This window comes from Ziziphus jujuba, chromosome 7 (assembly GCF_031755915.1).
Source record: "Ziziphus jujuba cultivar Dongzao chromosome 7, ASM3175591v1".
Taxonomy (NCBI): Eukaryota; Viridiplantae; Streptophyta; class Magnoliopsida; order Rosales; family Rhamnaceae; genus Ziziphus; species Ziziphus jujuba.
In genome coordinates, this window is record NC_083385.1 from 10,390,295 (window position 1) to 10,515,252 (window position 124,958).

General features: G+C 33.4%; 16 protein-coding genes and 1 long non-coding RNA gene across 41 annotated transcripts; 3 read left to right on the forward strand and 14 right to left on the reverse strand.

The window, feature by feature from the left end:
- Positions 1 to 8,124: 8,124 nt before the first annotated feature.
- On the reverse strand, positions 8,125 to 12,681 carry LOC107408382 (cholesterol 22-monohydroxylase CYP90B51). Its single transcript, XM_016015766.4, has 8 exons — positions 12,180 to 12,681; positions 11,737 to 12,061; positions 11,491 to 11,643; positions 11,091 to 11,342; positions 10,892 to 10,984; positions 10,684 to 10,762; positions 10,453 to 10,559; positions 8,125 to 8,929 (listed from the first exon to the last, which is right to left on the reverse strand). The coding sequence occupies exons 1-8, from the start codon at positions 12,380 to 12,382 to the stop codon at positions 8,672 to 8,674; spliced, it is 1,470 nt and encodes a 489-aa protein (XP_015871252.3). The 5' UTR covers positions 12,383 to 12,681; the 3' UTR covers positions 8,125 to 8,671.
- A 10,977-nt stretch (positions 12,682 to 23,658) lies between these two features.
- LOC107424826 (uncharacterized) lies at positions 23,659 to 27,066 on the reverse strand. Its single transcript, XR_001582070.4, has 2 exons — positions 26,739 to 27,066; positions 23,659 to 24,300 (listed from the first exon to the last, which is right to left on the reverse strand). It is a non-coding gene; the product is annotated as an uncharacterized LOC107424826 (long non-coding RNA).
- Positions 27,067 to 27,212: 146 nt separating this feature from the next.
- LOC107424808 (protein LIKE COV 1) lies at positions 27,213 to 29,176 on the forward strand. Of its 3 annotated transcripts, XR_007242688.2 has the most exons (6): positions 27,213 to 27,440; positions 27,621 to 27,673; positions 28,032 to 28,309; positions 28,382 to 28,606; positions 28,700 to 28,989; positions 29,080 to 29,176. XR_007242688.2 is itself a non-coding variant. In XM_016034668.4 (5 exons), the coding sequence occupies exons 1-5, from the start codon at positions 27,246 to 27,248 to the stop codon at positions 28,813 to 28,815; spliced, it is 867 nt and encodes a 288-aa protein (XP_015890154.4). In that variant the 5' UTR covers positions 27,213 to 27,245; the 3' UTR covers positions 28,816 to 29,176. The 3 variants fall into 3 exon arrangements, 2 of the variants coding, with proteins under 2 accessions (XP_015890154.4, XP_048335848.1); XM_016034668.4 differs by having other exon boundaries at positions 28,700 to 29,176; XM_048479891.2 differs by lacking the exon at positions 27,621 to 27,673 and having other exon boundaries at positions 28,700 to 29,176.
- Positions 29,177 to 29,322: 146 nt separating this feature from the next.
- On the reverse strand, positions 29,323 to 36,547 carry LOC107424819 (ATP-dependent DNA helicase DDM1). Of its 2 annotated transcripts, none has more exons than XM_016034691.4 (16): positions 36,390 to 36,547; positions 36,035 to 36,111; positions 35,186 to 35,458; positions 34,993 to 35,079; positions 34,125 to 34,471; positions 33,810 to 33,999; positions 33,524 to 33,699; positions 32,622 to 32,691; positions 32,345 to 32,534; positions 31,853 to 31,963; positions 31,678 to 31,772; positions 31,478 to 31,597; positions 30,607 to 30,726; positions 30,328 to 30,426; positions 30,121 to 30,228; positions 29,323 to 29,851 (listed from the first exon to the last, which is right to left on the reverse strand). In XM_016034691.4, the coding sequence occupies exons 2-16, from the start codon at positions 36,101 to 36,103 to the stop codon at positions 29,621 to 29,623; spliced, it is 2,286 nt and encodes a 761-aa protein (XP_015890177.2). In that variant the 5' UTR covers positions 36,104 to 36,111; positions 36,390 to 36,547; the 3' UTR covers positions 29,323 to 29,620. The 2 variants fall into 2 exon arrangements, with proteins under 2 accessions (XP_015890177.2, XP_015890176.2); XM_016034690.4 differs by having other exon boundaries at positions 36,386 to 36,543.
- A 3,057-nt stretch (positions 36,548 to 39,604) lies between these two features.
- Positions 39,605 to 44,229, reverse strand: LOC107424827 (sulfite exporter TauE/SafE family protein 3). Of its 3 annotated transcripts, none has more exons than XR_009639553.1 (12): positions 43,753 to 44,229; positions 43,412 to 43,571; positions 43,016 to 43,216; positions 42,544 to 42,608; positions 42,406 to 42,445; positions 41,935 to 41,996; positions 41,697 to 41,783; positions 41,431 to 41,481; positions 40,964 to 41,185; positions 40,529 to 40,622; positions 40,203 to 40,375; positions 39,605 to 40,055 (listed from the first exon to the last, which is right to left on the reverse strand). XR_009639553.1 is itself a non-coding variant. In XM_016034703.4 (12 exons), the coding sequence occupies exons 1-12, from the start codon at positions 43,993 to 43,995 to the stop codon at positions 39,973 to 39,975; spliced, it is 1,446 nt and encodes a 481-aa protein (XP_015890189.2). In that variant the 5' UTR covers positions 43,996 to 44,229; the 3' UTR covers positions 39,605 to 39,972. The 3 variants fall into 3 exon arrangements, 2 of the variants coding, with proteins under 2 accessions (XP_015890189.2, XP_015890188.2); XM_016034703.4 differs by having other exon boundaries at positions 40,203 to 40,343; positions 41,938 to 41,996; XM_016034702.4 differs by having other exon boundaries at positions 40,203 to 40,343.
- Positions 44,230 to 47,634: 3,405 nt separating this feature from the next.
- Positions 47,635 to 53,126, reverse strand: LOC107424843 (U1 small nuclear ribonucleoprotein 70 kDa). Of its 2 annotated transcripts, none has more exons than XM_016034720.4 (10): positions 52,846 to 53,126; positions 52,140 to 52,254; positions 51,967 to 52,046; positions 51,623 to 51,698; positions 51,454 to 51,518; positions 51,288 to 51,350; positions 49,893 to 49,974; positions 49,607 to 49,757; positions 48,942 to 49,013; positions 47,635 to 48,677 (listed from the first exon to the last, which is right to left on the reverse strand). In XM_016034720.4, the coding sequence occupies exons 1-10, from the start codon at positions 52,942 to 52,944 to the stop codon at positions 48,002 to 48,004; spliced, it is 1,479 nt and encodes a 492-aa protein (XP_015890206.1). In that variant the 5' UTR covers positions 52,945 to 53,126; the 3' UTR covers positions 47,635 to 48,001. The 2 variants fall into 2 exon arrangements, with proteins under 2 accessions (XP_015890206.1, XP_015890205.1); XM_016034719.4 differs by having other exon boundaries at positions 49,595 to 49,757; positions 52,846 to 53,125.
- Positions 53,127 to 54,308: 1,182 nt separating this feature from the next.
- Positions 54,309 to 56,944, reverse strand: LOC107424813 (F-box protein At5g07610). Of its 7 annotated transcripts, XM_016034684.4 has the most exons (3): positions 56,760 to 56,942; positions 56,098 to 56,203; positions 54,309 to 55,695 (listed from the first exon to the last, which is right to left on the reverse strand). In XM_016034684.4, the coding sequence occupies exon 3, from the start codon at positions 55,661 to 55,663 to the stop codon at positions 54,551 to 54,553; it is 1,113 nt and encodes a 370-aa protein (XP_015890170.2). In that variant the 5' UTR covers positions 55,664 to 55,695; positions 56,098 to 56,203; positions 56,760 to 56,942; the 3' UTR covers positions 54,309 to 54,550. The 7 variants fall into 7 exon arrangements, with proteins under 7 accessions (XP_015890170.2, XP_015890167.2, XP_060675247.1 ...); XM_016034681.4 differs by lacking the exon at positions 56,098 to 56,203 and having other exon boundaries at positions 56,633 to 56,944; XM_060819264.1 differs by lacking the exon at positions 56,098 to 56,203 and having other exon boundaries at positions 54,309 to 55,705; positions 56,625 to 56,944.
- Positions 56,945 to 58,696: 1,752 nt separating this feature from the next.
- LOC107424837 (uncharacterized) lies at positions 58,697 to 59,612 on the reverse strand. Its single transcript, XM_016034713.4, has one exon. It carries the CDS (start codon positions 59,461 to 59,463, stop codon positions 58,966 to 58,968), a length of 498 nt encoding a protein of 165 aa, XP_015890199.1. The 5' UTR covers positions 59,464 to 59,612; the 3' UTR covers positions 58,697 to 58,965.
- Positions 59,613 to 59,983: 371 nt separating this feature from the next.
- Positions 59,984 to 63,675, reverse strand: LOC107424836 (acidic leucine-rich nuclear phosphoprotein 32-related protein). The gene is made up of 2 exons (XM_016034712.4): positions 62,122 to 63,675; positions 59,984 to 60,808 (listed from the first exon to the last, which is right to left on the reverse strand). The coding sequence occupies exons 1-2, from the start codon at positions 63,229 to 63,231 to the stop codon at positions 60,533 to 60,535; spliced, it is 1,386 nt and encodes a 461-aa protein (XP_015890198.1). The 5' UTR covers positions 63,232 to 63,675; the 3' UTR covers positions 59,984 to 60,532.
- Positions 63,676 to 64,374: 699 nt separating this feature from the next.
- Positions 64,375 to 68,214, reverse strand: LOC107424838 (plant-specific TFIIB-related protein 1). The gene is made up of 3 exons (XM_016034714.4): positions 67,361 to 68,214; positions 65,836 to 65,994; positions 64,375 to 65,384 (listed from the first exon to the last, which is right to left on the reverse strand). The coding sequence occupies exons 1-3, from the start codon at positions 67,961 to 67,963 to the stop codon at positions 64,551 to 64,553; spliced, it is 1,596 nt and encodes a 531-aa protein (XP_015890200.2). The 5' UTR covers positions 67,964 to 68,214; the 3' UTR covers positions 64,375 to 64,550.
- On the reverse strand, positions 65,859 to 75,217 carry LOC107424841 (probable polyol transporter 6). Of its 4 annotated transcripts, XM_048478749.2 has the most exons (5): positions 74,788 to 75,104; positions 74,150 to 74,651; positions 70,813 to 71,047; positions 70,441 to 70,656; positions 68,365 to 68,764 (listed from the first exon to the last, which is right to left on the reverse strand). In XM_048478749.2, the coding sequence occupies exons 1-5, from the start codon at positions 74,894 to 74,896 to the stop codon at positions 68,690 to 68,692; spliced, it is 1,137 nt and encodes a 378-aa protein (XP_048334706.2). In that variant the 5' UTR covers positions 74,897 to 75,104; the 3' UTR covers positions 68,365 to 68,689. The 4 variants fall into 4 exon arrangements, 3 of the variants coding, with proteins under 3 accessions (XP_048334706.2, XP_060675246.1, XP_015890201.1); XR_007242425.2 differs by lacking the exons at positions 74,150 to 74,651; positions 74,788 to 75,104 and adding an exon at positions 65,859 to 65,994 and having other exon boundaries at positions 68,607 to 68,764; positions 70,813 to 71,332; XM_060819263.1 differs by lacking the exons at positions 68,365 to 68,764; positions 70,441 to 70,656; positions 70,813 to 71,047 and having other exon boundaries at positions 72,968 to 74,399; positions 74,571 to 74,651; positions 74,788 to 75,217.
- A 5,986-nt stretch (positions 75,218 to 81,203) lies between these two features.
- LOC125423864 (transcription repressor OFP7) lies at positions 81,204 to 82,753 on the forward strand. The gene has a single exon (XM_048479548.2). It carries the CDS (start codon positions 81,476 to 81,478, stop codon positions 82,592 to 82,594), a length of 1,119 nt encoding a protein of 372 aa, XP_048335505.2. The 5' UTR covers positions 81,204 to 81,475; the 3' UTR covers positions 82,595 to 82,753.
- A 2,535-nt stretch (positions 82,754 to 85,288) lies between these two features.
- Positions 85,289 to 89,284, reverse strand: LOC107424835 (uncharacterized). Of its 2 annotated transcripts, XR_001582071.4 has the most exons (10): positions 88,969 to 89,284; positions 88,696 to 88,744; positions 88,117 to 88,205; positions 87,952 to 88,008; positions 87,699 to 87,761; positions 87,523 to 87,588; positions 86,703 to 86,789; positions 86,342 to 86,435; positions 85,521 to 86,141; positions 85,289 to 85,418 (listed from the first exon to the last, which is right to left on the reverse strand). XR_001582071.4 is itself a non-coding variant. In XM_016034711.4 (9 exons), the coding sequence occupies exons 1-9, from the start codon at positions 89,071 to 89,073 to the stop codon at positions 85,618 to 85,620; spliced, it is 1,134 nt and encodes a 377-aa protein (XP_015890197.1). In that variant the 5' UTR covers positions 89,074 to 89,284; the 3' UTR covers positions 85,289 to 85,617. The 2 variants fall into 2 exon arrangements, 1 of the variants encoding a protein (XP_015890197.1); XM_016034711.4 differs by having other exon boundaries at positions 85,289 to 86,141.
- A 798-nt stretch (positions 89,285 to 90,082) lies between these two features.
- Positions 90,083 to 91,757, reverse strand: LOC107424834 (small ribosomal subunit protein mL103 (rPPR7)). The gene has a single exon (XM_016034710.4). It carries the CDS (start codon positions 91,644 to 91,646, stop codon positions 90,417 to 90,419), a length of 1,230 nt encoding a protein of 409 aa, XP_015890196.3. The 5' UTR covers positions 91,647 to 91,757; the 3' UTR covers positions 90,083 to 90,416.
- A 635-nt stretch (positions 91,758 to 92,392) lies between these two features.
- Positions 92,393 to 97,450, reverse strand: LOC107424850 (splicing factor U2af large subunit B). Of its 8 annotated transcripts, none has more exons than XM_016034729.4 (13): positions 97,159 to 97,447; positions 96,147 to 96,490; positions 95,811 to 95,930; positions 95,398 to 95,465; positions 94,693 to 94,763; positions 94,562 to 94,606; positions 94,380 to 94,439; positions 94,141 to 94,201; positions 93,899 to 94,011; positions 93,348 to 93,794; positions 93,092 to 93,233; positions 92,751 to 92,818; positions 92,393 to 92,630 (listed from the first exon to the last, which is right to left on the reverse strand). In XM_016034729.4, the coding sequence occupies exons 1-13, from the start codon at positions 97,297 to 97,299 to the stop codon at positions 92,493 to 92,495; spliced, it is 1,818 nt and encodes a 605-aa protein (XP_015890215.3). In that variant the 5' UTR covers positions 97,300 to 97,447; the 3' UTR covers positions 92,393 to 92,492. The 8 variants fall into 8 exon arrangements, with proteins under 8 accessions (XP_015890215.3, XP_015890214.3, XP_024932212.1 ...); XM_016034728.4 differs by having other exon boundaries at positions 94,562 to 94,609; XM_048479458.2 differs by lacking the exons at positions 92,393 to 92,630; positions 92,751 to 92,818 and adding an exon at positions 92,825 to 92,968 and having other exon boundaries at positions 94,562 to 94,609; positions 97,159 to 97,450.
- A 775-nt stretch (positions 97,451 to 98,225) lies between these two features.
- LOC107424857 (uncharacterized) lies at positions 98,226 to 106,863 on the reverse strand. 2 transcript variants are annotated; one of them, XM_025076534.3, is made up of 13 exons: positions 106,360 to 106,863; positions 106,198 to 106,266; positions 106,004 to 106,111; positions 105,127 to 105,195; positions 104,130 to 104,291; positions 103,626 to 103,667; positions 102,093 to 102,199; positions 101,783 to 101,854; positions 101,529 to 101,580; positions 99,700 to 100,313; positions 99,027 to 99,218; positions 98,697 to 98,817; positions 98,226 to 98,505 (listed from the first exon to the last, which is right to left on the reverse strand). In XM_025076534.3, the coding sequence occupies exons 1-13, from the start codon at positions 106,756 to 106,758 to the stop codon at positions 98,431 to 98,433; spliced, it is 2,082 nt and encodes a 693-aa protein (XP_024932302.3). In that variant the 5' UTR covers positions 106,759 to 106,863; the 3' UTR covers positions 98,226 to 98,430. The 2 variants fall into 2 exon arrangements, with proteins under 2 accessions (XP_024932302.3, XP_015890226.3); XM_016034740.3 differs by having other exon boundaries at positions 99,012 to 99,218; positions 106,360 to 106,862.
- Positions 106,864 to 115,337: 8,474 nt separating this feature from the next.
- Positions 115,338 to 118,592, forward strand: LOC107424844 (zinc finger protein GAI-ASSOCIATED FACTOR 1). The gene is made up of 4 exons (XM_016034721.4): positions 115,338 to 116,168; positions 116,282 to 116,678; positions 116,811 to 117,106; positions 117,618 to 118,592. Exons 1-4 carry the CDS (start codon positions 116,045 to 116,047, stop codon positions 118,409 to 118,411), a joined length of 1,611 nt encoding a protein of 536 aa, XP_015890207.2. The 5' UTR covers positions 115,338 to 116,044; the 3' UTR covers positions 118,412 to 118,592.
- The last annotated feature ends 6,366 nt before the right edge of the window (positions 118,593 to 124,958 follow it).

The following is a 124,958-nucleotide window of genomic DNA, read 5'->3' on the forward strand; positions in this document are numbered from 1 at the left end:
GCGGAGGTTAATTAACTTAAATCATATTTCCACGTTTGAAATTAATTCCAACCATAAGTGTGAAACTTGTGTGGAAGCAAAATTTACGAGGTCATCATATCAAACAATTGATAAAAATAATGAACCTTTGGATTTAATACATAGTAATGTATGTGATTTAAAATTCACACCGAATAGAGGTGGTAATAAGTATTTTATCACCTTTATTGATGATAGCACAAAATATTGCTATGTATACTTGCTAAAGAGTAAGGATGAGGCTATAGAAAAATTTATTCTCTATAAAACGGAAGTTGAGAATCATCTCAATAAGAAAATTAAAGTGATCAAGAATGATCGTGGAGGAGAGTACGTAACTTCATTTGGAGAGTATTTGCTCAACATGGCATAATACATGAAATTACTCCACCATATTCGATACAATCAAATGGTGTGGCTGAACGGAAAAATAGAACTTTAAAAGAAATGATGAATGCAATGCTGATAAGTTCTGGAGTACCTCAGAACTTGTGGGGGGAAGTCATTTTGTCGGAGAACGACCTTTTAAATAAGGTGCCCCTGAAAGATCAGGTAAAGACACCCTATGAGTTGTGGAAAGGAAGACAACCCTCATACATATATTTACGAGTATGGGGGTGTCTAGCTAAAGTAGTGGTACCTACACCTAAGAATGTGAAGATAGGTCCCAAAACTGTTGATTGCATCTTCATAGGATATGCACAGAATAGTAGTGCATATCGGTTTCTTGTGTATAGATAAGAAATTTTTGATATTCACAAGAACACAATAATGGAATCGAGAAATGTATCATTTTTCGAATATATTTTTCCATATAAAGTGGAAGAATGACCGAGTTCGTCTAAACGAGCTTATGATGCTATCAGTGATGATGATAACGATAGTGATCGAGAGCAAGAGGATGAAAATGAGACTGAGGATGAGATTAGACATAGCAAAAGAGTAAGAATCGAAAAATCCTATAGTCCAAATTTTCTTACTTATATGCTAGAAAGTGAACCTCAAAATTTTCAAGAAGCTGTAAATCCTCCTGAAGGGAATTTATGGAAAGAAGCTATAAAAAGTGAGATTGATTCCATCTTGTAGAATCACACTTGAGAATTAGTAGATCTTCCTCCAAGTTGTGAACCTTTCGGTTACAAATGGATATTTAAAAGGAAGATGAAAGCAGATGGAACAATAGATAAATACAAAGCAAGGCTTATAATTAAGGGATACAAGCAAAACGAAGGTCTTGATTATTTTGACACTTATTCTCCAGTAACGAGAATAAATTTCATAAGGATGGTACTGACGATCACTGCTTTGCGGGATCTTGAAATGCATCAAATGGATGTGAAAATAGTCTTTCTAAATGGAAATCTAGATGAAGAGATCTACGTGGAACAATATGAGGGTTTCACGGCTCCAGGACAAGAAAGGAAAGTCTGTAGATTGGTAAAGTCCTTATATGAACTTAAACAGGCTCCAAAGTAATGGCATAAAAAATTTGATAATGCTATACTAAAAGATGGATTTAAAATAAATGAATGTGACAAATGTATCTATCTAAAAGATATAGAGAATGGATATGTTATTATATGTTTGTATGTAGATGACATACTCATAGTAGGTAGTGATGACAATATGGTCCGAACTACAAAAGCCATGTTAAATTTCAAAATTGACATGAAAGATGCTGATGTGATTTTTGGTATGAAAATCACAAGGACTTCGAATGAAATCATTCTTAGTCAAATTCATTATGTAGATAAAATACTGGCTAAATTTAGTAATAATGATACTAGTATAGCCAGAACATCCATAGATTTGAGTTTACACTTATCCAAAAATAAAAGGGAAAGTGTATCTCAAGTGGAATACGCTAGGGTGATTGGAAATCTGATGTACTTGATGAGTTGCACCAGACTAGACTTAGTCTACACTATAAGTAGATTGAATAGATACACGAGTAATCCAAATGATGATCATTGGAAAGGAATCGTTAGAATACTAAGGTACTTACGATATACTTGTGAATACGGACTGCATTATACAAGATATCCTATTGTATTAGAAGGTTACATGATGCAAATTGGATATCAGATACGGGTGCAGCCGTAACGTGAAAATCCTCAAAACAAACTGTGATAACTTGATCCACGATGGAATCTGAGTTTATCGCATTAGATAAATGTGGTGAAGAGGCAGAATGGCTACGCCAATTTTTAGAGGACATTCCTAGGTGGCCTAAACCTGTGCCAATAATAAGTTTATATTGTGATAGTCAATCTACGATTGGCAGGGCACAAAATATTATGTATAATGGAAAGTCTAGACACATTCGTCGTAGACACAATTCCATCAGACAGTTAATCTCAACTGGAGTTATCTCAATAGACTATGTAAAGTCAAAAGATAACATTACGGATCCGCTAACCAAAGGTTTAAATAGAGAATTAGTTGAGAAGTCATCGAGGGGAATGGGATTGAAGTCCGTAAGTAAAGTCAATACAATGGAAACCCAACCTAGTTGACTGGATATCCCAAGATCTAGGTTTAATGGGACAACGCAATTGTAAAGACTTGTATGGATCACTGTGGGAGTTAGTCCTCTACCCATTCCTATGATTAAATAGTGATAGAAATGAAGGTTAAGCATAGAGTGTGCTTTTAATGGTTCCTATAAGGGAGTGTTTGATAATCTATGCATAGTCATGCTGATTACAATGGTAATAAGAATCACCTATGCGAGAGAGAAGAGTAGTCACTTTAAAGGAGAATTGTTAATGACGCAATTTTTTAGAAACTCTCGCAGAACCAGGGAGGTGTTCAGGGCCAAAATGAACACAATGGTGAGAACTGAAGTGTACCAGGAAAGAATCATGTGTGGGCTATGTTGTCATTTACACAAACGACGAAATGGTTCAAAGATGTCGCATCTATCATTAGTCAGTAAAGTAGATGTAATCTTACAAGGGAAGATTCAAAGAGTAACATCTACCTATTCTATGCAGGTTTCAACTGCAGAGTTTTACCACTAAAGTCGTACTTTATTTTAAAAATCAAATCATTCATGTGGGAGATTGTTGAATTTTGGACCTAATAATGTGAATGATTTGGGCCTTAAATCCCTTACGGTTGGTGATTGAGAAATTTAATGGGTTTTGATTATTTTTAAAAATAAATAATAATATTTTGAATTAGATGGGTTGAGAGTTTCAAGGGAACAAAAGCTCTTTGTTTTGAGAGGTTTAAGCACACATGTTCTTTGAACGTTCTTTCAACATATTTTTCAGTTTTAGAAAACACAGAGAAAATAAGGTTTTTCAAAAAAAAAAAAAAACAGGAACAATGGTAAAGTGAAGATACGCAAAAATTCGAAGGAAAGGTTTTGGAGGTTCCGTGTCCAAGATCTTGCAGCCGTTGTATTCTGGGAGACGTTCGTCACAAAACTCCTGCACTGGTGGGTGTAAAATGTCTTAAGGACACTGTGGTATCACACAGGCCTCGGTTAGACTTCCAGAAAGCAAATCAATTCAAGAAAATACAAGTTCTAAATTATCTGAATATTTATGTAATTTTATTTTACATTATTTTGTTTTATCCACATGTATTTACATATATATTCAATTATTTTTCCCAACAGGTTTTACAAACAAGGATGCTATTTAAGTTTAAAAAATAGCTTTTAGTAGCATATACAAAACTAGTACATGCTATTAGGGAAACGAATTTTAATTTCATCCTTGCTATCAAGTTTACAATAACTGTATCACAAATTACACACGTATTATAAAATAATAGAACAGAGCTTACAGCAAGCCAGAGGCATTAGCCTGCTTTATTCATCAGTATTGTTCTTTATTTATTTTCATATGGCAGTGACAGAATTCTAACTTCTGGCCAGGGAAGAGTATTGTTTGCAACTAACATTTATGAAAGTAAAACTTTTGCTTATTAAGCTTTTCATAATAGATTTTTTTTAAAAAAAAAAATTACTAAAATGTTAATGTATGTAAAAAAAAGTTATATTAAATGATTATTGAATTTCTTATATAAGCTAAAAAACCATTTTTAAAAAATTTCAAAATTTTGATTTTTTTTAAAAATAAACTTCAAAAAGTCTTTATCAAATTAACAAATATTTATTATTTGTGACCGAACATCTATTTTTAAAGCTAAAGAGCTTACCATAATAAAGTAGAGTTTTTTGCTAAAAAAATAAAAGTCATACCAAATGAAGTTAAGACTAGAATGTCCCAAGGGAACTATTTTTATTTTATTTTTTTTAATGTATTTTTTGCTACAACCAGAGGGGAGTAATGTTTATCAGCGGTGTTTGGTGCAATTCGGTTGCATCGAGGGCCACATACCGTAGAACTTGTACATTCATTTGAGCAAAAATTTAAAGTGGCAGCTAAGCGAGTCTAAAAATCACTTAACATGTGGATGGATTAACATAAGACAACCAAAAGGAAATTAACACGCAATCATTTTGGTGAATCAACCAAAAGGAAATTAACACGCAATCTTTAATTCTTTGGGCCATCAAGTCCTACCAGCTAACGAAATGCATGCATGGTGATAAATCAATAATCTATATTATCTTATTATATTTGGGAATGGGTTTCAATCATTGGTCATGTCATGTATCGAAGGGAAACATTAAACATCAACACATGTTCCTAGCTAATTGGTAGAGAGCTAGACCACCTCCTTATATTTTTCCCACTCGTAGCAAGAAATTAAGGAAAATTATAGGTCGCCGACTAGATCGCTTGCACAGCTAGGTAAGAGATACATTATGAAGCTGATGAAAAAGCGGTCATTACAAAATGCCAAACCGTACCCTACATTGGCAGGTAAATTACTCCAAGTGCCAAGGATGTTGTCTGGTCCTCAAAAATTTGTCACCCCCGTCCCGTTAGAAAACAAAAAAAAAAAAAAGAAGAAGAAAATGAAAACAAAACGACTTTTAGTACTAGTAGACAAAAATCGGGAATAGGAAAACGATGGTGAAGTGTCAATGATTTTTGTTTTTCATCGGTTTTTTCTACACCGGCTCATATTTCATTTTCAAATTTCTTAGAAACCCCACATCAAAATCCACGAACGTACGTGCAGCCTCCTAGACCGCAGAGAGTTCATCAAAGTTCGGACAGAAAACATTTACGGAAATAGATCTCTGTGGACTATGTGGATCATCCACAAGGAAAATAACACAAAATTAACACCTTGGAAAATGAAAGGAAACCTAACAAGGAAAGAGAAGTGATGCAAAACGTATATGTCTTTCATTACTTTTCTTTATACGAGCTTTCTTGAAAATATATATATTTTTTGGTTTAATTGATTAAAACCAACGACTCAGCCCACCCAACAAGATTTCTTTGCTTAACTAGGTATATATGCATGTGATTTATTATTAATAAACAATTAATGAAAAAATACGCTTCATGATCAGCATTTTTGTAACCAAATGTATACTTATCATTCAAAAAAAAAAAAAAAGCTTTTTTGGACTTCCAAGAAAGAAAATTAACACTGACTCTAAAACGCCGTTGATAAAAAGGCAAGAGATCTGTATGTATATATATATATATATATATATATACATACTCATAAAGCATTTGTGATCACTTATGAAAAGGCAGAAGATCTTGCTGGTAAGGTACATGGGATCTCATCATTTATGGGAATACATGCGGAAGAAAATGATAGTCAACCAAACATATAAAATAAATATAGAGACCGATCGAGGAGCGATTGAAAATTTGACCGACATTCCAATTGCTAATAAGCCTAAATGCTAATAAAGAAATTAAGTTGAGAGCCTTTTTTTCCGTGGGGACTAATTTTCATTAATTCTTATTGCCTGCCCTGCTCACCAATTACCATAACAAAGATGGAACTTCCGCATTAATTAGGTTGTCTTGTTGAAGCAGTATATCTATTATCTACAAATGCATGTCTCCGCCCAAGACATATATTGCTTGTTGATTAATCATTACAAGCTAGTATTTTGATAAAGTCAATTAATTATTCAAATAATATTATACATTCATAATTGTGTGGTCATCCACCTGCAGTAGTAGATAGAACGAAATGATGAGTAAAGGCTTTATTACCTAATTTATGGCATGGACAATAGTTTGTGCAAATAGAATGTTTCGAGGCTTATTTGACTTTAGTTAATAAATATTCTATGCAATAATAATAATAATAAAAAGTAGGTTCCTGCATCCAGAAATCATAGTGAAGGACTCCAATAAGAAAAGGTATTAAACAAATTCCACCGCTAAAAAAGGTCTTTTACATTAAGGTACTGTATAAACCAATACTTAAAAACATTAAGAAAAGTAATGTTTCAATATATATAATAGCAAAGCAATACATATTCTAAATTCACAAAAAAAGAAAAGAAAAAAAAGCAGAGCAAAATCTATATCAAATAACAGACGTGTAAAGAGTTAAAAAAAAAAAAAAAAAGTTTCGTTTACCTATCAACAAAAGCTCAAAATAACCGTTGATTTCCTCTTGGTTTCATGTTACATAATGCAGGGGTGAGAATGAGAAAATTTGTAAATAAATAAATGCAGTCCATCATGGTGAAGGACTCCAATAAGAAAAGGTATTAAACAAATTCCGACCGCTAAAAAAGACCTTTTACATTAAGGTACTGTATAATCAATCTTTAAGTACATTAAGAAAAGTAATGCTTTAATATATATACTAGCAAAGTAATATATATTCTAAATTCACAAAAAAAAAGAAGAAAAAGATAAAAAAAAAAAAGCAGAGCAAAATCTATATCAGATGATAGACGTGTAAAGAGTTAACCAAAAAAAAAAAAAAAAAAAAAGAAAAGGGTTTCGTTTACCTATCAACAAAAGCTCAAAATAACTGTTGATTTCCTCTTGGTCTCACGGTCCATAATGAGGGGGTGAGAATGAGAAAATTTGTAAATAAATAAATAAACAAATGCAGTCAATCATAGTGAAGGACTCCAATAAGAAAAGGTATTAAACAAATTCCAACCGCTAAAAAAAAACATTTTACATTAAGGTACTGTATAAACCAATTTTTAAGTACATTAAGAAAAGTAATGCTTCAATATATATACTAGCAAAGTAATATATATATTCTAAATTCACCCAAAAAAAAAAAAAAAGGCAAAATCTATATCAGATGACATACGTATAAAGAGTTAAAAAAAAAAAAAAATGTTTCATTTACCTATCCACAAAAGCTCAAAATAATCGTTGATTTCCTCTTGGTCTCACGGTCCATAATGCAGGGGGTGAGAATGAGAAAATTTGTAAATAAATAAATGAATAAATGCAGTCAATTATTAATATTTACTGAATCAAACATGGTTTAATTGGTGTAAGGACTAAGTTTTGAAGTTTGTATTTGGCGTCAATAATCAAGACCCTGTTTGGCTAGATAATATCCATGCAAATTTGTAATTTAATTCTTGTAAATATGAGTCAGGGAGCAGCACAACCACACCTATGATCCTCAGGAAACTTAGCTGCATGAATCCATCAGTTTTCTCACCTTTTATTAAGGAGATAACAATAGCTCGATCTCATAATCTGTGCTTGATTTTAATTTTAGAAGAAAGGAAATGAGCGCATTAACGAGTGCTCATTCGGTAAAATGAATTAGCCAATTCATAGTACAAGTAAAATAGTCGTTGCCGACAACGTCATATAGTAGCGTGAAGAAAAGTTAGTTCAACGATCCTAAAAACTTCAAACTGTGAATTGTAAATGTCTGTCAAGATTATAGTAATGGTACAGCCTACAGTGTTAACTCATGTACTTGTACGCTCTACATATGTGTGCATGTGTATATATGTTGCATTTAAATTCTGTTGTAAGTCATTTTTCTATATATCAAGTAATACAATTTAATGTGATGTTATCATACGTTTATGCTCCAGAGTGAGTGACATTGCAAAGACAACATTTTATCTTGTTTTTTTTTTTGTAGTACTTGCCAGTTACTTGCATGTTTGAAGTGATTAATTAATAAATCAGCTACTTTTCCAGTGAAATTATAAGTACTCCGCTGAAAGTACAAATTCCATATGGTTAAATATAAAGATGAAGTCATTGATGGGTAAAAATAAAAAGAAATGAATTAAGATTTATATAAATACATAACGAGAAGGCAGTGAAAGTTTACAGTAAATAAAAAAAAAAAAAAAAGGAAAAAGAGACATCACAAATAAATAATTATTCCCAAGTCCCAACATGCAGGGACTGGCAAATGAAATTTACAAAGGATGAGAGATATTTTTTATTTATTTAATTTTTTTTTTTAGCTTTTAATTTTTTGGGAGAGAAAAAGGAGTTTTGGGCTTTCGGGGGGGTGGGGGAGGGGGGGGGCTAGGGATGGATAATAGGGATAAGTGGTCCTAGTATCTATGTACTTCGTGTCTGTCTTTGTTTTTGTTCATGTGAGCTACATAATGAAGTCAAAAGAAAGTTTTTGCGGTAAAGCAGTTGAAAAAATCCAAGAACTCAATCTTTCACATACAAATGAGCTTTTTTGTTCCCTTTTGGGGCATGTGGCCTTAAGTGAAAGCTGAGGCTATAAATTTCACGTCCTGAGAGAGAGATATAGATAGATATAGATATATGTGTCTTATACCGACTGATTTTTATATGCAAGCTGTGTGGTGGTGTTGGACTCTGATTGGTAAGCCTTTTGGAAAATCAACAAAAGGGAATGCATAAGCTTGATCCACATCCGCCAATTCCCAATGGAAGTTGAGGACCAGATGGTGGATGAAAACCGCCATTTCAAGCTTGGCCAATTCTGATCCGGCGCATAGTCGTGGTCCTCCACCGAATGGCATGAAGTTTTTATCTGTCATGCTCGTGTAACTCGATGATGATGTTCCGCGGTTGTTGTCGTTCTGCTCCATTTTCATGTAAATAAATACATCAGATTATATTATAAGATTATAATCTTTTAATCGATAATAAAATTTAATTAAAGTACTATACATGCTATGCTACCATATAAAGCCCACAGAAAAACGAACCTTGAGCATACGAAGCCACACACCCACATATACACCTGGATAGCAACTGATCTAAAAGAGTGATTGATTTTATGGTCACCAAGTAGGCCAAATTGACAACGCAGGGCCAACTTTGGAGTTTTGTTTCGTTTTCCTACTACTTTTTCAGATATTGAAAAAAAAAAATGTGTTTTTTTCTTTTCTTTCAAGTGGAGGTCATTTTCCCACCTATTGATTAAGGTCGTCCCAAAACTATATATCCAAACACAGCAGCTTTTTCTTTAATGGGACAATCTAATAAATGGATGGAATTATCACAGACGAGTAATATATCATATTACTATTAAGTATATTGTTTATTTCATTTCACAAGCAAATGGGATAAGAGTCGGATAGGATTCACCAACATGAGAAACTATGAACCTTGTAGCTTCCAAATGTATTAATTCAACCTTTTAGGCATTTGTCATGTTTGCAAAATACTACAAAATTTATTATTAAAAAAAAAAAATACTTCCGTCTTATCACGGAAATTTTTTCTCGTTTCTGTTTGAAATTTTCATTTCCATTTTTTTTTCAAAAAAAAAAAAAGTTAGAAAAAGAAAGAGAAGAACCGGTGTGGAGTCTGGACCAGTTTGCTATTTGACCCACTATAGAAAGAAAATAAAAAGGCAGTAATGCACGTGCAAGTGAGAACCCCACAGGCACATGGGCTTTAATCATCTCAAAACCCCAGGGTTTCCCCACACCCCCACGAGACACAGTTGATGACATCTAGTGGGACCCCTTTTGGGGTCCGTACAGTAGGCAACTATCCGTTCAGTGACGATGACACTTTTCATCTGGATGGCAAGTCTGTGAGATCGTTGCATCTTATTTCCTCTCTCTCTCTCTCTCTCTCTCACCCTTATCCTACACACCCTTCGACGCCTTCAGTCAGAATGTTTCTAACACACTCTGATTTGTGCCATTTCTATAATTTTATTTGGGTATTGCCCACTTCTATTATAGTATTAATTATGATAAACATATTTATTATAATTCATTCATAAAAAAATTAGTAATAATTTATCAAAAATGCCAAAGTTATTACTTTCAAATTTAAAGTCTTTTTCTTTAATTTTTTTTTCCAAAAGGAAAAAAAAAGAAAGAAAAAAAGGCTGAATTCATCTATCATGAAACAACCACATCAACTGGGTCCACAGTCAAGCAAACCAACGGCTGCCAGTGGGAACCACAACAAGAACCAATGGCAGTGCTTGGGGACCCCAAACTTTTTACTCTTTTCTTTTTCGCAATTATTTTAACCTTCCCTTAGAAAATTTTAATTTTATTTTTAATTTAATTTAAATTTTTGTTTTTTTAAATATGAGAATAATAATGGAAAGCATGCTGTACAAAGAGCTCTAACTGACCTGCCATCTCCATGGATTGAAGTGTTCAGGATGGTCAAAAAGCGAAGGATCCAAATGCACGGCTGCAATGACCGGGAGCACTTTCCATCCACATGGAATGTCATACCCTTTCAAAATAAAAAACAAATTCAAAAATCCAAACACACCCTTACATTTCCGGTGACTTTCCGGTTAAAAATCACTCACATCCAATATAAAAATAAAAAATCGACCTTTTTACTCCCTTATTACCTTTGTACCGAACATTTTTTATTGCTTTCCTGTGCAGAAACCTCACTACGTTACCCAGCCGAAGTGTCTCACTGATAACCTTCACAAAAGTAACAAAAAAATTTATCAAACTTCTAAAACCATGAAATAATACTTTCTTTTTTTTTTTAATTAAAAGCCTCATTAAGTAACATATTGAATTTTTTTGGAAGTAGATTGGAGTTCTTACACATTGTGTGAATTCCATTTTCTTGTAGTCGTCCCAATTCAACTCTGTCTCTCCTGCTTGTTTCTTGGCTCTAGCTATTTCAATGTGTTCCTCCTGAACTCAGAACCCCAATAGAACAAAAAAACGATGAAGATCGGTAAAAAGATATTTGTTTTAAGTGTATATAAAGGAAAATACTGCTTTTTACTGAATTGCTTACCCTTAACTGTTCAATAGCACTTGGACAACCCGGCAAGAAATAAATGGCTAAAGATATAGCTACAGAGGAGGTTTCATGGCCAGCAAACAGCAAGCTCAAAATCAAGTCGAGGATTTGCTCTCTTGAAAGATTTGAATGCTTCAAAACCCATCCGAGAAGATCATCATCATTTAAATTTTCATTTCCCTCTTTCCTTCTCTGGCGTCTATCTTCCATTTTTTGCTCGATGAACTTCAAGATGGTTGATCGAGACTGTTTAATGAAGCAGAGCATTATTAATGAATAATAAGTAAAACTTCGAGAATTAATGAAATTCAAACTTTCATGGAAAAAAGAAAGAAAAAAAAGGAGGGGTGGTGGTGGTGGGGAGATTAATTCCAAGGAAAATAAATGAAATTACCCGTAAAGCTTTTCTGTAAGGTGTTCCTGGCAAATTCAGAGGTGCAGATACTACTCCTTTCATGAAAGTGACATACTCTTTCTTTAGCTGTTCGGTTTCGGGTTTTCCAGGATCCATGCTCATGATATGCTTTGCCATCAAATTGAACGTGAACTGCAGCATATATAAATATATATATAATAATCATAGGCTTAACATTCTAATACAAATTTTCTTGTTGAAATTGCTAGGGAAAATATTAATAACCTTTTTTGCTTCATCTTGAGCAGAAAATATAGAATTCTCTTTCCAAGTGCTTAAAACAAGCAAAGTCTGCTTCTCGACCTCTCTGAGTAAATGGGTTCTAAGTCTGGCATGGCTCAAGAAATTGAGAGAAATAATCCTCATATCTCTATGCATGTCACCGACTAAAACCAACATGGACCATTTACCAAGAATCCCTCCTATGCTTCTTGGATAGCTGCATTCGAACAATCTTCCTTCGTTTTGCAGAATGAATCTGTTCAGCCCTGCATCCGCTGAGACTATTGTCGGCTCGCCAAACAAATTGGACTTGTAAATTTTTCCATACCTGCAAAAAAGATTTAACTGAGAATTTTTTCAAGTCCTTTTTGACAAAATGAAAATCTGGGTTTTTTGAATTATTATAAGGCTTTTTATTTTTGGGTTTAAGTGTTTGTGATTTTTACCTTGATATATGTTGCTCCATGAATTCTCCAATGGAGGTGGCTGAGTAAGGTTTCAAATAGCCGATGGTTTCACCGAGAAAAGGCAATCCCATTTTTCCTGGTGGAAGATTAAATCGGTTTTGCTTCCTTTTCATCAGAATAAGTAACAAGAATAGCGTTAAGATTGATGGCGAAAGACAGAACAAAAGCTCTGAGTCAGACATGGAAGCTGACTCTTCTCTCTCTCTCTCTCTCTCTCTCTAACACTCACTCTGTAATCTCTGTTTCAATTCCTCTTTACTCTGCGGATTTGCTTCGCTTTGCTTGTTTTAATGCAAATATAAGCTCTTTTTTTTTTCTTTTTTTTTTTTTTAAGGAAGTTCTTTCTTCTACACCTATTGGAAAGGAACTTCCATTTTTCCGAATTTTAAAGCAATTTAAACAGGTGGGTTTCCAATGAAACAATTACACTACATGGAACAAACCAAGTGCTTGCTTTTATAGGCTTTCTTTATGGCCCCAAAACAGCCAGTTACTGAGTTTGGATTTATCGGTTGGTTATATATCTCAAAGAGCCATGCTGTCCTTATGCATATTACATAATTAATATAAATAAAGTAGGTTCATTTAAAAAGTGAACAAATTTTTATAAATTTAAAATCATATTCAGGGAATCCAGTTCTATCATACGTTCCCCCAGTGCCATAATATAATCTTCGAATTAATAATAATATTCAGTGACCCCAACATTTTTTAAACAAAATAATCATTATGGGCTACAATTAAAACCTGGTCGTGACGTCTAACAAGCGTGGAATCGTGGGACTTAGAAGAACATAAAGGCGTCCTTAGTAATCACGATTCACGTATATAATGAATCCGCCCCGATCATAATTTAATTGCAAGACTTTTTTATTATTATTATTATTATTTTATCAGGGACCATTCGGCGCTGGTCTCTGTTTGCTGACCTCTCGGAAGCCTCTTGCTTTTGACTCCCATTTTGCCTACAAATAAGCTTAACTACAATGTTTCTCCTTAAATTTTTTTTTTTGGGTCAAAGACATTCAATTATTTTTTACAATATTTATATACAGTTAGATATTATTAATTAAGTATTTCAATGCACAACATTGTTTATATAAAATTTAAGCAAATTTTGTTTAATTTGTATAAGGAATTAAAAAAAATTGAACTTTAAATTAATGCATGACTTAAAAATATAATTAAAATACATGAAAGGTTTCGATAGTTGGTAGTTGGTACTGCGTAATGCAAGTAACATACAAATATCCTCATGGATGTCATGTGGAATAAGTTAAGGTTTAGAGATGTGGTAGGTGTGTGCATTAATTATTTCGAATATTTATCTGTAAACCAATCAATTTTAAAACTTTAAGTACGCAATGCGTTACGCAAGTACACAACGCAATTAAGAGAAACACCGTACAAATCCAAAACCCCAAACTAAAGATGAATGAAACCACAAAAAAATAAAAAAATAAAAATCCGAGCAGCTAAATCCAACATGAATGATCTATATTCGATTAAATATTCGATGAGATAATTGATATGGATTGGTTAAAACAGATTGAAAGCGATTTAGATAAGATTTGGTTGGTTAAAAAGCTCCAAGAGAAAGGAAAAATAAAATAAATAGAACCTAACTGTTATAATTAAATGGGTTAATATAATTTAGTACCTCATAATTTTGAGATTTTGAATTTTATATTATCACTTTAAAAGCAACCACATTGAAGCCTAACGAAAAAAAAAAAAAAAAAAAAACAAACAAACAAACAAACAAACAAACCAACATAAGGTCTTCTGTTTTATAGTTTGTACCATCCAATTGGATCTAATGTTTTATTTTTATCATCAATTGGATCTAGTGCTGATCATTAACTTTAATTATCTCTTCAATTTTTTTTTAATATTAATAACAAATGAACATAATTTATAGGTTCTAAAATCCATAATATAGTAAAGATAATTTAATCTCATATTAAACCATTGATATTATGTCAATCTCATTTTTGGCATCCTGGTCAATTGGATCAATGTCACAATGTCCCCAAAAAAAAAAAAAAAAGCTCAATATGGTGGGTTTTAAAACCTAAGGAGTTATATAGATACCAAAATATAATTAACCTTAATTAATAATATATATATATATATATATATATATATATATATAGATATAGATATTTATTATTCCATATTTTTTGATATTTTTGTTTGTATTGTTTTGAAATAGTTTTTAAACCACAACTTCATTTGAACATATTTTATTTCATAGTAAAAAATATTAATACATCGCTAAATTATTATATTATCAAAATAATCGGGCTTGAAAATCGGAAAGTTTTGAAAATTATATATAATATATAATATATATTAATTCCTACAAATAAATTATATTGATTTACTTAGATTTATATTGGTTTTATTTATTTTTTCCCCCCTCAAAGAAGGACCAAATTCTTACACCTAAAGAAAGTGTTCAATTCAAGGTATAATATGCGTTGCAATTGCAGAGATGAACAATGTGATGGTAGATTAGGAAGAAGCAAAGTGCCGGAAGAGGAGCCAGATCTGATCCCCACTCTCTGGACAGGACTTGACTATTTTTTCCCCACATTATCCGTTTTAGATTATGTATTTTGTCTATACCCACCCCTTAAACCTTAGCTTTGACTTTATTTTTGGGTCAGCAAAAGCTAGTATCCCTAGAAAATGCATGTGTCACGTTTCATTTTAGATGTTTGGATATAAACACAACGTACCCATTAAGTACACATATATACATGCATCCACACAGTTTTTTATTTAAAACTAAATATTATTTTCAAGTTATATATATATATATATATAATTATAAATGGTAAAATGCTATTATATTATAAAATGATAATTCAAGATTCAAAAAGTCGTTTTCTTAATTTCTCTAAGAATCACAAATTCACAATGCATTAGATAAAAACTGCATTTTGATTGAGTCGCTCTAAAATATTATCCATGAGATTAGGTGCTCTAAAATATTATTCATGTGGTTAGGTTCTTCACATATATATAAGAATGATAATTAGATAGTTAATCGAGTTCAGATCGGTAATCAGTTGAAATTTTATTTTTGTGGAAGCCTGGCAAGTTGATTGATAAAGATTGTTTTTCGCACCAAAAAAAAAAAAAGAAAAAAAAAAAGAGAGTTTATACTTGATAACATGTTGTACATGCATATATAATATATGTGCTTATTTATGTAAGTCAACGATGCCTATTTGTTGTGATATACCAAACGTACCGTGATGCTATATATATAAACTAGCTTTTCGATATTTCCGAATTAACATTATTAACTTGTACAAATTAATATATATCTGCTTTCATGTAATCAATTAAATGATGATTACGACTATTAGCTACTAATCAGTATCATGATTGATAAGCATGCCTTCTCATTTGAGCTGTTCTAATCATGAACAAATCTAGGACATGCCCGTTTGCAAATGGCCCCACTAATTGAGGAATATGTGTGAAAAAAAGATTACAGATATCCTGATTGGCCACTTAAGTTCATTGATTTTAAAAAACATAAATTAATGTTTTAATTTGTTGTTTCTTGCCCCATTCTCAATTTGAACTGCGAGGTTTCAAAAATGCTTTTTGAGAACATAATTGTAATATTGTTTGTGTAGACTATTATACTCGGGAATTTCCTAAGAAATAAATATAATGTTAAAAATAAAAAATAGAAAGTAAAAGAAAAAATTAAATTTGCTAGAGGCAGATTCAAAACATCCCACCAATCTCAAGTTGGTTTGCTTCTAAAATGTGTATATATATATATATATATATATATTGTAGGTCTGAACTCTGAAGGGCCAAATAATTAAGGTATATTTGACTGATAATTTGTGGTCATATGAGGACCATTCCCAAGATTATAAGCCGGAGAAGATCAATTAATCATAGATAGTTAGGCGTGGTAGTTTTATGGGAGTACTCGGTCCAAGAAGGTCAATACATCTTATATTGATTACCCAATTTTGTCTTAAATGTATGTAATTAAAAAGATTGGGATATTTAATTGCCAATGATACTTTCTTATTTTTTATAAATTGATTGGAAAATTTTAACACCAAATCTGATTGAACATAAAAATTTAAAAGTTATAATCTATAGTAATTGTTGTATGAATATTTTTAAAGAAATATCGATGATGATTTTTTTCTAAGATAACCAATTAATAAATTCTTTATACAATAATACAATGATTCTAAATTTAAACTATACAACTCTAATGGCATAAGTTTTTTCATAATAAAAAAAACTATCAATATTGGTAAACATATCTATATTTTTGTTTCTTTAAAAATACTTTACAATGGTGATGACTACTTAGTGTTAACCTCCAAATTTTGAAACAGTATTTGTAATGACTAGTGGCGTTAACAATTTATTACATCATTATTTAATGGAAAAGTTGTGCCGAAAAAGATGAAGCATCATGTGATTATGACGAACAGCAGTTTTACTTAATGTGTTGTGGGGTAAATATATATGACATGGTGGTAATGAGTTCACTGTCAAGTGATTTTAGTGGAGAGAGATTATACATCATTTCTCATTTCTATAAAAGCAATAACAATAATAAGTAGTTAAAACTGTAAAACATTGTTTATAATAATTAAAGCTTAGATATAGTACCGATGAAGGTAAACTGAACTGAAATTTAAACGTTGTATACACTAGACTCAACAATAATCAAAATTCAAATTCAATGAAAACAAAATTTTATGCATAGAGGGAAAGTAATCAAATTTCATATTCACATAACCAGGTTTATATACTGATTTTACTACTCTAACTAATATGTGTTTGCCTATTACGTATATTAATTCATATATACTTTTTTTTTTTTGAAAGAATTAATTCACATATATACAATTCGTAAGAACATCTCAAATATTCATGATTCTAATTCTAAAGCATAATAGTATTTTATCATTTTTGTTTTTGGTCGATAAGATATTTACAAATTTATTAATGTCCATAAAAGAAAAAAAATTATCAATCCTCGAGTCTCTTTCATGTTAAAGTAGATATTTACAAATTTATTAATGTCCATAAAAGAAAAAAAAATTATCAATCCTCGAGTCTCTTTCATGTTAAAGTAATTAAGGGAATCTAACCGCTTATATAAGATATCTTGTAATATCTATGGCATCGCTGATAAATCATCTAAATTTTATTAAGAAGCAAAGTACACGATTATCTTTGTAGTATCTACAGTCACTTTCAAATTTAGGTAAGCAAATCTATCTCTATGATAATCAACATATATAAATATATATATTTATAATATGGTATCAATTGAAAGAATAAAATCAAATCATATATTTTTACCACCACCAAACGAATATCTTTTTTAATAATTATTCACTAGCTAGTACATCGAGCAGTGGAATTTATTTTTTATTTTTTTTAAAAACAACTAATTCATTTATTTTAGATGGTAATCGTATAATAGTAAATTAATAATCACTAAAAATTATTGAAATCCAAGGCTTTGAAAAGCCACAGCACAAAGTGCTTAGAGCATCAAAGGTCAAATTTATTTTTTCCTTAATATTTATTTTGTGCTATTTATTTGAAACTCTCGTCCCCATAGATCAACAATCGGTCACCCTTTTCTGTCACATTCCGCGTGCGAACATTATTGCCTTTCACGTGAATCTTCATCTGCCAACTTAAAACTCTCCAAGCTTTTACCAAATTCCACATGCTTTAAGCAACACTCATTTGAAACATTAACCGTCTTTCATGCCACCTTACACACGCACATCTCCGAAAAGCCATGCTCACCACATCTAAGCCGCTAGATTGGAAAGATTGACTTCCTTTGTTTATTATAAACGAACGTCAAGGAAGATATCCACGTGTTCAAATATGTGTACCTTATGTAAATAACCACTGATTAACGCCTAACCAAAACGATGAAACAAACAAAACCTTATACCTAACCACTCGTGCGGGTGTCCAACATGCCAATCATTGCTCCCATAAGTCTGCACCCGGTATAGTCCACGTGGCATGACCACACGTGTGGGTCGACAACACGTTTCCAGAGTAGCAGTTGTGGAATTTATTGCGCACCAACCATGTACTTTACAGCCCGATTTGATTAGACTCGAATTTTCAGCAAAATGCATATAACCCCACAAAAAAAGTCCAGCAAATTATCTTTAAGCTTTTAAACACGCACAAATAGCTTTACCATTTTACGGCTGTAAATAGTTTACATTCAAATTTTTAATATGTTTAATAAATTAAAACATTGTGGTGGGCCAGTCATACTGATGATTATTATTATTATTATTATTTTCAATCGTTTATTTGTAGGATAAATCAAATACGCATGCCATGACGACAACATTCGTACGATACATGTTTTTAGTCTTGACCACGGGCCACGGTGATGGTGAGGGGAGAATATAAGGACCACCTGCATTCATTCTGGGTTCACCTCAGTCTCTTCTTCTGCAAATAATGCTTTTCAAAAATACTTTTCGGCAGTACAAAATGAAATCCCATGCGGATGCGCGAACTTGATTTAAATTGCAATTCTTTTTTTCGTTGATAAAAAGAATAAAAATGCCAAATTTGCATGTCTTCATTCCACACCCACATGGACGTGTTTCTGGTTATGATAAGGTAGTGGTACGATTTTTTTTTATTTTTTTATTTTTTATATAGATAGATCTTCGTACCTCCAAATTAAATACCATTTTTTTAAAAAAAAAAATTATGTTTCCCAGTTAGTAACCATAATAAACAATTCCAACCATAACAAAATTAATAAAAAATTGATTTTATATTTAAAACTAGTAAGAAATTTCTAACTTGGTTGAAGATGAGCTTGAACAGTATATGAATATTCAAATTTTATACGGATCTAATTATTAATTGAGTTTGTCTGACATATTGTTCAGAGAAAATGATAGAGAGAGATAGAGAGCATTGACTGCAGAATTGTTTTGGAGCTACACATTTTGGATGTATTATGTTGACTATACAGTAATAGAGAGATTTTTTCGAGGAACATGAACCTCAATATCACTTTCTATTTTCTTCGTTATACAAGGCTAACTTGATTTTATTACCCCCCAAAAACAAAACCTAGCTTGATTTGATTTATCAAAGAAAGGCTAACTTGATTTAAACCCTTTTTTTTTTTTTAAATCTATCTTCGTCTGCCAATGGAAAAAATGATAGATCAGGCCCTGTTTTAGGGTAAGACCACCAAGACCCTTCCCTTAGGCCTCAAATTATTTGGCCCCTAATTTTATGATATATATATATATATATATATATGATATCAACGCTCCTAATTAAAAGATTCATAAATAATTATTAGAATTATTTTAAAATATAAAAATGAAGGACAAGTTAAGTGAGTTTTTTCTAATATTAATATTTTTTTGATCATTTTTAATATTTATTAATAAGATCATTATTTATATGAGCTGAAATAGATTTATAGGTGATAAATTGGTAGATCAATTTCAACAAGTCTTAAAAAAGTAAAATTATGATAAATGCATTAATGGTTTGCTCAATTTAATTTGTAGCCAAATAATTGTTAATTATTTTAATATATTTTTTTAATTTTTTATTTAATAATTAAGAATATATATTTTCATAAAAAAATACAAATTGGCATCTCTTTCTTTTTGGATGTAACAGGCACAAATACTTCTAAAAATAAAAAAAACCTTTATTATATTCAAAGTTTTTTTTTTTTTATGTAAATTGAGAAATTTAGTATATTGCTTCAAATTTTCTTAGTTTTCTCTCAACTTACGAAATAGGGTTTTAATTTTAATTTATATTTTATAATATATTTAGTGTATGATTGTTTTTCATAAGTATTTTAGTGTTAAATATTAAAACAACATTGAGTATGAAAATAAATTTACTTTGCAAAAATAAGAAATTTCCTATATGGCCTATCTTCCTTTCTTCCCTAAGGCACAAGTAACCTTAAGCCGACCCTGTGAAAGATAGCAAAGCTTGCATCCTTCTGGGAAATGGAAAGAAGGCAAAGGGGTTTTTATTTATTTTATTTTTCTGGGGGGGTTTTTTTTACGAGTGGAAAATAACAAGCAAAAAGTTGATAAATTGAAAGTGAAGCACGGGAAATAATTTCGTGTAAACGTTCCAGAAAAAGAATTAGAGGGTGGTAATGAAAGGGGGTCCCACGGTTCAGACCATGATGATTGTGCAAACCAAGGTACCTCAATCATTGCTCACGCGCGGGTTTAGCTAAAAACGTGGCCGCACGATGCTCAAAGAATTGTCAGCCACTGTGTCGGCCAAATGATAACACTTTGGGGCACTACTACCAACTTACAATCTTTGACCAGTCCTATCCTTTTTGGTGCATGAGCTCACATACAAACATTCACACACTTATACTCTCTCTCTAAACTTATTTGGCATCGAATTGGATTTTGGAGGCCCTCTTGTCAAATGATGATGCTTCTCAAAATAATACTTGTTGTCTTTCTCATGCCCAAATCAATAAGACTTCTGCTGTTTTTGAGAGTCCCTGTTTGAATAACAGTGGTAGGAAAAAATATATATATATATATATATACATATTCCTTATTTTTTATTTTTATAAATTTTCTTCTTTACTGGCGTGGCTCTTACATACACTTCAAATGGTTTGTCTACTCATTTCGAAAGGAAACTGCATTCCCAAGCAAAATCCGAAAGTCTCTATTCACCGAAAAAAAAAATCCAAAAGTCTCTTTTCAGCAAGTGTTCTCAGCTGGCTATCCTATCCTCTACACTGTTCTTCACTTCGGAAAGTTGGATTTTAGCTTTTCCCAATAGGAGGGTTTTGGTATACTCATCCCAAAAGATATGAACATAAGGAATATTAAAAATGAAATATATCTCTCCTGTGGCTGTGGGGGTGGTTTTGGTTCAAGTAATCTATTTTAACTCGAGTGGAATACGAAGCGCAACACATCAAAATCAAAATACAGAAAATAATAATAATAATAATAATAAGGGACCAATAGAATTCTCCAAAATGCGTTTAGTATCAACCTTAAAAAGCAACTATTGGAGAAAGACCCCCACTTCCTTCACCACATGGAGAGGAGGTCTTTGTGCAATACATTATCAAGGTAGAGCATAGGCCTGCGAAGGTAGTGAAAGCCAAAAAAAGTAAAAAGTATAGCCATGAGTATTGTAGGCTACCCTTTGGGATTATGGAAGAATTTGATTTGGTGCCTTCCAAGTTAGCATTAATAAATTGATTAATAATATACAATCTTTATTATTAGTCCTAAAAGCCTGTTAACATGAAGAAAGTAAGCATATAAAGCAGAAAAGAAATTCCAGCACGAAACAAAATGATTGGACTAGCCCTTCAACCTGAAGTGGTAAAATCTGATTAGGGATTAGATTAGCTTTTGCTTTCCACTACCTTGCATAGAACAGAAGGTCCCCACCAATTATTTGATGGTCTAGATTCAAGGATTTAGTTTGAAATTGGTGCATAATGTTAAGGGTTAACACGACATTCACACCATCTGTATTATATTGCATAATCAGCACTTCGTACAGAAGTTACGTGTTCAACCTCAGAATACGAATAAAAAATTCTACATTAATTTAAACTTAGTGCTAAAAGCATAAATTGGCCGAGAATTTCGGCCTTTTGTGCATAAGGCAATTGAGTATTGCCTTTGTCTTATCAACTAAATGCAACGGAGGCTAATTTTCTCACGACAACAAGACCTGAGAAAAAGTCCAGAAGCATCACATTAAAGAAGCAAATGGTTCTTAAACAAGTATATTTTTTATGACAAATCCTCTCACCTCTAAAACCTGAAAAGATAGAGAAGATAAGGTGGTCTCCGTGTCAAAAGCTCCCTAGTATTATATGAATATGTTTCCTTTGAGACATGCATAATCCACTTTCCTTCTAGACAGGCAAATATAATTAAATCTACGTTGCCCAAAATCTCCAAATTTAGGAACACAGGTGTCTATAAAAACGATCTAGTGGAATCGATTTCCTAATTTAGATGAATACCTAAATACCTAACATCATGGGAAAGAAACTGTGACAATTCGTACCAGTGTTGTCACTTAGAATATAATTCTTCCTACCCAAATTGGCATTTCATTGGATCCATTATCTCAACTCTCATATTGCTCAAAAGAATAATAAACATTTATAGGAATCAAATATTTACTCTAATACCAAATATGTGCTTAATGTGGGTAGCATGTTTCATAAAGCTACTTTAACACGCCACTACTTCACCTTTTTGCACCCATAACCAATATCATGCGCCTTTACCATGCCAGGAACAGCTTATAGAATCTAATAATAATGCAACAATAACAGATAAAAGAATATACCAGAGCATATAAACTTTAGAATCTTTTATAAGCTAATCCACTTACTCAGTTAACATCTATATTAGTAGAATATCAGATGATATCAATTAGTTAACAAAAATTTAAACAGTAAACTACCCAAAGTATACAAAAATGGCACTCAAAAAAAGTAAATAGGATATCTTTTTTCTAAAATGATGGAGCACTGTAAATACATATATTTATTCTAACTAAGGCTAAACTAAATAATATGCTAATTAGGTGAAATTTAATGACAAAGGAACAGTTTTCTGCAGCAACAATACAGGCATTGTTCATGCTAATTTACCATCCAATGGAAAAGAGATCCTGCATAACTTTGAAGACATGTTTTGAGGGCCATACTCATTATATTAGAGCAATCATGTCACTTGTGTGCCACTTACTACATCAATTTTCCATTCTACATTTTGCTTTTCTTCATCCTTTGCTCATGATAACTAGGACCTCAAGGCATGTTAGAGGCCAAAGAACAAATGGTCCTGGGGGGACCATGAGAAAACACGCAAAGGTAGCACTATTGACTTAAGTTTCCCAGTTTTTTATTAAAAACCAATAGAATATATCAACTTAGAAGATTATTTAAGTGGCAAAAATAAGAGATGTAATTTGAATATGATTAACAAAGATATTTCAAATTACAATGTGTAATTTGGTCTCACTACAGAAGTAGCATATATCCTTATACAATGCCAGCAGATAATATATACATGATCTATTAAAAAGGATGATGTAGCGTACATAAGGACACAAATACTCATGCTCATGCGCACATGAATTCAAACGTGCACACACGCATATATATAGCTACATATATATGAGCAGTTACTTAAATTAGTCTAATAGGAAACTAATCCTAAACTGAATTAACCCACATAGAATTTTATTCCATTTGTTGCAGCAACGACATTTACTGATAAAAAGCCACGATGACATCTATGCCTGCGCTGAATAAGTTTCACCAAAACATAAATAAACCCTGTTACAAATAAATGCATCATGAAGTCACTTGACATTTCAAAATCTGTAGATATCAGACTGCTATAACTCACGTGTCATTGAATATTTATCTTGTTTTACAAGTCCTAAATTTTACCCTCAACTGGCAAGCTAGTGATTGCCTCTTTTGTTTTAACCTGGCTGAAAAATCTCTAACTCAATCTTTAGTACATTTAAGATAAGTTCCTGGACATAATTACAAGCCAATGAGAGTTAAAACCAACAGTAAGTTGGGTTTTGACATAAATGTACTGCATTTACTTGTGAATAAATAGAGTGCTTGGAAAATTCTCATTCTGTGTTTTCCATGCAAAAGGATGAAAGAATTTTACCATCCATCTTGATCAGTCGTTAACCAATATTAGTACTCCAGTCTCCATAAACATCAAACATAATCCAAATGAATTGAATGTCAGCAGTAAATCCTCTGAAGCCCAAATTGTAGGGCTGCAAATTTGATGTTGTAGAATGTTACATGGACAGTGGTAACAACAATCTCCTCTCCCTTTTCTTCATCAGTGCCCGCCTGGATATTCTCAGGCGTATAGGAAGAAAGATGCCAAAGCATATAATCACAAAAGAAAGTCCAACGTGCCTTTGGTAGAATGTCACATAGGATGATACCACAAGCATGATGAACAATAAGGCCCAAAAGATAGCCACGACAACATCAGCCCTGCATTATGTTAACATAATTTTTTATATTGAATGTGATCCGTAAGAAAATTAGGCTCTTTGGCATAGATGATGGAAGAGTTATAGATCTGTAGATATTCATTACAGGATTTCACAAGACATAAAAGCTAACACAGGAAGAATTGCATGAAAATCCAATGGGAGGAAAAATTTGATGAGTTAATCTATGATGTAGTAGCCACTTTAATGTTCAACATTGTTCCAGCCCCATATATCCATTCAACCACTATGCAACAACTTGCAAGCTAGGTCTATCTATGTTGAGGTGAATCTGTTCTGCCTGCAGTTGATGTTAAAATCTCATGTCAAACTTTTTATACAGAGGAAATAAGCATGGAATGGTGCTGCTTCAAAAGATGGCAGTCCTTCCCATCTTCATTATGAGATAACAAAAAAGATAATGTAATGGAGTCTAAAAAAGACAGGTGAAAAACACTTCTGAATCAACTCCAGATGATTTAAAAGTCACACGATTCTAAAATCCTTTGCTGGTAGTCAAAACTTAAAAGGAAATTTTAATCAAGTTAAAATTATAAGCAGCCACATTCGTCTTTTTCCAACAGAAACTATAGTTGATCCTGGGGTTTTTCTAGAGTATTTATATCCCATCAAGATTGAGAGTTAGAGCATCCTCAAGGGACTCTTTAAGGTAAAAGAGTATATTCTCTATAATAAAGAACATCCTTTAAAATAATTAGTAAAATTTAAAAATGTTCTCCAACAAACTTTCTATTTAACCTCTTTCTTTTTATTTTTTCTATAAACATTTATTGTTTTACTTGTAGCATCTCTCTTTTATATGAGTTACCTACTTTTTTAAATATTATAATAGTGGCATAGGAAAATGTGTTACATTCAATTAAATAAATATAATATTGAAATAAAGAGTGGTTTTGGCTCTCTACATTTGGAGAGCCAAACCAACTCTTTATATTAAAAAGTCAAAATAAAGAGTTTATTGGAGCTCCTTTTTCAAATGTTGTCTCTTTAAAATAAAGAGAATGCCACATTTAAAGAGTCCCTTGGGGATGCTGTTAGAGTAAGCTGAACTGCAAGATTATGCCCTACCATCAAAAAAAGCCTTTTCCAGCCTTATTGGTTCTTCCACAACAAATCCAAGAAACAATCCATAATGAGATGACATACTTACAAATCCAAGAAACAATCCATAATGAGGAGACATACTTACAAATCCAAGAAACAATCCATAATGAGGAGACATACTATAGGAGTTTGAGCTATCCAGGACCGAAACTACTTGTGAATTTAAGCGCAAAGCAATTCACAATGGGCATATATTTTTCTCTAAAGAAGTGACACATAATTCACTTCATATCCACTTTACTGTTTTGCAAAGTTTATCTGCTAATGGAAGGCATTTCCCTATCTAAACCTAATCATAGATTACATAAATGAGAGGTCTGTGAGCATTCAAATACCACCCTCCTAATCCATATCTGGGAAGCATAACACTACCATAAAGGTGATATCTTCTACTTTTCAAGTGGGATTTCCAAAACAGATAAAAGAGGAACACTTGAGAAACACTGTTTACAAAAAATTATCTATAACATTTGGGTTCAACTACAAGAATCTTTAGGAACAAAAGCCAGTGAAGGAATGACATATAATATTTACTTATGGGGTATAAAGACAACATTACAGTAGAAATTATGAACCTCGATATAACATGACAGCACAAATTATGAAGCTCGATATCAGAAAAGTGCAAGTTTCTACTTATTTCCAAATTCTATAATTACAAACTAAAGAAGGAACAATGGTCAGATACAGGTTATTAGACATTTAAATCTTAACTGAGCTACCCTCAGGAAGAGCTCTTGGCTCTTTTTTGGGGAAAAAAAAATGCTACAATTTAAAACAATGAGGACAATTATCCTACTTAAGTCATCCATTAACCAGAAATTAAGTGTCGAACTGCAATTCAGTTCGATGGTAAACTCCCTAGTATTTTTAAATTCAAAACAAAATTCTGATGGGTGAATATTTTCAATTCACTAAAGAAGTCCTTTTTTCTTGAATAATTATATTTATATAGTCATTGCCAGGAGTGAATTAGGATTTGAATTTTAGTCTATTAAAAGCATTCACAATTTCAAGCACAATATTCTAATTCAACAATTATATTATATAATTTAATATTCCGAAAAGGTTTCGGAATAAGGTAGCAACCGCCCGAAAGAGCGACGAAAATTTGAACTGGTCAAGACGTTGCTCTATTTACTATGCAACAATGAATAATAATAATAATAATAATAAAAACAAAATTCAGCGAGCAAAAACAGCAAAATAAGAAAATTCCTCAAAGAAAATAACACTTGTTAAATTGAAATTCTTAGATCCAATATACGAAAAATTGAATTTAAAATAGCAGTAAAAATGGAAAAGAGAAGTTACCGGGAAGTGAAGTGGGGTTTGGGGGAAAAGAAAGTGAGGGCGGGCCACTTATACTGGGATCGGATCTGATAGTCTCTGAGTTGCTCAACGAGTTTAGACCGAGTTATCATCTCTCTGATCGGAGATATCTTTCTTCTCCGACCTTCTTTCACTCCCAGCACAAACCAATGAATGTCACATTCAAATTGGACTTTGTGAAATTTTGATAAAACTACCAAACTACCAACTATTCTCCAGCGCTGAAAAGATTTTCCGCACGTTTTTTTTTTGGCGGTGATTGTCCTGCTCGGATTTGCATTTTAGACGCGGCGAACCGCCATTTAATAGATTTGGGCTAAAAGCGACGCCCCGTTGCCTCACAATTGGGCCTAAAAACAAAAAGGGCTTTTCTAAATGGGCTTATCATTCTTGCAGATAGAGATCCAATAGAAAAGAATAATAATAATTAATAAATGAAAAAAACATGGGAAGGGAAAGATTAACGACTCGACTTCCATAACAGAAAGCATGCAGTTGTGTACAGAGAAAATGGGAGGAAGAAGGGAAAGAGATCTAGAGCGACTGATTCCAAATGCAGGAATTGAAAACCCTTTTGAAATTAATGGAAGCCCAAACTCATCCCCCATTTCCATATCAGCTCCTCCTGTATCTTCTTCTTCCTTTTCATCTTCTTCTCCTTCGCATCACCACCTTGGAAAAGAGGTTTGCCAATTTTCATTCTTTGTTTTTCGTAATCTTCTCGCTTTGTTTCTCTTATGAATAAAAATCTTGTTTGGGTTCCTGGAAAAATCTGAGTGATGTGCGTTTCCATGTGTGATTGTGTGTGTGTGTATGTGTTTTGTTTTTTTTTTGTTTTTTTTTTTTTTTGGGTCCCCCGTGCAGACAGCTTCCAAAGTCATTCGTAGCTGGGCTTGGAGAAAGTTTATGACAGGATGGTTAGCTTCGCTTTCTTTAATTAACTTCACTTTTTCTACATCTCATAATTTCAATAATGTAGGTTAGCATAATTTGACAAATTTATTTGTATGTTTGTATAGGAATTGAACATGGTATTTTTCGAGTTATGTGTGGACCAGCCACTCGAATTCTAATAAATCATATGTATTTTACTTGTAGCAAAGCAAATATTTACAAAATCTCTGAGCTGAAATTGTTTATTATATTTGGTAGTCATTCTACATAATGTTAAACCTTGGTCCTAAATCCATAACTATCATCAACGTATACTTACTAGTTTAGCACCATGCCCTGCATTTGATGTGTAACAAACACAGACTCTGCACTGTTTTGCAGTGTCATTCTATTGCCAATAGCCATTACTTGCTATGTCACATGGTGGTTTATTCATTTAGTTGACGGACTTTTCTCACCGGTGTTCGTTCATCTCGGCATTGACATATTTGGTCTCGGCTTTATGGCCTCCATCACTTTCATTTTCCTGATTGGTGTCTTCATGTCTTCATGGTTGGGAGCTAGTGTTCTTAGTTTGGGAGAAGTTTTTATAGAAAAAATGCCCTTCATTAGCTATATCTACTCTGCTTCAAAACAAATCAGTGCAGCAATATCTCCAGGTAATTACAAAAGTTATTGATATCAACTTTGAGTGTTGAAAACATGGCTTATAAATAAAACTTCTATTTCAGATCAGAACAACAATGCCTTTAAGGAAGTAGCAATCTTAAGGCATCCGCGTATCGGAGAATATGCATTAGGCTTCATCACCTCTTCTGTAATTCTCGAAATGGCTTCAGGTGCAGAGGAACTCTGCTGTGTTTATGTGCCTACAAACCACATTTATGCTGGAGACGTTTTTCTCATCAGCTCCAAGGATATAATGAAGCCTAATCTTTCTGTTCCAGAAGGGATTGGTAAGACCACTCTCACAATAAATCATAAATCTGCCTTTTGTCGCTTCTCCCAGCAAGTTAATAATCTGGTTTTTGGAATTTCATACGAGACAGAGATTTTCATGTCGGGTGGCATATCCATACCTCGTATGTTGACCACATCTGATGCTTCTCGAGCTATTCCTGTGGCAGGACTCGGAAAAGTTGTAGTCCCACCATTTCAAATATGATGTCCCTTCGCGGATACCCGCCGGGTGGTTCGAACTTTAAAAGTTTGTGCATTAGCTAATCAAGAACAGCCCAGATCATCAGAGCGGAAAAGTCAACTAGCTTCGGCATAGAGTTTAGTATTCTGATTGTTAAGAGAGCTCTGGCGATGTAGAAATCAGAGAGAGCTCTTCATGGTGAGTAGTGCCCCTCCTCAGCTAAATGTGTACGAAAGGCAAGAAGAATTAATAATGCTAGAACATATTCGTTGTAATGTTCTGATGCAGTTAGTTGCTAACCCAAGCAGGATACGAAAAGAAGTTGCAGAGGCAACAAAATGAAGCTCGGTTCTGATATTAATAAAATTCACGTATGGTTTATACAGCTCTGCGAGTATTTGATCCTCTTTTAAGAGTTTTATTTAGCTTTTGTTTCTTTATACGGCCTTATACATTCTCAGTCATTAGGTTTTTTCTTTGTTTTTGTTCTCCCTTTTTTGGTCGGATGCAATTAACGCCACAAGAAGAAAATTTATCAGAAGGCAGCCTACTGCATCGTCTTTTTCCATTCCTTTCAAATACAAACATGGTGCCTATACAATCAAGATAATTAGATGTTTGGAACTTACAAGTTCCCTTACAAAAATAAGGCCAAAAAATGGCTCCTTTTCTCCATCCTATACTGCGAGACATATACAAAATTATAGGCACCCATCTAAGAGCATCTTTAGCTCCAAAACTCTGAACATGCAATTGTTCAAATACCAACTCCAAAAAGGAAAATCCAATAACACCCTGTCCACCTACTTCAGCGTCCCAAAACAGGTAATCAACTATTGAGCGTAGAGAGCATGCCACCACTTGCAGTTGGTATCACCACTTCCCAGCCAGGCCCCTTAAGAGGAACTCCATGTTTAGACTCTTCTTCATCACTTGATATACCACCAATCAGATCCCCACGATCCATGACCCTCTCCAAATCTTCATCACTGATATCCGTTTGTACCATCTTGTCTTCAGCAGTTTCTTCATCTCGGAGTAGAGCTAACAGATCCTCTTCCTGAAATTGTCATAAACACACAAGCCAATATCAGTCTGTACAACACTTCACAACAAACAACATGACATCTTGGTTTCTGCGGTTATCCCAAAATATAAACTTATATACAAATATATAATCCAGATTATGACAGTGAATGCCATCAGTAGCACCTGCATACATTTTAGACACTGTTCACAAGCATATTCTGCCAGTTGTGTTCAAGAAGAGCAGCAAGAATGGCATGTCAAAATAATAAAATATCAAATGCAAATGTAAATAAGACAAACCTCCAGAACATCTGAATAGCCCTTCGTATTTTCTAATTGAAACTGCCCTTTTCCAATGACCACGTGCTCAAGCTTCAACTTACTAAAAGCTCTTTTTAAAATGCGACCCTGGTAACAAATAAATTCTCAAAATTCTTTCCTACAAAGAAATATATAGCACTGAATTCATGAGGGAATCCATAAGTCAACAACTATCACAAAGTTTACCTCTACTGATTGAGCTGTTGCAAGCCTATAAACATGAACAGGCTTAGTCTGCCCAATTCTATGACATCTATCCATAGCCTGCAAATCCATTTGAGGGTTCTGGAATGCACATGCAACAAGATGAATAGTCTAACTATACATGACACATGCAAATAAAGGATAGACGACTAAAAAACACACACACACACACCCAAAAAAAAAAAAAAAAAAAAAAAAAAAAAAAAAAAAAAGAAGAAGAAGAAAAAGAAAAAAATGATAACATGAGATCAAGAAAAATACCCAATCACTATCATACAGGATACAAGTATCAGCAGCAGTAAGATTGATTCCCAATCCACCAGCTCTGGTACTTAGAAGAAAAAGTCTACAGTTGCTATTTACATCATTGAACTCCTCGATCTGCTTGCAAAAAAATTCTAGAGTAAGAGATCCAGTGAAGAATTGGAGAAACAAAATGACTTATCTGATTAAGATAACATGGCAAAACATCCCTAATCAGAACAGGAAAATTATTAATTTCCATGCTCAAAATGTTTAATTGCTACATTTCTCTTCGAATAAACTGTAGTAGTTCTTTCAATCAAACAGAACGCATATATCGAAACCACAACTACTTGGTTTGGTAATAAGACAAATTCTTTACAAGAGGGAACTAATTAACAATGCCAAGCATATAATCAGTAGTTTACAACAATGTTCATGAGGACAAAAGGAGATTTGATAAATTTGTTACTTGGTGCAACTTTTGTAACTTAAATGCCCAACTGCAAATAGTGACACATAAACATTAGAAGCCTTCTGATAGAATACAGTGCACAAGATTTTTAAAGGCCTACAGCCAAAAAAAAAAGAATTCTGAGAACATCAAAACCTGCCACCTCATGATTAACTTTAGATGTAGTGACGCTATTGAATAGTCTAAGAAGTAATGCGAGAAATACGAAATCAAGTCTGTTAAAAAGCTCAAAATATTTAATGACGTGAAGATTTGGCTAAAATGCAAACCCAAAAAAAAAAAACACAGAAAATAAAAAGCTCAAAATATTTAATGATGTGAAGATTTGGCTAAAACGCAAACCCAAAAAAAAAAAAAAAAAAAACACAGAAAATAACTTGAAGTTTTCTTCAAACTAACTGAGGTAGCACTAACCTGCCTTTTCCTTTCATCAAGTTTCACCATGCCATCAATTCTACAAACTTCAAATCCCTTTTCACTAAAATAGTAATCCATTATGTCCAAAATCTTTGTCCATTGAGAGAAAATCAGGACCTGTTAAAAATGCAATAGAAGATGATAAGGCAACTCTAAATAACACATAATTCTATATCATATAACATATGTAAATGAACCTTGTGCTTGCGTGCAAATAATCGTGCCAACAATCTTTCCAGCAAGCAAAATTTGCCACACTGTTCAACTATTTGCTCAACAGGTGGGTACAAATCTGTCAAGAAAAATTGGCTTAAGTGAAACTGTAGGTAACCCATTTACATAGTATCAAAAAAAGGATGTCAAGGAAGATACATGAGCCATCAAATGCAGACGTTAAAAGGTCAGGATGATTGCAGTTCTTCCGGAGTTGGACCATCAAGTTGTTAAGTTTTCCTTTCATACGAGTCCTACCATTACCATTACCTGCAATTTTATAAAAAATGAAATCATCCTATCATCTAACTCAACTCGAAGGACAACAACAAAAATAAGTCAGGAATAGAAAGGAGTATTTTGTCAATTATTGTGCCACAGTAAGCTAAACTTTAACAGTTCTAGAATCTTAATATTAGCAGCAACAATAGACCTCTTCACCAGTAATCTGTTTCATGCAATGTCTAACATGATGATTTGCAATTGTAAATAGATCCCCTGAGTATTCAGAAGAAAACACAACATCTTGAAAGTACAGGCTTCTAGAAGGAGAGACCAAGAAACTCAGGAAAATTTATATATAAAAAAATGAAGATATATCCCTAATTAATGATTATTACCAATATATTCTAATAGTAAATGGATAAATACCAGTGCCTGCTGTGCCAGTTAAATGCTCTTCCAGTGTCTTATTAATCAGATGATCTTGAAAATTCTTTTGATGCTCTGTCATGGATGCATATAATATGATCTCTTTCTTTCGAGGAAGCAGCTGCTCAACATCAGCCTTCATTCTTCGAAGAAGAAATGGACGTAAAATGGCATGCAATTTTGCTACAACCTAGAGGTAATAACACCCAGAAAGCATTATACAAAGAACTAAATTGTTTTATGGAAATGAAACCACGGTTTTAGCAAATATGCATACTTGAGCCCTTCTCTTCTCTTCCATTTCTTCCCGCATAGCTTCACTGCAGTACTTTCCTGATAGATCAAACCTGCAAATATAATTCTCATAAGACAAACAATTAGGTCAAGGCAGTAAACAAAATAATAATAGTCTATGGTAAATTCTTTCCCTCAATCTCGTCATACAAAAGCCAATATAATCTTGACTGTGATTAATATAATCTCGACCAAAATCACAGCATTAAGCAATTAACATATAGGCTTACATAAATTCTGATTCTACTGCCCAAACTTGGCGAAAAAGGATTTTCAGTTACAAAATAAATGCAATACAAGTTTCAATGAGACATCAATCGCATTACTAACAATCTTCCGTCTTGTACATAAAAATTGACCACGAAGAAAATGTGCATTCTGACAAGCAATTCATAAATGGAAACATTGAACAACAGCATAAAGAACAACACTTCCATATTTAAAAAACATCAAACCATGTTTAGTTAATTCATTGTGCTTGAATAGTTTCAGTACATAAGAAATAATAGCAGAGCAAAATAATAATCTAGCAACATTTAAGAGTTAATCCCAACATATTAAGAGCAGCATTGAGATCCAAGCCACTATATGCAGAACTTACAATTATTCTAGCATGTATCATTCCTTGTGACACAAACATTTCGAGAATCACAACTTTGCACATTGATGTGTTTAGAAGTTCAGTTAGACATTGCAGTACATGTGCAGCAAGAGGGTCCTAGCCAAATCAAGCAGGGCATGCAATCTCTCAAATATTGTACAATGCCATGACTAGCGATGCTTAAAAAAAAAACATCCTACCTTCCAAGCAACAAATGAGTCTTCAAACTTATCAGCATTCAAATTAGGGAAATGGGTAATTATATAAATAGAAACCATACTTACCATGACTCAAATTCATCATGGGATGAGAAAATATCAGGCAAAATGAAGTTCAACAATGACCAGAGCTCTGCTAAATTATTCTGCAGAGGTGTCCCGGTTAATAGAAGCTTATTCTCCACGGTCAAGAATTTCAACTCCTTAAGTAACTTGCACTTAGAGTTTTTCAACCTATGCCCCTTCGATCAGAAAAATATAGTTAAGATAACAGGAGAATTCCCCATCCAATAGATTTATTCTTTAACAAATACTAAATAGAACCATTCTCTTAATTATTTGAATCACTCACTTCATCAACCACAAGGTATTTCCAATTGTAATGCCTCAGGTATTTTTTAGCATCAGACAATGCAATCTCATAAGAAGTAACAACTATAGGAAATTTGGGACCAATGGTCCTAGGCATGTGCTTTCTTCGAATCTCATCTCTTTGCTTCTTATCACCATGGTAAATAATAGCATTCAGTGAGGGAGTAAACCTATAATAGAAGGAAAGAAGAATGGAAAGAAAAATAAATATATCAGCAAAACTGAACAATTCAAACTAGTAAGCTAACTCCTCAGTTTGAAAAGAGACTAGTAAGATAACTCAATTGAAACTCACCTTGAGATCTCATTGACCCAATTTGAAAGAGTGGAAAGTGGTGCAATCACTAAGTAAGGCCCATCCAAACCCTTCCCTTTTAAATGTGCAAGGAAACCAATGGTTTGAATAGTCTTTCCAAGCCCCATTTGATCTGCTAGAATCCCATTCAGCCCATTTTGCCATAACGAGATCAACCATTTTATGCCTTTTATTTGATAAGACTTCAATTTTCCACCAGTCAACAAAGGTACAAGTTCATTTTGTTCTTTCACAACTCTTTCTTCTTCAGTCAAATTCAAATCTTCAGCTTTCTCACCTTCTTGGGATCTTGTAAGCATTGCCGCAACTGCCCTCTTGGCCTTCCTCTAAAGAAGTTTCAATAGTAAATTTAATATCCATGAATGTGAATAAAGTATCCTTATGCTGAGAATCATTTTTAAAAGGAGTCAGTTTTAGAACACTGCACACTTTAAAAGATCCCTTGAAATATTAAAAAGATACTACAAAGAGGAACTACCATCTACAATTCTTTAAAAAATAATAAAAATAAAAACAATAGTAAAAATAATATTTAAAACAAGTTAATGGAGAGAAAAGAAAAAATGTCCACTAGATGTGACAATAACATGTTAAACTAATCTATTATCAAAGACGAATAATATATGTTAGCTGTGGCAAAATATGACATGGTATGAACAGCTGAAAGAAGCTAGACAACAGACAGACTCAATAAATGGAAAAATGCGTCAAAACAAACTAAAGAAGAGAATTGATACTCATTAAACATAATTTCACATGCAATAAATGTATATATTTAAAATAAAACATACTAAAGAATCATCCACTAAAGATATCAGACTAGTAAAAGAAACACAGAATTTCTTACATCGTTGTAATTTGTAGCAGCTTTCCTTTTTGCACCACCCCGGCCTCTCTTTTTCACAACAGCATCACTAGCATGCTCACTTCCATTCTGACAAATACATTTAACGTTAAAATTTATCAGCAATAACAAATAAGCCTCTCAAATATAAATAATAAGTATCAAGAACAATCTACAAAGGTGTTTAGGGGAGTACAAATGTGATGTCGTCCATTTTCTCAAGCAAAAACTCCGAGTACAGCTGGGTTTGTGTTAGAAGCTCGTCCAGTTTGGTAAATTGTGTGTCATTCAAGTGGGGAGAATCCTTTACTTGTCCTTTTTCTTCCAAATCCTCTTCCTTAACCCGAGCTTCCAGCAGTTTTTCTTCCTCCTCAGCCATGGCTTTTGATATAAGTGAAGAATCTCCATTTTTGGCATCAGGTAGTATGTTGTCCTCCAATTTGACATCTATCTTCTCCTCGCATACATCCTACATGATAAAAGAAGCCACAAAAAATTAATCAGTGATAATAAAAAATTAAAAAAACAAATGGACAACCTAACGTTAATCAATCATAAAGCATGTTCACAGCATAGGCTGCAAAACATAAAAAATAGAGAAATAAAAATAAATAAATAAAATAGAAGCAAAAAATAAAATAAAATGAACAAATTAAACTGTCCTAAACTAAACGAAAAAGGGAAACACTCCACGAAATAGAAAAATCAGAACCTCATTATCTCATATAAAAATTAGCGCGCGCCCCACACTCTCCTCCATATGTATGCATGTATATATATATATATATATATACACATAGCACACATAGAGACAAACAAACAACGAAAACATAAGTATTTCATAAACAAAAGAATAAAAACCGGGTATTCCCAAACAACTGTCTTGCTGACCCACAGTTCCTAAGGAGAACAAGCAGGTCGAAAATAACAAGCAGTGTCGATCATTTTCGACCCTTGTCCCCCATTCTTCCAAGATCCAAACCACAAAAGAAATTAAAACAGAAATAAACACCATTAAAGAAGAGTAAAGGCCAAAAGACAAAACCTCGTCCTCTAGCACGGAAGTCGGGGACTCTGCAGAGACACCGTTCTTCATCGCGTCGTCAGCGACCATCTCGAACCCTAAAAAAAAAAAAAAAAAAGGATACAAACATGTTTTAAATAATTTCCAAAGTCACTTTGAAATGAAAACACCGAAGAAGAAAACAGAGTTCGCGGCAAACACTAACCCTAGGTTTAATAATCCAAAATATAAAAATAAAAAACAAAAAACAAAAAAAGAGTTCGCCGTCCCACTTCAACAGTAACACTTACAAAATTGTTAGAACCCAAAAATCAGGGAAAAAAAATAAAATCATAGAAATGAAAGTACGGAGTGTAAGAGTGAGAACTGTACGGACTAGGGATCGCCGAAGGGAATCGCAGAAAAGCGTTGGCCTCTGGAGAACAAAAAGCACTCTAGCAGAGAACGGAGAAGATGGAACGTCTGTCAAAAAACCTCAGAGGAAATGGGGGACAGATTGTTTTCAAATTGATATCCAAATTTTTATTTACTTATTTTTATTATTATTAATGTTATATTATTATTTCTTTAATGACTTCTTGTCAAGTTTGGGCGGGAAAATTTCACCTTCAGTACTGCCCTTAAAAGTTCATTTAATTACACTTATACCCTTCTCGTCGTAGATGGATCTTTGTGTACCTGTGATGGACCGACAAGTCATCTCACAATTCAAATTAACCACCGCTTTAACGAATAAAAGTCAACGGTTATGTTGTCAAATCATATTATTATTTGGAAGTATTCTATTAGCATTTTGTTTTTTTTTTTTTTTTTTGACCAAATATATATTATTCTATTGGAATTTAAACGGTGTAAAATTTCTTTTATTATAAAGAAAAGATTAAAATATGATTACCCATTGTAACTGGATACTGTGTGAAAAAGTAATGCCAAGAATCATAAATTTATAAGATAAGTGTGGTAGTTCCGGTAAGAGCAGAGTAAGGGATGCCTGGGGGCATAGCAGTAAAAAAAAAAAAAAAAAGTCATAAATTTATAAAATAATTATGTTTAAAAATATTTAAACTTTAATGATAAAATAAATAAAAAATTAAAGAAAAAAAAGTTTAAATACAAGCAAAAGTAAACGACTTTTTAGGTGTCCTATAGTGACATAGTTGGCTTTTATTTTTATTTTCCTATTTAATTATATAAATTACTTATTTTGAATATTATTAATATGGATTAAAAAAATAAAAAAAGATAAAATTCATCTAAACTTTCACATTTTTAAAAAGTGAACAGAAAATTTTGATTCAAAATTGGAAACATATAAATTTCAAAAAATTTAATAAAATTTTTTGATATTTGCATAAAATAAATATTCATATCAATTTTTTTTATAATTTTTTCAAAAAAATTCATAATTTTCATATAAATTTTTAAAATTTCTATAAACTTTTCTATTATATTTAATTTTAAAAAAAAAATCAAAAATCAATGAATATTATTGACTTTTAACTCTTGACCTACCTATTATTTTTTTTATCATAATAAGTTTTATATTTCTATAAATATTATAAAGTAGATATAAATTATAATATAGACAAAAATATAAATATGCATGTGTAATAAATAAAAAATATCATATTATACATATTATAAAATAGATAAATACTATGAAAATGTTCATGTAATATATTATTTACAAATGTAGTTAAATGAATTAATGGAACATTGATAGATGTTTATAAAATGTTGTCAAATAGTAAATCATTGATACTGCCTTAAACTAAATATTAGAAAATAATAATTTTGTACATAATAGTAATGATTTCAACAAAGATTGTCATATTTAATACATAATTAATGTGTTTAGCATATTAAAAATTACATATAAAATTATTAATGAAATATAATTTTTAATAATTATATTTTATATTTTATATTTTAAAATAAAAATGAATATGAGACTAACAATTTTTAACTATCTAAAAATTCTATGTGGTAGTGAAATGACATTTTATGAAATATAATATAATTATAATAATTATTTTATAAATATTTGTATCAAATATGTATTTTTTATATACATTTTTATTGATAATAATATATTTATAATTATTAATTACTTACTATATATTGATTGATTAAGATAAATATAAAATCCATTTAATATTTTTATAATTTTATAGTTAAATTGATAATTAATTTAGTAAATAAACTAATTTTAAAATTTTAATAAAAAAAATTATTTTTAAAAATAAATTTCTAATAATTTTCTTTTTTTTTTATGAATTCTTATAAATATTCTATAAGTTCTGATATTTTCATGAATGTTTTTGTGTTTTGAACTCATAATATTTTTATTGATATTGATTTTTTTTTTACTTTAATTATTGATAATAGATAGAGTTTATTAAACATCTTAAATAACTACAAATTTGAAATGAATTGGAAAAAAAAAAAAAAACACATTTTGAAATTGCATTCAATTTAGTGTTTATATATGCTTTTTTATTTTTTTTCCTAAGCTTTTACAATTTGAAATGAATTATTAAAAAAAAAAAAAACAACGACAACGACAACACATTTTGAAATTGCATTCAATTTAGTGTTTATATATCCTTTTTTATTTTATTTTTTTCCTACGCTTTTATAGTAATTGTAATACACAGAAACATCTAACTAACATTGTTAAATATTTAAGTAAATAAATTGCATATAATTATACAGAAAAATAAAAATAAAAATAATAAACCAACTGTTTTCCAAATGATACCTTAGTGTAATAATTTAACCATAATGATCTGTAATATGTTAACTCAAATATGAACTTAATTATTATTATTATTATTATTTTATTTTTTTTGTTGTTTTGATATTAAGACGTACAACATGAATGCTTAATTCTAGTCGTAGTTTATTATCATTGGAGTGAGTGTTAACATATCTCGTATAACCACAACAACAATAATAATATGGGTGTGAACATAGGTGTAATAAAGTGTTTTTTTTTTTTTAAATGAAAAATAATAAAGTGTTAATATACCAATTCAATTAGCAAATAAATTCTTCTGCATTTTAAATCCCAAACATCCTTAATATGCGTTTAGATAGTAGCGGTTTTGCTGATTTTTATTAATTTTTGTTTGTTTGGTCAAAGGACTCAAGGTTGAGGTCTGCTAATTGAGCAGCTTCTCTTTCTTCCAAGAAAATGTCAGTTTCAATTTGAAGTATTTTTGGAACTAAAGTTAATTTTTAGTAAGGATTTGATTCAAATTATAATTATTATTACTTTGCTAATAAAGAGTTTTGGATGGCAGATTGATTTAGTCACATATAAAAAATAACGGCGGGCTTCTGTAAGATCATAAATCAGTAAAATTATTTCAACGCTAATTCTGCTGTTTGAAATAACCATACGAGAAAGAAGGCATGATAACCTCTATAACGCCATGCCATATGTTATTCTATTAACTCGTCAAAATGCACCCTCATTAAAGTTTTTGCGTCATCAGCTACTGTCACATTCGTGCTAAGAAACTGAGAAAATACCAAATCCATTTTGTGTTCAATTTTTTCAATACAATTAAAAGAAGCAGTAAAAAGTCATAAAAGCAACTGATCAGCAATTTCGACCATCTTATTGTATCATGCCAAATGGGTTTTGTTACAGAAATAAATGGCTCATGATGATTGGCATATTTTCCCAACAAAGAAAAATGCTATAAACCAACCCCCCCCCCCCAAAAAAAAAAAAAAAAGGCATAAGCAAAGCAATTATGGATCTCTGCTGGAGGAGTTCCAGAAGATGAATTATACACATCGAACACTGCTTAAAAAGTCCATAATACTTGCAAGAAAGAAATTAGTTGATGGAAAAATAGATTACCATATAAAAGGTGTGAATGTAGTTGGTGGATTATAATTGCTCTCTGTTGAGAAAATCCACTTCTATGTCTTATTACATAACCTTCTCAAGACTGGTGACAGAAGTTTTCAAAACCCATGTACTCTTGGTTCTCCATCTTTTCAACCATATTTGCTATTCCCACTCCACCTGCAAATATGCAGAGCAGAAAATTAAAAACCTTAATATATATATATATATATATATATATATATAAGGGGATATGATATGGTAAAGACTTTTGAGGACTTAAATATCGAAACCTTTGGCAATAAACTGAAACATAAGTGTGCTTACCTAAACTGATTGCGCTCACAAAGATTGTCAAGGCTAGAATGAAGATGATTATAGATGCCCTCCCTAAAACCGCAATTATCTTTCTCACAACATGCTGACCGGTAAAAGCAGCAATTGTTGCAACTAAAGTAAAATAAGAAGCTGCGGCCAAAAAAAGTGGGGGGGAAGAAAAACTGTAAAACAAATTCATTGGACAATTGCAAAGTTAAAGCTTGGCTTGAATCCACCAATGACTGGAATTTGCATGACCTTTTCACTTCTATATGCAGAATTTCCTTTTCAGAATTCGAGATTTTCATGATTAATTTCAATCTGTTAGTACTTACCGTATGGGACTGGGAAACGATTGAGAAGGTGATATTGTACAACTGACATGGAGGATGAGAAAACCATTGAAAAGGTTGATGTAGCACTTGCAACCTGCCAAAATGGATACAAAGTTATCAAAACTGTTATTTCAGTTTATATTGCTTGTTATTTGATTAGCAGTTATACTTTTTTTTCTTTCTAGATATTCTGCTTTGTGATAGATTAGATTATGTGATGTGAATCAAAATTAGGGTTTCAAAATTTCAAACTTACCAACCTAATGTTTTTGCTAATAGTTGTTGAAAAACAGTTCAAATAAGGTTTTCTCTGATCTAATTTTGGAAATTGGGACATTTTTTAACATGTCCAAGGTTTACGAGTTTAAATTTATTTGCATTTATTGAATATTGAAAGCAAAGCATAGAATATATGGATGAATGCTATTGGCTAACCTGAGGAGGAATTCCCAATTCAAGGAAAAGGGGTCCCAAGATGAAGCCACCTCCAAGGCCAAGCAATCCACCAACCATACCAGCTATTATACCACAGGAGCAGTACATAAAAATCTGATGCAACTTCCAGTTTGTGATTTCCTTTCCTTTGGATGCAATGACTCTGGTGCCTTTGTACAAGCATATAGCTTCAAAGAGTGTAACCGAGACAGCAATTGGTACCTACATAAGTATTACTTAAATTAGATTCTTAAAGCATGTGATTTGGAAGAAATGATAGAATGACACCTGCTATGTAATTTAGTATAGAAAGGCTGTCTATCCAGTGAACATCAAATGGATATGATTATCTAAGATGGTTTACAATAGAAAATCTATTATCTTTTTTATTTTTATGCTTCTTTGCATCCTTTTCATAGTTATACATTATCCTGCAAGATACAGGACTTTAGGATTGTAAACTTTACCTGCAAGGAGTTTAGGATCCAGAACTTGACGGAGCACGTTTCAGTATATGTCTGCATACAGATTCATTCAATAGATGGAAGAAAACTTTCAGTTATTTCACACAAGCCAAACAGATGACACAAAAGGCATATATTTGTTATAGAAACTCGTATCGTTCAGAGTGTTTTATTCATCTATCACTGGTTGCTATGGCCTGGTTATGCAAGAATTAATTCCTAGGAAACTGTGTTTGATTATATATAAACTTCAGAGTGAAATTACTTACCTTAACAATCTGAACAACAAGAAATGCCATCCAGACATACATGAGCATTGCCATCTCTTTCCAGTATATGTTGCGTACCATAGGGGCCTGGATAGAGTTGGTGGTAAAATATGACTGAATAAGCAACAATAACACCCCCCCCCCCCCCCCCCCCCCCCCCCCCCACAAAAGAAAAAAAAAGGGAGAAAAAAATGAAGTGAGAATTCTCCAAAGAAACTGCAATATATTTAGGACTCACCACCTCATCATTTGAAGCAGATGGACCACTTGGTAGTGGTTTGTACTCTCCTTCAGAACCATCTGTAATTGAGGAGTTTAGCATCATTCTTTCTCAATTATTTCATAAAACCAAGAACAAGATGAGATTATTCACATTAACAGAGCTAAATGTATTTTTGATCTACCACCTTTTGTTATACTGATTTCAAGAGGAATTTCAGTTTTTCTTTTAATACTAATTATTATTTGGTAAATGGATAATGTTTTGTAGTAACATGCTTGCTATTATTATAATTATTTAATATTTTCTTGAATCAGAGAAACATTAGAATATTAGGATATTTAAATTCATAGTCTGATTTATTCCCAGATAAGTGGGTTTTTCTTATATTTTCACTGTAAAATTTTAATGCAGTTGTTTTTAGTTTAATTTAAATAATCCGGCCTTTATAAGAATGTTTTTTCTTGGAGGGGACTACATAGTACTTACCACCAGGCTTAGACTCTGATTCTAGCTGCTTTTCTGCTTCCTGAAAATGAAGTGAAATTTCAAAATAAGCTCCATAATGATTTGGTGATAAAGAATCTTTATTGAGAGGTCAAGGAATTGTTAGGTGCAAAAAATTACCCTCTTCATAATTGTTTCTTTCTTCCATGTATCAATGCCTTTCAATAAAGCTTTTGCTGATGTACCTGCCACCAATCACACCATCTTCATTGATTTCAATAATCAAGACAAATATACACAATCTAGAACTACATTTATGTACAACAACCTTTTACCATATAAGCACCTTGAAAAGGAAGAAAAGAAACTTTCTTTTTTATGTACTTTGGGAACATGTTAACAAAATGTTCCGTGATAGCAATTTCATTGGATGTGCAGACTGCAGAGTTTTTGAAATAAACAGACTTGCTACATTAATAGGCTTATAATATAGTTTAGTTGGATATAAAATCTTCAAATACAAAAGAATTATCTTCTTTGTGTTGTCTTAGAAATTAGAAAATTTTATAGCATAGAAATTTATCGACACTGCTAATCGAATCGACATTTAAGAAAATGAAGAACTGTGGATTCATGTCTATAATGTTATTACCTAAGAAGAGAATGATGAGCAAAACTGTGACCATCCAATCAGCAAACATGACATTGAACGCAACTCCAATGCTGATTCCTAGCATGAGCATTGGTTGGAAAAGCAATGCCAAATCGTAGTCTATAAGGGGCATGTCGAGTGTCGGGTGTCTAAGTCTCAGATTGTAGTATACAGTTGATCCTGCAGCACCCATAATCATACCTGAAAACCAAGATCGTTAGCCTTTCCCAAAATTGCATTAAGTTTAGCTCCACAGGTGATCAAGCTTAGCTCCACATGTTAAGTTTTGGTTAAGCCCCATACAGCAGTTTTATCTTTATATTAAAATATAAACTTTGAAGTTCTTTTATTCTATCAGAATTGAGCATATTGAAACTGATTAAAGTAATTACTGACACTTAGAGATGGCAGTGGAAGACTTGGGATCAAAGCCAACAATCAAGGTCAGCATTGGGACAAAAATTCCACCACCCCCAACACCTCCAACACTTCCCAAAGCTGCACCAAAGAATCCAACTATTGATCCTACTACAATTTTCCAACCAAACTCCATTTCCTGTTTCAACCAATAAATATATGTTAAAGAAAATTAAGATATATACGCCAGAATAGTATAATATTATAGGATGATTCATTTTAAGATTGAAAGTCTTATAAAAATGAGATTTATATTATGATTGTTAGTTGTTAAAATGCCAATTATGATATGTGCATACATATGAGAGATGAATACTCACAGGCCAAACATGCTGGTAAGCAGACTTCCCACCTTGCCAGAAAAAATGAATTACTCTTATAAAAAATCCTTCTTTCACCTCTTCATCAACAACATTTTCAGGTTGTTTATCTTTTAAGACCCTCTCAGCACTCGCAACATCACTCATCATGACAAAACCAGCGAATACCAACCATATTGCTGCGGCTGCTACTAAAGTCAATATCGAAAATGTTTTCGGGTTCACCTTATCAGTTCCAGCCATTCAGTTAGTCTGTGACTCTGAAAGCTTGGAAGCTGTTTTCTTTTTCTTACGGACTTTATCAGTACCTCTTTCTGTATATGTGAATTCTTCTTCTGTTCAGTATAGTTTATCCTCTTCTCCTTCTTCTTCTACTTTTACTTACTTTCTTTCTTCTTCTCTATCTGTTCCTTAATTGCAGCCGAAACACAGAAGTTGGAGTAAACATGCAGGAAATAGAGGTGCACCTTTAGTACTCTGCCTACTGTCTACATATATACAATCTCTCTCTGTGGTCACTGGCCAGTGATTTGGACCCACCCTCACTCCCCAACATAATTTTTTTTTTTTTTTAAATGGGGTCCTCATATACAGCTCTACCTTAACAGTTTACACTGGCATGCAGAATAAAACTCTCTACCTTGCTCCACAGACAAAAACCCACATACACACCAAAAGGAAAAATATACTTCAATAGTAAGAGAGTGGAAAGGCACCTAATGAGTCTATGCTTAAGCTGGCAAAGCTGGAGTCTAGCAAATTCATCTGGGGTTGGGTTCAACAGCTCTCAATTATCTGAACTTAGGACCATTTTCTATTTATTGTTTGTTGTTTTATATAAATAGTTGCATTTTTAATTTTCTTCAATTATCTTTTCCTTTGTATTAAGATTACATTTTTTTTTTTTTAAAGATAAATTGACTTTAAAAAACTGAAGTCTCCATGAGTGAAGAGTAGAGCTCATTACTTGAACCTTGAAACAAAAATTCTATACTTGGTAATGCATTTTCTAGGACCACGTTGGACTGGGACATATATGATAAGTCATACTGTTGGTATTTCAAAATTGGCCTTCCGATCTGCACAAATATTCTTTACAAAAAACTTGTACATTTACTCTGTTTGAAATGTTCATGCAAATTAGCAGTATGGCTTTTTGATTACCATTTTGTTTGAAGTTTTAAATTATACTGAACTTGAATACATTGACATGTACAAGGCAGAAAGTTAATGCATCTTTTGGTCAACAAAGAACCTTGAGGAGATTTCATCAAAAAAAAGAAACTTGAGGGGAGTACCAAGTCTTGGAATTACCAAATCCCTCTCACAAAACCTGTCACATTATATGGGTTCCATGAGGATCCTATGAACGTCTGTGAGAGGGAACTTGGTAGTTCCGGATCACTATTTTTTTTTTTTTTTTTTTTTTTTGAGGGGATGCAAAAAGTAATGGTTTATATTCCTTAGTTAATTCTCATAAGATGTTTCTTTTCAAGATGAGGAATATAGTGCCATTTACCTTTCGTACTTGTTGAGTCGAATTGCAAATTTTCAAGCAGAAGAAATTTGAGAAATTAAATTTCAAACAGTGAGGGAAGGGCATGCAAGTGCGAAAGTTTTTTTGTCTGCAATATCATCTTTTCACTGCATACATGAACTTTCGTGGAAGCAGGAAGTGTGCACACATTGTTCAGGGTTTGGCGTGGCCTGTTTTTGAGTCATCTGCCAATTACTGCTCTTTTTTCTTTTCTTTTTTTTTTTCTTTTTTTTTTTAATTAAAAAGAAAAAACTGTGCTTTCCATATTGAATATATACATTTGATAAATTAGGGGAGGGATTTTAGCATAAAGTCAACCCCCGGGGGTTATTATCATTAACCTATACAAGTAATAATAATAAATTAAATTAAAATCACTTTTGGTAATGCCTTAAAAAAATTAAAATTACTCAATGACTAAAAAATTCTTCGAATTCAATGTAATTAGGCAATGAATTGATTTATAATCGTCTAAGTGTATGTTTTGTGGAACTACTTGAGGTGCAATTTTCATTATGTGTTTAGCATAAAGGAAGCTTCTTACATGTTTCTGAAATTTTGGCACCATTAATTTCTTTCATCTAAGTTGGAAAACGTTGTGGATTTTAATGGTTTTCCCAAAAACATAGAGAATTTTGATCAAGAAAACAAATCCTAATTTTTCGTACTTTAATTTCTTTATTACAATTGCAAGCGACACAAGCTTCAATTCTAAGCAATCAAGCTAGCCAGAGTAATATTTAGTGGAAAACCAGAGCCCAACGGAACTTCCTAGAAATTTCCAAGAAGCAACACAGAATTTTTTAACAAGCAGAGAACGAATGAGTAACGAACCCTTATACAGAAGCCTCGTCAAGGGAATTCGTACTTTGTATTAGACTGATTATTTAGAAAAGCTATGAAGCTTCATTGCTACTTCATTTGTTGCTGTCTTTCTTCTTATATACTCTGTTTTATTAGGACCTGCACAGCACTAGCTAACAATATAAACCACACCCTACAACCAGCATTACCGTTATATGTGTACTTTTATAGGAAAAAAAGAAAAAAAAAGTTGTTTGAACAGTTTGAATTTGATCGATTTCAAAATGCGATCCGGTTTTAACGTCAAAACCAGTTATCCAACAAAAAGACAGACAATAACCGTTGAAGTTTTTGATTATTCCCGAAATGTCAATTTGAGAAGCAGATAGATTTTCCCTTCATTCCCCCACTCTTGACAACCTTAATAAATGTCGCAGATTCATAAATCCTTTTTGCATGTCCTCTTTTTATGCGATTTAAATTCGTTATTTACTTTTCCTAAACCATTGCGTGAAAAGGAAACCAAAATGAAAACGAACAAAGGCTCTACAGCCTAAATTTCTTCAATGCCATCGAAGGTTCGGAATAAGAACACTTTTTTCTTTTTTTCTTTTTTGGTAATTGGACTTGGATCATCTTCAAGTGACTTTTTGAAAATAAAAAGCATATGTCATATATATCATATAATAAAGAACATCTTTAAATATAAAAAATAAAATTTTTAAATTTTTTTCAATAATATTTTTTATTTTTATTTTTTAATAATAAATAATATTTAAAATATATTAACATAATATAATAGTTTTGAAATTTAATAAGTATTAAATAATATTAGATATAAAAAATATTTATGATTTTTTAATTTGGATAGCCAAATTTATTTTCTATTTTAAAATATTAAAATATTAAATAAATTAAAATTTATTTTTAAAAATTAACTTTTCAAAATAAAAAATTTATAATATATAAAAAGGCCATTGAAAATGGGCTTAGAGAACTTTGGATGCCATTTAATTCCTAATAATAATAATAATAATAATAGCGATAATAATCCAAAAGAAATTACAGTCGATTTTTATGTTAGATAACAAGACTTGTTGGGCTCGGTGTTAAACTGGGTTGGGACGGTAGATATTTGTTGGGCCATAGCTTGGATTAGTTCTTTGTTCACAAGCCCAATTTCACAACCCACAATAAGCTAGCTGAGGGGCTCCTGCTGGGGTCTTAATCAATTATTTCGACCCTGTGGAATTAATTAAACAGATATGTAATCTTCTCAGAATGTTGTATAATGGTAGATTATTTTGTAATTTAAATAAACTTATTCCGGCCCAATCTTCTAGTCCTGTGGTCAAGTGGGTGATACATGTCCACCATACTCAGGTTCGAGAAAGAGGCAGGGCACCAAACAACCAGGAAAAAAAAAACTTATTCCGTCTCTCTCAAAAAATAATAATAATAAATAAATAAACTTATTCCGTCCAAAAATAAAACATTCTTCTAGAAATTCACCCACATAAAAAAGAAAAAAGAAAGAAACATTCTTCTAGAAACCATTGCCAACGACTTCTGATAACACCCATAACTGAATACAGAAAATCATCCAAACATTTAGAAATTTGAAATGCCCGACATCTACAAGCATGAGAATTACGTATCCCCTTTCACCAAAACAAAAGTGAATTATGAATCCCAGTCTAATAAAACAAAAACTACACTGCCAAGACGACCAACAATAAAGTAGCAAAATCAAGCAAATAATCTCTTGTTGGTCGCAAAACCATCAAGCACAAGTACATATAAAATTTAGCTGAGAACCACAAAAGAGACTACATGAAACGCATCAGCAGCAACACATATTATACCGTGCATTGATCAAATGCAGAGTGAAAATCTGGAGGTACAAGTCTAATACTCGTACTCCTGAGAAAGTGACCTTTCTGAGCGACGATGCTCGCGATCCAGATCTCGAGTTCTCTCCCGTGACTCAGATGGTCCACGTTCATAATGGTAATCATCTGTTCGATCATAACGATCGTTTCCATGCTCATGATAATGATCATAACGGTCATCGTTATCCTGAACCTCCAAATTATCATACTGCCCACGACGACGCTCATAGTGCTCATGCTCTGGTTGCTCATACCACCCTTGATCATCTTCTGGTGCAGCATGATCATAATCCCGCTCTCTTTCACCATGTCGGTCGTGGTCCCTTGACTCCCTATCACGGAACCGGTTGTGGTCATTATCAGGTTCCTCAACATCATAATCCCTGTCCCTTTCACGAGGGCGATCTCGATCACGCTCTCGATCTCTATCTCTATCCCGGTCACGCTCATAGTCGCGACCACGATCCCGTCCTCTATCACGTTCACGAGGCCGGTCACGTTCACGACCACGATCTCTTTCCCTTTCTCTATCTCTGTCCCTGTTCTTATCACGATCCCTGTGGTGTCTGTCCTCCCTATGATCACGATCCCTAGACTTATCATGCGAGCGAGAGCGTTCATGTGACTTCTCTCGTGACTTCTCTCGTTCTCTCTCCCTGTCCCTTCCCCTTTCCCGTGATTTTTCCCTATCCCTGAACAATATCAATCTCATCAGTACAGCAGCAGTGGAGAAATGCCTATACAACCATAATGCCCAAAGGCAACTTCAAGATTATTGTAGGAAAATCTACCAAAAAAACAAAAAATAAAAAAAACAAAAGCAGATTCATCCACATATATTTAATGAACTAGCATTCAGGAGAACAAATATTTTTCTTGGCCACAATTCAGATGTATCAAGAATTTGTTTCTTTTTATTAGAAAATGAGTGCATAACAATGTTCACAAATTTTTACCGATCTCCAAGCCGATCCTCTCTCACCCTTGGCTCCTCAGACTGTGGTCGTCCTCCTGATTGTTGTTGCTCCCTAAGCAATTAAAGATGAAACATTTTAATAGGTGACATAACAGTAGAGCATGCTTCTGACTGGAACAACAGAAAATGCCAACGCTTTTATACAAAACAAAAGGCATATACTCATTTAGGATAAAGAAGTCAGCTTAAAACATAACCAACATATTTTAATTTGAAATAGCATTGTAAAATAAAACAAATGGTTTGTGTCAGAATCAATATTTAGTCATTACAATCAGTCTAGGTTGTTCCAGTAAGTTTCTATAGCCATTATTGTAATTTTCTTCATTAGAGATCAATTATACAGTACATCACCATAAATTACATTTAGCAACAACCAGGAATAAATATCACAAGCGAACATCTAGGCAGAATGTGTAAAAAATTCAGCAGTAATTTATGAATATTTCTTATTCTCTAGCATTCTCCACAACTCCATGCCACCCACAAACTTACTGTTGCATTCAAATCTAAAACAGTAAAATACTGTCTTCCTACTGCTAAAGTTTCAAAGGATAAATTTCACAGCACAAATAAGGGAAAACAAATAATTTGTCCACTACAATGATTCATGAAAGAAATCTCACTAATTACCTCCCAGAATACCTCTGATTAACTTCTTCACCTCCAACCCTTGTAGTTCCAAGCCCACCACCCAATCGGCGAGGTCTCCAATTTGGAACAGTTCTACCACGTTCAACATCAACAAGCACCCTTCTACCTTCGATCTTCTTTCCATCAGCTTGTTTATATGCAGCTGTAAGTCATATCACCAGTCTTACATATATAATAAAAGGAATGCAGATGAAACCAATATATTTAATAATTTTTCAGGACATGAAAATACAAGGTATGCAGATTTAAGACCAATACAATTTGTAGCTATGCAAACCTTTCATGTCCCGTGTATGCATGTACTCAATGAATGCATAACCTCTGGGCTTATTTGAATCTTTAGCAGTAACTAATCGAATCTGCAAAAACTCATAAAACAATAAAAAAATTAATAAAGTAGAAATAAAGTAATGCAGATACTTAGATGAAAAAATAAAGTAACAGAAGTTATACATAGATGCTTTTTAGCATCTACAACTTGAGCTACATCACTACTAAAACGTGAAAGTTAAAATCCTAAATGGCACGGCAGACAGGCACTATGCCTCTTTAGCCGTGCTCACCTTTCAATCATAAGCTTCCGATCGCAAGATGCATCACCACCGGCTAGTGTTGCAGGAAAACTGACATTTGTAGCCAATTTACCCATGGTTGAACATACTAACCTCCCCTTACCAGGGATTATTTTGAATAATTAAAAATAGGTTATAAAGACTAAGAAATACCAGGACATCTTGATTGCTGATTTATTTGAGATCCACTTAAGGTCAAAAAGTAAAACTTTTAGCAGCACAAAACACATTATTAAAGATTTAAAATAAGGAGAGAAAGATGCTAATACTCCCTACATGTTTTACCCAGTGCAGGAAAAAAGAACAGGAGTTCTTGGTCTCTTTTTCTTGCTTGAAATAAAGGCCAAAAGGCACACTGCTCTGCTCAACTTAAAATATGCACCTTTGCTATGCAGGATGAAGCACCATCTTTGGAATTGGATTGGTTGAAAACAAAGGAACAAAGTACCATTTGCAGAATAGATCCCCCCTTACCAGGGATTTATTGAAGTTAAACTATTGTACATCCTAAGAAAAGAAAACCCAGTTCCAAGATCTCTAAACACAACTATATCAAAGAGAGAGAGCTAAGGGTAAACGAAACAAACCGCAAGCCATTATGAGCATATTGGTAGTGACTCCTGTAGTAAGATTACAAACTCCCGTTGACACTCCACTAGTAACAGAACTAAATTAGGGGACAATCCCCAAATGACTTCGAACAAGTTCAATAGTAACAACGATCAACTTGCTGAGCAAAATCAATTACGATGCATTATGCAATCAAGTTGTATGAACATTTAAGTTTCAAAGTCAGTTTTACACAAAGATATGCAACAAAGGAGATTTATGCATTTAACTATGTTGCCTGAACGAAAAGTACCAGCAGATTTTTACCAATGCTTCAAAAACATAGGCCTTTTCTTATTTGTCCTTTTTTCTTTTGGTAAAGAGAACCATACTGATAATGTTGTGACTACAACCTCATCCTCCCTAAGGATAGACAATTTAATATTGATTGAATAGAAAGGATTTTTAAATAGAAAAATGAAATAGGGACAAAGCTGTAACACAAATGAACCTCTTACCGAACCCCCTTCGGAGTTTTCAAAAATACCTACCCTCTTGATAGGCCCATATGTGTCAAACTCCCTTCTAATTCTGCTCTCAGTTGTCTCATAATTCTGCACAAAAGAACATATGTAACAGGTCAACCTTAGCTCAATTTGTTTGCACGCTATAAGTAGCCAGTAGGACAATTACTAGGGTAAGCAATGATATACTCACAAGTCTAGCCACAAACAAAGTCTTGTAGGGATCTCCAGTAACGTTTGGGTCATTAGCAGGATCATCTGCAAAGAGGAAAACATAATAACAAAGGTAATGGCATTGTTAACACTTAGAAGTCTTAAAACTTAATATGTCTTAAAAAGTAAGAGAAAAAAGGTGTCATCACATTTCTCTAGCTCCTCTGCTGCTTTCTCTGCACCCTTCTCAAGTCTTAACTTGTGTATTCTAGCCCTTCTTTCTACCTGTATCCACCAGATTATTTCAGCAAACCAAGACAGAGGTCTTAACAGTAATTTCCAACATTAAATTGGGGAAAAAAAATAAAAATAAAAAAAAGAAAAGAAAAAACAATGGATAACACCTTATACAAGATCTTCAAAAAGAATAACAATTTAAATTGATAAATCATTCACTAGAGTGTATAGATAGTAGACAGGCCCAAAAATTATCCCTGTAAAGCAATTAAACCATATAATGTCCCAATAAAAGTGATTCAAGTGAATTTCTTACAGGAGTTTCACCCTTTTGGACAGGTGGGGCATACTCAGGATCTCCAGGCTCAGCAAACTTACTCACAAACTGCGCTACACCTACACAAACAACAAGAATACAATTATAACTATTTAAACATGCAAAATCAAAAGTCCAACAGTATAAAAACAAGCCGTATAAGATGTTTAAACCTGTCAGCGGCGGGCATTTGCGTTTTTCTGGAGGTGGTTTAAACTCCAATGGAGGTCGCGGCTCAAAGAGTTTCAAGAGGTTGTTGGTTAAACCAGTAGGATGACTCTGCCCAATCTGCGCCACAGATAAAAATTAAGACATATCTAAAACTTAAAAAACAATCATCCTATAGATCCAATCAGCTAGTCAGTCCATGCACTAACAACTGCATCAAACCTATATTCCTAAACACTATATAGTATTAAATATAAATAAATAAATAAATAAATAAAAAGGAGTAGCAATCTTGAAGCCTCAATTTAAGCATTTACATGAATATGCGTATCAAATCGAATAATTTTGTTATCCATAAGTCACCCAAATTAGGTAAATTCTCAAAATTACAAGAATAAAATGCAGATCAGCGAAGCCGAAACAACAAAATTCTGTGACAAAGATAAGCAAGCCAATTCCTTAATTTTTCATTACGATGAACAATCTCTAAATTAAACTCTAGATCAATCAACAACTCAAAAATCAAAGCTAAGGTTTCTTAAAAAAAAAAAAAAAGAAAGAAAGAAAGAAACAAATCAAAAACTAAGGTCAGAAAATTAACGATAAAAAAAAAAAAAACCCTAGGCTGCGACTAAAAAAAAAAAAAAAAAAATTCAAGTTCCCTGACCCTAGCACTTCAAAAACAACGATAAATCGGAAAAGGGGACGAACCAGCTTGAGCTGGAGGACATTGGCACGGTTCTGCGCCTTGGTGCGGGCCTGAACTGCTGAGTTTTGGTTGCGCATGAACGCATCGTTGTAGTCTCCCATGGCGCCAAGGTATTGGAATTGAGTTAGGGTTTTCTAGGAGAGTCCAAGTGCCCGTGATGTAGATGTCGAAGATGACATGCACTTTTATCCGTTAGCCGGGATCCGAATGAATCAATTTTGTGATACCGGGAAGAACCAGAAAGGGGGCAACGAAAAAGCTTTAAGGGTTTTTCGCGTGGGTGTATATATATATATATTTATACACGGCTTCTAAGTAGATGTGTGCGTGTTTTACCGAGTCAGACTAAACTCGTTCTCCGAGTTGTACTGCGTGGATCGCTTGTTTGATTCCATTTTACCGTCTATTCACATTGTAAATCTTATCAGACATATTACATTTTTAATAATTTTGATTCTTTTTATTAAAAAAAATAAAAAATAAAAGATTGATAGAAATCACAAATAACCTTAAACATTTAAAAATAAATAAAAATTTAAATACCCAACACGCTAACCTTAAATTATATTTTATATTTTCGGCAAAAAAAAAAATTATATATATATATATATATATATTTTATATTGAAAAAGATTATATACCGTGATTTTGCGTTGAACCTTAATCTTCGCGTTTTATACGTTTGTGTGATGGGAGTCGGACTTAACTCGTTCTCCGAGTTGCAACGAGTGGATTTATTATTAATTTAGGGTGAATTTACTCCTGCATAGTTTTACATATATACCACCAAATTTGCATTTACTTTTTTAACGGCTGGTTCCAATTTCAATCTTGAACAAGTCCAAACGGACTCGAATTTCAATTTTAAGGAGATATATTTAAAATATATATATATTATTATTATTTTTTTCTTTGCAAAGTAACAAGTAAAAATTGCATCTTATTAATAATTAAATATAATATTATAACAGTATTTAAGAAAATATTTAGAAGAATGTTTAATTTAAAATTTAATAAATTTTAAAAAATTTAATCGATTATTAAAAACATTTATAAAAATCAAATAAAATTTTTAAAATAAAACTGAATTTCATAAAAATAAATTTTTTTTATAATTTTATTTTTAAATTTTTTAAATATTTTAAAATTTTAAAATAATTTTACAAAATTTAAATTGAATATATTTAAATTTTAATAATTTTTTATAAATTTTATTAAAATATAAATTGAATATCATTAAATTTATAAATAATCATTTAAAATTTAAATCAAATATCTTTAAATTTTTAAATATTTTTAAAATCCATTAAATTAATCACTTTTTTAACTTTTTTTTTTGTTCTTTCTTCCTCGCGTGTGTGTGTGTGTGTGTGTAAAATCAAGTTTTGCATAATTTCTATATTTTAAAATCTATTTTTCAAAAAACCATTTTCTCCAGTAAAATTAGAATCCCTCATTCTCAACATAAATAAAAATATATATCCAATATATATTTGCGACTGAAAAAACTTTTAAATAGGCTAAAATTTCACAATTCTTTCATGAGATAGGCGTTCATCAGAATGTAAAACCGAAAACAAACAGAATAAAAGGTCTCGCTAACTACTTCCAAATTTATCAGCACCACCGAATTAGCACTGCCCATTGTCCCTCTTCATGGCTAAGTGAAGATAGGTGAAAGAGGGCAAGAATGAGAAGAGAGCAGAGCTAGATTTCAACAAGGCTGTTCACATAAGCAACCGCCCTGGCACCTTGATCAAGTTCATCAAGCAAGCACTGAACTGCTTTGGTCTTCATATCATATGAATAAAGTTTTCCCCCACTTCGAACCAAAATTATATTTCCACCCGCAAACAGCACATTTCTACCATTGGGATCATTTGAAGCAGCTCCACTTAGCACTGAAGAACTAAGGCAAATCTGATGTTTTTGTTCCCAGGTCTTGACATTGCTGCGCATCTGCATTGTATTCTTGTAAGCATTAGACAACACGAGCACAACTAGTCCAGGCTGATGAACCTTGGTCAAACAAAGCTTTCCATTCATCATACCCAGGGTCCCAGATCTATATCCATTATAGCTGTCATAATCACCATAGAGAAGTTGTGTTCGCTCCATCACGAGGTCAAAAACAACAATCCCACCATCCGTTGCCTGCCAATAGATAATGCCATTCACATGAACACCAGACCTTGGCAAGAGCTTCTTATTACCAAAGTAAATCTCACCAAAAACTTTCCAAACACCCTCCCTGGAGGAATAGATCTCAAACTCATACCCATTATCAAAATCAACAGAAGGAAAAGCACAAATTAGCTTGTAGTCTGCCACAAAGTTGAGTACAGATGGTTCAAAGATGAGTACAAGAGCAGGGTCAGATCCATGAGAAGCATTAGGTTTGGGAAGCATTTTCCATTGCTTGGTAACAGGATTGCAGATGTAGTAAGCATTAAGTCCACGGAGACCTTGACAGCAAAGTAGCCCATTGGAAGAGGTCCTGATGTCAACTGGCTCAGGCAAAAATTTCAGAGATGGATCTGGAACGCCATATGCTGCAGGATCAAGAGAAATAAACGAGGGCGGGTTTGATCCAGACTGGCAGAAAAAGCCAGAAATTTCGTGAAAACCATTTGACTGGTTGTGAGCAAAGAAAGGAGTAGAAATCTGAAGCTTCCAGTCCCTACAAACTGCTCTGAATCTGGAAAGTGATTTGGCAGGAAGAAATGAGAGGACATGCTCCCTAATAATGTCTTTGAGATCCATGTAGATCTTACTGTTCTTGTTAGTAATAAACTGATTTTCTTTCTTTCCTCGATCCATTAAATGTTCAGTTTGATCTCCTGCACCTTGAACTGCAACAAACTTCGAAGTTTATCATAAGGAGAGTTAAGTGACATATTTCACAAATCAAAGTTTAGTTATGTTTTCGTACTGTAGTAGCATAGTATTTGTTTGTTTCCTAAACTCAAGATATGATAGGTACTGGATACAAACTCTGGAATTATATCAGTGCCCAAAAAACAGTTTACAACAAAGTTTCTTCGAAGTAGGTTGACACATAGGTGTTTTACAAATATTAATAGTGATGTCTTTTGCATGCCTTCTAACAATAAATTATCATTGTTCTAATAGACTTTCCTCCAACCATCTTATCCATGTTACTATTATTGCTACTGCCCTATTATGGACACAATCACTATGAAGAACAAATAATTGAAATAAGAAAAATGTTCCTAAAATGCAGAGAAACTTACTAATAAAAGAGTTAAACAGTAGTGTTAGCAATCAACTTCTGAATAACAAATTAGCCAAGTTAACCTCACGAACAACGACGATTATCCATCAACGGGGTTACAAAACCTAACAATTAAAATACATTTTGACCATCATTACCAATAAAAACCGAACCAACTTGACAAGACTAGTAATTCCCAATTATTTCTAGGAAAAAACGGAAATAAGAATTCGAGAACTTCAAGCACCGAACCAAAGCTAAATTAGGAAAATTCTAAGATCCAACGTTCAGTTAGCCTGCAGCAATATTACAAGAAAAATAAAAGAACTCAACAAAAAATCCCATGTCAAAATAAAGTAATGGGACAGCTCTCCAAAAGACGACGTCTCTTTTTCTTTTCCTCCGTTTTCTAGGCAACCAAAAAGGTAACAAAACAGCAATCAGAGAGTCACATTTTAGAAAATCAGTCAAATAGTGACGATCAGAACGAAAAAATAAAATAATTTTCTGAAAAAAAAAAAAAATGTAAAGAAAACGAAACCCTACAATTTCACCTGGCATATAGAAATGCTCAAAAATCTACAGAGACGCGCTGATCTTGATTAACGTCTGAATTTACCGATTAAAGCAAACAAATTCGAACTGAAATTATGAAGAAGAAAAAGGGGTGAGCGATCATACCTAATAAGATTGAAAATTTTACTCAGCGAGAGTTTTTGATCGAGACGGAGAGAGTGAGTGACAGGGCTTTTGAAGTCCGTTGCAAGGAAGGAAGGCTACAAAAAAGTAGGCCAAGAAAAGGACCTCATCTTGACTTGGGTGAGTCATGGAATTGTTTGGGTTCCAATAGATTCGTATTCTGGTTGTGGAGTAACGCTGTCTTGCGCCTGGGTTGGAATATCTTCCATTGAATAACTTTCATTCAGAAAATCTTGCATTTTTATTGGTTACTGAAAATTGAAAATAATAATAATTAACTATAATTTTTTTTTTTTTTCACCTCCCGGCTATAACCTTACTTTTTCTTTTACAAAATTTTAATAAGCCTTGAATTGAAAATTTAGAAATTATCATCAATAATTATTGCTAATACGGAATATGCATGATTTGAAAATGTTTCCAATTAGCAACCTTCAAATACGAAAGGAAATCGAAATGTCCTTTACAGTAGCCCAATGTCATGTACAAAATTACTAAACTCGATCATACTTTGTGAATATATAGCATAATTGTAATATCATTATTCACCTCCCATTTTTGTAAATTACATTGAGCTGAAGTAATTAGAAAATGAAGAAAAAATTAAAATGTTCAACTTTTTTTTTCTTTCTTTTTTTTTTTTTTCCCCTTTTGCGATACTTAAATGTTTAACTTTGTATAACGTTTGATCAAGTCAAAATTTTTGGAAACAATGACAAAACATGTTTATTTCATGTAAATTATAATTTTAAAATAATCATGAAATTTTCACTTATATTTACTTTAGATTAATTGATATAATTCACTGCAATAATTTGTAAATAATATGGTTTACTGCTCCTAACTATTCATTGCTCCTAACATTATTTTACCTTTTTACCTAAGTGTTTACCATATTATTTAATAAACTATTCATTGTCCATAACATAATTGTTGTAAAACAGTAATGCTACATTAACCACTCAGGTACTTATCAAATAATATGACAAAGATAATGTATCATCATCTTATTAATTAACAAAAATGTATATAACTTAAATATAAATGAGTAAACACTTTTAAAATAAGTAATGTGAAATAAAACAAATCAATAAAATAATATTGTATCATTTTGCTATATAATTGGGTTAACTGTTTAGTGCCCTAGCATTATTGTTTGTAAAATAATAATGCAAGCACCAAGCACCTAATAATTTACTAAATAATATAAAAAAGTAATATGTTATTATTTTATTAATTGACAATATATAAAGTTTAAATGGATAAATATGTGGCAGATTAATAAAATAGTGTTATATTGTCTTGCCCTATCATTTAGGGAACTATTCATGCTCCTAACAATATTGTTTATTCAGAAATGCATATCTCTATCTAAAAAAGTGGTTAAGAATTGTTTCATACAATCATATATTTAGAATTGATATCTTAAAAATTATCTTTTAATTTATTATGAAAATATAATAATGTGAACAATAAAATTAAAACCTTTTATATGCTAAAAATTTCATAAGAAAAGTGAACTCTCAAAGCTAAACATTAAAATTTCTATGTAACAATGTGAATTCCATTTTTAGTATATATATATATATATTAGTGTATCTCCCAAAACAAATTAGGAAATAATTTCAGAAAAAAGATTTTTGATCATATCTTCTTATTTACACCTTCAAGTACTTTACAATTATTTATTTGAAATTCATGACGAGGAGAGAGAGCCAATTCAACTGGAAGTCATTAATTATTGCAAAAAAAGAAAAAAGAAAAAAGAAAAAAAAAAGGGTCATACATGACTCAAGTTTCTATATATACAATTTTAAGCACACATATTACAATAGACTTTAAATGCTGACCCCAAAAAACAAAAGGGAAAAATGAAAAACATAAAAAACATTAAAAAAAAACAGAAAAAAAAAAGACCATAACAGATCATATGCAAATTACTTCTTAAAAACATGCATATTGTGTCTGGGAAAGGATAACAGGAATTACAAAAGCAAAAGTAGAGAGAGAAGAAACAAGTCATAACGCATTAAACGGATAGCGCACAATTAATGAAGCCAAGGAGTACTGAATACTGTTTGTCATACTGTTTAGAATTAAACGACACAAGAACTAATTAAAGCCTGAATGAATGACGGCCACAGACACAAGATAGAATTAATTATGGTGGGCCATACCACGTCATCAATCAACCGAAGCACTGGTCACTGGGGAGGGGACCTGGAATGGAACCCTGTTCCAAGTACTGCAAACCAAACACCACCAAAATGGCCAACGCTGATAAATATGAAAGACCTTCAACGGCACCCAGTAATCCAAATGGTCCATTAGGCAGACCGGAACCGGTTTTGGCTTTAGTATACACTGACCAAGCCAAGATTCCCACAACTGCTAAATAGCTCACGCCCTCCAGCGCACCTATCGAGCCACCGGGTCCAGGTGGCAGGCCACAGCCGGTGGTCTTGAGGGTGTAGAGCGACCAACCAATGACCGGGGTCGAGACCAAGCCACCGGCTATGGCTACTTTCTCTATAATGCCACCGCCGCTTTCATCGCTGCTTTCCTTTGCCATGCTTTGGACCTTCAGTGGGGCATGCCATCTTGGTGTTTTTCTTATGTGCGCGCGGTTCAAAGTATTGGCCGTTGAAAAAGGTGTCGAGAACAGCAGCATCTTGGTGGCTTCCATGGTGCGACTTTGAGAAGAGAAAAGCAACAGTATTTGCTTGGCCTTCTCTGAAAAGTCCACTGGCTACTAGTACTACGGCGTGCCACCACCTCACTTTTGAGATAAGAACTATTGAGAGTTTACTTTTAGCATTAATAAATTAAAAACAACGCTTTTACGATTTATTGCAATAATTATTATCTTTGCGTGTTATAATCTCTATTTATAGTCAAAATATGCTTAAGAAATAGTCAGAAATCTCTAAAATCAATTATCATAAGAAACCAAAAAAAAAAATAAAAAAATAAAAAAATAAAAAAATCTACTCTTAAAGTATGAATGACCAAGATGTTTTCTCAATTAATAAGGTCGAATTTACAAAAAAAAATTGATCCAGCTTGGTATAATATGCTGAGCCGTTGGATCATAGATTGGAAACATGAGAGCGTCCATGTCACATGAACCCTTGATATACAGAGAGAGATAATAATTACACGTCACACGGCTGAAAACGAATAATATAAAAGTAGTGAACACGTCATTCGACACAAAAACAGCCCACTTTGATTGGCTTGAACATAAAAAAGATAAAAATCATAAAACTATCTACAAGCGTTTTTACAATACCCCTTTCCAATTTTTTTTTTTTTTTTTTTTTTGGGGAAAAAAATACTGCTTGAACTACAGAAGAAAAAACAAGGTCATTTGTGAGTTTTCCCTCTTCATTTTTTTCCCTCCAAGAAGTCCCCTTTTAAAAAACCGACTCCCCAAAATCAGAACATGTGCTCGCGAACGACCCCTCTTTTAACTGCCATTTGAATAACAAGGAGTAACGGCTATATAAGAGATCCAAGCGGGGACAAAGGACTAACGACTTTTTGAACTAAAAAACATATGCCACCCCATGGAAACCATAGTTTTTCCCTACCATATATTTGTCCGAGAAGATAGCCAAAATCACTAACAGACTACCAACCAACCTATCTAAGTGAGGTTCCCTGTCTCCTTACTGTAAAGACATGAAAATGAAAAAAAAAAAAAAAAAAAAAAAAAAAAAAAGAGCATAAATTGAGAAGGCCATGGACAAGCGTCAACGATCCTTCTTCGAAGACTTGCTGTGATCAACAACATCATCATCATCCTCTTCATCCTCGCTGTCATCATCATCCTCCACATGTTCATCTCTCTTCCTCTTCAGCTGTGAAGATGATGGAGGCAGCACCTGAACTTCATCGTCATCTTCGACTTCTTCCTCTTCTTCACCATCACCTTCTTCGTTCCCTGGGTCCATGTCACTACCTCCAGCATCGTCTACATCAGGCTGTCGCACAGGTTGAACTAAGTAGCCTGCACCATAGTCTTCCTCCTGTGCCATCCAAAAAACACACCATGAGTTAAATGCAGAAATCAGGGAAAATAACATGACATATCATATCAAAAACAGAAATCAGACTAAACTGAGAGTTCACAGGAGAAAAATAAAGAAAAGAAACATCATAAATGATGATAACACCTCAATTGAAACAGAATCACCAAATTTCGTCACTAACGAAATAACCAGAAAAGTAATCAGAACACCATTAATCATGAAAATAACATTTAAAAATTAAACTCAAATATATCTGCATCAAAACAAACAACAATTAATAATAAGCACCACAAAATTCTTCTAGGACAAATTACGACTGATAAAAACTTCATAACTTAATTATTAACAAAGGGATACAAACACATTAAAGAGCCCGTTATTCAAAATTACAATAAATCCAATGTAAACGGCTGTTGTTCACATCAGGAGCTCCCATGAAGCAATGGAAACAGAAAAACTATAGTGAATTCAAACACTTAATATTTAACTGATAAATTATGTTTACTTGTCGACAAAATGACCAGTAAAGTGTAAAAAATAAGGGAGTTAGTTTTACAACAAACAAAAAATATCACAAAAATAGAAAAACATAACATTCATGTCAGATAACCAGAAATGTCAAAAGCGGCCTTCCCAAGGAAGCATTATATAATGTGAGTGCCTATTTTGGATAAAGATATAGACAATTTAAGAAAAGTTGCAACCTTAAGAGTTTTGTGTACGACATTCGTCAAAAATTGAATAGTCTCCAACTCAAAATAACCTAAATCTCATTTGCCTCCAACATAAGCCACAAAACTTGACAGAAAAAAAAAATCCCAAAAGACTTTTGAAAACAGCTTTTTCATCTTTTAAAACCAAAGACACCACACGTGTCTCATTTTCACAAAAGCACATAGAGAACATCCAAAATACCCACCATCAAGCACAGGTACAACATTTTCATTAACAATATGGCCTGTAAACCAAAGGTCCAAAAGTATATTGACCAAAAATAAAAAATAAAAAACATAGAAGTATGTACCAGAAGTGAAAAAAAAAACAATTAACAAAAGCACAGAATGCAGTAAAACCAAATTACTCAACAAATAGGAAGCAAAACCAAAAAAAATAGAAAATTCACAGCAGCCACAGCTTCTGATCTCTTCAGCTATCTAAAAGCCAAATCGTATTCAAAAAGTTAACAACCAACCAAGATAAGTAATATAGCATGTACAAAAAAAGAAAAGAAAAAGGAAATTAACTAATGTCAAATAAGTAATATACACCAAACAGAAAGCAGTCAAATAAGTAATAAAGAGGAGTCTCACCTCCTCTTCACCCTCTTCTTCCTCTTCAAACTCCCCATCTTCTTCAACGCCCTGCTCTTCCTCTCCTGTCTCCCCATTATCATCTTCATCCCCATCATCCTCTCCTTGTTCATGCCCATCAATTTCCCCTTCAGTGCTTGTCAACCTCCCTGTGCTCTCAGGTTCGGCAAAATCCCCCTCATCATTGTCAACCTCTTCATCCTCATCATCGTCTTCATCATCATCATCTTCATCATACTCAACCGCATCTTCCTCATCATCGCTGTCATCAATCTCATGAACCTCCACCACATCATCATCCTCAACGTCCTCTTCATCGATTTCCTCTCCGGATTCATTGTCTTCATCCCCATCCTCTTCGTCCTCATCTCCATCTCTTGCTCCCTCCACTGGGGCAACGCGAAACCCATTTGCTTGGTGACTTTGTCCATTCAACCTCCGAGCTGTCTCCGTCTCCTCCTCATCAGCATCGCTTTCTTCGTCCTCATCAGCATCAACAACTCCCTCAGCCCCTTCACTGTGACCATTATTCGTTCTGTATGGTCGATCCTCACCATCGATTTCTCCGCTCCCAGGGTCATCCTCATCATCATCATCTTCCTCGTCCTCTTCGTCGTCGGACTCGGGACGCTCGTTCTCCTCCGCATCCATCTTATCCAAATACTTGAGCGATTTGATCAACCCGAAAACCCTAGATCGATAGTCCTTGACACGAGTAACCGGGCATTCATAGAGATCGAGTGAGACGAGCTTAAGCTGAGCGAGAGGGGCAAGATCTTCGATGTATTGAATCCGATTATTGGAGAGGTCGAGGTCTCGCAGTGAATCGAGGCCTGCGTCAACGAGAAATTCAAGGCCACCAGCGATCCGATTGTCAGAGAGAATGAGTTTCTCGAGGTTTCGGAGACGAGGAAACTGCTCAAGCGACGAAACGCCAGTATTAGCAATAGACAGGTGCTGAAGATTCTGGAACTTCTCTAGAAGGCTAGGTGGGGGTAGGCGACCTTGGAAGCACTTAACGGCTCCGTCCAGGGTTAGGGTTCGAGCCGAGGCGTAGTCGGTTTGTCCGTCTAGCGCTGTCTCAACGGCTCTCTCCCAGATCTCATCCATTAAATATGAAACCCTATTCTATCTCATAAAATAAATACAATCACAAATTACTGCTTAAGAATTTTGTTTCTATTTAAACGCACGGAAGCAATCGATTTCAAAGCCTTTTGGGGAGCAGAAAATTTTCACACAGCAGAAGCCTCGTCTGAGAAACGAGAAACTCTCATGGAAGGATAAATTAATCAAATAGAACACCAACAACTATCCCAAACCCTAACCTTAGATTTGAGAACACCGATTTGATATGATAGAAATTTCAATCCGTTCCTGAACCGCTTTAAAACCCTAATTTTCAGCTGTACGGACTATTCTCTGTAGGTTGAAATGCTAGGGGAAGAAAAACACCCAAAAGAAAAAAACAAAACAACTGAGTTTTCTCTCTTTTCTTTCTCTCTCTCTCGCTCTTAAATTTCCTCTCTCTCCTATTGGTTGGAGTAAGCGAGTCGGGATAAACCCCAAGTCGAAGGTGGAAACGGGTTCGCGGTGCACGGGCAATGGTTCGGGTGCGTGAACCCAGCCGCGTGGTTTAAGGGTTTGTGAATTATTGGAGGATTATGGGCTGTTGGATCCGAAAGGCACGGATCGATGACGTGGAAGATATGGACGGTCGAGATTTGAGTTTGGTGTGTTTGTTCTCCAGAAGGTTGTATGGGTGCGAAAGGAGATCGGCCTCGCCATGTCAGACACGACACTTACGGTGTAAATATCGGGGCGGTTAGAGATAAGCCCATATTATTTAGGAAAATTTACGTGATTGCCACAATGTTTATGGACGGGCAGATTACCATAGCATGACGCTGAATTTGTTGCAGCCCTTGGAAATGTAACGACACTTCTTTGGACGTCGTGGATATACGAGAACGGCATAGATTTTAACGTCGGTTGCTACGACACTTACAACTTAAAGCCAATGTTTGTTCTTTTTCTTTTCTAATCATCTCTAAAACCCTCTTTACCCTCTTTCCTACAACCTTTTTTTAAACGTCTAGGGTTCTAGTGATTAAAAACTTATAATATTACCTTTTCCATTTTGTTATAAAAATATAAATTATTGATATCCTTCACTAAACTAAAAGAAACAATTACCAATTTAGAAAGCACAAAAGTTGCAAAGAGCTTTTCAAATCCAAATACTTCTCTATATCCAGAGCAAAGGAAATAAATTTAATTAAAATAAATTGTTAACATAAATTAACTAATTAAATATCATTGACATAATAATACTATACAATTGAAAATGCCTCATTTTTTACTTTCTCGCCTAAGCCACAAATAAAGCAGATAAAGTAGAGCAGGCCCTGCTAATATGGAGTTCTGGACTAGATGTCCCCAAAGTGTTTGGCATTTTTATTTCCATTTTGACCTCCAGAGCCTTTAAGCTCGGTATAACCTGGTGCTAGCTTAGGTGGTTGCAGAAACTGAACACTTGGAGAAGGACCCAATGGAGATGGGGGCCGAAACTGCCTGGTAGCTAAACTTGAACTTGAAGCCAGAGGACTTGACAATTGAGTTTGCTTTGGCGAGTTTGTGATGTCCTTTGTCTCCTTTTCTATCTTCTGCTCTAACTGTTGATGGTTTGACTGTGCCTCATCAATTTCCATTCCTTGGACAATATTCTGAGACTTATCACCCACTGTCCGCAAACCAGAAGTCCCAAACGGATGCTGGGTTTGCCAGATAATTGTAGACCGGTTCAATAAAGGGTTATGTGCCCCTCGGGCATTTCCTTTACTTTCAACATCCTCTTTGACTCTTGCCTGATGGATCATATCTGTGACTTCATTTGGTTTGTTATTAGGTTTAGCTTCAGGTTGCTTCTCTCTGTCTAAAGAAGCAGTGGCTTCAGCTAAATCAGCTTTGGTCGCTGAAGTGCGGCCCGAAGCAATTACAGTAGTTGGAAATGCCCTTTCAGGAGGAACAGCTGGAGTATAATTAGATGGTAGCAAATCGTCCCAATTCTCTAAAAGCTCCTTGTACACTTTCCGGAGAGTGACTTCAGTAAGACCAGTCACCTTACAAATTTCTGCCTGTGTTTTGCGTTTGTCTTCCAGTTGGCAGGCCAAATATATAGCAGCTGCAGAGATGCTAATGGGATTGCGTCGAGTGCAGAAACATTTGTTGATGACAACCTCACCAATATGAGTTGCCAGTTCCTGAAAAATCGAAAGGGATCATGTCAGATTAGATCAAGATTAAATCATTTCCTGAAAATAAACTTCATCAGACTACAATGAATCTCAATTTATCACAGCAGCATTGAAAATATGCCAACGAACTTCATTTAAGAAGCCAAAATGTTCTGTAAACACATTCTGGGTTAACATTATTGCAATTAGAACTTCACAAACATTAGGTTCAACATTTTCATGACTCTCTACACAACCATGTTCTGTTTCCTTGGGTTCAAAGTTCCACACCTCCTCAAGTCCAGACTTGATCTATTCTTGGCCCATTTACTGAGACAGATATACATGCCATTTCTCATGTTGCAATTATATAATAACTATGCAGAATCACAGTCTTATAACAACATGACTAATATTCAGCATCACAGTTTCTACAAATGCAAATGATCCAATGGGGTATTGTGCACTGAAAAAATACCTGAGCAGATTTATTGAGCTGAAGGAGAGTGCAAAACCTAGGCATATGGACTGATATGGAGTTGCTGTTAATGGGCTGACTAAGCTGTAGAGCTTCTCCTAGTATTTTGATGTATTTTCCGATTTCCTTCTGTGGAACATTGGCTGCGATTGAAATTTCCTGTGGATCAAAACAGATATCAAGATAGAGAAGTTCTGAACTCGAAAGCATGGGTTGCAGTCACAATTGCATGCACCTTGCAAGAGGGGTAATGTTTAATAAGGCTACAGAAATGAGAAGAAACTTAATGACATAGAAATGTCATATACACATGACTCAGTGAACAAAATAATATTTCAAGAGAATCATCCTCTATACACTTCAAATATTTTACCCAAAAGGCACTATGAAGTACCCTTCAGAACGCACCCAGAAAATGATATGGAACAACAGGCGGATTTTATCAAGTACAAATTTTTTTCATCAGCAGTTAAATCTGCACCAGCAGAACTAATAAATTACTTAAAAGTAAACATGAATAACCACTATAGTTCACTTTTCCATCACGGCAGGCGGAAGTTTAGGAACACATTTTTGAATCATTTCCTGGAGAAATAGTTTCACTAAACTGTATGATAATTCAGTAATTAACCTGTCATACAGGCTTAAAATCAGATAGCAGTCCAACACTGCAATGAAAATATGCTACAAGTCAACTCATTATCTATGAACTCAAAATGGGAGCAGGTTTGCTTCTAAATCAATTAACAAAGACAAAGTTATTGGCTTCTTTTTCAGGGTCTAAGAAGTTTGCAGCAGCAAAGAAATTAGTATTCAAAATCAACCACTCATTCTTGATAATCAAAGAAAATAAATATTCAACGGTGCTCATGCAGAGTATGAGAATAATCAACTCACGCTTTTAAGGCAAAAAAAGTAAGAGCAAAGTGCGTTCGATCTCAATTTCTATGCCCAAAAAACAAGAATGAAGACAATTTCCAATACAATATAAAAGAGTAGGACTACTCTAAAAAGAAGACACTTTTTTAACATAACTCCAAGCTTTCCAAGCGATGATTCAAATTCAATTATCGCCTACTAAAGGATGATGCATTGCATTGACTTTTGTAGACACTGAAAAGTTATTATGTATGAGACTGATGCATGTCGTGTTACCATATAAATACAAATAAAAGTTAGGTTAGAAGATACTCTTTAATAATCCAAAAGACTCTTAATTCTTTGGATAATAGTTCTTCAACACGCAAAAACTGGAATTTTGTTGCGCCAAGGAAATCAAATAGAGGACAAATTGCATTGAAACAAAAAGAAAAAAGAAAAACCATAACCTTATGGAACAACATAGTAAGAATTATTGAACAGACAAATTAAAATAAAGACATCCAAGGTCAAAAACCCTAAATTGAGCGAGACCAGGCAAATAACATTAGCTTCAAAAGCTCCCATAAACAAAACTATAATTTGTAACGAAATTAGCTTCAAAGAGCAAATGAAACTCGAAGAAATTGACAGTATAGTTAATTACTTGGAGGGTTCTGGGTTCTTGAGCCTCTCTAATGGCCTGGACAAGAGCAGCAGTGGCAAGGGCTTCAACACTACGATTCCTCAAGCAAGTAGCGGAGCAACAATCCCTAAATAGCTGAAACGCGTGGTCTGAGATGTCGTAGTCCAAGCCAAGAATCGAGGCCACATCGATGATTTGCATGTACGCCCTCAGATTATCAACCACAACCGTCGACGATGATGAAGTCGATGATGAAGAAGAAGAAGAGGAGGACGATTCAAGGGTGCGCTCAAGCTCGGCGAGGTGGCCGGAGAAGGAAAGGCAGGAGCGGAGAAAAAGTGGGCTGGGCTCGAGGGACCAGGTGGAGAAGGCAGTGATGAAGCCGGTGGGCTCGAAGGGGTCTTCGTCGTCATCGTCATGGGTCTGGTAGTGTTGGTGGAGGGTTGGGAGGTCGGAGGTGACGAGGCAGAGAGGGTTGTCTTGGGCGCGTAGATGGAACAGGTGGTGAGGTTGGGACTGTCGCTCTTCCACTACGCGCCCACACGAATCGCACTCCGTTATGGACCTCCCGCCGCTCGTGGTGGCGCACCGCCCTTGCCCGGCCGAGCAGTACGGGCACCTCATCTCTCTCTCTCTCTCTCTCTCTAGTGGTTTTACCTTCGTTAGTTGCCCGCTGGTTCAATTTTGTTACGTTGTCACCTTTTTCTCGATGGTTATTTATTTATTTTTTTTTCGTTTTATTTGGGGAGTGGGGTTACATAAGAATAATTGTTAAAGATTTTTGAGCTGTTGGGTGTGGTCGCGATAACAGAGAAAAACTCCTTCAGCCAACCAACCAAAAAAAAAAAAAAAAAAAACCCCAAAAAAATGAAGAGCATGGCCACGAAACCAAACAGCTGAGCTTGGCAGGTTTTATAATAAGTTTACAAGCAACACACAGCTTTGAAATTAGGACCCTGAGTAGAACTGCGGTAGTTATACGTTCATATATATATGACTGGCTTCAAAATAGAGCAAGGAACTAATGAAGTGAGGTTGCAGAAAAATTTTTTCATATGAATTTATAAAAAAAAATAAATATCATAACAAAATTCTTTCATTTGGACTCGTCTCATAAAGGTTTTGTTTTAAGTTTACCACTCACATGGAAAAACTATGACATTCAAAAATTTCCAAGAATCATAACCTAATTTAAATACATAGTTTTCCCCTGCTGTAAAAAACCATGAAGAACCGAGTATGAATTTCGCCCATCACTGCCACTCACAATTTTTTGGCAGCACATGAGCAGTTTGTGAGCGCAGATTAGTGTAGATATTTGAACCCTTCGACCTCAAATATTCGTTCACATCATCGACCACTCATCACTGAGTTCACCCCACCTTTGTCTGCTAGCCTCAAAGTCTTCCTAAGTTCCAGGGCAGCCTGTTTACGATGACAAAAAAAAAACGCAAGGCCAAACCAATCATGTTAGAAATTTATAATGATTTCCTCCAATCAATGACAGCTTAAAGAATTTGAGCACGCAAAGATACAGGGAAATATTGCTATTTTAACATCCTTTCTGATAAGTTAATGGATCCACCAAATCTCATTGGATACGCAGAAGCAAATCAAATAATAGCAAGCTGCTGTCTCAATCGTAAGAGAACATACAGAGGACAAGATCTTTTGACCAAGGAAGATCAAAATGCCTATGTAAGAAACAGGAAATTCTATCTAGAAGTCACATAGGAGGGCTTACTTTCTCAATTTTTCATATTCTGATCAAACATCTACAGCATGATTTGTGACATAAATACATTAATGGATGATACGAGAAATCTAAACACCATTGTGGCAAATGCAGTCTCAGATACACGATGACAAACTTACAGAAATATCACCCCAAAAAAGACAAAGTTGTAGAAGTTGAGGCAACAATTTGTAATACAACCTACACTATGTTAATTTAAGATAAAAATTATCTAGAGGTTGACATACTTAAAGGAATCCAGAGTTGGAAATTATGTATCAATTTCTATGATTCAAGTCACTTATTTATTATCCAAACACCATCTTGAACTTATGTGATAAAGCAACAAGACATCCAAACAAGTCAGCTACTATCACTTCTACTATAATTGGCTTGATCAGGTTTACCAACATCTAAGGGTAACCAGCATGCAGAAAGTATTAATTCGTTTAATTGGCCAACATGTACAGTGAATCAAAAAAGATATTAACACAAAACCATTTTTCTGATGATCATTATTAAATCTGATTTCTGTTCCATTCTTTAGAAGAATGGATTTTATAACAATCATGGAAATGGTGAAAAACTAAGTCCCTATTCAAGACTATTGAAACTATGTAGACCAAAACTTTCCCGTTCAAGAACAAGATAGCCAGGTATTTACCCAAATTCACCTAATGACAATTCAAGGCTCCTTTCCACCATTACAATATGGCAGAATGGGTGCTACTGAGACGTGCAATGCATCAGACCAAATAATTGCACAGATTGGTAGGAATCCCGAATCTGCATCAAGTTGGGTTGTAGCAAACACACAAACAGAAAAATGGAGCTTAACCCAGATTGTTCTCTGATGGGGAAAAGCTACTAAACCAAGCGTTGTGTTTTCAGCCTATACTCAATCTTTGAACAATTACAAGATAAAAATCAGGAAAGCTATTATAGAAGCTATAGTCATAAACGAGAGACTCCTCCAAATGTGTTTGACAAATAGCATTTTTGATCAACTAAATTTATATTAAAATAGTAACATCAAAAAAATTTCATTACAATAGTAAGAAAAAAAATCAGAAGAAAATGTAAAATGGCATTTGACATATTGCATTGCCACAAATTCTAAAACTACCTAGAGTGCAGTTAATGTAAAGGAATAACTTCCCAATTATGATAGTGATTTAAGATTCTTATACAACCCAATCAAAGGTAAGTTACGCCAAAAAGTTACAAACTGAAAGCCCAAGAAGTAGGCTTTTGGGTTTCAAAATAAATAACGAGCAAATCGACACTCTAATCAATAATCTAATTGTTCGATAATATTAATTATTATATATTTAAAAAAAAAATGGCTGAGATAACGATAACGAACCGTTGATTGGACAGGAGGAGGATCGAGATCGATGGAGCGAACGGACATCTTAGCGATCTCAGAAATGGCAGCCTCTCTAACACCAGGGACATCACTGGTTAAGTCCTCATAGGCAGCCTCGAATGCTTCCTGCCAGAATCGCGGTAATCTGATCCGACGGCTATTGGTGTAGATATCCCACATGTGCTTCACCACATTCTCCCTCTCCTCCATTTCCTTAAACCAAAAATTTCCCCAAACCCAAACTCAGAAAATTCCCAGAAAAGAAAAAAAATAAAAAAATGCTCGCAATTTCAACCAAGATCCAACTCCAAAAAACCACATAAATAACACGCAATCGTAATAGAACAAAACAAGGGAAATTAAACTAACAAGAACGTCGAGATCATCGTGGATTGGAATGTCGAGGTCGTCGGAGAGACGATTAAGGTTTCCAGCCGACCACCGGAGAGTGACGGTGCCGGTGAACATAGACCAAAATGCGAGCAACAAAATGGCAGCCAATGCCCAGAACTTGTACCGTCCTTTGCCGAAAATTAGACTTGAATCCGAGCTCTCTTTCTTCGTGTTCGCTGTTGTTGTTGGAAGCCCATCATCATCCTTCATTCTGATTTAGACGGACAGAGAGATAGAGGAAAAAAAAAATCCAAAATCTTCACGGACACTAATTTTCTCCTATTATTTTATATTTATTTATTTTTCCCTATTTCTTAAAAAAAAAAAATCCCTAATTTCTGAGCTTTCGCTATTCCACTCTCTGAGTTTGGACTCTCAGATTTGAAAGTGAAAAAGAGTCCGATCTGATGCAAGAAAGAGAAAGAAAGAGCTTTTTTTTCCTTTCCTGCTGGGATTTGTCACTGTAACAGGGAAGGAACTCGGAGAGGAAGTGGTGGAATCAATTTTATATTTTGCGGGCCACCACATTATATTAATTTAAACTTTTGTTGACCTTTAATTGGATTTTAGGTTGATAGGTTATGGCGGGATGCTACTGGCCGTTGGATTTCAATAACAGAAAAAATTAAATTAGTATGCACACAGCCCGAAGCTACCGACTTTATACGTCGTCGTATTGATGAGTCTTAACATGAGACTTCAATCTTGATAGGGTTGAGGTTTTTTTTGGTGAATCTTGATGGGTTGAGTGTTTTTTTTTTTTTTTGGATGAATTTGATGGGTTGAGTTTTCTTTATTAATCCACTTGGAGTTTTAATTAATTTATCCACCCAAATGATTATCTTTTTAATTTCATTTATTTTTATATTATATTTTTTTGTAACTATTTTTATATTAGCTAATCATGTAATTACTGTCTCATTAAACGTTTTTATTAAAATAGTAACAACGATTTATTTATTTGGTAAATTGGGAAAACAATAATAGTTTATAAATTTTATTAAAATAATTAATTATTTGGAAATCAAGTAATTTTTTTTATGTAAATTGGGAAGAAAAATTTTAATGGATTGTAAAATTGGGGTAAAAATTTAAATGCATAATTTTTATTTTTTTTTGGATAAAGTGGGAAATAAATAAAGTCATTAGTTCTCATATTATAATTAACCATTCGATTCAGTATTTGACATTTTTTCTGTTTCAAGTTCTTTTATTTTTCGAAACAACATCTTAAGTTCACTTTGCCTTTTAACAGAGTTTTCTAACATTCGATGAATCCATTTGCCAGTTGATGACCCATTTGCCCGATCGAGAATATACTCAACTTTTAAATGGGTTAGATTATTTAGAACTGTTCGATTACATATATTAATAAATGAATTTGATCATTTAGTGCTGTTCGATTGCAAATGTTGATAAATGAATTTAATCATTATTCAGATTACATATTGCATTGTCATCTAATCCAACAATCCAACGTTTAAATCAAATCCATCCATTGAAGTTAAAAAGATCTTATAAAACATAACTTTATATTTGTATTAATTTTTTTTTTAGTTTTTTATACTCATTTTTATATCCACCAATCATATAATGTAACTTATTTTAAATCATTAAAAAAAATAAAATAAATTAAATAAAAAAGAATAAATGCTTTTGAAAAGGTTAAATTTTATTACGAATCACAAAAGAAAAGAAAAAAGACCGAAGATTCCCATCCCATAATTTCATCTTAAAACTAGTTGTAAATTTTTTTTACTATTTTCATAGTAGAGAGGAGAAAAGCACAATTGTTGTTTATTAAGGATAAAAACCATTCAACATTGCACAGGAACCCATAAATTTTCCATCTGAAAACGGAAGTCGTCTGCACTCTATAATATTTTATCATTGACTTTTCTTTTTTTTTTTTTTCTGAAAATATATTTTGATATTGGAGTTTATTACTTGATTCGGTATACTTGCTAACACGTAGTCACCACCTTCTCTCTTCCGGAATCTTCAGAATAATATTATAATCTGTAATTAAATTCTCAACTTGCATGCACAGTTTCCGGGTCTTTGTTGGGTAAAAAGAGAGGCAAAGATTGAATGAATAACAAATAGATATGGCCGCATAAGAGAAAAAAAATTGAAAAAAACGACAATAATATTATTTATAATTTCATGCATACAATGCCAAAACAAAGCATTGCCAGTTGCCAAGTCCTTGTACAGTAATATAGACAAATATATTGACAGACGTTATTATATAATAAAACGACCATCCAGATTACTTAACACTAATGATTTCTTCTACTTACTGATTAACTTCTAATAAGTTGCATAAATAAAATAATACTCAGTAAACCTTCGAAATACTAACTGATCACGATCTCACTCCCTATTATTTTTTTGTCACAGACTAATTCTCTACACGCTACTAATTTTCTGCTGGATTTCTAATTCAGCAGTTCTAGACCCGTTTTTCTTCTTGCTGAAAAGCATTTCCATATCTTCCAATGGAACACCTTTTGTCTCAGGCAAAAAGAAAAAGAAAAACAACCAAGCCAATATAGATATACCAGCAAACATAAAGAAAGCTCCACCAATGGTGATTGCCTTGTAAATAGAAATGAAACTCATAGAAACCGTAGCATTCATAACCCTGTTCACTGCTACCCCAACACTTGCACCTTGTGCTCTCAACTTCAGTGGAAAAATCTCAGAGCTATAAACCCAAGTAATCGGTCCCAAACCAATGGAGAAGAAAGCTACATAAGTATACACCGAAGCAATACTGAGTATTATTCCCCACATCAGCTTCTCCGTAGAATGTTCCACCATTGTTAAGCTAAAACCAAGCATAGACAGAGCCAATATCATACCCGTTACGCTCGTCAACAGTAGTCGTCGTCTTCCAACTCTGTCTAGTAAAAATGTCGCTGTCAAAATGAATATGGTTTTGGTTAGTCCGACTCCGACAGTGGCGAGCAAGAGCTTGTCTTTGCTTGTGACCCCGGCTTTCTTAAATATCCTCGGGCTGTACAAAACGACAGCTTCGATCCCCGTCGCGTGCTCAAAGAAATGGATCCCAATCGCGGCGATCAATATCCATCGGACGGCTGGCCTTGGTCTGAGGAAAAGTTCTTTCCAAACACCTTGGCCTCGACTATTCGAGGGAAGCTCAACGACGACGTTTTGGTCGCACTTTTCGTCGAATCCAGCGGCGAGTTTGATGTCGTTCAAACGGAGATAGGCTTCTTCTTTGGAATTCGATACTTGGAGGAGTATATTCTTGGCGTCTTCTAGACGGCCTTGCATGACTAACCACCTTGGGGATTCGGGCATTTTGAGAATGCACAAAGCCAAGGCGATCGAAGGGAGTGCTGCGATCCCAAGCATCATTCTCCACCCGAGTTTCAAGGTCAGTTTTCCGAAACCGAAATTCGATACATAACCGAGTAAGATTCCGAAACTGATGCAAAGCTCCGGTAGAGAAGTTAGAGTGCCTCGCGATGTAGGAGATGAAATCTCTGCCGAGTAAACCGGTGCGATCATTAGCGCAAACCCAACACCTATTCCTGCAATGCATCTGCCGGCCATTAAAACGGCGTAGTTTGGACCGTAACCCATTAGAATTGCTCCCACCAAGAAAATAACGGAGGATAGAACAATTGTATATCTACGGCCAATATAATCGGATGTTCTTCCAGCTGTAAGGGATCCAATTAAAGCGCATAGATTTAGTATACCGGCAAGGACTTCCACTTGCACGTCGTTGATTTTCAGATCTTCTTTTATGAATATCATTGCTCCACTCATCACACCAGTGTCTATAAATAAATAATCAAAAAAGATTAATAAAAAATTGGATATATAAGAAATTTAAAAAATACATGTATAATAAGAAATCTGTATTTTAGCCAAAAAAAAAAATAAATAAAAGAAATCTGTATTGAGTGTAAATACCATAGCCAAATATAATGGAAATCATTGAGGCGACTATAGCACAGGCACATGCATACTTGTTGAACTTGGTCTGGCTTTCAATACTAATATTTTTATCCATTGAAGCCATGGTTGATGGTTTTCTCTCTCTCTGTATCTTTGTGTTCAATCACTGAATCTGAATATATCTTTATCAGTTTGTGAGAGACTAACAGACTCTATACATATCCAATTGCATTGATCTCAGAAATGGAAAATATATAGTGGTAATGTATTGTGTAATGTAATAAAGCTGGAAACAAATTTGTCTGTCTCGTGGCACCCACAGGGACACAGTATCTTCTGCGTATATGAAAAAGGGAAATACAGGTTTAGATCTTTGATTAGATAAGGGAGAAAAGTACTCCACTGAAGACTGATTTCTGTTGAAAATTTTAATTAATGTGAAAATTAATCAAAATTTAATTTTAATTAATAAATTACTATGAAAACAGAAGAAAAGTTTTTTTTTTTTTTTTTTAGAGTGAGGATTTAATTCCATTATTTATGAAATCCTTAAGGTCGTAATCATCTCCATCGTGGTGCCAATTGTCAATTTTTGCACGTAATTTATTTTGGATAAGAACGACAAGTAATCGAACCTGTATATTCGGCTAATCGCCCTCTTGATGTGCCGCTCTGTCATTCACTCATACAAACCATTTTTTAGACTTTGTACACAACCACTAAAGATGTCAATGACTCTCCAAAATCAAGTGCTAATTTTGGATCCAAATTCCACGTACGGGAAAAGTATTGGGCGTTCATCTAAAAGTGCTTAATTGGTTTCTATACTAGGTTTTTTTTTTTTTTTTGGGTTCGTTGAGAATTCTGTTTTCAACTTTATGTGTGAAACTAGAAGTTGGTATAGTCTTCATGGTTGTGAGACATCTAAAAAGTGTAGAGGGAAAAAGTAAAGTAGAGTTGTTAATTTGGTAGGCATTTTTTTTTTCGTGTTTGGTTTTATGTTTTTTTTATTAATGATATATATGGTCGAAAAGAAGGTCATGAATATGATAGGCAAATTGGGTGGGCAGAAGAAATCGTGGCTCAAGATCACCGAAAGAGCAGGTCATGATCACTAACTCCACGAAACGAGGCTCTAATGCGAGAAAAAATTTAGAGCTTGGCTTGGTAGGATTTTTTGGTGGGGAACTTTTTCATTTTTCATTTGCAATTTATGACCGAATCTTTGTGAAAACATCCGAAAATGCAAGCTTGATATGGACGGTTTAAGACTTTGGCAGACATGTACGGTAGGTGCGGTGAAAGAAAAGAGAGTAAAGCTCATTTTACGGAAAGGAAAAGAGGAAGAAAGATTCTCTTTTTTGTGTCCTTTTTTTGGTTTGATCTACCCATTACAACGTAAGATTTCGAAAATAGAAATTCCAGAAAATGTTTGATTGGATCACTTACCAAAATTTTAACCTTACCCAAAAAAAAAAAAAAAAAAAAAGGTTTTCTGACCCTACATGTCATCCATTTCATTTTTGGATCGGCCCTAAATTCAATTAAGAAAAATTAAATTCTGTGATGCACTTCAATATTTATCATGCTTTTTTCTTTAAAAAAAAAAGAAAGAATTTAGCATGAATTTCATATGCTGCTTTGGAAAAACTAAATGGATTACTTTTTGGCTAAGGATGATTAATTACATCTTAATATATTTTGGGGTTAATGTATGTCAACATCTACCACTATATGTATATTTTGGAATTTAAATAGCTTTTCATAGTAATTAATTAGGCCCTGTTCCAAAGTTGAAAACTACCATCAAATAAATTGTAACCATTAAAATACCATTATGGACTCCAAAAGAAAAAGATACCATCACGGAAAATATGTATACAAGGATTAATTATCTCAAAGACTCTTGAGAATCAAATCACCAAAAATAAAATTAAAAAATAAAAAACTATTGAGAATTTTGAAGGCAAAAATATGTAAACAACCTCTTTTCTAAACTTAAATCTGGTATCGGAATTTCTTTTCAAAAACTTTGTTCATGGAGAACACTTTTTTTGGAGATAAAACATCCGCTCACATTTTAACTTTTTTGATTAACTTTTACTTCTAAAAGTTTGGGTTTCCATCCCAACTATCTCTCTCTCTTTCTAATATAATACTTCGAGCTTCTGACTAATTTCTTTTTTTCTGTTTTCTTTTTTTCCTGAAAATGTTTTTAAGGTTATCTATAGATTATGCTGCATATATGAACCTTTAAATGGCCAACACCTCAATTAAAGAACATACAGACCATCTTATTCCCATCATTGCTTTTGTCATTTAACGCCAACCATGCTGCTCAGATATATATATATATATATATATATAATTTAATCACCTCTCAACTCAAAAAAAATTTCTCAAATTTTACTTATGTATATGTATAATTTTATTTTACTGTCAAATTTCATCCAGTTTTTAGTAAGTGTAAATAATTTCTCTTTAAAATGAGACTGATTTTTTTCCCCAACATATATTACAAGTAGTCGAATGCTAATTGGTTAGCATAAGTCACCCAACATTTCTCCAAAAAAAAAAAAAAAAAAAATTACCATATGTTTGAACCATACAAAATAAACTGTGCAGTAGCTAATATAAGTGATCATTTCATTTTCATCTATAAATGGATTACATTAAAAAAAAAAAAATGTATATCCTTGAACAAAAAATATACCTCATCGAAATGTTAGCCTCCCTAATAAGTTCCATGTTTTGAATTTATCCTGAGGGGGTAATCGAGGAGGCCATCAATTCTAATTTGGGCTTGCATTGGTTCCTTTTTTTGTTTTAATACGTACTTTTCTGTTTTGATAATTAAATTATAATCCTTTTATGGGTTTAATGTATATACTTAAAGAATAGGTTAATGATACGTACTTTGCCTAATAAACCTAACTTTGATAGCTGGTCTTATAACTGTATGGTAGGGTTGTATTTAGCCGACAAAACTTTGAAACGTTGCAGACTTTGGACTAAAAATGATCTGTCCAATTTATATGGCAAGTCAAAAAGATCATCAAGTCCTCTAATTTCATATAAATATTACATTATATGATACGAGACATTAAAGTATTGAAATGAAAAGCTATTTGAATTCCGAAGTCAGGTACAATATGCAAAAAATATTTTACACTACACATCTAGCACAGCGAGTGATTTTTATTTTATTTTTTTATTTATTTTTTATTTGTGTGAATGAGTGATGAATTGTTTATATAGAAACTGGTTTTCCGAAATTCACGAAAAAAGAGAGAGGACGCACCGTAGACAAATACAATAGAGACGACAGGCGCGATCAGTACGGCACATGCACAAGCGTACTTGTCGAGTCTTGTTTGGCTCAGGATTTTCCACGTCCCATCCATCATCCATGATTTGGTTTTCAACATTGCCATTCTCTTCCATTTTCTGGTTTTCTTTACTGCTTCCCCGAAATCGAATTTGTACGCCTCTTTCTCTTTGTTTATTCACTCATATATAGAGGTGTTTGTAGGGGCATTTTTAATTGATGTGCTGTTTTTTTTTTTTTTTTTTTTAATATTATATATATATATACACAATATTCATAAATCACTGTTTAATAGCACAAACGGAATTTATATTAAATCATCGTCCTCCATTTAAAAACCACGAAACTGCAAATTTATAAAATTCTTAATAATTTCCTTTTTTCTGGCGAATGAGACAGTAATTCATTATTTGTATGTTATTGGCTCTTTAGCATATATACCCAAAAATTATTTTTTTATATTAATAGAAAAAATATTTTATATTAATATTAATAGTCTTCTGTACTACATTGATCAAATATAATCTAAACAACTATTGGGGTAAATAAAGCTTGGATTGAGATTTGAGGTAAAATTTTTAGAGTGTATTTTTTAAAACTTTAATCTGAATTCTCAAATATTGAAAGATCCAAATCATGCACGGGTGGCAGAAAAAGGACCTTTAAGATTGGGTCAAAAGAAGAAAATGGCAAGGTGGGCCTCGAGCTATATGGACCTGAACACAAGGGCCTGTTAACTAACAAGGCTTGAAATAGGAATAGAAGAAGCGGTAAGGATGGCACCGGGGCACTTTAAAATGTGTCCCATCCCCGTCCCGTTTCCCCGCTACGTTTGAATTCGAAAGGGACGGGGATTTTCCGTTGAAAAATCGGGATGGGACAGATTTTCCGTCTATATATGAAAAAAATTAATATTTAAAATTTTCAAATGTAGTTTTCATTTATTTCACATAAAAAAATATTTATACAAATTATTACATAAACATAATGTTTATAAACCATATGATTAATATCATATAAATATATATATATATATATATGAATAAAAAAAATTATATATTTAAATAAATATGTATATGTATCCCTGACCAGGGCAAGTCTTCCCCCACTCCGTTTTCTGTTTAATCGGGAAATTTCTGCCCCATTAAAGACAAATCCCTGCAGAGATCAGATTATGCAAGTTGTTTTGCCATTCATATAGAGTGCTGTTTAGCTATGAAATTAACGCTAACATTTTCAAAATAACCAATAGTTTAAAAAAGAGACAAAGTTGTAAGAAAAAAGAAGGAAAAGCGGTACTTAGCTTTGTGAAAGAGAATGGTCTAACGAGAGAAAGTGAAAGGAAAAGGAAGAGACATTTGCATGCAAAGATGATTTTGTTTCCTCGGATCCCCACCACCATGTGTTTGAGATCTTTGTTTTTTGGGTGATAGAGCTCTTTTAGGTCGATTATTGACTTTTCTTTCAGTCTATTCTGCGCCTACACATTTAATAATCCAAAGCTCAAAAGCTAGGCTCCTTTGTTCTAATTAGCATCAACAAAACCCCCTTGTAGATGCACAAGCAAATATACGAATTACTTCTTATTTAATGGTCCTAATTCACAACATTATAAGTTAATTACATAAAATTAACTTCAAATGAAACAGCAAAATAGCTAAAATTATAATTCAATAATTAAAAAAAAAAGAAAAAAGAATCTCATGTAGTGGGATTTCCTTGCAAAACTAATATATTTTATTATTTTGAAAAAAAAATTTCCTGTAACAAATTTTGAAAGAAAAAGGTGTAGGTTGAGAGTATGATAAATCATTATAAATAAATTAACAAATGATTTTCCAATTAAAAAAATAAGATGATGAAGGAGATAAGTATGATATGATAGTGACAGGGAGAGAGGACAAGAGAGGTGCTTTTAGTACTGTTTTTCTCTTTAAGTTTTGACTATCTATCCTTTCTCTTCTTAGAAAATAACCCACACCCAAATCCGAGGACATCACTACTCATAAGCTCTCAGACAGGCGCTCTATCCCCTTCTCTGCTAACGAAGAGACGAAGATTCTCTTTCATCTTTCTTTCATTTCTTTTTATCTTTTTTCTTTTCTTAGCGCTGCAACTGCCTTCTCAGGGATTTCTTATATATTCTTATAAGTGGTACCTTGCAGCATCACCCACCTCATATACAGTTTCCTCAGCATATATATTAAAGCAAAAACAATCTTTGGCCATGCTATGTTGGAATAATTAATTTATTTGGCTCCTGGTCTGAAATCATTTGTAATATCAGTATATGTCCTATCATTTTCAAAATCTTGATGCATGGATTACATATAATTTTATGTAGGATATATTACCAAATTACATATAATCAAATATAAAAAAGCTAGTTTGATAAAATTTGTTTACTAATCTACATATATGTTATATATATATATACATTTGTCAATATTATAACAGGGAGAAGGAGATTTCATTTAGATCAAAGTTTTAGTTTTGGATACGGAAGTGTATTATTCTTTGTGAATTTTAGCTCTAGGCCCTAGCCTAATGTGTGGTATGTAATTGAAACCAGCTTTTAGGGATGGACTTTTGTCATGACTTTATTGACCTTGGCTACCAAAACGGATGCAAATAGAATAAAATATAATGGTTGATGGGTGCATCATGTTGTTTACAGTAATAATGTATTAAACAGATAGTTTAAAAAAAAAAAAAAAAAGCTCAACCTGCAGGGCCTGAGAAACTTCAGAATTTTGTAATTTTCTAATATGCTAAAGAATCCCTCAGCGTACGGCCTGATACACTCAGATCATGTATATAATCATAATATCTGTATATTTATCATATCTCGTTTTGACAAGCTTGTCTACTGGGAAGGCGGCCCCTTTGCCTTTAGCAATTTTCCCCTGCCCGTACATAATTCTACTACAGAAAACCACACCCATCCGCATAAATTTAAAATTTTGCACCAAAATATTACAATACAAACCAAAAGAAAGAACAATATCATAGGTTACAATCCTTTTATACATAATATAAAAACTGAAATAATAATAATAATAATAATAAAAGAATCTATAATAAATTTAACCTAGCATATAAGGCTACATCATATAATAAATTAATAATAGCCCAGTAATATTGTTGCAGTGTGTCATAAAATAGTAGATAACAGTATATTTTCCTCCCCTCTTGGTCCCCCGGGGTACCCATCCCAAGCTATTATTAGAATAAATAATTAATTTCCAGCTCCCTATTTATAAAGCTCACATTTTCACGAACAGTTTCTGTGCTTGTATTACGCTCCAGACAAAGAGACAGAAGAGAAAAGAAAGAGAGAGAGAGAGAGCGAGCGAGCAAGCGAGGTAGGGGCCAATGGCGAAACGTTTCAGGCTAAGGATTTCGCGAGTGATTCCGTCTTTCCAATCCTGCCGCTCAAAAGAAACTACGGCTCTCCCAACAGATCCTGTCCCTTCATTCAACAGACTCTCCCCGGTCAACGCCACAGCTGTCAACCTCCGTTTTCCAACTACCACCACCCCCCCACTACACAGTCCACCACCTCCATCGTCGAATAAACACTACTCCTCCCTGAAGCGCCATGTGTCCGCTTTCGTATCCGTGGGCTGCGGTACCAGATCAAAACCTACACACTCAGACGACGACAGCAATGAAGGACCTGAGTTTCACTGGGAAAAAGAAGAGAAATGGCACGTCGTCGCTAAGGTCTACAACGAGACTCCACGTCGGAAAATCTACAATTCCTCTGTTTCCGGCTGTTCCGACAGAGACGACGACGTTCTGCCTCCACCGCCACCACCACCTTCATCGGCGGAGAAAAAGAAAAGGCGTGTCAAGAAGAAGAAAACGCCCTGTCGTCTCCGAATCAGCACGTCTTCAGCTGAAAGTGGACTTTTCAGTAGCGATGGTTTCAATGACGTGGAAGATGAAGAAACCGAAACGCTCGTTTCGTCTTCCAGAAGCTTCTCCACCGATTCTTCGTCGGAATTCAACCCTCATTTGGAAACCATACGCGAGGTAACATTCGATTGCCCGAGGCGAAAGAAGAGCAGAGTAAAAAAGGTCAAGAATAAGAATAAGAAGCCAAAACGGTACGTCTCAAAGGGTGAGAGGAAAACTAGGAACAATTCGAGGAAGAGTGGTGGGTGGTCGCCGTCGGCCGAGAGTGAGTCTCCGGCGAGACTATCGATGTTTCAGAGGCTGATACCGTGTACGGTGGAAGGGAAGGTGAGAGAGAGCTTCGCGGTGGTGAAGAAGTCGGAGGATCCGTACGTGGATTTCAAAAGGTCGATGATGGAGATGATACTGGAGAAGCAAATGTTCGATGACAAGGATTTGGAGCAGCTCTTGCACTGTTTCTTGTCTCTGAATTCTAGGCAGCACCATGGGATTATCGTTCAAGCTTTCTCTGAGATTTGGGACACCTTGTTCTGTACAACAACCACCAGCCGTAGAGTTTCTAGAGCTCTCTGAATCAAAATGGGGAAAGAAAAGAAAAAAGAAAAATAAAATGTAGTAAATCTTTTATTTTTCTCCCTTTGTTTTCTAATTTGTAATATATATTATGTAGGTTTCCTTAATGTTTAATGGTTAAGATCGTATCTCAATATATATTTGCATGCATTTTCTCTACGTAGATCTCAATTTCATGTTCAGAAAGAAAATTGCTTTTGTCTAATCTATTGGCTTGTCTATAATTGTTATTTTCAATATCTTTGCAAGAAGTTTTCTCTAGACTTTATTTGTTAATATTTACTTTTGTGTTAATATTTTTTCACTTTTTTATTAAAATATACAGATTAATATACAACTAGTCAAATACTATAATGCTGGATAGGCAGTTGTTATAAAACGAGGCTTGAAGGAGCTTGGAATAAACTATGGAGCTTTCAAAACTGTCATGAGGATTGTAAAGGTGAAACACATTTAAGGACTGGGCAATTTCTTTTTCTGATGGAAATGGTAGTTTTGACAGAAAGAACAGAGAGTAACACGTGGACACAAGCATGCCAAAGATTTGGGGGGTCTACATCATTGAACTGAGCCCCGAGTCAGCCGACTGACCAATGATTCAATGAGACTGAAATGATGTTGTAACTTGCAAGCTGATCATGAACATATCAAAATATATATGAGTGACTCTTCTAATCCTTTACTCCGCGTTTCACTTTCACCCTCATTATTCTTATGCACATGGGGATATATATATATATATATGTATTTTCATTTGGGTCCACACGCCTTCAGAATATTAAGAACTTTATCTTAATTCTTTGTAAATCTTTTATTGGTTAGATTATTTAATTATGAACAGTATTATAATGTTACTAATACTCAATTACCATCAAATCAATCTAGCTTCGAAGTGGAGTGAGAATAGTAAAGCAGCGATGTTTACAGAATTATGTCGTTTATTATTTAAATACATAATGATAGAGCTTAGTCAGTTATTGTTAGTTATGCAACAGATTATTGATCGTTATAGACTTCCCACTCCTTCTATTCACCTAAAGTCCACCTTTGAAATGCTTTTTCAAAAACCACCTGATTATCGTAATTTGAAAATATTTGGCTGTCTTTATTATCATTGATTAAACCGTATAACAAACACAAATTAGAGTCCACATCAAGGCCATGTCTCTTTTTTTTTTTTTTTTTTTGGGTGAATATCAAGGCAGTGTCTCTTTTTCCACATCAATGTTAACTTCACACATAATCTATAGTATGCGATTGTCTTATTAGTTTCGATTTTGAAATGCAAATTTGTCTTTTTCAATCAATTTTTTTGTTGTTCTAATTATTGTTAAATCACAAGTTAAATTAGGAATATATCTTTGGAATATTTCATATAATCTGGGCACTACTAAGCAATAACAATGACGACGAGAGCGAATTACTTGTTAATAGTACAATACGTAAAAAGTAGAGTACACCTTAGAAGCTAAAAGACAAAATGGCCGGCCTCCATCCATGGGGCATCTGTCAATGTCCATTGTCCAAGACCAAAAAAGATTACTGTTTCAGGTGTTTCTTCAGTGCGGTGTGTCATATATATCTACAAGTCTCTCTCGACTTTTCTTTTTCTTCTATAAAAACCATAGGTCTTCTAAGAGCAGCCTGATGATATGTATATATGGAGGCAAGAGGCAGAGATAGCAGTAAAAAAGTGAGACTTCACTTATGCTGTTGAAGGGATAAGATTATACAAATATGTAGGAAGGTGTTTCGTGAAGGCCACGCCAAGAGTTAGAATAGGGCCCTGCCCTCGGTTGAAGGGAAGAGAAAAGAGAGAAGAGAGAAGAGAGAAAAGAGAAAAGAGAAGAGAAAGAAATTCTCTTAGTTGAACTGGAAACGTTTCAGTGCATAGAGAGCACACACGGTATCAGAGATTCTTTTACCCACCTAACGAAACTATGCCTTTAAAGCCCCAACCTTCCTGACTCACTCCCTCCAAAAAAGGCACCGCCAGTTTCCACTTTCTTTTAAGCGCATGCAATTTTTTTAGATTCTTTAGTATCCTTCTAAACCCCTATCCATCCCTACGTATCACTCTCTCTTTCCTAATCCTCCCTTCACCGTTGGATTTCCTTTCCCCGTGATTTGTGCCCCCATCCATTTGATTTCCCAGAAAGAACAAAAAAAAACATATAAAGAAGAAATATATACAACAAGAAACATCTATATATGGTTTAAATACGTAACCATTTGAGAACGTACAGAAAACCCATCTGCTTCTTCATTGTCTACGATGTTTCTTAGACAGTTACAGTTCCTTGCCGAACGCAATTAGTACAACACAAGGAAAGGTAACAAGTTTTCCAGTAACAAAATTTTCTTCAGGATTTGTCAGGTTTCAACTCGAGAACTTAGTCACTAACTCGTCGATTTTGATTTAGTACAAGGTATTAATATTTCGCTGTTCCTCAGCTCCGTATGATAATGTGCCATATCTTTCTGTTATTTGGTTTATAATTATGTTAACGTACATATATTTTTTGGTTTTAAAGAAAAGGGGAAAAACTTAAATAAAACTTAAATATGAAGTTTTTGGACAGACTTTATTGTTTTATAGCGTTTGTTGGTGTGCCAAAGTAGACGAACTGAAAAGAGGATCAATAATATCAACTTTCACGACAGGATATGTGTATGCAAGTTTCTTAAAAGAAGTAAAAATAATATGAAAAATTAACATAAAGCTGAACTAGTTAAAACGGTCGCTTCGAGCACAGCGAGTTCAAGCTACAGACCCTTTTGATCGGGGGATACATATAATAGATCTTTGCCACTCCAGAAAGCCCTAATGCACAGAAGAAAAGACTGAATTACTTTTACAAAATTACATATTGGAGTTTACGAATTCACAAATTGACCAAAAATTCAGCTCTTTGAATAGTTGTACCTCTTTCAGTAGTTTGTTCCGCTACTATAGAAATAAACACAAAATACCCTGCATCAATGAATTTAAGACGGGGAGGGGGAGGAGGATTAGTTCAAGATTAAGTTGAAGCTGGAGGAGGTGGTGGAGGATTGCTGGGAGGGGGAGGGGGTGGAATTGATCCCTGTGGAAACATAAGGGGCCTCTGCTGAGGGGGAGGAGGCGGTTGTCGCCAATTTGGTGGTGGGGCACCCATTCCCATGGGAGGTGGAAGAGACCTTGGAGGAGCCATGCCCGCCTGTGGCGGTGGTGGTGGCATGCTTGGGGGAGGAGGTCTGAATTGCTGAACTGGAGGTGGAGGCATCATATGTGCTGGGACTGTTTGACCTGGTTGTTGTGGCTGACCTTGCCATGTCGGTTGTCCAGCTACCTGCATGGTTGGGTAGGCCAAACCTTGAGGGGTTGGTGGGCGGAGTGTAGGAACAGGAACTGGTATAGCAGCACCATTTGCAAAGGGCCGTGGAGGCACCGGACCACCCAAAGTACCGTTGGCCTGGGGACCATTTGTAAGTGTTGGAGGCCCGCTGGCAAATAGTGTATGAGGCCTGCTCTTTGAACTAGGATTGCTTGCAGCCAAAACTCTCTCTGCAACGTGATAGTAGGACATGAGTTAATATTCGTAATAATATAATGTATTTTCTAGTTATGAAGTCGCTAAAGTAACAAATTCCCAAACTCGCAATATAACAAAAGCAAAAAGCATGAATCAGAACTGATCTCATAGCTATATGATAGTAACATAAAGACAAACATATGAAGCAGCAAATGCGAACAAGAAACCACACCTGCTGGAGTACCATGACGCTCCCCTTTTGTGTCTTTCTTATATGCATATGAAACTGTTATTTGACGATTGCAAAGATATTGACCATTCATTGCCTGTAAAAATAGAGAATCAGCCAACGTTCATATATTAAATCAAGATACACTTGGTGACAACTATTTTCTGAAAGGCCTTACTGAATGGAACTTTTAACAAATCAAAGTAGACATGGCATTGACATTTTTAGCAATCATAACGAATTTAAAGAGTTGTAAGATGACTAACTAATCTGAAAACTCATTACCATAAACAAATAATTCATTCACGTAATGTAACTTGTCAAGAATATTCTGTGGATATCAAGGACAAGTTCAGGCACATACCTCAATTGCTGCATCAGATGCCTCAAAGGAATCATAGCTAATAAAACCAAAACCACGAGAATTTCCTGTATCTGGATCTCTCATTATCTGGAAAAGATAAGTAAAAATCATTAGAATCCATGTAACCATACAGATCACTAAATTAATTGGTAGAGTACAAACTCAAAATAAGCATTAAACAGAAATGTTTGATTCTAGACCTTGTACCAGCAGCATTTCTATTTGTCTGGAAAAGTGAAGTGTCAAATTTCAGAATTTATTTACGAAATTAATTTTTAGATTCTAGATGATTGGACCTAAAACTGGCCCCTTGGCACTTAATTAAGAAGGAAGAGGAGATCAAAATCCAGTTTAGAATGTGCTGTCTCTACCATCCAACAAACCATTCTCTTGCATGAGCAAGCTATGAAATTCATAGTATTCCTAGATCAATTGTGGTTTGTGGATGATTATAGATATTAAAATACAGACATCATAAATAATCTGGCAATTGAGAAAGCGTGATCCTCAATTTCCATCCTTGTACAGCCTACTGTAAAAACAAAAGTGGACAACGAAAAGTTCACAACCACGACTAACTAACTGCCTCGACATATTCAACCAAACACAACCTTAAGTCCTGATTTCTTAGGTTGGTTACAAAACCTAACACCTCACTCCCTCGGTCCATGTTTAAGTAGGTCCATATCCTCCACACAAAGAGTACCATCTCAATATCAGACAAACAATAGTGCAATTTAATTAATGAGATAATAGAAAACCGAGATGTGCTTAAGGAAAACTTCAATGTATATGAACATAAGAAAGTCCGAACCAATACCTTCGGATTTGTAACTATGACCCCAAAGGCACTGAAAGTATCATAAAGAAGTTTCTCATCCACATCCTGAAAGAAAATCAGGGTCAGTTTTTGTTATAATTAAGGTTAACCAAAAAGTTAAAAACTAACAGTATAACATCCCTATTTGGACTTCCACACAAAGTGGAACAGCTTACAGGGTCAAGGTTTCCAATGAAAAGGTTTGCCCCCACATCCAGACTCTTTTTATCTTGTGATGCCTGTAACCATATAAATGAGACATGAATAAAGTTTCATATAACTTGCATCTCTCTCTTTCAAAGACTTGCAAATAAAAAACATGTTGCACTTTAAATGGCCTTTTAAATTTGTAATATGCAAGATAAAATTCTATCCAGTACGTAACATTCAGAAGCTGGAAGATGCAAGTTTAAAAAGGAAAGTCAATACCTTATTTACACGGATTGGCTTCCCATAAAGTTTAATCATATTAAGCACCTTGATTGCCTGCATAATTTACAGACAGTACAAGCAAAAAAATAAAATAAAAATTATATTTCAAAAAGGAAATTCGACTTCACTACTGAACAATATGTATCAATGGGCATCACTCACATAATCAGCATCTTCTTCACTTCGGAATTCCACAAATCCATATCCTTGATGAAGGTTCGTCACTCTATCTTTAGGAACATACACATTAACTGAAACAATACAGAAAAAAAAAAAAAAATTACGCAAACGCACATTCTCCTATCAAAACTTGTTACTTTAGTACTTAAAAATGTTGGAAGCTATTAAAACTGCCACAACAAAAACTTATCTCAGTGCATTGAAAACAAAGCAAAGTTTTAAAACCATTCTTCATCTTCTTCGATGATATTTTATTTATCTAAATCACACCTTTGCTTCAAGGGGAACTTAAAGCACCTAAATAGGCAATCGGACATCCATGGTTAAACACAGAGCAAATGCATAGAGTAAATAGCGGTAACAACCACAAAGTGGCAAAGTAAACTATCCATCTATGGTTAACCCAAATATCCCAACCAATAATATGAAGCCTAAACATGAAAGCTTATACACCGTTGATCTAATATACACACATATGAGAGCACATTTAAGTTAAATAATAATAACAATAATAATAATAATAATAAGACTTTGAATGCCAAAGAAAAAGAAAAAGCATACCAACAGGGCCAGCTTGAACAAATAACTCCCATAGTAACTCCTCAGAAACCTGCAAGCAAATTTAGAAAAAAATTAAAAATAAATAAATAAATCAACTACTTGAAATTCCAAGAAAATGAATTATGGATTTCGGAACCAAAAATACAAAGCCCGAGGCAAAAACCCTAAAAAACCTTTTCTGCAATAATCATAAGGCGATAGAAGGAAGTAGAAAATCCTAAAGTTAAAAGCAAAGATGAAAATGAAAAAGAAAAAGAAAGAAGAAAGAAGAACCTGAGGGTCAAGATTTCCAACATATGCAGTGGCGTCTTGGTTCCTCTCGGCCGAGTGTTGTCCCAGCAAGTTCGCTCCCACACCCGGCGCTATTCGGGTCGTCATTTTTTCTCAATCTCTCGCTTTCTCTGTGTGACTGAGTTTGGAATTGGAAAACACTTTCTATTTTACCTGTTATTTTCTTCCCAAATTAAATAAAAACAAAAACTAAAATAAAATAGCTGTTAATCTTTTCTATAATTTCACGATTGGACGAACTCTCTCTCAAGCAAGTCTCAAAGTCCGCAGGCGGTGCTACTCTCTTCAGTCTTCGCCTTCGGACATGGGATTGAAATGGGCCCAACCAGCGTAACGTTTGGGTAAATGTCGGGTCCGATTGATCTAATGGGTCTGGGCATGTTTTTTAAAGCCCATCAGTGAGAGATCGTGGGAACCAAGAGGTTTAAAGGATTTTTCACTTTTTGATTAATGGGTTTCAAAGGATTTATGATTGTTAATTAATTACAGTAAAATAACTAGAAAATTGGATTAAACCAGTTTTTCACTTACAATTAAACTTGTAAGTAGAACCCTGATGGGAAATAGGAGTTGGTGATCGTCCTATTTGTGCTCTTGTTATGGGTTGCCATAGAAAGGGAGATTTTTTTTATTTTTATTTTTTTTAAAGAATAATACAAAGGGAGATAATTGATTAAATATTTTGTGGAAGATTTACAAATAAAAAATACATGTTTTGCATCCCAAAGGATAAAATCATATACTAATTGATTAGCCAGTATAGAAAATGAACAATAACCATGATACCAAAGTTCTCTCTTTTTTATTTTTTTCATACAAAAAAATAGAACATCTCAATAATTGATTTATTTTCCCCTTGAGACAACGTCTTCAGTAACATTTATACGCCCATTCGCTTATGCCTGCCAAACTTTAGGATTGGCTTTAAACTACTATTCATCTTCAGCCCAGAGATTCTTCCTTCTTTTAAAATGATGGAAGAATGGCATTTGGTTCCCATTTGCAGAAAAAACAGCTTAGATCATAGAACTACCCCTTCAAGCCATTCAAATGCCGGAAGCAGAGTGCTCAATGAAGTGGCAAAATTTCATCCATATAATGGAATCTTATAAAATGGTAGAAGATATAATTTTTCACCAGCGGTAAAAATTATGAAGTGTTGAACAGCTACCAAATAACAGGAACAAAAAAGTGACAAAAATCAATATGAAAAAAACAAAAAAATGGAGCTTTTACACCTTAATGATTGCATGCAAGCTCCAATTTTTGGCTTCCACAGCCAATCAAACTAATAAACTTCAGCAACACTGCATTATTCATTACAGGTTACATATCAATCAGACCGGAGTCAAATGCAGAGGCAGATTTATGAGACCAACTCCAGTCGATACCAACCAAAAAGAAAAACTTGAATGAAAACTTTTACTCGGTCATGCAGCAGCTTCTTTATCCTCATCCGATATTGAAGAAGCATCAGAAGCAGAAGCCAAACCAAGACTTTCCTCGACTTTCTTCCAAGAATTCAATACATTAGGCGGGAACTTCTTTTTTATAGTTCTAATCAATCCCTTGGCCTCCTTAATTTTCTTCTTCTTTACTAACCCCTCAACTAAATGTTTCAAGGTGTTGAAATCTGGAATTTTATGCACCCCAACACTAGTCTTGAATACCTTATACCCTCTCTCAAAATCCCCACTCCTACATAAATAGTATATCAAAGTCCTAAAAGTAGCTGCATTAGGATTACACCCATTATCCTCCAAACCCTCATAAACATTCTTTGCCTCTTCCATCATTCCATTCTTACAATAACAAGTCATCAAGTAATTGTAACTAATCGTATCAGGTTTCAGCCCGGCATTGCTCATTTCATCAATCAAAGCCTTCACCTTTTCCGGTTTCCCACCTTGGCAATGCATAATCCTAACATTATAAGCTGCAACATCAATCTCACAATCCTTGTTCACCATCGTACTCCACAACTTCTCGGCCTCTTCGGTCTCGCCCTTCTTGTACAGAGTATCCAATATGGTCGTAAACGTTACAGCAGTTACCTCAATGCCTTTCTTCTCCATCTCTGTCAAAGTCTCAATGGCCTTCTCCGGCGAACCGGCTTCGCAATAAGCCTTAATCAAAATACCATAGGAAATTTTATTAGGGGTGAAACCGTACTTCGCCGGAATGTCATTGAACAAGACGGGAACCTTATCAAACAGTTTGGAATGATTGCAAGCCGATAACAGGGTATTGAAGGAAATCACCGATCTGGATGTACCCAACTCGTCCATTTGCTCGAAGGTTCTCAAGGCATGATCGAACATGCCGGCTAAGCCGTAAGATCGAATAAGGGTGGACAAGTAAGGTTCTTCGGTGATCTTTGGGTCAGTCTTATGGGACTCGATGAGGGTTTCGATGTCCGAGAATCGGCGAGCCTTGGCGAGGCGACGGACGGTGAGGTCCTGAGCATAACGAGAGGAAGTGGGGGAGCAATAGTTTTTGGATAAAGAGGAATAGATTTCCAGAGCTTTGTCAGGGTCATGCTCAGATCGGAGCTTTGATTTTGCTCTTGAGATGGAGATTGAAGGTTTGGCTGCGGAGGTGGTAGTGGCGGCGGTGGAAGATAGATGACGGAGATGGCGGATGGGAGTTGAAGATGACATTCCTAGGGTTTTTTTGGAGGGTTTGGGTGAAAGAGCAACTTTCAAGTGCCTGTGTTCGTGTAAAATGAGTAGGGTTTTAGAGGGCTGTTGAGCTGTGCTGACAAAACTAACTCCGTCAAATCTTGAATGCTATTTTTCTTTTTGGTAATAATTTATTTCCCGGATATATTTTGAATAATGGAAATTATTATTTTTTTTCACTATTTCCCGAATAAATGTTAAAAAAGAAATTATTATACTTTTAAATATAATTAATTTTTCTATTTCCCTGAGCATTTTATACTGTTAAAATAATTAATTAAGGTACAAAAATATACTTTACGCTAGTATTAAATAATAAGCTGAAAATACTTTGCTTTCCCCATCTCCCTAAACTTTTGTTTTACCACACTTTACATCTAAAATAAACCCCTTTCAAAATACCCAACTCATAATGGCGGTGAAAATGAAAAAACCTAGATTTTATCCATGCGCACTCAGCTTTCGAATCTCCACAAAATTTAAGAGGCAGCACAATTACATATTTCATATTCAACGACATAGGTAACAAACGCAAAAGTCCAACAAATTGCAAATCACTATAAAATTCAAGGACGATAATCTTCTTTTTATGAAAATATGGCTTTTTCATTAAAAGGTAATAGGCATCCCTTCATAATAATAATTTTCATATTTAAATCCCTTCAATTAAGCATAAAAGCCAAATTATATTCAAAGAAAAGCAAGAAAAATAGACAACTAAAATATAGTGTCAATCTAAAATTCATTAATATTTTCTTCGATTCAAAAATACTATATAATTGTCTTATCGCCTAAAGCGACAAATAAAAGATGAGTCCGCCTTAACTAGCCATCATAGTCCGCCTCAGCAAACTTGTTCTCCGGATAAAACACGGCAACTACTTGGTTTCCACCAAATTTTCTACCATTCAATCCCGCGCGAGCTTTGGAAGCGCTATCCGCGTCCACATACTCCAAAAACACCTGAAAATACAAAATCTATTCAGCCAGCAGAAAAACTAAAAATCCGTTCATTAGTATGATAATTTGGAGGGTTATCTTGAAAATCTTTACAATATTAAAAAAATTAAAATTAGTACAGACCTTTCCCACTCCAGGTGATGGTTGCCCATCGGGCAGTGGTCGTGGGATGACAACACTTGCCAATGGCCCTGCAGAACAACAAAATTTACAAGTCAGATAGTCTAGCAATAATAAACTAAAGTCACCCAAGGTAAAAATCTTAGTTAGAAAGTTATGTGGGGCTTCAGTCTGTATTAGGCCTGATTCTCATTTAGCAGAATGTGGGACTACAAAAAAGGCTGTAAAACAGAAACATATAACACAAACAAAATCAATACACATGCAATGAAATGCAGTTTACCAAGAAACTTTAAGAAATTAAATAAACGAAGAATATCGTGTTCTGAAAATGGGTGACTGACCAAATTTCCCGCCTTCCTGCCTCATGTCTTCCACAATGTCTTCATATTCCTCATCATCTCTTAGCTCGTCTGCAGAAACTACTTGAGTAAGGCATACAACCTTGGAGGCTGCTGCACCAGGCTGTTGTAATAACATGAACCTCTGCAGAAGAATAGCCCAAATAGAGTTTTTTTCATATAACAAAATAAAAAGATAAATCATAATAAAGAAAACAAATGATAATACTATAACCAAAAGATAACAAAACCAATCTACCTGCAATGCAATCTGCTGCTGCGCATGCAATAGTACACTTTCTTGCTCAGGTTTGGGTTGGTTAGCACCCTGGTTAGCACGCCTAACAGTGAGTGTTTTATCCCCCATTTTGATTCCATTAAGAGCTGCACAAGCTATGTCTGTAACTGAAAGATCTTGATAAACACAGAAGGCATAGCCTTTTGAGTTTCCAGTTTCCCTGTCTTTCACAAGATCAAAACCCCGAAGGGGTCCAAAAGACTCGAGCAATTCCTTGATCTGTGCTTCTGTAAAATAGTAGGGCAACCCCCCCACAAAAATGCGATCAGGTCCCTCAAGCCCACCAGCAGAACCTGGTGTTAAACCAACAGCAGCCAGATTCAGATTGGGATTGGGTTGGCTTGGACCAAGCGTTGCAGCAAGAGAAGGGTTGTAATCACTAGGCCTCCTCACCTTAACAGGGGCTCCCTGTATGGTTTACCATAAAAAAGGTTAAACAGATGAAATGTACATGTGCATCAGTGCTGAAAAATGTTCAATCTGGATTAATGGAATAGGGAAGAAAAAAGTACCTCAAAAATAATTCCATCTAATGCCATAGCATTGCTTGCCTCCTCAACAGATCTCATCTCCACAAAAGCAAACTTCTTTTCATGATTAATATAAACATTTACAACCGCATCCCCTGAACAAACACAACAACATAAATGAATACTGATGAAAGGCAGGAAACTCAAATCATGTAAAAATGAAAGAACAATTATAATAAATATATATTGTGTGTGTGTGTGTGTATATACACACACATGCATACCTGGACCAGCAGTGTTTCCTCCAATTGCAGCCATAACTTGACTGAAAAACGTGGCAACTGACTGTAAGAGACACGCATCAGATCAATATGGATAATAAAATCAGCTTAATCAAATAGATTTCCAAAAATATGAAATTCATTCAAACAAAATCTTTGGATTGGGTAAACATAAATTCAAAAGAAATGAGCATTAATTCACAAAGAACACTTTATTAGAAGTCAAGACAAAAAAGCATTACCTGTTCATTTGCTGTAGGGGGAAGCCCTCCAACGTAAACCCGCCGGGCATGCCTAGTAGCCTGACACAAAAGATACTTATAAGCTTTAAAATATTAAATGTAAAAAAAAAAAAAAGATTGGAGGCAATAAATAAATAAATAATAATAATAATAACCAAAAACTTATGGAAGCTTATGACAACCTGCTGCGTCATTGCCTGAACCGGCATAACAGGAAGAGCTGGAAACTGCTGCAAACAATTAAAAAATGAAAATCAAAAAACAATCATCAATATATGACAAAATTTATGAAGGGATCAGGAGATGAAGTTACCTGACCAGTCGCAAGAGGGAACATGTTGGGAAACATTCCAGGAATGGTTGGACTAGCCCCAGGAATCTGACCTGCAAAAAGAATAAATCATTTCTTCAGTATTCAAAACATACTCAAATTTTAACTTCTAGGTCTTTTTGATTTAAGTACATGATGACTCCTGCCACTTCAATCGCCATGTGAATTCATTAGATTAAAAATCCTAACCATTATAGCATATTTTATCAAAGAAGATGAAAAGAATACATCATGTACAAGTTCTGGAGGAAATATTTGTAAGACTACCAAAAAAGGAAATAGTTGCCGGTTGAAGACGAACAAGATCCATCAAACCGGTGCATTGGTTCTCCCTTGTACATTAAAGCTACAGAAGTCGGCTCACACCCATTGTCAGCACAGTGGGGCAAGTAGCCCAACATTGCCTTCTTACAACAAAAGACAAGACATAGAAACAAACAAACAAACACCAAACACAAGAGAAAACCAAAAAGATCTCTCAGTCCCAGAATTATTTCACCAAGTAAACAATAAAAAATCTATAGCCCATCCACAGAAGACTGTTTCATTATATGTGCGAATGAAGGAACAAAATATAGCTTACCAAAATAACACCATGCAATTTGATACGAACTTTCCACACTATTCCAACAAAGAAAAAGCAGTTAAGAGAATATAACAATCCTAAATCTATGGGGATAAATGTACCTGCAGCAGCTGCACCAGCTAGCATTGCAGAAGCCGGAGGTGCCATATCAAAACCGCTAATCCTCTTGCTGCGAGTATAAAATGTTAGGATACCCAAGAGCATATAAAAGTGAAAAGTTAACATAAAGAAACACACCGAGTATTATCACACACTTAAAAATAGCTTACAAACACTATTAAAAAACGATAAAACTTCAGGCTTCCAGCATATATCAAATTACATTTTTGTAAATGTACAACAAAACTGTAAAATAACAAGTCGAAGACCACACAGGGTTAGGTTACAAATTTTGAAGCATCCAAAATGGCCCAAAGATATTACATAAATTTCCTAGATTACACAAAACAAGTTTGTTTCAATACTTTAACTAGCAAAAAGGGCATTAACAAGTCTCTCACAAGCCAAAACCTACCTCTTTGAGCGTGACCGAGAACGTGACCTTGACTTGGATCTATGCTCAGATCTACCCCTTGAGCGTGATGATGATCTGCGCCTGTGCCTATCCTCCCTGTCTCTGTCATAATCCCTTCGTCTGTAGAAAACATTAAACAAAATCAACACCACCAAGGAAAATTCAAAAATAATACTAAAAACAAGAAATTCATTGACTAAATTTAAAATAGGAATCAACTTGATAAAAAGTTAAGTAGCAGAAAAGAATTCCAAAGTGTCAAGATTCTAGAAGAGTTAAAAACCTGATCAATATTACACAAACTGGTAATACATTGTCATTATTCATATGTATTACCTGTCATAGTCACGGCTGCGGTAAAATTCTTCATCATCATCATCATCCCTATCTCTTCCACGCTCCCTTCTCTCACTTCGGTCCCTGTGGCGATCCCTGTGATGTCGATCACGATCCCTGTCTCGGTCCCTCTCCCTGTCCCTGTCCTTATCCCTATCCCTGTCTCGGTCTCTTTCCCTATCCTTGTCCCTCTCCCTCTCCCTCTCCCTGTCCCTACTTCTCCTCCCCTCTCTGTCCCTATCTCGTTCTCGATCTTTATCGCGGTCCTTCTCCTTATCTCTTCCCTTTTCTCTTTCCTTTTCTCTGCTCCTGGAAGACTCTCTCTCATAATCACGAGAACCATGCTGCAAAACAGTTCGTCAAACACATCAGCAAACTTTGCGTGAATGAAAGACAGGAATACATTATCAAATAAATATACAACCTAAAATTATTTTCCTCGTAAAGTGGTTACAATTACAAGAATAATGACTTCAAAATAAATTTTCGAAATGCATGCAAAGCATATGGTAAATGTAGTGTCCAGTGCTAACCATCACGCAACAGATAACCAACTATTAACAATTCATAATAATCAAAAGTAAAGAGGCTAACTCAACCACGAGAATTCGAGGGAAAAGCTAACATAGATACAAGAGAAACGCAGGAAAGATATATGCTACTTCACAAGCATTAGCCCACGTTAATCATAACAACACTCTTTTCAAAACCTTATAATTTAGTTAGTACCGGCTATGAAAAGATAATCTACAAAATAACATCAACGAGAAAACAGAACAGAAACATCATTAAATTACTCTAAAACCCTAGAATCACAATTAATTGGTCTGATCCCATCAAAAACCCTAGAATTCAAAGCATCCAAAATTCAACAGAAATCAAATCCAGTAAAAACCTAAGGGCTGAATAAAGATATCGTCGTTACGAAATCGTATAAAACCAAAGGCTCGCGCGCGCGCACACACACAAAAGGTGTCCGTACAAGCAAATCTCTGGGTAACTGTACGTCTACCTGAGATTTTGATTCATTGTAATCGTCAGGCACGCCATGGCTGTTACTACGAGGGTGGGGAGTGGAACCACCACCACCACCACCACCGTAGTTGTCGACGTCCTCTCCATTTCCTTCGTATCTTTCTTCGTAATCCGCCATATTTTGTGAGATTCTTGAGAACTTATCGCTATTACCGCCCTTCGCGACCGTCAATCTAAGAGATTGTCTGCGAAACGTGAAAGACTATGCACTAGCCCAGAGCTTTGAGATTTCTAGGGCTTGCGACACTGGATTTACCCCTTATATACCATAAAATGTTTGGATAAATTGGTAACAATAATTTTGGGGGTTTTTTTTTTTTTTTTGATATCTATATATATATATATATATATATATTTTTTTTTTTTTTTTTTTTTCTTGCTGAAGTTAATGCTCAGCATCTGTCTCATCTCGAACTTAAAATAAAGGGCAAATAAATAAATAAAATAAACAAATCATCTCCTACTTGGTTTACATTTTTTTTCCTTTTGAAAAAAATAAGACTAGAAAAAAGATTTATTTTTTTCACTTTTGATTATAATATTAATATATTTTTTTCATCATTTAGAATAAATCCACCGATCAGAACCAATTTAATTTGATAACTATAATATTATTATCACAGTTGTGACAATAATTATAATATTATTATCATACATAATTTTATATTTATGTCTCTTTTGAGTTTAAAAACTGATTTTTTAATATAATATTTTTATGTTTATTAAAAAAAATTACTCTAATTTAAAAAAAAAAGAAAAAAAAAAAAAAAAAAAGATGATAATAACTTGAATCATCGCTCTCCTTTGATGGTAAAACAATTCTTATAACAACGATTTCTAAAAGCTGACTTATCCAACTCCTTTAAAACAAATATATTCTTCTAATACGCTTTGAACATGCTTTCGTTTTTGCTTAAAACTATTCTTATAAAATAATTTGTGTTTTTTTTTTTAGTTTTAAAGTTAAAAAATTATTTTTATTAATAATAACTTTTTTGTTCTATTCAATAAAAATACAAAAATAACAGTGCACCACCACCAAAATTTACTATTTCAAAAAATAATTATTTTCTATGATTAGATAAAAGATATGGCACATAATTAATATGACATATTGCATATTGGGCCCTTACTTTTAGGGGCTAGGCAAACGCCACCAAAAATACCGTTAAATTTACAGCAAACGTTAGCCAAAAAGTTTACTTTAAACGCTAGCAAGACTGAATCTTCTCCAACTAGAAATCTAAAGCTACACGTTTGGACGGCCATCACCACTCTTCAACGTCCATAGTGAACCCTTGAACACGCAAAACTCATTCATGACCTGAACCAACGAATTTCATCAGTTAATATAAGTACCGGAATGAGTTTTACACAACCAATGAACTAAGCCACGAAGAAAACAATTTTATGTAACCCAAATTTGTGCTACACACTCTTAGAAGGTCTTATACTGGAATATTATAAAAAAGGAATCCTAAAAAGAAGCCAAAGAAACAAGTTTTAATAGCTAACCTTGCTATATTCACTGCTAGAGACCTCCCGCTTTAAAGCTTTCCTAGCAGCGTCGAAGACTTCAGCTTTTTTCAGTTTTGCATTAGGCCCATTTTGACGTAGAAGATCAATTACAATATTCCTGCGAGGACAGGCTTATAATATAAAAGGAAAGCGAAATATCTTTACGGCATAAAATATCATCATTACAACACTGCCGTCATCCTAATTGACCATTATAACAGTATTGTTAAAACAAAGGCAAAGCAAAATGAGCAGCAGCAAGTATCAGGAAACTGATTTCATCATAATTTTTATGTAAAGGAAATACTGAACCTCAATGGATCATACTGCGGGTGATCTAATGATGATTTGGCAACGTATACACCATGAATGTTTACTGCAACTTGATCTACAAGCTTCCGCAGCTCATCAGGACAATCAGTACCATACTCTGCTGCTTTTACAATTCTAGCATCCACCTTCGGGAGGTTTGATTTGGTAAGTGCCAAATCACGCAAACCTTGGCATATCAGCTGAAAGCTGCAAGAAGGTGAAGTATTGTTCTACTATTAGTCAAGGCAGCAAGATTGTCAAATCTTTGTTCCATATGTAGAAAGTAAAATGGGTACCATATGCAAAGTGGGTAAGATAAAGTAAAACACTAACAAATAAACTTAATCCACCATATCCAAATTTTTAGGGACTAGTAGTAATAATAAAGAAAACCTAGATATTCATATTGAGACTGGGAAACATTGAGATTGAATTCTTATTTCACAGGACAATAGAAATATCACCTAATTAACCTAAAATAATATATAAAAAAACAAGTAAAAAATAAATGGCATAGTAACCTATGAAGAAATATAGAGAAAACCTGTTCAAATTCTTGTAACTGATAAAACTAGTAGAGGAAAAAAATTCATGAAATGCAAAAAGACTAAAAATGGTACCAAAGTAGCAATACTTATAACAAACATTTAACAATGCAGTCAAGGTGTGTCAGTGTTTGATAGAATACCTGCAAACCTTGTAGTCTTGAATCACTTTTGGGAGAACCTTTGTTGATAGAGCTTCTCGAATATCATCTGGAACGGTTTTACCACTGGGTACAACAGTTACAGTTTTTGTTATACCTTTATCAGAATTCGATGGTCTTCCAGGCCTACTGGTCATGCTGGCATTCTTTGCACTATGCACAGATTTTCCATCATCAAAATTCTTCATAACCATTCTCTCCAATTCCGCCCAAACCTCTTCTTGCTTTTCAACAACATCTGGGTAGAGTTTTATAAATGATTGATCTGTAGGCTCTTTAAATTTCCAATCTTTAACGGAAGGACGTTCAGTAGCAAATATATTGAGGAATTTGTTCACAAAATTTTTAAGAGATGGAGGAACCTTCAACAATGAAAAGCTAATCACAGGACTTTTCTTAAATAAAAGAAGGACATAATCCCTAGCAGCTCGCTGCATGAAATTCTCTTTAGTTGGCAATGGAAATAGCAATCGACTTTTGAGAGCCCAGAGGCCTTGCACTAATATAGCATTACGCTGAAGAACATCAAGAATTGCTTCTGCAGTGCAATCAGGAGCAAAGTGCTTAAGAGCATTGAATTTGTGAACTGCAGCTCCCTAAGACAAAATCTTGAATTAATACAGAAGAAGAAATAGAATAGTCTGTTGAAAAGAGTTGCTAGAGCACGCTCAAAAGAATACATGGTTTGGTTGAGGAAAGGGCAAAAATAGGTATTTTCTGTACTGCAATATCTATTCTGATCAAATAAGAAAATGATCCGTAGTTCAGATAATGAAAAGCATTAGCTATGGTAACTCCCAAGCTCTGTTAGAATCCAGGAAGGCTACGGGTCTGTGTAGATCCTGGTTCCTTGTGGTGTTTATGAATAGTTGTAATGTAAGATTATGATGACAATGCTGTTATGTATGGTTTAACACTAGTACATTCGGCTCGGTGTGAAACATATATAAGCAGATCACAACCTAGAGCAGGAAACCCAAAATCCTAGTGGCACCTACAAGGCAACTTTGCAATATTGAATATTAAACAACACTGCATTCGCCACCATTATTTTGTTAGCAAATCTGTAAGAGCACTCGTTTAAGTGTCTAAACTGGCATCAACTTCACAGCACAGGATTTAAATGAGTCATTAAAATTAAAAAAGACTAACTTCGAGCTTCATAACATTTAAATAGACAATTTAAAACTTCATGTACTATCTTTCCATCAGATTTTTTTTTTTTTTTAATTAAATTTGAATAAGACTTATACAGTCATACTTTATCCTTGGGATTGTCTACAATATAATTGACACCAAACCACAGGTGTAAAACGTGGAGACTCCTAATGCCATTCCTTTTATGCAACAAGGATACTAGCATGAAGAATTCATCTTGTTCTAGCAACATGCCAAACAAGAGAATATGGTCGGATTACCTAATGGGACAGACAGATTTTAGAAATTCATATATTACCCAAGAAGGGATGAGAGCAGATATCTTATGTGGCAGCAAATCATGTGGTTTCCATGCATAAATGCTTAAAAACATAGGAAAAAACATATTTAGTAAAATTAACCTAAATAAGTAGAGCTTTTAAATTATTAAGAAAAATATGGCACTTATGACGTTCCACAATGAAGCTAACAGATAGAGAGATATGGCACTTTCGCTTTGTAACTGACCAGTCAAGCAGATCTAACCATTCACAGACTAATCACAGTATGTGAACTCGTGCACACACACATGCAGTATGACCAGCTTCCAGATTACCATAAATTCTTATAATCAGAATAATAAAATTTTGCATTGCAAGTATGATGGAACAAACCTCAGAAAGTAATTTCTGCATACGCTCTTCCAGAGGTAGTGAAAGCAACAACCTGAAACAATTTCCTTTCACATATTTAAAAATGATATTGCAATCAGGAATATAATTTGATACAATTTCTATTAATGTAGTGATCATAGCAAAAGCAACACAATACAATAAATAAAGATATTCATGAGATCGATGGAAACCATAATAAAGACGCTGAACAAGGAAGAATATGTGGTGCAGGTTCCACATCAATATGATTATACCTCCTTGAAGGACCTTTGGATCTAACATCATTGTTGTTTGATCCAGGACACAGAGAGTCAATATAGTCATACCTGCAAGAATGTGAAAAATTCAAACATCATACAATTTGCAGATATAGTGCATACAGAAAAGTTTGAACAACTTGCAAATTTTAATAAGTGAAGTGATTAAAGGAAATAAGTACAAATAAATAAATCATGCAACATATTTAATACTTTCAAAAACGTTTAAAGTTTAAACAACGTGCAAGACTTAGAAAGCGAAGTGATTAAAGAAAATAAGTATCAATAAACAAATAACGTAACATACGGGTTCAGTGTGAATTGTAAGGGTGCACGTTCTTGTGCCACCATTCTTTCTAAATATCTAGATGAAAATTCACTCCCTGAGCCATGGTACTTGAGAGGAACCCAACACTGGGAAAAAATATAATAATAAAACAAATAATTGTCAGTTCTTCACTTTTGAATGATTACAGAAGCAACCAGTAAAGAATGCAGTCATTCAATCAAAAGCATAGAAGGGAAAGATAGCAAGCAGTCAAAAACATTTTAAAGATCTTGAATTTATATAAGCCAAAAGAACAAATTTATCACAACAAACAAAAGTTCACTGCATGTTGGTTGCGTATTGTTACTGGTATATGAATGGACATGAGGAGGCAGTGAGAATTACATAAAAAGAATGTAAGTACATCTGTTTTCAAAAGTTAAAGCAATTTTGATATCACCTGCATCTCACCGGATCTCCAGCCAAATCACTTAATGCATTTAGCAAAATAGCTAACACAATAAACATGTAAGACAGATGATTTAGAAGCAAAACAAATTATTAACAATATAATAGAAACGCAGGAACTTTATTGAATGATAAGTTCATTATTTATTACATATTTATGATATGCACAATTGCACAGCTTGTCCAATAAAGTCACTTAATAAAAGGAAAGCACATGCCTTCGAAAAAATTTTGGAATAAAACGGGAAGAAAAAAGTGCAATGATGTGTGTCAAATAAAAAGTCAATAAAGGTGGTCAAAGCTGCGAGCCAATCATGTTTATTTTTTCTGGACAATTAAACAATGCCTAGGAAGAACCAGTGTTTACTTATTCAATAAAAAGCAGGCACCTAATATGTATCTAGAACAGTAATTAAAGAACCACAGGAATGCTGCATTCTCATAAACAAACCAACCTGATCGATTCTAAGATTATTAAGCTTCCAAGAAATTCTATTTATTTAAAGATAAAGAAAACAGAGATGTATGTGCCGAAGATGTGTATGTCAAAAACATGACAAGGGGGAGCATGCATTCCCTTCAAGCATACAGATTCAATAATCATATAAATTTGAACCATGAAACATCTGAATTGTGGTTTACAGTAGAGTCGTGCTTCTATAAGCCAAAGATCAAGAATGCCAGGGCAGAGAATTAATCAATACAACTATAGAAACAGTAAAAAGAAGTCAAAATGCTTCCTGATACAGAAATGTATAACCTTTCATTGAAAAAAAGGACTTCTGAATTTATATGGTCCAGAAAAAAGCTCTGATACACTATAGTTAATCAGATGACAAAAGAATTAACTTTTCAAGCAGAGGAAAGTACATACTAAGAGTGCAATTGTATGCATTTTTTGATAGGTAGATATTAATTGTAGTAATTTATAATAAAGAAATAAGAGAACCAAATATGCAATAGATAGCCGACCAATTACAGACTGGTAAAAATGGCATCAAATAACTATTATTTCCGCTTAACGTCTTGAATGCTTACAGAGAAATGGGTAACAAGCAAAAGTATGATAAAATTAGAAGAATTATAAAAGCAACATGATCATACCTCTTCATCTATAGTTTTCTGCTCCACTGAAGAGTGCACTTGCTTTTTAAGCGGCAAAGAAGAGACGGAAACAAAATACATGAGTTGGTTCTCAATTGTTAGATATTAACATATATCAGCAGAAAACAATAGTATAACTATGAACTGGTTCAGAAAGAAAGTGATGATATTTGACTTCAAAATTGAAATTACAAAAGCCTGTATTATTTCTTCTGCTACAAGGTGGTAGAAATATTATTAAAAATTTGAAAACCTGTCGGTAACACCATAACATATCATTTACTTTAGGTAATTATTCCATAAGATGGTATCTCCAACTAGAGGAAGAACAAATTAGCTGACATTTCAATGACATACAACTGTTCGATTTCATAGCAAGCTAGATTCTAATCCTGAATATACTCGACACAGCTCACTAGCATACATGATATCATCTGCAAGTCTAGATAATAATGCACTAGACTGTAAAAATGTAGCATGAAATGGAAAAACAAAAAGCAATACCTGCTTCTTTGATCCGATAGGCTTCCTTTGACTAGATTCTTCCAGTTTAACAGTATCATCTGCATCCCCCGTGACACTGTTCTTCCTTTTTGAGCTAGGGCACGTTAGATGCTCCAATGATGGTCGAAGCTGTACAACTGCATGAATAGGATTCAGGTGTAACTGCAAGATAAAGAAAATGGAGAAAACTTCTTACAATGCTTAAAGATCAAAGGAATCAAAATAATTAAAGTGACATAAATTGTGTGCAAGCATATACTTCAGAAATATGAGGCTACAGAACAGTAACTGAAATTGCAATAAAAACACAAATCTTAATATACAACTAGTTGAAAACAAAAGGCATAATTTCGGCCCACCAATAATACATGATCATGCACTTATCAAGCAGTTTCTATGACAAATTGGCTTGGGCCTGAAATACACGATACTCAAACCAGCAGAAATAACTTGCACAGTTGATCTAATCTGCTGGGTTCAGTTCCACCAAAATAATAATTTTGATGCACTGTTGCCACCTTCTACTGTGAATCAGATGCTAAGAAACACCTTAAAACCATAAACTAAACCTATTGGCGAAAATACTGACACTAGACCCCGAAATTGAATATCATTTGAGCTATTCTATACATCTATCATCTCATTTTGAAGTTGGCTGTAATACTAATCTGCCAATCGCTTAGAAGATATACAAACTAGTAAAATATATTTCTCAAGTTAATATTATAAAAAGGTTAATGTTGACAGAGAAGATAGCTCCCCGGAATTCAGAAACTGAGTTGACGGTCGTCTGGGAATGTAGTTACACAAGAGAGCATCATCATGAAAAAGTTAAAACCTTAGTGACATGAAACAAGCAACTTCTGGACTGAAATCATAAACAACTGCATTAAAAGTATTTGCACATCTACCAAAGCATAGTTAACCAAGTTAAACCATATCCAGATTATAAATTAAGTATGCAAAGCTTTTAAAGGGATAATGTAGGATGCAATACCTTATTACCCATCAAAACACCAATAGCATAGCCAGTTTTGCGAGGTGGCTCCCATGAGCAAGACAAAGTCTAAAGAAATTTATAAAAAAAATAAATATATAAATAAATAAATAAAATGTAAAACTATGTTAAGCCTTCTACAAGTTTAGAAGCAACACACACAGCGAAATGGCATGATATTTGAATAAACTCAACCTAATTTAATCTTTAAAAAAAAAAAAGGAAGAAACAATAGAAATAAGACAATGACCGCCAAATAATGAAAACATGAACCTCAAGGAAATTGTTGTTGAGGTCTAGAAGTATAGTACTAACATCGGTAAGACATTGGACCGAAGCATTGAGCTATCCATCTAAATGTTCAAGAAAGCACTATCTATAGAACAAAAAGGATCATCTCTAAGAAGAGAAATTGCTTGACAAAAAATGACAAATGTATATACGATGTAAAAATTGTTTCTACTAAAGTTATCTCTCTACTAACAAAACTGGTGTTTGAGCGTGTATCTAGTGGAAACTTAAGGAATAACTTGTATCAAGCATTGGTTCAATCTAGGAATTATTTATTATTAAAAAAAAAAAAAAAAAAAAAAAAAAAAACTTTAAAGAAAAAAGGAAACGTTGTTTAAGCGTAAAACAATAATCATTTTAGCTATTGCTAGGAATTCTTCTTGTAGGAACTTTCTCTCTTTGTTCTCAAAAAAAAAAAAAAATATATATATATATATATATATGTATGTTTACATTTCAAGGTTTTCTTATCAATTTTATTCCAAAAAATTCAAGCACATATCATCACAAGAAATAATCGATTATAAATATTTAACAAACACTTTAAAAATCGACCATTGACTACAACGCGGAACTAGAAATAGACCTGCTTTGTCATCCTCAATTTGCTACCGAACTCCTGGTCGTAATTCTTGGAATCAACATCCAAAGCCAAATCAACCTCCACTTCCGCACTCGCAGGCTTTACTCTCACCTATAAATTAAAAGATAACAGTAATAATAAAAAGAAAACATAGAACTGAGAGTTCACAAAAATATCGACTAGTTCATCATAAGCACCTCCTCACAACGCTCGTCCAATTCATAGGGCCGCCACCACGGCCTCAAAGGATATTGCAGTACATATAGCTGACATAATAAATAAATAAATAAGTAAATAAATAAATAAAAGGAAAATGATGAAGAAAAATATTGTACAGAGGCGCAGAGAGAATGTCAGACCTGAGTTTCGTCATCGATTTTAGGATTAAGGAAGACATCGATTTCTCGGATTACTGTATCTTCGGCGGCGTCTTCTTCCATCGGATCGTTTCCTTTTGGTTCTTCCGTGGCTTCGACCTTGGGCTCCACCTCCAGTTTCACAGCGCCATTCGAAGCCGAAACATCGCTCTTGGGCGGCGGCACTTCGATTCCTTCGAATTTTCTCGGCACCACTTCCGGCGTCGCCGTTTTCGACGCCGCCGGCTCTCCTGGTTCAGCCTTCGGAATCGATTCCTGCGGTTCCGGTTTGGAAGTCGGTTCGGATTTTGGTCTCGGTTTGAACTTAGACTTGGGCGCGAACCGAGAGATTCGAGAAGGAGTCTGGTTCGGCGCATCGAAGTCTTCCAGGTCCATACTCATAAACCTCTGTGGTTCTTCAACAGCGGTTTTGCTCCGGTGACCGCTTACTCCAGACTAACGGCGCGTTTAGCAATCAGCAACCGCTATTTTGTATTCACCAGAAAATTAAAAAAAAAAAATTATAATAATAATAATACCACCGAGCTTTTGTTAGATGGACCAACGGCCCAAAAAAATAAAAAGGCCACTGAGGTTCCCTTGGAGCCCAGTGCTTCATAGGGCCCAGATTTTCAAGGCTCCAATTGTTTTTTTTTTTTTTTTTCCTTTATGCATTAATATGTCAAAATTTTTTTTTTTTACAATAAATTATATTTATTTAAATTTATATCATAAATGTAAAATTTTTAAATTATTTATGATTAAAAAAATTTAAAATTGTATATTAATTTAGGCTAACATTATTTAACTCTTAATCATTTCTAGTTAGTATCATCCAAATTGTCCAAAAGAACAGGAATTTACATTTTAGAAATATAAATTTTGTAGATTTTAAATAATAGATTGATCAAAAACGATCCAAAAAAAAATCCCAGTTCAAAATATTGAAATCCATACTTTATTGCACTAAAATTGGCCCAATCTAAAAAAGTAAACTCATCAATTAAATAATATCGTAATGTATAAATTAAAAAAAAAATGAAAGTTATATAAAAGGTGGAAGTTATTGGTGTGATATAATTCCACTTTTTATTATTTAATACATATTTGGTTGATTCATCTAATAATTTTTATCCCAAATTTATAAATAAAAAATATAAATATGGATATGATATTTGAAAAAAAATAATCTACTTATATTTATTAATCAAGTATTTCAGTTGTATTTATTTACATTAATCCTTTTGAATATTCCATATACAGATTATATTAATATATTAATCAATTAAATAATAATAATAATAATGCATATATATATATATATATATATATATATATATAAATAAGATAAGTTAATAGACTATGCTTATAGTATGTAAAAGTAACAAAGGATCTAGACAAATAGGGCACGTGGATTCAAATTTTATTATTCAATCATAAGTTTTTTTTAATTACTTTTATAAATTAAATAACAAAGTAAATGTATCCAAAATAAAAAATAAATGTATGTGGACTAAATTTCTTTTTTGTTTAAGTATAGGTGTGTGCCTAGCTATAATTAACTTTACATCACGATAAAAGATATCTAAAATTAACTATACTTTAATATAAAAATAAAATAAAATGACTATGCTTTATACATCATAGGAAAAATGGTTAAAACTAAATAAAGCATACTTAAATAGTATTTAAGATCCCGTTTGTTATGTCATATAGGGTTTTTCAAAAGGGTAAATACAAACAAAGCTTAAAAATTAAAAGTAAATGAAACCCAATGCAAACGAATTAAATAGGAAAATAATTTAAGCATATACCATATTTATTTTACAAACGTATCCAATTAAGCATCACTTTTTTTTAAAGTTGGAAAAAAGGAAAAATTTGAAAGCAAGCACGAATATACTTTCGTAAGGCTCTTTCGATTTAGCATGTTGTGTGAAGAACATACATCAGGTGTCCATGATTATTACGATATGACATTAGACAAGGTGGAGCCCGATGATCTCCCCCACAATAGTTGAAACAAAATTATTATAGATCAATTCTACTTTCATGTGATGAGTGGAGGGTTAGATGTAAATGCTTAATGCTTTAGTGAGAGAACTAAAGGCTATTCTTCTTCTTCTTCTTTTCATTTTTTTCATTTCCAAAGTGCCTTACCCCACGACCACGTACTTAAAACTTTTCTTTAGCTTCTTATTATACGAAAAGAAAATTCTGGTTCTTTTAATAAATTGAATGCCATCAAAATTTGCTATCATTTTTCTTTCGCCTAATTAATCAAAGTCTTAAATAGTATAGGATAATGTATAATTGTATTTATATAAGTCGTCTGTTTTTTTTTTTTTTTTTTCCGTTGAAACTTTATTAGTCGTCTTTTAGTTGTTCTTTGAAGGTTCTCTTTTGACTTTGGAAGCATCCACCAAACTCTATACGTTGATTTTGGAATTTCACAAACGAATAAGACATATGCAATAATTAATATCAGAACCAATTTTCTTTTCCCACATTTTTCATTTAATATAACATAACGTATGGACTGTTTTTTTTATTAAAAAAAACTAAAAAAACATGATGAGCTAAATAAAAGGTAATAAATTATATATCATCATATGTAAGCAGTACCAAATGGGATTAGATACAAAAAGATTGTCCAATTAAAATTATAAACTTCTAGAACCCATATCTCACTTTTTAGTCTTCCTCCAAAGAGTTTCATATGAAATTATATATGCAACAAAAGATTTTAGATTAATATTATCTCATCAAACTAATAAGAGATTGATTATATATAATCATTTTTTTAAAATTATTTCAATATTAATAGTAATCATTATTCAATTGCCATGGTAGAAGCGTAGGGGCCAATGCCAGGTGTCATCGTTTTCAAATTGCAAAAGAGAAGGAATCACCCTTTCTATGGTGAATTGCGTGCCAAAAGAGATGGGAACCAATCAGAAAGGTTTGATATCTACCTCCTTACTTCTACGACATACCCATATATACCACCATTCTTTAAACCAATGAAATTTTATGAATGGGTGGTCAATTAGTCAATGACCTGTTGTTTTCGATTAGGCAGCATCTGACCCACGCAGCAGCCACGGACTTAATATATATATATATATACATACATACTTGCAAAAGAAGAAAAGAGAGAACTTTTTGCTTTTTTTTTTTTTTTTTTGGTTGCGTAAATAGAGAAGAAAGAACTCTGAAAGTGCGCATGGATGAAAAATTTATAAATTTCTAGTCTATAATTTTGAGTCAGAACCTTGGGAATACATGCAATATGTTTTGAATATTCTCCTCATGCTTTGCAACAAAGGATAGGCACACTTCCTTTACCTCCGTGTTTAGTATTTGAAATATTCCACAAACAAAAGGTTCAAACTAATAAACAGAATTTGTTTTTTAATGAAAAAGATAAATATATATATATATATATGACATGTACATTTATGTTTACTATCACTATGAAAAAAAAAAAAAAAAGGAAGAAGAAGAAAAATATACTAGATATTTACCATACAACGCACCAATTTTTACCATATACACGATGTGATAAAACGATTTTTTCCATTTATTATATGAATAATGATTTATTGCTCACAAAATTACAAAACAAAGCTAGACATTGTACATCCTTCAAAACTAATAGCTTATCTAAAATCAGAGATAAAATAAAAGCAAGAAATACAATTCACCCATATTATGATAAAACCATTTGACTAACTTTTTAAGTTTGTATGGAATTTCACATCCCTAAGCCAATAAAAATAATAATACGTTATTTTGTTATTTTTAACAAATAACCAGGTTTCTATGGCAATGCGTGTGAGTGAGTTATAGTTTCCAGCTTTCCCTTTTAGATTACAGTATTCGAAAAATTTAATATTAGTCACTGAACAAGCTGAACCATGGCATCATATTTGGTCCTCTTTTTTTCTCCAGATGATTAGAGAGAGATTTTTTTTTTTTTTCGGTAATAGATTATTAGATAAGGAGATTGGTCTTGTCAATGTCAATTAATTTTACTTCTTAATGGTGAAAATATTGAGGCACAAGACTTTTGCCCGAACGAAACAAATGGACCCTAGAAATTGGAGGAATCTATGACAAAAGGAAGCTACATTGTCGCCACCAGGAATAGCATGCAGCCCCTTGCTCAAAAACATTGTTGGGTCGTATATACTCATTTCCTCGCTAAAAAGATGCAATTCATCGAATTAATCATGTTTGGAAGGATTAACTTAATCTGCTTTTGTTGACCTTATCCAATTGTAACTAAACGATAGTTTGGGATTATAATTCTTAGCTAGCAGGTGTTACGTACTATGATCGGACTCTTTTTGTTACTGTTTATAATGAAAAGGGTGGTTATATTGATGTGGTACCATATATGAATATACATTCTCAACTCCCAACTATTTTTTCACAAAAATAAAATAAAATAAAATAAAATGCCAACCATCTAATGTGATCTCACCTAAATTCCTTATAAAATGAAATTTTTAGTTAATTAGAATCTAATTTTCTGTACATCTCTATAAATTGTACGGAAAGTGTAATTTAGATCTATTCGCCTTGTGCATTCTAAGTATTTACTTTTTTTTTTTTTTTCTAATTTCATATATTAAATCTATTTTCTGACAAGTTGAAATATTTGGGATAGCGATGATTTATCCTGTAGCCTATAGTATAAGAATTTGATTCTGTTTGGTAAATATTGTGGAAGAATATTACACATATTATACATGCACCATTGACATGTGAAAGCTACTGGTAGACTTTTAGGCATAATTCATTTGTCAGCCTAAGCTAGGCCATCGTGCCAGTGTTTGAAGCTTTAAGCATAGGATTTTATATTGACTAAGCCCGTCTGACGAAGCCCTGAGCATATGATTTCGTGGCCAATTAACCTTTATTTGATCCAAGAATAAGAATTACGAATATATTTTTTTTTTTGGGTGAAAGAATTTTGAATATTTATAGGTTCTGTTCAAAATGAGTATATATATATATATATATATAGGTCATTTATTGCCGTCCCCTAACCAGAAGAAAAATTTTGCAGAGGGCCCCATTTCATGCCTAGAATAATGCAGAGTTTGAAAATGCAAAAAAGAAATGCAATCCAAGTCAACCCGAGTGATGATGAAGTTTTACAAAGAAAACATGCCGGCTTTTTGGTTGTATTCTAAGCTGAAGGTTTATTTAATTAAGCACAACCTTATTGTCGTAGCTTTTCCATTTGCTTGTACATTAAATATATAATATATAATTACCACTTTTATATAATCACTTTGCCTGTGTACTACAGATATACAATTAAGTATCCATTTTTTCTAAACTATGGATCTGTTTTTTCAGCCTGCAAGTGCAATTTCTCATCCTGTTTGGTTTTTGGCCTTAATGATAATCAAATGGTTAAGTAATTGAAGTACTTAACTTTAATCCCAGTCCGTTCAATAACAGTCTAGTGATAACTTTCTATTTTTCATATAGAACATATGAATTTGATTCATTCACTCGCAATCTAAGGGGACCAAAAAAAAAAAAAAAAAAAGACTTAAGTCCGACTAGAAGTTAAGCATTAATTACTTCTTTATGCTTTGTTCTAACATAGGTCATGTATATTCCATAAACAATAATGGATATTTGTGAATTTAAAACGCAGATTGAACTGGAAGGGAAGGAAAAAAAGAAAAAAAGAAAAAAAAAAAAAGAGTAGTTTTTTATTGTCTGGTTAAGATAAAATTATGAGGAAAAGATCGTATGGCACGAAAATGATCATAAAATATTTCAAGCAAAAAATAAAATAAAAAAAAATGATCATAAAATATATATATAAATATATTTTATAATTTAAATTTTGTTTGTTTTCTTTTTGTAAAAACACTTCCGAACATAATTAAGGTGAAGAACTACATACTTGAGCTTAAAAAGTAAGTCAAAATAAAGATTATATATGGTCTGGATTCCCTCGTGTTGTATATATAAAATGTAATTGTCATGCCAAAATTTCAAACGCATTCAACATCAGCGAAAAAAAGGGAAAAAAAATAAAATAAATTCAAACGCATTCAACACGTAAAATGAATATGAAAGCTGAAGTATAGAAGTTCACAAAAGGAGCTGCATTCCATTAATTAGAGACTGTTGTTTTCCCACTTGGTTAGATTTACTTGTAAAAAGGCCCATCATTCGAAGTTTAGTCAATTAATTTATCATCGTGAATTTATTATCCTTTCCTCTTTTATTTTGATTATTATTTTTTGCTGAAAATATTCGCTTGAAATTTTATTCATTACCACGTGTCCATCATGATGAGATATGATTTTATCCGTCATCTTTTGTTTAGGCTGTTTCAATAAATATAATAATTTAGTTGAGTATGTTGGTGGAAGAAATTAATTTTGATGCTTGGAACGATGTACATAACTAACTCAAAAAAAAAAAAAAAAAACTAACTAAAAAAAAAAACTAACTACCAGCTGCACTATTTATCTCTTTTGAAAAAAAAAAAAAAAACAAATTACGAGTTTTTGTTTTTTTATTTTTTGATAGAAAGCAAATTACGAGTTGTGTGTTTAAGATTTACATAGAATTGATAGTGGGTAACCTAGAAAGAAGAAAATGAGCTAGTTAATATTCTTTAATAAATCCAGCCAACCTATTGGTAAAAATTAATCACTTTTTTTATTAATATTTAATATAATATTGATTTTCCAAACGAGAAAAATGGTAATTTGAATTTTGAAGTTCTGGTATGGAATTGCTGGATTGGAAATTGATTATTAAAAGAAAAGTAATAATTTAAGATCTTATACGATGAAATTATACGCATCGGTGTGTGGAATTTGGAGATATCTAGGAAGCAGTCAGCAGACATCGATTAAGACCAATAGCCACAAACAATTATGTTCCACCTCTCTAGTCTAAAACAAAGGGGAAAAAAATCAATATTCTATGTCAATTTTATCCATTTTTTTTCAGGATTCAACCACAAATTGGTTAAACTCAAAGGCAAAAAGTTTTGAAACGGTAATTCTATAATTACTAAATTTATTTATCAAAATTTTGATAAATAATAAATTGGAATTGTACAATTAATTTTTTTCTCATATAGTTGTAGGATATGGATAATTTATTACCCATTTACATATTATTACATTAAATTTTTTTTATCAAAATTTTAATAAATAAATTTGATATGTGTGGCATTAGAAATCCAATAATAGTATAAAATATCTAATTGAATTTGTTTGATTTTATATTTATTTAATGAGTGAATATTATATTAGTTGTTATTTATTATTATTATTTTTTAAATATGTACAGAGGAAATGAGTGTCAATAAAGAACAAGAGCATTGCATGCGCTACCAAATTTGTACATCAAATCTTGTTTACTAAATAATGTTGCAATACATTAACGGTTGATAAAAAAAAATCGTATTCTAATTCATAAAAGTGAACTCAATAATAACTACTCTATTATTAGATTAAAAAAAAATTGTTGTACAAATTTGGTGGCCTAGCATGATATTATCATTATTTGTTTGCTATGATACAATCGAGGATGATTTAATATCTACATTTTAAATGATAAATATGATGAGTTGGTATAATAGATCATAATTATCAATTTTCTTATTTTTAGGAGTTGGGATTATAAATTCAACCGCTGGGAGCTAATTGATATATTTTTTATACGGTAATTTAATAAGAAACTCTTTTAGATTATAATAATTATTATTTCCTGTATGTACACAACAATTCATAGGCTATTTTAAATTTCGACGCGTTTAAATAGTATGAAAAAACGAATCCAAAAAAAGAAAAAAGAAAAAGAAAGGGCATGAAAAATGTATTTGTTTATTCATTTATTTTCAAGTTACGATCTTCGATTGCATATGAAAAGACATTATTAATCCACAAACTACTATATATATATATATATATTTTTTATTATTTCCTTTATTCTTATTTGGATTGGAATGCCAAAAAAGGAGGAAAGTGCAAAATAGAAGGATAGGCTTTTCAGGTTCTTTTAGGAGGCTCTTTTAGGTTTTTTCTTTTGGGCACTATATATAAATATTATATTAAAAACTAATACACGAAAAAAGAAAATCGATTTCTTAGCCTAAAGAAATAATGTTGTTAAATGTATAAGCAATATTAGCTCCTTAATTTTTTATTTAAACAAAAATGTCCAAACAATTTCGTTATTAGCAAATTACGGTTCCAGTAATCAAATTCCACGGTGCCTCCTCTTTAATCAGAGAGATCAAAAGCGAAACAAATCTTATCCCATAGGCTTCTTGCTTCCGGTGGTGGAACTCCACGTGCTTCTAGGTTTTGGATGAGGCTAGACTATACCACGCCACGTAGCTTCTAATAATCCTACGTGTCAACCAACCAAAACAAAATTTAAGAGGTAAAAAAAAGGGGCAAAAAAATTTACCTTGTTATAGTTAAAAAAAAAAAAAAGAAAAAAAGAAAAAAAGAGAGGTGCAAATCGAAGATGCTCAAGCACATAGAGCATACATAACGTGTCGTAATCATATTGGATGAGAACACAAAAAAGTTACAATCGAGATTTAAAAGTTGTTTGACTTTTCCGGAGATAAAGCACCAATGTTAAACCCCTAGACCATCTTTGAAGTACTCAAGCAAAATCCGCTAGACGACAAAAACCAAGTGTAGTCTAGAAATAGTATCGGTGACTTCCGACAATGTGGTTGCCAAGTGCTGAGATCCAAAGGCCACGACAAGTGGAGGGTAAAATCCTTCTCTGTCTGAAAAAAAGCTTTTAAAAACTTGAACAACAAGTCATTGCCAAACCTCAAATCCTGTTCATAATACGTAATTAAAATTGCTTCTTAATATTGTATTATTAATTATAATCTAATTCTTTTTTATACAGTTTACTTTATTTTTTATCAATTTTATCTTTATTTATTGTTATTATCATCATTTTTTTAATTCACAAAAGTTGGACAGAAAAGCACAGAGCAAAGACTTTGGCAATCTCTCTTTTCCCTCTCTCTCTGTGAAGAAAAACTCAGACGTAGAATCTCTCTCTTTTTCTGTTTCTGGGACTGTGTTCCTCTGATCTATGCTCTGCTTAGCTGAAAAATCAGGTTTTTCAGAGATTCACCCAAAAAAAAAAAAAAAAAGGAGAGGAATACATATATATATATATTCGCTGAAATGTTTTCGTTTTGATCGTTAAGGGCCAAGGTTTTGAACAATTTACCCTTGAAATTTGACTGTTGGATCAGAGTTTTTTTTTCGGTGGTTGTGGGATATTTTTTGGGTTTTCTTCATTTAATATCCGAGCTGAATAGCTTTATTTTTCAGTCTTGGGTTTAATCATTGTGTTTTTTGGGTAATGTGAATTTTGGTCAGAGACCCATCAGAGAGCTGGTAGGTGGGTAGGGAAGGAAAAAAGAAAATTATAGAAAGAAGGAAAAAAAAAAAAAAAAAAGAAAGAAAAGGGAGATTGACTGGTAGATGAGAGGAAGAGGGAGTGAGAGAGAGTTGAGACGGAGCCCTAGAAAGATGAAAACTTTGCACCCAAAAGCCTTCTTTGGAATTCTGAGTTAAGCCCAGAATATTTTTCCCTTTTTGTCTATTAGATTGAATCGAAGAAAACCCTAGAAAAAATTTCTCATTTACTCATGCCGACCGACTTAGATAATTCATCTACGGCTTCAGGGGAAGCCAGCGTTTCTTCCTCTGGAAACCAAACAGCACCACCCAAATCAGCCGCCAAGAAAAAGCGAAACCTTCCTGGAATGCCTGGTTAGCTAACAATTATAGCTTTTATAATATTTTTTTTTGGTTACAAATTTTACCCAAAATATAGGTTATGAGTTTTTTTTTTTTTTTTTTTGACTCATGAGTTCTGATTGCAGATCCAGATGCGGAGGTGATTGCTCTGTCTCCGAAGACTCTGTTAGCCACAAACCGATTCGTATGCGAAATTTGCAACAAAGGATTTCAGAGGGATCAGAATCTGCAACTTCATCGGCGGGGTCATAATCTGCCATGGAAGCTGAGACAGAGGTCGAGCAAAGAGGTGAAGAAGAGGGTCTATGTATGCCCGGAACCTTCTTGTGTTCATCACGACCCATCGAGAGCTTTGGGGGATCTTACTGGGATTAAAAAGCATTTTTGTAGGAAACACGGCGAGAAGAAGTGGAAATGCGATAAGTGTTCGAAGAAATACGCTGTTCAGTCGGATTGGAAAGCTCATTCCAAAATTTGTGGCACCAGAGAGTATAAATGCGATTGCGGCACCTTATTTTCAAGGTTTCTTGAAGCGTCTTCTTCTTCTTCTTCTTATTATTATTATTATTATTTATATATGGAAATCATTTTAATTGTTCTGGGATTTTGGATTGGTGAAGATGGTTTTTGTTTTCTCTTTTTGATTCTTTGAAGGAGGGATAGTTTCATCACGCACAGGGCGTTTTGTGATGCTTTGGCCGAAGAGAGCGCAAAAGCTCAAACTCAGACTCAATCACCAGCAAAAATTAATTCGGAAACAGAGCCAAAAGTTCAGCCAGTCAATTCTCCACCTCCACCTCCTTCTTCTCCTCTTCCCCCTCCTCCATCAGCACCACCGCCAGAACCAGCTCCTCCTCCACCACCACCACCTTCATCAAAGGCCTCTGCCCCATCAGCTCCTTCTCAGTCAACTGGTGTATTATCCACATCTCTGCCGATTCAAACATCAGGTGAATATGACCTCAAGTTTGGAAAATTTTCAAATCTTTTTTCAGTTTGGTTTTGTCGGATATGTTTTTTTTGTCAATAAAATCTTTGTTGTTTCTCTCTCTATTTTTTTTTTCCCCCTATTGATCTTGGAGTCTAGTAGTTTTTGTCTGTTACCTATCTTTGTTGTATGTGGATATGTTACTGTATAGTTAAATTGATCTGAGATTATAGGCGATTTCGGAAATCAATAAAAACAAGCTGATGAATTTTATTAAAAATCCTCCGTGGGATTCAAGCTGTGCTAACTTTAAAAGTAAGACCTTAGTGATTCAAAAGCTAAAAGGGGAAGAGGAAGTGGGTTTAGGAGAAAGGAAACAATTATTGTTCTGCTTTTCCCTCTCAAAAGTCTCGTCTATAAAGTAAAGTCTTGAAAAACTTTCTGTTCCTGTAAAAATTTAAGTGATCCCTTTTGGTTTTTTTTTTTTTTTTTTTTTTTTTTTTGTTCTCTGATCTTTTTTTGACGGATCGCAGAGTTACCGGAAAATCATCCCCCACGAATTTTAGAAGACACTCCTGCTGCGGGATTAAATGGGAGTTCCGGCACCAGCTCAAGCTCAAGCAGCAATGGCAGCACAAGCAACAGTGTATTCGCAAGCTTATTTCCTTCAACAACTGCTTCAGCAACTTTGCAACCCCCTCAACATCCTGCATTTACCGATTTAATTCGAGCCATGTCTCGTCCCGAACACCCCACGGATTTAGCACCGTCTTCATCAGTAGAACCAATTTCACTTGGTCTGTCAACCAACCATGGTTCCTCGATTTTCGGGACTGCAGGGCAGGAACGAAGACAATATGCACCTCCACCACAACCAGCCATGTCTGCGACAGCACTACTTCAGAAAGCTGCTCAAATGGGTGCGGCGGTGTCGAATGCTTCGTTGCTACGAGGTTTTGGGCTCGTTTCCTCTTCGTCTTCGTCCGGGCATCAGGAAAATCTGCAATGGAATCAGAGGCAAGTGGATCAAGATAATACTTCCTCTTCGGTTCCTGCAGCACTGGGACTTGGTCTTCCTTGCGATGGAGGTTCTGGATTGAAGGAATTGATGATGGGAACTCCTTCCATGTATTGTCCAAAGCAAACCACACTTGATTTTCTTGGATTGGGAATGGCTGCTGGAGGTAGCCCCAACGGTGGTTTGTCGGCGCTGATGACGTCCATCGGTGGAGGAATTGGTGCCAATCTTGATGTAGCTGCTGCTGCTGCTGCAACTTCATTTGGAGGTGGAGAATTCAGTGGCAAAGACATTGGAAGGAGCTCGTGAAAAATGGTCAAAACAGGAAAAAAAAAAAAACAGAGCCGGCTCAAACTTTACCTGTGGCCGTAGGCGAGAAAAAGTTAAAAAAAAAAAAAAAATGTATAGTATTTTCATATCAATGATATTAATTAATTTATGTAAACAGTATATTTTAGTTAAATTTTATTTTTCTTGCTTTCGATTTGAAGATAGCGAGGGTGATTGGGTTGAATGGCTTTTCTTTTTACCGACAATTTTTTTTTAAATTATTTTTTATATATAAAAATTTTTGAAATTTCGATCGATTGAAATGAAAAATGTATATATTATTTTTAATTAATTGTGAAATTAAGAAACTATCGAGAAATTATAAAACTCAAGTTTAATTGAATTTTAGTTAATAAATTTATTGTTATAAAGGTTGAATTTCTTTGTATATAGTTTTTCAAAATTGATTCAAATTAAAATCTAACTCTTTTTGTTTTTTTTTTTTTTTTTTTTTTGGTTTTGTGGGAAATAGATTGATGTTTTAATACGGGAATCATAAAATTCTGAGATGATACCTCTTATTTTCTTTATTGCATATTGATATATAGATATATTCATTATGTCGAATTAGTAAATAAAATTTTTAAATAAAAGATAATATTTGAGTTAAAAGATAATATAAAAGTATATTAAAATTGTTGTTTAGAAAATCGAATTAAGAATTTAAAATGTTATTATTATTGTTATTATCTTTTTCTTTTTTCACCCTAAAATGTTTTTTCTTTTTGATCACATAAAATGTTATTACTATATTTTAATTTTGAGATTCTTGAGTATCCTTATAAGCTAATGACATATTGGGAGAAAAACTTGATATAATCAATATAACTCATTAATTCCAATTTGAAGACAACGATATCATACCTATACTAACATATCAACCATAGAATGGCCAATGAAACAAAATGCTACAAAAATAATAATACTTAAAAAAAATAAAAAACATTAGCTTGTTAACCATTACACAAGTCTCTGCTAAGAGCCTATACCTAGCCGTTAATTTACTTGATCGTCTATGATATGCACTTATTCAAAAAAAAAATAAAAAATAAAAAATCTATGATATGCATTTATCTGAACTTTAGATCTTAAATTTTGTATAAAGCACATCAAACATGCACAAGTTTAACAATTCGAGTCAATTATTATTATTTTCATTTTTCCATCAAAAAGAGTAAATTTTTTATCTTTTGGATGATGAATTTGTTTTTCTCACTTAATGTCCGAGTGAAATCTGAGTCGACTATAGCTTTAAATATGCCCACTTTTCTAACCATAGCTGAGAGTACTCATCTCCAATATTAAAGAAAAAATTCACAATATGCATATATATTTTTTAATTTTGAAAGATATTATTCACAATAATATTTCAATTTCACCTTATAATGATAATTATTTTTTTATCGAATATTAAAAAAAATTGATTTGTAATTGCGATTATGCGCTCTATATATATCAGCATTTGCATTCCAAATCAAAAGGTTTAGAAGGCTTCTTTTTGGTAGAAATTTGTGATCGCATTAGTCTTTATTTTTTCTTATGGATGGAAAAGAATTTATTGTAGTCAACTGATGGATGAGTCATAAATGGGTTGCAGAGAGTGGCCTTGGACCACCATAGAGTATAGTACATATAGAAACCTTTCAGAGGAAATTTAAAGGATTTTGTAAATTTTCTTCATTTTGTTGTGCCACCGTCCTATAACAACATGTCGGTTGTCTTCACTCACTTTTCTCTCACACCAAGTAAAAGCCAAAAAAAAAAAAAAAAAGAAAAAAAAAAAAAAAAAAGGTACAATTCAGAGACCTTGAAGAACAAGCTGGTTGACCAAAGAAGCTATGGAAATTCGTGTAGTGTAATCTACAAGGAAATCGACAGGAAACATAGAATACAGAAAGACGAGGATTTTGATGCAAAAAACTGTGAAAGTAAAACTGTAAAAACGAATTGAAGAGAAAGTAAATTAACAGCTTGGTTTACTCGGTTTGAAAAAAAAAAAAAAGAAAAAAAAAAGGAGCTATATTATTAGCTTGTCTTTAGCTCTTTGTCGTTTACTAGTTTTATAGATAGATACGAGTACCAAAATATATTGTCTTTTTCTTATGGTCCACGTTTGTTTGTTTACTAGTTGGAAGAAATTTATAATTCCCATATCTAACTATAAATAGTTATTAAACATTTCTTTTAGAACTCCCCACAAAAGTTTAATGTTTATTTTATTTGGGGATAATTGAAGTGTCGTTTTCTCTTTAAAATTTTTTTATTATCATATCAAAGTCTTACTAATTATATTTAATCAAATTTTCTACTTGTCTGGCTTCCGTTTCAGCCAAAAAAAAAAAAAAAAAGAATTGTCTGGCTTCCACTGCTTAAGACTAAGTGCCAAATATTAAATGATGTAAATTTAATTAGATATTGCTGTTTTTGGACATTTCTCTATCTTCCTATCCAAAAGAAATAAAAGTAAAAGAGAAGTCTTCCTTTTTCCATATCTTACAAAATGGCCTAAAACCAAGCAGACAGAATTTCGTCCTTTAGAACTTCCACGTTGAGTAAAGCTAGCTTGAATTATGCTCACAAGTACTGGATTCAAAATGAACCGTATCTTGTGTAAACCAAGGTTTTAAATATTAGAATTTTTTTAAAAATTTCTTCAAAATTTTTTGTTTTTCTAAAAGGTCGAAAGAAAATTTATATTTCAAATGAAAATAGATAAAATTTTTATAATATCTATTGAAATTTTTAAAATTTTATCAAAATTTTTATAAAGATTTCCATTAAAATATCCACATCGAATTCATAATAATTTGTTTAAAATATACGTAATATCCATCGAGATTTCAAAAATTTTTATAAAAATTTTGAAAATATCTATAAAATTTTTTCAAATAGTTTTATAAAAAATTTAAAAATATTATTGATATTTAGTAAATTATTTTATCAAATTAACTTTAGTGATTTTTTTTTTAATCTTTTGATTGTCTTTTAAGTATTTAATGTTATAAATAAACGGAATGAATTAAATTCGATAACCTTAATAGGTTCTATTCATTGATAATATATATATATATACTTGCTATACATTTTACATAAGATGAATTAATTAGAATCCTATAATTACAAGTTAATAATTGATTATATAAAAATGAAAAATAATAATATGGAAATACAGTATTATGTAGAATTTGTATTGATAACATTTAAATTAATAATATTAAGCAAATAAAAAAAAGATAGAATATATTATACTAAATATCAAAGATAATTATATTTAACACAAAATTTTTATAGTTGACATATTAATAATTACATGAAAAATTATTAAGAAAATATATCTTTTAATAATTATTTTTTATATTTTACAGCACAAAATTAGAGCATGGAAGAGCCAATAATTTTCAATTAACTAAGAGTTCTATGAATATTAAGATGATATTTATGAAATATAATGTAATTATAATAATTATTTTTTCTTGATTAATAAATAATTTTATAAAATATATATATATTTTTTGCATATTTTTATCAATAAATATTTATTTATGATCGTTATTGCTTATTATAAATTAAATTGATTAGAAAAAAATATAATATCTATTTAATATTTTTACAATTTTTATAATAAATTTGATAATTGATTGATTAAATAAGTTAATGCTAAAGTTTCAACAAAAATTTTTATTTTTTAAATAAAATTTTATTATTTTTTATAAATTTTTATCAATATTCAGTATTAATAAAAATATCAAAAGTTTGAACCTTAGTAAAAACAATGACACCTCACATTTCACTTAATAAGTGGCTCAAACATGTTTGTATCGTATAGGACCAAATACATGCATTTATAAATTTTTATCCGAACAAAAGTAATGTAAAATCACATCATAAATCCTGTATATAAATATATCTCTATATATAATAATAATTACAGTATTGTAACATAAATTCTTCAAGTTCTTCTTCCTATACTTATCATTAGAGGAGAAGCTTTTGAAGTCTGGCCCAAAGAGTAATTATTGTTTCTTCGAGATTTTAAGTTGATGATTATTTGTGCTACTGCTTAAGTGGTTGAGTGATTTAAAAACCACTGGGAATCTGATGCAGTTGATTCCTCAAAAGTGAAAAGCTATAGCTTAGATTCATCATTAATTCTATAATGTTTTTTCTTTTCCTTGCAATAATAAAACGTTGAAATTGAAAATATAGATATAACTTTCTATATTAATTCTCTCCCTCAACAGTTTATGAGCGCTATATCTATAAATGTGTTTCTACTCCACATTCCACAACTACAATTCTCAGATCTGGCTAAGTTGCTTTACCACTACCTACCTCTATACATAGTTAATTTCTTTTGCTTGAAAACTTATTTTTCAAAGAAAGACATAAATCAAACTTTGTTGATGCTTTTAAATATAGGTTTTTAAAATCTTTGGATGATGGAAAAATGTTCAATTATTGTTTATGAGAGTGCTATTTTGTACAGTTGAACGTCACAATCTTCATCAAGAGAGTCATTGTAGTACTGTTTGTTTTGAGTTTCGAATGCAAAACTTTTTAATTTATTTTTTCATAAGCAGAGACAACTTCCATTACAAAATTATTGTTTGGGCTGGAGACCACTTCAACCATTGGTATTGTCAAATGAAACGCATTTCCAGGTCCCAGCTTTCTTGTGATACTATTACACGACACCAACTTGCATAGGTGTTTGGATTGTCTTATTGAGATGATTAATACATGCTTCTTCTGAGATGAAGCTTAAACCCAGAATCTATGTGTCTTAAACAAATTGTCAATTTCATCAACAGTAGTACTTTTGGACCCCCTCATTATCTTCCCCATTTTAATTCTCCACCTCACACGATCAGCAGGAGATAGCGTACCTGCGTGGGACATTTTTCGATTGCTCACAGTTTTAAGTCTTTATTTAATAAGCAATGTATTGGTGTATTCTAAGAAGAAAAAGTGTTAATAAAAGCTTTGGTTTAGTCTATTTTTCTGTGTCAGGAGAGTATTGGGTACTTGGAGAAGCATGTGAAAGAAACAAGGAAGGTCCACCTGGGTTACTGCCTCTTCGACAGTCGTCCCAGTCGTTTTCAAATATATGCATAAATAGCACCAGAAAATGGCAGCAATGAATTAAATGTTTAAAAAAGCTACGCTAAATTTGTATATTTTTTCAACTGTCTTTTTTATTTGACTGGACAGTCCTTTGTTTCGTTCAATTTTATACGGATATGTATGCTGGTATCATATATATAACGGAAACTTGATCGAGATTGAATAAAGTATACGATTAATTATATCATTATCCATATAGATTTTACTAATCTTTTGCACTGAATCTTTTAAACTATTCTAGTTGTGGTGGATCTATATGTAGGCACACCCAATCACTAGAAACAAGAAGGTTCCAAGGTATTATTTTAGTACGTGAATAAAAAATTTCCTATATGGAAGCTCTTTAGAAAATAGCATATATATAGACTCTAAATCCTAGCCTCTCTCAAGGTTTCCTAATTACCTTGGGCCCAACAGATGGGCCACACTTGTCTCTATTAATGGGCTCTGTCACTTTATTAGCTTGCTTGGGGATTCAATGACCACTATTAATTAAGGCTCTTGATAAATGGTTTAGATTGCTTCTGGAGCATAAATTTAACAATCTCCCACTTGCTTAGGAGCAAGTCTAGGATCGTGATCTTATTCGGTACTACTCCACTAAAAGTCCAGATGTGAACTCCAAAATTAATAATGTATATATTAAATGTATTTTTCCTTTGTAAAATACCAATAATTAATTGATAATAATTTATGTGCATTAATTAATTATTTATTCTCTTAACTTATCAGTTTCTCTAACGGATCCAATGCACTGACCACTGACTTTCAATATCCGAGTACCGAAATATGTCAAGAGGATATTTCATATAAATTTCATTTTGTATATTTCATAAATACTTAGTAATCAAAGAACCATAATTCCCAAATTATCAAGATATTGGCCGTTCAAAAGAGACCTTACTTATTGATAACTCAAAGAATCATAGTAACTTAATTATCTATTTATAATATACTCAAGATTAAGAAAAAAAATAACATATCCAATATTGCCTAAGATTTAATCCTTTTACAGAAATTTATCCTTAATTAATCTCTTCCAATCCTCGCAAAATGACCATAATTCATTCAAATATTTTATAATAATCAAGACATATTATTTCATAAAATATTGCAGTCTAAATAAAATGCCCAGCTTTATTTAACAACTGTGAGACAATTCATTAAGAGAATCCGAATAGATAATCTCTTCCAACTCCCCATTTAGAAAAGTTATTTTGACATCCATTTGCCAAATCTCATAAGAGAATCCGAATAGATTTAAGCATGACTACTGGCGAAAAGGTTTCATCATAATTTATACCCTCTTTCTGAGTATAACCTTTTGCCACCAATCTAACTTTGAAGGTTTCAACCTTCCCATCTGGTCCTCTTTTTCTCTTGTAGATCCACTTACACCTAA

What these genes read in the sequence shown, in the direction of transcription:
- LOC107424836 (XM_016034712.4), bottom strand. Translation starts at nt 63,231, where the DNA reads ATGGATGAGATCTGGGAGAGAGCCGTTGAGACAGCGCTAGACGGACAA. An exon ending in AAGAAGAGGGTGAAGAGGAG is followed by an intron (nt 60,809 to 62,121) that starts GTGAGACTCCTC and finishes TGGATGGCACAG; the next exon opens with GAGGAAGACTATGGTGCAGG.
- LOC107424835 (XM_016034711.4), bottom strand. Translation starts at nt 89,073, where the DNA reads ATGACGACCCGAATAGCGCCGGGTGTGGGAGCGAACTTGCTGGGACAA. An exon ending in AGCCAATCCGTGTAAATAAG is followed by an intron (nt 87,762 to 87,951) that starts GTATTGACTTTC and finishes ATATGGTTACAG; the next exon opens with GCATCACAAGATAAAAAGAG. An exon ending in CATCTGATGCAGCAATTGAG is followed by an intron (nt 86,436 to 86,702) that starts GTATGTGCCTGA and finishes CTATTTTTACAG; the next exon opens with GCAATGAATGGTCAATATCT.
- LOC125423864 (XM_048479548.2), top strand. Translation starts at nt 81,476, where the DNA reads ATGGCGAAACGTTTCAGGCTAAGGATTTCGCGAGTGATTCCGTCTTTC.
- LOC107424843 (XM_016034719.4), bottom strand. Translation starts at nt 52,944, where the DNA reads ATGGGAGACTACAACGATGCGTTCATGCGCAACCAAAACTCAGCAGTT. An exon ending in AGCAGAGGAGCTAGAGAAAT is followed by an intron (nt 51,519 to 51,622) that starts GTGATGACACCT and finishes TCCTCTTTGCAG; the next exon opens with ATGATCCTGCTAATGACCCA. An exon ending in CATATGGGCCTATCAAGAGG is followed by an intron (nt 49,975 to 51,287) that starts GTAGGTATTTTT and finishes GAGTTTTTGCAG; the next exon opens with ATTCGATTAGTTACTGCTAA.
- LOC107424844 (XM_016034721.4), top strand. Translation starts at nt 116,045, where the DNA reads ATGCCGACCGACTTAGATAATTCATCTACGGCTTCAGGGGAAGCCAGC. An exon ending in AAACCTTCCTGGAATGCCTG is followed by an intron (nt 116,169 to 116,281) that starts GTTAGCTAACAA and finishes TTCTGATTGCAG; the next exon opens with ATCCAGATGCGGAGGTGATT. An exon ending in TGCGGCACCTTATTTTCAAG is followed by an intron (nt 116,679 to 116,810) that starts GTTTCTTGAAGC and finishes GATTCTTTGAAG; the next exon opens with GAGGGATAGTTTCATCACGC.
- LOC107424857 (XM_016034740.3), bottom strand. Translation starts at nt 106,758, where the DNA reads ATGAGTATGGACCTGGAAGACTTCGATGCGCCGAACCAGACTCCTTCT. An exon ending in GTGTTTTGATGGGTAATAAG is followed by an intron (nt 104,292 to 105,126) that starts GTATTGCATCCT and finishes TTTATCTTGCAG; the next exon opens with TTACACCTGAATCCTATTCA. An exon ending in CTAGCAGTGAATATAGCAAG is followed by an intron (nt 98,506 to 98,696) that starts GTTAGCTATTAA and finishes TCGTTGGTTCAG; the next exon opens with GTCATGAATGAGTTTTGCGT.
- LOC107424837 (XM_016034713.4), bottom strand. Translation starts at nt 59,463, where the DNA reads ATGGAAGCCACCAAGATGCTGCTGTTCTCGACACCTTTTTCAACGGCC.
- LOC107424808 (XM_016034668.4), top strand. Translation starts at nt 27,246, where the DNA reads ATGCAGTTGTGTACAGAGAAAATGGGAGGAAGAAGGGAAAGAGATCTA. An exon ending in ATCACCACCTTGGAAAAGAG is followed by an intron (nt 27,441 to 27,620) that starts GTTTGCCAATTT and finishes TCCCCCGTGCAG; the next exon opens with ACAGCTTCCAAAGTCATTCG. An exon ending in AGAAAGTTTATGACAGGATG is followed by an intron (nt 27,674 to 28,031) that starts GTTAGCTTCGCT and finishes ACTGTTTTGCAG; the next exon opens with TGTCATTCTATTGCCAATAG.
- LOC107424827 (XM_016034702.4), bottom strand. Translation starts at nt 43,995, where the DNA reads ATGGCTGGAACTGATAAGGTGAACCCGAAAACATTTTCGATATTGACT. An exon ending in TTGTTGTTCAGATTGTTAAG is followed by an intron (nt 41,482 to 41,696) that starts GTAAGTAATTTC and finishes ATCTGTATGCAG; the next exon opens with ACATATACTGAAACGTGCTC. An exon ending in TGTGAGCGCAATCAGTTTAG is followed by an intron (nt 40,056 to 40,202) that starts GTAAGCACACTT and finishes GCATATTTGCAG; the next exon opens with GTGGAGTGGGAATAGCAAAT.
- LOC107424838 (XM_016034714.4), bottom strand. Translation starts at nt 67,963, where the DNA reads ATGAGGTGCCCGTACTGCTCGGCCGGGCAAGGGCGGTGCGCCACCACG. An exon ending in AAGAACCCAGAACCCTCCAA is followed by an intron (nt 65,995 to 67,360) that starts GTAATTAACTAT and finishes TTTGATCCACAG; the next exon opens with GAAATTTCAATCGCAGCCAA. An exon ending in AGCTCAATAAATCTGCTCAG is followed by an intron (nt 65,385 to 65,835) that starts GTATTTTTTCAG and finishes TCGATTTTTCAG; the next exon opens with GAACTGGCAACTCATATTGG.
- LOC107424819 (XM_016034691.4), bottom strand. Translation starts at nt 36,103, where the DNA reads ATGGTCGCTGACGACGCGATGAAGAACGGTGTCTCTGCAGAGTCCCCG. An exon ending in CTGCTACAAATTACAACGAT is followed by an intron (nt 34,472 to 34,992) that starts GTAAGAAATTCT and finishes AAACTTCTTTAG; the next exon opens with AGGAAGGCCAAGAGGGCAGT. An exon ending in TATTTGCACGCAAGCACAAG is followed by an intron (nt 31,598 to 31,677) that starts GTTCATTTACAT and finishes CATTTTTAACAG; the next exon opens with GTCCTGATTTTCTCTCAATG.
- LOC107408382 (XM_016015766.4), bottom strand. Translation starts at nt 12,382, where the DNA reads ATGTCTGACTCAGAGCTTTTGTTCTGTCTTTCGCCATCAATCTTAACG. An exon ending in CTCAAGATGAAGCAAAAAAG is followed by an intron (nt 11,644 to 11,736) that starts GTTATTAATATT and finishes TATATGCTGCAG; the next exon opens with TTCACGTTCAATTTGATGGC. An exon ending in AAATGGAATTCACACAATGT is followed by an intron (nt 10,763 to 10,891) that starts GTAAGAACTCCA and finishes ACTTTTGTGAAG; the next exon opens with GTTATCAGTGAGACACTTCG.
- LOC107424850 (XM_016034728.4), bottom strand. Translation starts at nt 97,299, where the DNA reads ATGGCGGATTACGAAGAAAGATACGAAGGAAATGGAGAGGACGTCGAC. An exon ending in ACAATGAATCAAAATCTCAG is followed by an intron (nt 96,491 to 97,158) that starts GTAGACGTACAG and finishes ACTGTTTTGCAG; the next exon opens with CATGGTTCTCGTGATTATGA. An exon ending in AGCTGGTGCAGCTGCTGCAG is followed by an intron (nt 94,764 to 95,397) that starts GTACATTTATCC and finishes TTCTTTTTGCAG; the next exon opens with GTCAGATTCCTGGGGCTAGT.
- LOC107424834 (XM_016034710.4), bottom strand. Translation starts at nt 91,646, where the DNA reads ATGTCATCTTCAACTCCCATCCGCCATCTCCGTCATCTATCTTCCACC.
- LOC107424841 (XM_016034715.4), bottom strand. Translation starts at nt 74,896, where the DNA reads ATGGCTTCAATGGATAAAAATATTAGTATTGAAAGCCAGACCAAGTTC. An exon ending in TTCCATTATATTTGGCTATG is followed by an intron (nt 74,652 to 74,787) that starts GTATTTACACTC and finishes ATTTATTTATAG; the next exon opens with ACACTGGTGTGATGAGTGGA.